This window comes from Labrus mixtus, chromosome 12 (assembly GCF_963584025.1).
Source record: "Labrus mixtus chromosome 12, fLabMix1.1, whole genome shotgun sequence".
Lineage (NCBI taxonomy): Eukaryota > Metazoa > Chordata > Actinopteri > Labriformes > Labridae > Labrus > Labrus mixtus.
In genome coordinates, this window is record NC_083623.1 from 8463390 (window position 1) to 8607568 (window position 144179).

General features: G+C 40.2%; 4 protein-coding genes across 5 annotated transcripts; 1 reads left to right on the plus strand and 3 right to left on the minus strand.

Moving 5' to 3' along the window:
• Positions 1-11264: 11264 nt before the first annotated feature.
• Positions 11265-93666, minus strand: rngtt (RNA guanylyltransferase and 5'-phosphatase). The gene is made up of 16 exons (XM_061051798.1): positions 93230-93666; positions 90737-90846; positions 90534-90637; positions 90349-90437; positions 87908-87983; positions 86369-86621; positions 83737-83846; positions 81624-81725; positions 69706-69841; positions 66928-66999; positions 57903-58067; positions 41860-41928; positions 28781-28881; positions 22467-22533; positions 14486-14609; positions 11265-11858 (listed from the first exon to the last, which is right to left on the minus strand). Exons 1-16 carry the CDS (start codon positions 93291-93293, stop codon positions 11698-11700), a joined length of 1803 nt encoding a protein of 600 aa, XP_060907781.1. The 5' UTR covers positions 93294-93666; the 3' UTR covers positions 11265-11697.
• Positions 93667-96404: 2738 nt separating this feature from the next.
• On the minus strand, positions 96405-106760 carry LOC132984814 (interleukin-31 receptor subunit alpha-like). The gene is made up of 16 exons (XM_061051799.1): positions 106452-106760; positions 105153-105419; positions 104043-104172; positions 103750-103934; positions 103554-103666; positions 102788-102811; positions 102511-102670; positions 101442-101524; positions 101065-101281; positions 100764-100928; positions 99471-99572; positions 98917-99060; positions 98680-98820; positions 98021-98105; positions 97793-97874; positions 96405-97358 (listed from the first exon to the last, which is right to left on the minus strand). The coding sequence occupies exons 1-16, from the start codon at positions 106507-106509 to the stop codon at positions 96921-96923; spliced, it is 2394 nt and encodes a 797-aa protein (XP_060907782.1). The 5' UTR covers positions 106510-106760; the 3' UTR covers positions 96405-96920.
• A 1067-nt stretch (positions 106761-107827) lies between these two features.
• rdh14b (retinol dehydrogenase 14b) lies at positions 107828-111110 on the plus strand. The gene is made up of 2 exons (XM_061051800.1): positions 107828-108446; positions 110122-111110. Exons 1-2 carry the CDS (start codon positions 108093-108095, stop codon positions 110737-110739), a joined length of 972 nt encoding a protein of 323 aa, XP_060907783.1. The 5' UTR covers positions 107828-108092; the 3' UTR covers positions 110740-111110.
• Positions 111111-113961: 2851 nt separating this feature from the next.
• si:dkey-174m14.3 (uncharacterized protein LOC563117 homolog) lies at positions 113962-142442 on the minus strand. 2 transcript variants are annotated; one of them, XM_061051801.1, is made up of 7 exons: positions 142113-142440; positions 130307-130511; positions 127080-127241; positions 125727-125793; positions 122880-122987; positions 122026-122106; positions 113962-116238 (listed from the first exon to the last, which is right to left on the minus strand). In XM_061051801.1, the coding sequence occupies exons 2-7, from the start codon at positions 130402-130404 to the stop codon at positions 114826-114828; spliced, it is 1929 nt and encodes a 642-aa protein (XP_060907784.1). In that variant the 5' UTR covers positions 130405-130511; positions 142113-142440; the 3' UTR covers positions 113962-114825. The 2 variants fall into 2 exon arrangements, with proteins under 2 accessions (XP_060907784.1, XP_060907785.1); XM_061051802.1 differs by lacking the exon at positions 130307-130511 and having other exon boundaries at positions 142113-142442.
• Between the last annotated feature and the right edge of the window lie 1737 nt (positions 142443-144179).

Genomic DNA, 144179 nt, shown 5'->3' on the forward strand with positions numbered 1-144179 from the left:
CTGTTTTCACTCTTTTCAGAGAGAGACAAGATGTCGCACAAAGGCTTTTCTCTGCTCTCCTTCCGAAAGGCTCTCATTTCAAAGCTTTTCCCCTTGATCCATTATATCAATTACAAACACCCCCTCAATCCAGAATCCAGACTCAATATTCTTATCTTGGATTTCAAAAATGCATAATTACCAATGGCAGCTTGGGTGCAATTTCGAACATCATTTTCTCTCCAGCCTTGCAGCTATATGTTATGACAATTGTGAAGACTCTTTGTGCATGAGGATCGGAGCTGACAATATTCAACAATGTGAGAAAAGACTCATTAGTCCTTTTAAAGAATAAAGACGGCACTGTATGATTTTCTTCACATCATGTCAATCACTCTGAGGCTTTTGGAGAAGTGTCAGAGTGTGGAAGCAGGGTGTCTGCGACCACATCGGTGACAGTAGTGAACAAATGAAGCTTGGAGTCTCCCCCTGCTAAGTGCCTCATCCTTGGGGCTATCAGATATCTCCCAATGACACAGAGTCGTGTCATTAGTGTCGCTGGAAGCCGAGGAGAGGCGGAGTTGGAGGGAATCAGAGAAGATCCCTGCGGCGACAGCTTTAAAGGCTGAGCAGAGCTACAGCGAGCCTGCAGCTCCTCCGTTATACATTTAAAAAGGTTTCTTTTAAAGCAGCTGGGAGAGACAACAACAGTATTTGGTCAAATAGCCCCCGGCCTTTTAGTTATATTGGTCTGTTATTGATCCCCAGTCTTATAGTCAGAAATGAGGTAAGCACCAGGCAGAATTTGTCATGTCTGTTTATGGATTTCTTGTCTTGAAAGTAGTAATTTAACCCAATCATTTCCCACACTGTTGCTCTGAGTAACATGTTTTCATTGTAATGAACATGGACACTGTAGTTTACATATTCCTCATACAATTTTATAGTAGATCACATGTTCATTTTCCCACCATTTAAAAAGTCCTTGTTAGACTTAATTCATGTGTGGCTGAAGTTTGCCAAGCAACTGAACTACCCGGACTAAGTAATTCAACTTTTTTGGCCTGTAATAAATGTTCTTGCTCTATGTGGTTGTTGGGGTTCATCATTCAAAGGGAAACCTGATTTAAATGCATACATATCCCGTAAGTGCTCTGTCAGATGGGGATTGATAATAAACAGAGATTATTCCAGTGAGAACTGTTGACAGTGAGGTCTGTGGAGAGCAGCTCTCTGGCTCTGGGAGTAACGCTCATAATGGATGTCAAGGGCCATTATTCAGTAGCAATAAAGGGACGAGTGCGTCCTTCATGTAGGGGAGCAGAAAGCAAGAGTGTGGAGGTGGTGGATGGTCCTGAAGCACATTTTGCTTTCATGAGGGAGAACAGTTGATGTTTGCCCTTTTTATAAATGGACTCAACCAAGCATCTCTTTGCTTAGTGTTATCCAAGAGGTTTAGTTTTCTCCATTTACTAGAACATTATATTTTTCTCTAACCTTTCATTCGGTCGCAAAGTGTGGATATTTACGAAGAACTCCTTTCAGATATTCTCCCAGGAAAGTTTTGGCCGACCATGTCCACAGCCATTATTCTGACTGGCGACAGGGTCAGTGGCTTACCTTGAGTAACTGGGGAAATTGCTTCCTGGACAAAGGTTTGCCTAAATGTTATTCTTCAATGCTTTGAAGCACGGACATGACATTTAAACGTAACCTTCAGACGAGTCTCGTCCAACTAAGGTCGATTCAACCCAAGAAAAAAAAAAAAAAGTTACTTTAAAATGATTTGAATAACATCTACACACTTTTCCCCCCTCATTGAAAGTGATTTGATTATTGTATCACACAAGTCAGGTCAACAATACAGTGTCTCTCATCTCACCAGTCTCTCAAACGAAAACAAAACTTTATCAGTGCACCACCTCTGCTCCGCTTCTCCCCTACTCATCCCATAGTGTCACTTAGTGTAGCTTTTTGAAGGGCAGATCTCCATTCTGTTTTGCAGCCCAACGTTGAATTGATTTTTAATTCTTTTGGGTATTTTAGACTAAACTAAATATTTTCTTTGGTTTGCAAAGTCTGCTAGCTCTCCAAGTTGTACCCTTGCTATGACCCCCATATTGCGCCCCTGAGTGGACCGAGCCTTCTCTGTTCCCTCCTGTGGTGGAAGGGCTAATGGTTGAACACATGAAAAAAAAAAAGAAAATATGTATGACACAGGTTTGAGCCTCTGAGGGACACGGGCAGAAGGAAGTGCCATCCATTCAGTGTGAACAGAGAGGTGAGAACAACAAAGAGGGAGTTTAACTTCACTCTTTTTAAAGTATCCATTACTTAACAATACAAGTTAAAAGTTATTTGATATATTAATATTCAAAATGTTGCATGTTATACCTTTAAGATTTTTATGATAGTAATATTCCGAGCAGTGACTCGTTTTTATGATGCACAGGTTGAAAGTGAATAAGGCATCCATTTAATCCCAACACAAATGGCAGTTTATTGATATGCTGGCTGTTTATTGGTCATTTGGTGATAAGGTTCTTCCACTGCTTAAGCACTGATTCTAAAAGACAGCAGCAATATGACAATAAGCCTTGCGGAGACAGACACATTCATTTTATTATGACTATTCTAATCTCCCTTTTTATTGTGCTCCAGTGCGATGATTGTGATGCATCAGCAAGTTGGTGAATGTACTGCAGTTTCCAACGGGACTGTATTCAACATCGTTTGATTATAAAAAGGAAGGAGCAGAGACGTATCACTAACTTAAACTTTCATCAGTATTTCTAGTCTCAGGTTGGCAGTGAGAGGAGCTTTACAAGAAGCACTGCAGTCCAAAGTGTCTGGATGGATTTCTCCAAAGACCAAATCAAATCTTTCTCCTGTGTCAGCTCCGCCATTAAGACCGCAGTCGTGTTTTCGCGGAGCCTTTGTCGAGTCCATTTCCTTTGCGGCTCCTCATTGGACACACACCGGCTCTCTTTGTGACACCTCGCTGTCTCTTTCTCCCTGAACACAATGACGCGTGCAGAGATCACGCTGTACCCGCTGGCATTGTGACGACCAAACTTTGTCAAAGAAAGAAAGTAAAGTTTGCCGAGGGACATTGTTTTCATACAAAACAGTAAACAGTCCTGCGGCTATATCAAATGAAAAATCACCTTTGCTGCTGAAAAAAAAAAAAAAAAGATTCCCACTCCTTCCTGGCAGCCACCAAATTCAATTTACTTGTCTCCAAACCGCTCTGCTGCCTCTTTGAGTTTGATAATCTGAAGATGTGTGAGACTCAGCCAAGGGGAGATTCTGGAAATCATGTTTTTAGTATGATTAAACACAGAATGTGGGATGATTAAATCTGGAAATGTCCTTAAAAAGAGAGTTTCAGTCCCTTTTGACAATAATGAGCAGTTGTGGAAAATTGTGCATCTCTTTAGTCTCATGAATTAATATGAGAAATAGAATCAGGTGTACACTGTTGGACCTGTTGACTCCTCCATTTACACCATTCATCACTTTATGATGTCATTGTTGTGTTTCATCTTTTGTTTTTTGGATCATTCTTGTATAGTATGTGCTCTCACTTCTATTCTTATTTTGGTTGCATATACTTTGTGTGTATATTTATTTTCTTCATGTATCAGTTTTTTCATTCAGTCATCCTGCTGCTGGGTCGGCTGGCTCTCCTATGGATCAGGAGTAGAGCTCCGAGCGTCACATCAGCATCACCAGGCTGAGCTATTCTCTGCAGGGACCTGAATTATTTATCTGAACACTGTGTCCCTTTGAACTATTGAACTTGAACTCAGCACAGATTGAAACTGTTAAAGGGTGTAGGCTGGTCCAGGACTGCAGCTCAGCGAAATATTTGGACCGATTGGTGAAAGATGTTGAAGACTGAATGTATTGATCTCATTTCACACCCCTTGAACAAAGATAACGCTCTGTGAAGTGCTCTGACCAGGGAAATCATATTCTTTCCATTTCTAGGAAATTGACATCAAGAGTCCAGTGCTGTATACAATAAATTATGAAAAGGTTAAATAGATACAGCAGAGACATCATTTTTTGTAGTTCTTAGTTTGGTTTGACCAAGCTCGTCTATGGCCATGCATTCAGCTCTGAAAGTCATTATTTATTCACAGCACCATGCTTTCTCATATAACAACACTAACATGCTCATGTTTAGCAGGTGAACTGTTCACTATTCTTTAAGCACGTTAACAAGTCTACATTTGGTAATCATTACAAAACACATCAAAAACAGGGCTAATGGGAATTTGCACATTTGGTCATGAACAAAAGTGTTGGACAAAAGACAGTTTTGACCTCATTGTGGATGAAAAGTGAAGGGGCCACTGAGATGGATATGAATCAGTGTTTCTGATGACTTGTAGAATTATCATGGATATATTAAACAGACCTGGATTTTGCGCCCCTGTCTATCATAGCAGGATTTTATCATGCCACTCTGCCAGCCATCCTCTTTGTTCTGTTTTTTGTTTCTGTATGTTCTACTGTGTTGTGTAAAGCACTTAGTGACCTATGTCTGTGGAAACTTTCTACATTCATAAAGCTTACTTACTTACTTATTAGTCTGGTATCCAGGTCTCAGTGATACATTTTTGGATGTACTCAAACAGGACTTTGTGGATCACGTACCTAAAGTCAAACTCCTGTATCAATGCAGACTCTTGAATTTGTGTTTCGGGTCAAAAAGCCTTATTGGATCCTTCCGGTCTGATAAAGGACACGTCTTACAAACTGTTAGTCTCCAACCTGTGATAATGCTTTCATATACAGTTTCACAATCAAAGTATTACCTCCAAAGTCGACTAAGTGTAAAATCAGTCGGATTTTAAAGAGTTGTACTATTCTCCAATTTTCCCAGTTGGACTCTTTTACTCAGCTCGTGCTCCATTAAAGCCCCTGAGACTTCATGTAGAGCAGGAGGGAAATGAGCAACAATTACCCGCACTCACACTGAAAAGGTCAGGCCATTTTTATTGAATCCCCCCCCCCCCCTTCCCCCCTCAAAGCTGTCTCCAGTGACTGTAACAACAGTATTTTCTGTAATCAACATCAAATCACTTTACCAATACGTTTTTCTGTAGTTTCACAAAGTTTGTACAAAGTCAATGATTTCCCCATCCCTCAAGCCACCGAGGGGTAAAAGCCCAGAAAATTAAAGAGTGTTATTCAAGCTTCTTGTTTCCATTACGTCTGGTGCATGTGAGAATGTCAGATGGAGGTTGAAGGACACATTCGTGCAGGAGATGTAATTTTCTCTTGTTGTTTTGTAGCTGACATTGAGGTCATTAAAATAGACTGCAGTTTGGCCTACACACTTTTATGTTGATGCTTAAGGCTGTATTTCAGTGCTATTCAACAGCCACAGCGTGTCCTTGTACATTTCAGTTCTGCAGCATGAGCTATGAAAACAAAGCTGGCTTCAGGTATCTCAACACAATGCACTACTGATAATATTTTAAATGCTTTAAAGGAAACTATGCCTTTTATATAGCTATATATTTCTATAGATATCATTACCAATTGGTTGAACAGACATTTAAACATTTTCTCTTCCTATAAAACAATTAAAAAAAGAGAACTAGCTTGTGAGTTTTGACCGTTAGCTAATGACTATTGCTATCAAAGTGATATATTGAGTTGTTTTTTTTCTTTCTGTAGACCAATTTTTATTTGAAAACAGGAACATAATCTTGATAATTTATCTTGGATTTAGGGACCATCTTCATGGAGCGTAGGAAAATATGACTGCAGAGTACTAGCTTACCTGTACATCAGTTGTAGCTAGCCGTTAGCCTGTGTGCCATTTACTTGTGTGTAGTTAGCGTTGTGAAACAGCATATGTGTTCATGCTGTAAACATGCTTTACTTCTGTAAAACCTCAAAATACTCTTAACGACCAATCTCGAAACGGAGGCCATGTCAATAAATCACAAAATGTAGTTAGCATCATTCGGACGATTAGCTGGCCCGCCAGCCTTTTCAAAAATTGGCTGTATGCTAGTGAGTCATAGCAGCTAACAGAGAGGTCATACAGAAGGTGTAGGTTTTGATTTAAGTTGGTGTAAACTTCCATATTGCAATATATTTACGTACACTTGAGTGATTCAGTACATTTGAGAGGATCTATGCACCGGAGCAAATGTAGTTTCACTCAGAAAAACATCACATTAGTGCTGAAGATGATGAGAGTGCGATGACACTGTGACATCAAAATGATTTGAGTAGCTTGAGAATTTGAAGAAATATAACAGGAACTGCAGTTTCCGTCTCCTCAGAATCACCTCTGTGTCCTGATCATTTATAAAAAATAAAAAAAAATCCATTTGAGCGTAGAGATCATAGAGTACATTAAGATCACGATGGAGGCATCGTTTCTCTCCTGGTACAAAACGATGCCAGCAGATCGCTGTCTGCCCTCCTGATTACAACTTCTGATCTAGATGGAGGAGCAGTTTTGCAGTTTCATCGCCATTCCCCACAAAATAGGAGTCATTTGTTAGCACATGGCATCATGCCTGAGAGGAGCTTATGAGGAGGAGAATCTAGATAATAGAGTTGTGGTGGCATGCCTCCCTGACTCCAAGGCCTGAAAAATGTATGCAATTAAATTTCTAATTTCAGCAGGATAATCAGGTCAGACCTGTCTGACTTCATTATCAAGAGCAAAGCTTGTTATTAAATCCAATCAGATGAAGTCTTTTTTCACCATCGAGACTTGTGGGTTCAGTGGAGATAAGGGCTGGGAGATTATCTACAGAAGTCAGGGGCAGAAACTTGAGATGAAATACCAACAAATAGTTTAGCTCTAACATAACACAGTTGAAATATCAACATGTCCGTGCAGTGAATGAAAAAGTAACTACTTATCCGTTTGAAAACAACTTTTGAATTTATAGAAAAAACATGAATCGACTAGACTTTCTTTGTGTTTAATGTCTCTGATTAGTTAAAGCCATTTTGTAATACCAACCCTAAGACATAACTAAGTCATCTCTGCATACATGACAAACGAATGAGTCTTAGGTGAGTATTAGGCAGACTGCTCTTAGCACTACCAAATGTCAAAAAGTCCAAAAAGGGAACTTCAGTAAATATTCCTTTATATATATATTGTTTCCCTCAAACTACAAATCAAGTATCTGGACAAATTTAAACTCTCAAATCAGGAGAATGGAGAAAATGAAGATGTTGCATTTTATACATTTAAACTGAATTCACTTGAAGGGAATACATTTGTGAAGTTAGTGAAATTATATTCATTTATTACTCCTAATTCCTGCATCATGTTTTGCAGTAATATACTGTATGTGCGAAAAGTTCAAGGTGTCTGCTTTGAAAGTTGAGATCATGTCCATGCACCCATGACTGTAAAGAAATAATAGAGACATTTCAAACCCCGCTGTAAATGACAAAAACAAATGTGAAAATGGAAGAAGCTGAAAATAATAAAATAAATGTCTTCAGACTTTTGTAACAGATGGAACTTTGTGCCTTGTGTCAATGGTGCGTTTAGGTTAGTTTTCTTTTATGAAAAGAATTAAAAAGTATGGTACGTCAGCACATTTATGTTTGCACAGAAGCTGAAAGTCCACGTCTGCCCCTCTGATGGCAGAGACTGAGGGAGAGCCACATGGAATGCATTATTCAAAGTATGGATTATATTAAGATAATAATGACCAGAGAGTCGTCTCTGCTGATTTAATATCAACGAGGAGCTCGGCGGCTTCCAGCCTCCAAACACCTGAGCCGAAAGAGAGAGGATGGGGGACATAATGTTCGCTGAACCACCTGTGCTCATGCATATACACAGCGAGCGTTTACATTTCCTGATCCATACAGTCACATACAGGCAAAAGGCCCCCCCCCCCCCCACCCCACCACTCCGATACCCCCGTTCATTTCTTCTGCACTCGGGGGCACAAACACAACACGAGAAAAAACACATTATTGATGTTCCTTTTCATGTGTTCCTTTTTTTTTTTCAGCTTCCACATTGGCGATGTTACAAAAGGTGATGCATGAAATCCCAGCAAAAAAATAAAAAAATAAAAAATACTGCCAAGGGGGTTTGGAATAAACAGGTTTCAGATATGAAAGGAAAAAGGCAGTTTTGTAGCCTGTTTTGCAAAGACGGTGGATGAATTGCAGTGAACGGTATATACTAGAAGAGAAATGTGTGTGCTGCTGTGGATTATTCACCTGCTGCATGAGAGTTGCAATGTCTCCATCTGCAGAAACCTTGTGACCAAAAGGTGAGCTCGGCTTTGATGAGGATGCAGCCAGCTTTCATGTGCAGCCAGAGGGTAGAGAGCCCTGGGTATACAGCTCATCTATCTGTGCTGTAAGGAGAACAGTCGCCTCCGGCACCAGCAGATAGGAGCTAAAATAACACATGCACACACACACATGAAGGCTGGATTTGTAACACTCTTTTTTTACTCCACTAACTCACATTTGTTCCCTGAATTCTGATGTAGACTCACCACATGGCATGAATTACCACTTACGTCACTCAAATGTGATACCTCAAAATGAGACACAGCAGAGCAGGAACACAGGTTTTAAACAAAACTTGAACTACTACTCTGAAACACACACTTTTGTTAATAGAGAAACAGAAATATTTCCCCGTATATGGACTCAGTTCTGGAGCGTACAGTAACCCTGCTTTGTTCCAGACAGATAGTCCCTCATGAAATAATTCATTTATACTGATGGAGACATTATTCTGCTTTGATTACAAAAAGAATCCGCACCAAACAAAGCAGCAGTCGTGCTCGTGCTTCTAATGCGTCGCATGTGAAAGCTGCCGACTAAATCATTTCTACAGTGGGTGATAAACGGTGCAGATGGGCAACCCTCCTAGCAACCGGCAGCAACGTGGGCAACATGATGAGAAACAAATCAAGCGCTCCCTGGCAACAAGGTTTCTCCTGTGAGATTTAAATAAAAGAGCAATGATGAGTGTGATTAAAAAAATCTGATGGGAATGCTTTTTCATCGTCTTGCCCTCCAGATGGAGGTCAGAAGTCAACCGTAAGCCGTGTTAAACAGCTCGGGGGGAGGCCGGCACAGGAGCAACGCTTCACCTCCGACAACAGCAGCAGCTTGTTCGAGCAGCAGAGTGGACACATTTTCTTTTATTGTCAGATGATGGAGCGAGCGGTTTTTTTTTTTTCATCCTCAGATTTCTGCCAGGAGCCGTAGATAAATATTTGTTTGTCTGGAGGCTGCAGATTTCACAGATAAGGCTTTTTAAACTGCGATAAGCTGAATGATATCAGCAGTGGGATGCCTGATAAGCCAGGTAGAGGCTGCTCTGTTAAGATCCTGTGTGTGTTGTCGCACATGTTTTAATGCCAGTGGAGAATAAAGCTTGACATGAATAGTTCATTAATTATCCACAAAAAGAGTGAACATCATGCTACTATAACACACCACTTCAAAAACAGCTCATTTAGATGATAAGAGACTTTCTTGAAACTGTGTGGGCGTGGCCGAACATTTTGATTGACATCTCCCTGAACAATGGCTCACGAGTAGTTCAGCCTTTAACAGTATGTTGAAGTTATGACTCTTAGAATGAGGAGAGGAACTCTATCACAACTCCCTTTACACATCGCAATTCCATAACTGCGCTGTGACAAAGCACCGCCGTCATCACGCCTTTGCACTAAAACATTGCATCTGCAACTGAGAATTGTTGGCTTACCAGTGTGTGATCGGAAATCTCTTTACACTCTACACAGACGCAGGAGAGACGCTGTTTGTAAACACACACCAGGAGCTTCTCTCACACACACACAGAGCGCTGTTTCACTCCGACGTCACACATTTCCACCATCTTGGCCCTGCTTCTCCTTGACTTCCTCCGATGGTGGATCAGGGGTGGAAAATTTTGCCCGACCATTTAGTCCCTTTGGCTACATATTGCAGACAAGGTGCAACGAGGCGTTAATATCCCGCTCTGAGAGGGGGGGGGGGGGGGGGGGGGGCTGTAGTTACTGTGGAACAAACCCCCTGCTGACCCGAGGTCCATCACGACTGTGTCTACTTTTAAAGAAACACTCAAAACCTCTGTTCTCCAAAGCATTTGAATAGTTAAGTTTTGTATGTGTGTGTGAGATCACTTTTGTGGTAACTGATGTTTGCTTTGATTAGATTTTTTTTATCTTATTAATGACTGTGGAAAAACTTTTTCTTATGTGCATGCTGTGTTTTGATTTTGTTTTTAACCTCAATGTAAAGCACACTGAGCTCATCTGTAATGAAATGTGCCATGTTGCTGTTGAACTCACAATGCGTCAGGTGCAATAGTTAGCAGTTCGCATAGAGGTGCAACTTTAGCATTTGTTCTCGTACTGATCGGGCCAAATAAATAGAAACAGATGTTTACGAGCTAAAAGAATTCCAGAATAAAAGCATTGTAAAAAAACATACAGGTGTATTTTCTGGATATAAAAAAAAAAGTTTTTTATATTTATAAAATTTAAGTCCACAAATGTTTAATATTTAAGTGTTAACATCTGAACCTGAGTTGAATTTGAATCTCTATACATAATGTGGTATTATCTATGTTCAAGTTCCTACATCTCAGATTTAATTTGTCATTTATTGACTCGAGTTATCTCCATTTTGAGACTAACCAACCAACCGAAGCTTTGGTGAAGTGTATCGCCGTCCTCCAAAGCCAGCCGCCATGAATAAGCGTCTCATATCTGGTGACCAGTGTGGATGAAACAGACGTAGCCTCACATCTCCTACCTCTGAATATCTCTTTGCTTGAAATATGAACAGATGTTAGATATGAGTGACTTAATCCCTCTGCTCGAGCTCAAAGAAATAAAACAGTTTTCCACCTTTCTAAGAAACTCTGTGGTGCTTAATGTGGGCTTGTCACCCAGCTGTAGCCTGATTTCTCTGTTTGTCCTCCTTTGTAGTTTGTTTTGTTGAGGCTGTGTAATCATGTTGTCATCTCTCTGCCCACACATGTGGCCTTTTAAAACAAAAGTCCACACAGATGGGCTTCCTTTGGACAAAAGCTTATGAAACAAAGAGCTGAGATCTCATTTTTTATCCGACTGGAGATTAAAAAAGAGAAAGACCCTGGCAGATTTTCAAGAGTTGTACATGATTCTGTAAAAACAAACCCTCTTTAATTTTTATGTTCCTCTAAATGAAATCCTCTCTGATGATCTAAACTCATCTAAAGTGTTGCTTCCTGATTGAAATGCATTGAGACAGCAGACTGAGCTTTTATGATGTTTACTCTTCCTTCAGTACAAATAAAGGAACTAGTCGACAAAGCGTAAACAAGGTAGTCATCGCCAGGTGTTATCCACAGCCATAACAACATCCCTGTTGATACATACCAATTAGCTCAGACTTTAAAAAAAAAGATAAATAGGAAATCCAAACAAAAATAAACTAAGCATCATGTTTTTCATTTTAATAAGAACACCAGCAGTTAAAGCTACAAACGAGTCTACAAGGTAAATGAATGACGGTGATGCAGTCTATCAAAGGTTTCTGATCTCCTTACATGGGCAGGAGGATGAAGACAATGTGCTGAGGGTAGAGAGCCTTGATATGTCTTTTTTTTTTTTCTGTTTGGTGCTGATGTGGCTGGTGATGTAGATGCACATAATGACTGTAAAGCAGTCCGGAAAGCCCCGCTGTGGGCTAAGGCCTGTTGGGTCTCTTTGGAGGGGGAGGGGGCATTAGCTCAGAGTCTGGGTCTGGTGGGTGTTTCCGGTTCTGTGCTTGGACTGCCTGGGCACAGCGGTCCACGTACTCCAGGAGGATTGCCTTCGTGACGGGCTCCTGGATGCTTTTACACACAGCTGGGAAGAGAGAGTCAAACAAGAAAAGGAAGAAGGAAGTTACAACAGACATGATGACAGGCAGTTCTTTTGTATTTTCTTTAACCTAAGCAACATAAGCAAGATCTTGTCGGCTTTTTAAAGACAAATAACAACAAGCAAATCACTGCATGACTAGAGTAAACTGTGTGTTTTTTTTTAAAGTAAGCAGCAGAAATTAGCTCTTGAAGAAACCATTTCTGAGAGAGTTTAGCATTTACACATCATTTGTTAATGAGATCATTTTGGGGGGTAAATGCTGGTGAAAGATAAATCCATGTGCAGGACTTCAGTAATAACAGTACAGTATTCCTTTATTGTGTAAGAACCATTGACTGTATATAAAAATGGACAACACATCTCAAACTCATCTTGCTGCACAAAGATGAAGCGACTGGCGCTGACATATTGGTTCTTTGGAGCCAGAGTCTTTGCAGCAGTGATCTGCTGGTGGAGCGATGGTATTAGTGTCCCACCCCTTCTGCTAACCAAAACACACATTTATCTTCCCTTTAAAATGGCGAAGGTCCCTCAGGTCGATGCTGGTGTTTGAAGCAGATACTCAGCATCATAGAAAATTCAATGACTAATGTGTTAGTGTGTGTTACGCTTCCTGTTGCCATTCCTCATCTTCTCTGCTAATCTGGTGCACACAGTGCCGCAGGAGCTGCATTTGTTAACAGAGCTGTCAATCATGCCATTACACGCCTTTAATAGCATCAAATAACTAATTTAAATCTAACTTCTCAGAATGAACGTTCAAGTCAACTGTTAATCAGGATGATATGAGATAACTATAAAGACAGAATCCATCTTTGAGAAAAATATATCATGAGGTGTGTTTATAGTTTGACACATGTACCATCTGTTAACTTTGGGGAGGCAGGCTTTATGACCTATACTGCAGCCAGTCAGTAGTGGGTATGTTTGTATTTTTGCTTCACTTTTGGGGATCTGTCATGTTGTCCAGCTTTTTATACAATCTCTAATTAAACTAATTATGACTAATGTTAGTATTATTTGATTTGTCAAGTTTTGCAGCACTGGCCAAACTTGTTCCTAAACATGGAAGTGAAATGTACACCTGTCAACCAATGGAAACCAATACAGCTCAATTTGATTGATTTCTAAAAACTTAACCACAAGCCCGTTTCAAAGCACATCAGTATCCTGGTTTTAAGTCTTTTCCGTTTGACGATATGCATTATATGGTGATTTCAATGAATGCAAAAAAAACCTTTAAATACATGATCACACCACAGTCAACACAGCCTACAAGTGTGTTCTGATTTCTACTCACAAACAAACTAAAACAACAAGCCTAAGTTGTGTTGTGCGTGTAAACACACTGTTCTCTACATATAAATGTTTCTTGTTAGCAGCCTGAGGAGGAACAGACTGCTATCTGTCTTCATGTAAGATAAAAGGTGCTTTTGTGTCGAGCCTGAGGATCTAAAGCTCAATAATTCAGGACCTTTTCTATCTTCCTCTATCGATTCAATTCACTCTTTAAATGTGCTTTCTCTCGCTTGTGCTTCTTGTTTTTACTGCTTTGCAATTTGAACTTTTATGCTCAAACTTGTAAAGGATTATAAAGTCAGCACTTAGGAAAGGGATTATAACTGGGGTAAACTTTTCAGTCTCACTCTGCCTTTTTAAGAGGTAAGAATGAACATTCTTCTTCCATTGACCTGAGACACTCAGACTATTATCTTTGGTTTGAAGACGGAATACAGCTCAGCTAATACAAAACCTTATAACCATTACTTTGAAAAGACAAGCATTTCTGTAGATCAATATCAGACAGAAACTTTAGAAAGAAACGTATTTGAGGTGATAAAACCTAAAATGTTGTGTTCACATCAGAACTCATTGAAACAAGACAGATTTTTTTTTTGCTGCACATTAGCATGAAGGTGTTACTGCAGCTCGTCTCTCAAACCCTCACGGCTTCAACAACCTTTTTGCAATATTTTTTAAAGTAGTAGATTGATGGGTTTTTTTTCTGCTTGGAACAGTGGCACAAACATTTTTTTTTTTTTAATCTTGTAAAGTGGACATGATGAAATATTTAGCAATGAGTTTCTTACTTACCAACTAGCTGACAACTTAAACATTCATTTAGGAGTTCACGTTTTGAACCACCTGACCAATGTAAGACTGAACAGTACTCGTCTCGGGGCAAAAGATCTGTCCTAAGCTGATAATTTCCCGAGCAATGTTTACCAGCTATCTGCTAACTCTGACCTCTTCAGCTGTTCAATGCAGGGCAGGCAGTTTACAGAGGGTTTAATGGAGCTTTTTCTCTAAAAGAAATAGCTGCCAGCTGTGGCTTAAAACCAGGCACGAAGAGCAGTGGATGTGATATGTATTCATGTTGCAAATTCATCTTCTTCTGCAGCTGTTTAATGGCACCCAACTGGAAACTGAGTGCCAGCAGCTCTTGACCATCTTGACCAAATGGAATGGATGGATGTGCATATTCATTTGTAAAGTGCACGATGCTAAAAAAAAAAAAAAAGCTCCCACAAGAGAATCTGTTGGTGAAATTAATGTGTTGACGGGTCCTGCTTTGGAATACAAATGGGCAGAGAAGGACAGACACTCACCCATGGCCGTGTCGTAGGAGTTGGGGAAGCTCTTGTCCACCCTCTGCCTCATGAACACCCAGGTGTTACTGGCAAAGGTGCACTCGATGATCTTGTTGTCGTACTGTTTCAGCTCTTTAGTTGCCTGCACACAAAAACAATGAAAGGACAGTTTTTTTTTTTTTAACTTTCATCACAGGCAGTGAATGACATGAAAGTGTAATTCTGTTGTCTTCTGCTGCCATCTTTGTCTGTGAAAATTACAAACCCTGGGATGCATTTAGCCACATTCAGAGGCTGTGACAGTCTGTTCTACTACAGTGTCGCCTTCTCCCTCTCGTGTGGAGCCTCACCATTATAAGGAGTTGCTTAGAGACATGCTGCTGCATTCATGAATAACAATGGCTCCCGATGATTGGCACGTGTAGCTGCCATGTTGTTTATCAAACATGTCATGAATATGTTGCAAACCATCGTCTTCACTGCTGCTGTTGCTACTTTCCTTACCACAGGATACTTTGAGCAGCAGTTAAGAGGCAAAGTGAAGCTTCAGGCAGCCTTTGAGGGCAGCACATGAAGCAATAAATGTAGTACATAAAAGTGAAACGTAAGCTATAATGAGCTGTAGCTTTTGACTGCAGCAGATATATTCGCTGGTTCAAATATTCCCCTTGTTTAATGGAGAGAGGGGGAAAAATAAATAAAAAAACAACATGGATTATGCTGGTATTATCCTTTAAACTGACAATTGCAAAATGTCCTCATCAAGGGAACAAATGGAAGTGAAAAGTCACCGTTTCAAACCCATTCATCTCTAAGAAACTCATCTAATGTAATGACTAGAATGTACAAAGCCCTAAAGGTCTTGTGTTATTATTCAATCTGCAACCATTCAGTCGTTTCCCCTTATGATTCTCCTCATTACAAAAAAGGTAACAAATGGATTATGTAGTTTAAAAAAAAACATGAATTTCAGCAGATATTAAAGTTGAAATATCCTGATGCTAATCTCGCTTTTTCCCCATTTGTGGTCGAGGGGGGCTGGAGTTGTTCTCAGCTGTCATTGGTTGAGAGGCGGGGTACACCCTGGACCTTGCTGACATGGGCAATGTAGAGTCACCAATTAACCTAACGAGCATGTCTTGGGACTCTGGGAGAAAGCCGTAGAACCTGGGTGGAACCCACGCATGCACAGGGAGAATATGCAAATTCCACACAGCGAGGCCGTGTCCCACGGGGATTCAAACCAGGAACCTCCTCGCAGAGAGGCAACAGTGCTAACTACTGCACCACCGTGCAGCTCTGCTGATACCAGAGCTTTCTTTAAATGGAACATATAATACAATTCTTGTGTTGATCCAAAATCATAAAATTCCAGAGTTTTTCCAGCAGAATGTGCTTCAAAACTCTCAGTCTGCAGCACGTGTTGCAGTTTTAAATGTAAGATTAAAGAATCAAGGAGCTGCCCATCAAGTTGTACATTTGTTAAGTGCAGGATGATTCTGGAAGGCAAGGTGTGCTAAACCAGGACAGACCCTTACTCTATCTAATCTACACAACAATCATCTCGTTGTAGGAAAGATGTAGATGCTTTTTGTAAAACCCAACCATAACAACGAGAATTTGTAGATGCCGAGTGCTTCTTTCTTTGAACCGTCTGACGTCTGTTTTTCTTTCTGGGTTAGAGCAGAGTTTAAGATTCATGAAGCGTTCAACAAAGCAGTAGCAACAGTTCCCGCTCCTCCTACTGATCTACACAGGATCACTGACTTGTTACATCATACTCTGTTTTGAAAATAAAACAAACTGCACACGGAGCACACTCAAACACAGCTGAAGCGTATGAAAATGGCACAAGATAGTGAGGATTAAGCATGAGTCAAAGACGACATTTGAGCATCTGTTGTTTATTTGTCGAGGGGCTGAATCTCGCTGAGAGGATTCTTAAGACTTGGAAAAATGCAAATCCTAGGGCTGCCTGAGAGCAAGAAGTGCAGCTGAAAATCCGAGTGCAATGGTTGGTTATGAGGAGAGAACAAAACAGCAACAAGAGTATTTATAAAGACATTTTTTTTGTGATATTTCAGGATGTCTGTGCATTTATTGTAATATAAAGGTTGTGTAGAGGCTTTAAAGACAGAAAAGCTGACCTCAAGCTAAGGTCAGACAGTGACCATCGCTGCCAGGAAAGCACCGGTGTTTTGGCGAAAAGATAAAAAAACAAAGTGAGGGCTTGTATGATCCTGGAGTGTGGGGCATCTGGGCTCACAGCGGGGATCAAGATCACACGGGAAGCAAAAGAAAGTGTGAGAGGAAGGCGGACGAATCATAACTTCCCGACACGCCTGTTTAGTCGTCGTTGTGATTTCAAAAACATTTGCCTCTGATTTCCATTTGAAAACACGACATGAATGACTGTGACTTACTGTAAATCAAACAGTTTATATCGGGAGAGGGACGGCTGGTGATCTAAGTGAGCGAACCCAATCTCTTGGCTCGACGCAGAAAGCTGCAAGGGAACGGTGACGGGCAGTGTAGGCCGGCAGGGCGAGCTGCTACAGAGGGGCGGGGCCTCTCCCTGCTGGTGAAGGGTGACATGTTGGCAGTCTTTACTCATCCCCACTCGGTGCCTAATCCGTCCAAATCTGCCACATTACGGGCGCCACACTTGTGCCTCCAGTTTTCAGGGACGTTGAGGACTTTATCAGCCAGTGTAGCACTGATGTATGAGGCTAACAAGATAAGAACGCAGTACTGCCAGACATTTCAATTTTCTTTTGCCAGAAGTGATTCAGTTTTAAGCCTTCTGCTCTCTTCACATGTAACGATGGCTTTTCTGGATGTCGACTATATGGCATAAAAAAACAACTGCAGTCAGCAACTAGAGCCTTAACTTACTTTGATTTGTCACAGCCAGTGCTTGAAATAAAGAGGAAAGATAGGCAGAACATAACCTTAAGTGTAATTACTGTACAGGAACAGATGATGAGTTGAAAGATAAATTCCCCTACCTGACTTTGGTTTACATTTGTAGGTACAATACCATAAAATGCTGGACTATTTCCTAAAGTCACATCCTGGAATCAACACATGAACTCATCTAAAGTCTGGTAGAACAGGACCGAGAGATTTCATCACTGGGAAGCAGGAAACCAGCATGACATTAAGGAGAGTAAACACCTACAGACTGTTGGGAGTTTATGGCATCTGACCTTTGCAGAGTCTGTGCACAACATATAAACCCCCCTCCCCCTTTGCTTTCCTATCAAATACTTGTATCTGCAAGGGCTGTGGAACTCACACATTGCTCTACTGTTTATCACTAGAGGCATTTTTATAGAGATGACGTCAGGGATGAGCACAGATTCAACGTTTTTAATATCCTTGAATAGTATTTTGTTCTGTGCGACATGGCTCTCTAAGTGAGCTCGTCTTTGTTTGATTCCAGACATAATCAGAACTCAGCCTGCAGGTCTGCGACATCGCAGCACCGAGGTCCATTTTAATATCGAGGAAATAGATGAAAGAATATGTAAAGTGAGGAGAGGATATAAGATGCAAACTATGAACTCCAGCAAACGCGCCCTGGGAGGAAAAAAGGAAGAAGCTGCTGTACAGTCCTTACTATGCTGTTGAATTAAATAAATCTGCATCTGCTGTACACTCACATACTGTATATGGAAAAACGACTCAACTCACATATTCTTTTACTGATGATGTCATTATAAGGGGCGATTCATCAGAGAAGAAACTAACAGGAGTCCAGAGACTTAGCGACTCCTCATAAACCTATTATATAAAGACTGTGTCGGGCGTCTGGTGAATTTGTTTAATACCCGTTATTATCGCACATTTCCAGATTGACTGTGGTGTCAGATGTGAGGAAATCTAAGAGGAGGAAAACAAGCTAATAATGTGTGTGTGTGGGGGGGGGGGGGAGAGACTTGAGAAGAGAAAAAGTACTGAAACCGGTGTGTTTTCACCTCCCAAACTTTAATTGATGTGTTTTTGTTGTTGTTGTTTTGTTGCGTGATTGATCATTTTCTGGTGAAAGTGCATTCAATTACCCTGACATAATTCATGCTTTATAAGCTCACATTTCATATGGTTTACAAAAAGCTGAAGGCAAGAAATAAATCTGAATCAAATCAAAAAAACACTTTTTTTTCCAATATTGAGTTTAAAGAAGAAAGCTTGACTCTTGATTTGATTGGAAGTTCTTGTTCCAACTCGCCTTATGATGCAAATAGAGACGTTCAAATTATTGATGGAAAAAACTGTTTCAGTACTCTACCGGTGACACACACACACGCTGACAAACTCTCAGCGCTTCATAGAAGCAGCCGTTGTTTGACAGAAAGATGCTCTTATCTGCGTCTCCGGTGACTTGGCCAGTCACATCATTCATATTATGATGATTAATGAGCCGCACTATCAGACCACATGTAGGTCTATAAAGGGAGCGGACTCCATGAAGCAGGGAAAGGAAACCTCAATAGGGAATCAATAGCAATTACTACTACCAGGCTTTAGCTTACTGTATCTTTTCTAAATGTTCAGACCTGGAGGCACTGAGAACTCCTCCTGCATTCTGAAGCAGCATGTGAATCAGAGGTAACCAGTGGTTCAGCACAACTTGCTGATTTATGTTCCTAACTCTGGCTGTCTGTTCAGCCATCGCACAAGCTGCTGAGATCTGTGAAGAGGACAAATGGCTTCATGTGCAATAAGGCAACAAACAGGAGCAATCAGACTTGTGAACTAACGGGTATTTTAGCATGATTAGCTCTCGTACCCCTTAATGGGAGACAAAACAGAAAGAATGAGATCTCAAAGTTTAACAAGTTAGATTAAAAGATGGATCTTACTCTCCCTAGCCTAATTCAGAGTTCAGTTTTCAAACCGCGATATTTCCCCCCCGTGACGTTTCGCCTTCAATCTGAATGCAGTGGAGGCGTAATGAGGGACTATCAAAAGGCACGTGCGGGTGTCTGACTGTGTGTCTATGTGGAGCTCACAGACACCAATATTACACCGTCCTGGAATCAATATGAACGAACAAAACCAAGATGGTGGCTGAGCTTAGCTATGGCACTTTTGCGAATAAAGCAGTCTGAAATGGGGCAAACATCTGTTGAATAAATATGAAGCTGAAGCAGCTGGTGGGCTTAGTCTGGTAGAGGTTAGGACACATTTGGGGCAAAATTGCCTTTCTGCCAAAGGGGTAAATGTGTTGTGTATGTGGATTGGGCAAACAGCGTCATTATATTGAAAAATCTAAATAACAGCGAGAGGGTTTCGGGTATTTATGAGTTCATTAGACACCTGCTGCAGTGATCCCACTGCGGCAGAAATGATGAGTGAGGCTCCCAAAGAGGGTTGCACGACACAAACACCGCAACTTCATTCATTATTTAAATGTCCAGACACACCGAAAGGATCCGACAGAATCAAGTGAATGAAATGTATTTCTACAAACCCAAAAAAGGTCCTAAACACTCAAGAGGAGCTTCACAGATTGAAATAGTTTGGGGTGAAACAGCTGTCCTATTTATAAATCCTACTGATCTCCCTCAGAGCTGTTATTTTAGATGCTGATCAGTCGTCTCTGGAGAGTTTCCTCCATCCTGTCAACTTAGAAAGGTTTAAAAGAGGTTTTAGCTTTGCTGCTTAAATGTGACATATTTACTGCAGTGACAAGGACGCATTTATAATAAAGAAAGAAAGCTTTCACTGCTCAACGTAATCTATAATTATTTAATGGTAATTTGGCTCTGTGTTATAACAATATCTCACCCTCTAAGATCTAGGTACATTATAAACATGACGACTTAGATCATGTTTATACTCAGCTCAGGAGCACCGTGCATTATTAAATCAATTAACTAATTAACGAGCTAAATGGAGGACTGAGGATGATCTTGGATCAGCTCAGACTCCGTGTTAAGGACTCAGACTTGACTCGGATTCTTCTTTGGTGACTTGCGACTCGTCTGAGACTCGAGGTTTGGTGACACGACGACATCAGTAGCTGAGGAATTGTTATGAAAGCTCCCTCCTGAATACAAGTGAACCCGTGATGGGCGCTTCTGTATGAGGAATAATACACCTAATTATTCTTCTCAATGGAAAGTAAGTGTACCGATATGACAGGTTTTCACAAAGTTCAAAACATTTTTTCTAATCCAAAAAGAAGTTTTCTGTTTGCAGCAGTCACTGCTTTTAAACGAGCTAGCTCCTGGATGTGTTTCAGATTGTACCTAATGGTCTTACTGACATGTTTGAGGAGTGCAATCTTAGAACTAGTCTGTGGCGTTGCACTGCAGGCATCCAACAACCAAACAAACACAGACACAGGCTGTGCAGAGGTGTCACTACATGTCAGCTTTATCAGGAGCATTATTCAGGCAGCTGAAATGACAAGTCCTCGTGTCCTGTGCTGGCATGTTATTAGCATTCTTTCAGCATATTCACACATAGACTGACTGTAAATCACATCTCACAACAGAAATAGAAGCCTGAAAGCAGACAGAAGGTGACCGGAGGGCTGCAGCTTTTGCTCTGTCTCCCTGACAGGAGCTCAGGGACCGAGCGGTAAACAGAGACTTTGTTTAGACGCAGAGCCCAAGGCTGATACATGAAGACTGGGACAATGGTGACAATCCTGAAGGGGGAAGAATCACTCACTGTGTCGCTAAAATGGAACAGTGACTACTGAAGGGACTATACACACTGAGAGGCATCGAGTCAAACAAGGTGCTTTACCATTTTGTGTAATAGCATTTTGGAAATCTATATCCAAATTAAACCAAAGGACAAATGAATGTATTATCTCCTTAATGTGTCTCCATCTGAGACTAGTTTACAGTATTCCAATAGTTTAGATCCTTAAAAAGAAAGTTGTTCTGCTTCCAGTAGCAAAATACCAGATCTCATTTTGTCTACAACGCAGTATTGTATAATGAAGATCACTCCAGTCCCTGAATATCAACTTGTTTCAGCTAAGCTGTCATGTGTTGGTAACAAACAACAACAGTGAGGTATATAGCAGAGAGAATAATGCACGTCAATGATAGAAAAATGTCAGTTCAATTATATGTTGTTGTTTTTTTTAAATCTGCTGGTATACTCAGTATGGACCAAGTCTGGAGTCTATCTGTATCATAATGGAAAAAACATCTCTTGTTTCAAAGCTACACTGGGGATGAGACCTTTGTTATGAAAGAGAGTATTTATGTACATATATGTAGGTAGACCGAGCCGGTTTTACTGTAAGGTCAGATGTCAAATAATCATATAGAGAGTCGGATTCCATAAAACACAACACTGTGTGTTCACAGACAATAAGCCCTACATCCTAAATCCTTAGAGGCAAAGGAAACATCCTACACATGTCGTGTGTCCAGTGAAAGGTGTAGCATCAGCTCAAGACAACATGACATGTGAAACATGGCTGCAGTCTAAGTGTTGAGCAGCTTTACACTTCACAGAAAGAACTGAAACAAAGAAGAGAACAAAAAAACAGGATTTCTTTTAAAAATATCCACTGAGAGAAAAGGTGTGGTGAGTATGATGCACTGATGGAATGGGTGTTTTGTGCTTGTTACCCTGACACATAATGTTCTGAGGATTGCGTTGAATTTGAATTTAAGCAGAATCTAAACAGGAAGCTCTTTTTTTAAAGATGGTTAGATTATGTGTAGTAAAGGAAGTACGTATGGCAGATTTCCAGAGTTTAAATGGCGATCAAAACAACTAAAGTGAACATCTTTAAACCTGCTCCAATTCTTCATGTAATAGTAACAGATGAAGGGACCAACTTTGCCAAACATTTTGTGCCGTCATTCTATTCCTGGCATTCAGCTGATATCAACCAAACTCCAATCTCATAACGTGTGAAAGCCAAACTGGAAGAGCGCAGAGAAGGGGGGGGGGGGGGGGGGGGCTTTTGGTGTGTTGGCACAAGGATGAATTAAACCAAACAACACATTTGTTTTCTCACCTTCATGTTCGCAAAGGGCCTGTCATAGTTTCCGACGTAGAGCAAACCGACAGTCTGTGGAAGCAGCCTGGAAAGACAAAAAAGATCATGGTTAACACCCGCAACACCCTCGGTGAGAGATCTCGACACAAGCATAATCTGGGTTAAAAAAAAAAAAAACACGACGGAGCAAAAGAAATCACTACGCCGCTCGCTCCAGTTTTTCCAGCTAGTAACAGAGCAGTGGAGAAGTGAGATTACACCTCCATGAGCCCTTCTGTCTCCCTGCACAGCTTGACGTTTCTAAACTTAAAGAGAAAAGCACAGTATGGGCGACGCTCATGAGTCGTTTGAGGCAGTAATAGATATGTGGAACATATACAGAGACAGGGACAGGAGGGGTGCGCACTAATGCAGCTCCATCTGTGAGCTGACTGTGAGCCAGCTCAATTCAGACTGTACTGGGCTTCATATGTACAGAATCCCTGCGAGTATCTGTGCAGTGTTTGTGTCTCATCCCGGTGATCACACCCAACAGATGTCTTAGTCACACAACGCTCCATAGCCTCCCTCCACAAAAAGAACACCCGCACGTGACTTTTGATAATTCAAGACTCTAAATCGGTCCGACTGTGTGCCCAAGAATAAGTTTACGAACGCTTTCATTTGTTTAATAATTTAAAGGACTGGAATAAAAATAGTGATGCTGATGCACCGAGTTTAGAGATTTCAAATGGAGCTGAAATCCGAACAACATCCACCCATCTCCCACCAGCCCCCCTCCTGTGTAATGATAGCTAGCACAAGCAGGAAGGAAGCAGCAGTAGGCATTAAGAGAGCCATTACAGCCATGCTGCGATGGACACTGCCATGTGCCAAGACCCTATAAGACACAGTCCTCCCATTAACGTGCAGTGTGACCACTTTTCCTGAACCTGCAGGACTAATGAACGTTACAATTAAACCCATCATGACGCAGTTTTCCTGAAAAACAGAATGAGATTTGATGAGAAAACTGAAGAGGGATTATTCCAGAGTGCCTCATGAAAACAGACGCTTGGTTGTGTCGTTTACAAGCTGTTTCATGATGCTAACTTAATTTGCCATTCACGGTCTGTGTGTTTGAGGTCTGTGTCTAACAAAAAAAAAAGTCCCGCTGTCTTCAAATGACTCTGCGACATCAACAGTTAGGTTCGCTGTTAAAACCAGAGAAATGAAAGGGATAAATATAGACTCTGACATCAGGCAGGTTTTTTTTTGTTGTTGAAACGGTCAAGATGCTGGTAAATGTCACTGTAGCCTGAGGACTGTGTGCAATCAGACCTGAATTACCAAACAGCCAGAGCAATATGTCAAATTCTAAAGCAATGGAAGAACGAGTATAAAGAATTGTCTATAAGGATGTGCGATCTTAAAATCTGATTTCTTTACTTCCTGGATGAATAGATGATGAAAAAATGGACGACAAAAGGCGATCATTTTCTACCTCAAGTTGAAGCATCTTTTAAAAAGAGGGATGACTCACACTATCCTCATATCTGCAGCTTGTTATTGACTCTCATGGTCATTTTATCGTGTCATTGTTTGTGTTTTTTTTTGCATTTCCTAATTGAGTTTTAAGATTAGTGTGTAAAAGCTCATTCAGGAGAGACATTTTTCAAACATACATAGGATGCTGTCCTTCATGCTCTATTGTTGCCCCTATAAAAACAGATTAATGAATTAAATATGTAAAGACTGAGAGGTTTACAAATCACAGTTGGATTTGGCTTTAAAAGACAGGGTTGGTCATTTTCTCCAGATACACTTTTTAAGATTTTGGTTGAAATTGTCTTTAGGTCCTGACAGAATTGAATAATTCATATTCTCTGAAAAAAGGAATGAAGAAAATCTGTCATCTGTCGCAGTTGTAAGCAGGTAAAAACTTAGACCAATGTCTGCCACAAGGTACCAATCTGATGAACCAATCACGCCTCCCTGTCTCCCTGCTCGTTCTCTACCCCCTTGCATGCACTAGCCCACACTCAGAGTGCATGTAAGTGAGGGGGCGTGGCTTTTGAGGGAGCACAGAGGGGAGAGAGGGTGGGGTGCAGACGGAGCACTGAGGGAATGCTACTTTCAAAATCATGCTAATTTTTGAAAATAACCGACCCTGCCTTTAATGGATCGCTTGCTAACTCTAGCTTTAAAATATGCAAAATTAGAGAAGCAGCTTTTGTGACATATATTCATGAACAATGATCCATAAACACTATGAACACATGCCAGAGACTGTAAGTGGGGAAAAAAAGGCAATAAATTCCACAAAATGTGTTTGCTGGGGTTCAGGCAGCACAGTGCCTGTGATAACGTGCCAGCTGAAGACAGCCGGGTCATCAGGGCGCCAGCTCCACAAAGCTTTGTTTCCATACAGAGAAATCCATTCAGTGAGCGCGGAGTTCAAAGACAGGCTCCATGTTTGTTCGGCAGAATTCTTCATGTCTGAGCTGAAAGCTTAAAAAGCTACGAGTAGACGCACTCTCGACATCCCAGATCCACTTTCTCCCACTTACCCTCCAACATCATTTTTACCCGAATGATTCTGTGCAGATTGTAAAAACGGTGTGTCCTGATAGTTTGCCTCTTAAAACTGACTCTGTAGAGACAGAATATTAAAAACATCAGACCTTCTGAGAGTCTTCATTATGTTTTTAATCTGTTCACTCAATATTAAAATTGTAACTGAAATGATCTCCATGTAGGGAGAGTGTTGCAAATTAAATTTTTCATATTAAACAGAAAAGTGTAATTTTCACAAGGACTGCATAATAAATCACAGCGCAGAAACATGTGCCACAGCCACAAAGGGCAAAGACTACTTAAAAATACAATAATAAAGAGAAGATGACTAATGTCCCCGTGTCATGCCTTCATTCTCAGCATGTGACCATACGACCTTTTAGACTGAGCCCTGTACTCAAAGCGATGCTGTTTTTTTTCTCATCAGGTGGCGCCCCAGAGCTAGCTGCAACAACTCTCTAATCAACTTAGTTTAATTAAGTGAGGACTGAAAGGTAAGCTGACATGGTTGAGTAAGGAGAGAAGAGTAGGCAAAGTGTCTTTAGGGAAGAGCCTGTGTTAGAAAAAGAGAACAGAACTTCGGCTTTTTTTATTGTGTATTATGGATTCAGAAGATGCCACAATTACTCAAGTACTGTGTGAAAAATTACAAGTAGTAGAAAGATACAGGAACTGCAAGTTATAGCACATTTGCACACATCAAAATATGTAAATTTATTGATAGCACAGTACATAACATTGTTACAGCACATCACACATTTTCCTCATACATCATGCAGGTTTATTGTTCACATGTCGCCAGCATTACCCCGATGGTTCTACACATCAGTCAGAAGTGAGCGCGTCTGACTTCATCGTCTCCAGTGTGGATCCGTTACACAGAGCATGGATTGGATGATGTAATGACACCCGAGTCCACCGAGTAGAAACACCAGTAACTGAAAGCCTTGAAGATGGCCTCTAGAGAACCAATCCAAGGCAGCCCCGTCTGAATCATTCTCCTTGTCTTGATCTTCAGACTCACTACACACCTGGTGATTGATGATATAACCATTACTCATCGCCTCATTGAAATGCTGGATCAGATTATCCGTGTTTCAAGCAATCTTTACAATGCTTGGCTCTGTTCAATTACCACACATGGGAGGGGCACAGGCATGCCTTTTCTGGAACTGCTTCATCTTTCCATTTTGTTCCTTTCCACCTCTCCACTCATCCGGCAGCGCAATAATCACCGTCTGCCTCTGTGCTCTCTTTCAGAAAGGCAATAAAAAACTTGCGAGGCTGTATGCCTTGGTGGTACACAAACACGTGCTCAAGGATCAACTGTGTGGGCTGATGAATGAACAGTTGATACCTTGGTACGTTCATTTCCCATCTTTCTCAGACAGCAACTAGAGAGTGATTTGAAAACCTACACCCAGCCCCGATGGTCTGACGAGCGCTCCGTTCACCAGCAAGAATTCATCTTTCAGGAAAACGATCGGGAAAAAAAAACTCTCTTATGGCAACAGTGTCCTTCTGTGTTCTCCCACACACAGAGGGGAGAGTCAAGAAGCTGACCAGTTGGCCTGCTGGGCGGCTTTGGAGCAGAATGAGTGGCCGTGCCCTGCTGTGCTCCCCTCAGTCTGTTGCTGCTGAATGATGGCAGGCTCGCGGCTACAAAGCTGGGACAGTCTCGAAGGTCACCTGGCTCTCAGAGGGAAGAGTCAGCGTGACCAGAAAGCTCTTTGGTGTGGGTCTGTTTGCCTTCACACAAACAATACTTACGGACTCAGCTGAAGACAAAGCGCACAGAGAAAAGAGAAATGCTTTGTGCTGTGCAGACTGAAAAGAAAAAAAGAATCTCCAGGTATGCCAGCATCTCTGTGAGATGTTTCTTGGGGACAGTGTGGTGCTTTAAGCTAAATGTAAATGTCCGCCTACCATTATACTCACAATACTGATGTTCAAAAGATACAATGTTTACCGGGTATGTGATGGCAGTAAACATGTAAGAATGCTTTCATTAGTTTGAAGGCTAATACACAAAGCAGAACTGAGGCCGGATTGGGACAAAATGTACAAATCATGAAATTATGTTGCCCTCATGTTTGAGAACAAGGGATCATTAAAATCTAACAATGTCAAAAAGATGGTGGCGTTAAAATAAAGTCAAACTACTATTAATCCTACAGTAGGAACGTCCTCCAGGGACTAGGACTTATTGATGTGGAAATCCATCATTCGTTCTTCTTTGTCATTCAACAGATGTGTTGAGGAGATAAGACAGGGGTTCACCCATCTTGGAACTCATTCGTTTTTATCCTTCGATGATATAGCCTCTGGGAATGATAGGAAACTTTCGAAGGCTCTTGGTGTGGTCACTAGGGATGGACATTGTCACGTTATTTTAATATTCGAGTACTCCCATTTTCTTATCGAGTAAATTGACATTTATTTTTTTACCGTAAAAACAAAAAAAACATCTGACATGGACCTCTATGTTTTAATCAGAGCGTATCTCCAGTCATCATTTTTGTTATGAGCACGATAATCTTCTCCGCTCTTGCTTCTTCACAACAATGTCCATTAACAGGGCTAGCAAATGATGTTATTTAAGACTTCCTGTTGTCTGTTTCCAATGCTTTCTCTTTGTGCTTTAAGCTCAACAGGTTAATCATCAAACTAGTATTTCTATGATGTGAAAGTTTACTGCCACGTCTCTTGCACTGTGCTTTACGCTCGTTGTTCTTGTCAAGGTAATTCCAGATGGCACTTTTCCTGGTCTTGGCTGACATGGTGCATGTTACGCTGAGAAGAATCGTTTGTAGCCTAAGCTAAATAACTGTTTAAAACGTTTAATAAAAAAGTATAAGAGCCAATGGGTTCTCCTCTGTTACTCTCCAAATAGATGGTTTTTACTACACACAGCAGGTACCTGAATGATCAGAAACCTAGAGTCATGTCAAATGTAGAGATGGATCATCAGTTGGCCACGATGAACATCTGTACCATATTCCATGTTAATCTTTGTGATATTTATTTTAAGAGGTTTTAACTTTAATTCAACAATGTCAACTAGCTGAGAACAGAAAAATAGATCATTACATTCTGATGGATACTGTATGTCCTTCGGGTACCAGTTTTGTGTGTAAAACTGTTTTGTATTCAAAGGCTGTTGAGAAATTTGAGTCCAGACCAAGGAGGGATCAAATTGCACAACTCAGAATGTTACAGCTACTTTGTATTTCAAACCAGACATGCACACCTGTCTTAAAGCTGCAATGACCTGCAGGGATTAATTACCTTCTCTAGTATAGTAGTGATTTCCCTGCGGGGCTCAAATGTTTACCTGGGCGAGGGCTCGGCTAAGCATGGGTTTGTTTGAATAATTAACGTGCAGGGTATAACAAGCATACAACGAGAGCTCGTGGGAAGGGCAAAGGCATCTTTTTCTTGACACACATAGGCACATAATGTACAGCAAATAAGACATTTCTGGGATACTACAGCGCATTACTGCGATCATGGTGAAAGGAATGAACTTGCGTTACCACAAGACGAATTCATAGCCCAAGGGAAAAAGGAAATGAGAGAAAAAGATGACATAGTAAAGAAAAGATTAATGTCAGAGGGATTCAATGGATTTGTTTGATTCAAAGCATGCCTCCGACACCGACACACGCAGCAACTACACGTGTGTGGACGCCTCAGAATAAGCCCCGGGTGTCGCAAAACGACGGGCGCTATTAAGATTCAACAGGCAGAGTGTTTCCTCAGCAACAAGGACTTACCCTTCTCCTCCGACTTTGGTGATCTTGAGGCGAAAGTCCACAGAGTTCAGGTTGGGGGGCTTCCACTTCAGGATCTCGTCACACCTCCCCGCCTTGTATCTCTGCAGAGACACACAAAAAAAAAAAATCAAGCTGAGTTCAAAACTGTGGAAGATTTGCTAAGCACATGCATCTTAAAGCAGCTTCTAAGGCAACAAGGGTGACGATTTCGCTCGGTTTTGTCAACACATAACTCTGCAGACTTAATGGCGGAATAATTTGTGAGCCGAGCAGACATTAAGCAACAGTCCCGCTTAAACTCTAATACTAATTAGGCTCCATTATGATTCACTGTTGGGCTCTTACTATCTGCAGCAGCAAGACTTCCAAATGAATTGAAATGAAGTTCAACATTTCTTTCTGGGAATGAGCACGATAATGAAATGCAAATAGAAAGTGGCAAATTAGGGTGTTTATTCAATTTATTATAGAACGATTAGAACAAATGTCAGTGTTTGCACAAGAAAACCATTTGTGAAAACATTACAGGCTGATTTAGTTTGTTCACGTCACTGCTGCGCTTCAATGTGCAGCAACATAACCAAACAACATGCTGCCTTCCATGACTTTGATTATTTATGTGTGGCTGACATTTAGGAGGACGCGAAACAAGCGTACTGGAACATGAGAAATGTAAAGGCATCACGGGTGGAGGCGGGGAACAGATGATCAGATTCAGTCACTGTCAGGTTGCCCGGTAACAGAAGTCTACTCCAAGGAAATGTGCGGAGAACAGGACAGGATTCCTCTGGAGAACCTGCGCTGTCACAGCACACGGCCAGATAAGGAGTTCCTGGCCCCGCCCACACATGAACCTATGGCAGGACTCTAAATCATCAGCAGCAGAAAGGATGAAACATACCACTATTCGCACTACTCCTCCACAACACGAGGCCTGGTCCGGCATGCTGTTGGTTCTGCTGAATAGAATGAAAATCTTACAGCCTTTTAAGTTCTCTCATATTTTGTAAGTCAATTCAAGGTCAAGCTCAGAACCTTGAGAAATAATACTCAGCTGTTGGGATCCTGCAGCCCACGTTTCAAGTCTGATCTTAAAGTTAAGTGCAGTAGCAGAAAGTGAAGTTTTGGGACGAATTATGTTGTGTTGCCAGTCCCCGTTTCTGAAATGCAGAAGCCCTAAACGAACATACATCTAAACTTTTTATCAATTATATGAAGTCGTTTTTTACCCTGAAGTTGTCCACTTTATCTCATTATCTCAATATATTTACTCCACTCCCCCCCCCCCGGATTATTTTAGGTCTTTATCCCGAGATAACAAAGTTTGATTTCTTTTGACAATTGGATGATTTTCTGACATTTTACAAAAAAAACAAAAAAAAATAGGCTGGTCACTGATCACTGATCTGAAGGGGGAGATTTCTGTATTTTCTCTTATGGTTTCTAACCCCCAATTTCCATAGTCTGTAAACGCCGCGGTCCGTCAGCGCCACAGTTTTGCTCCGTCTGACGGCACATGCCCCACTGGATCCGTTTCTGGAACATGAGCGCAGCAGAGCGCCGCCATGAGCAGCTGTACACACGTCACAGGAGAACTTCCAGATCACACGAGAACAAAAAGAAAAAGGCGCAAAAGGACTAGTTACTTTGTCTTTCTGAGGATTTGTTGTTCATCATGTGCCTGTTTGAAGTGGCAGCGAACGGCGCTGACAGACTGAGGCGCTCACGGACTTTGTGGAAACTGGGGGATAGGTAATTTGCTGTTCAATTGCAGCTTGTAAGGAAAATCTGTGATGTGTGATGAGTTGATGAAAATGAGTATGAAAGTATGTAAGGTTATAAGCTACAAAGCTGTAAAGCAAATTGCCCCTCGGGGATAATAAAGTTGACCTTGACCTTGACCTTGACAACACAATATTGGAACCCATTGGCTTTTGTCTGGCTGAAGTATTGTGTCCAGGAGAAATGGCCCACTTTTAATTGCTTCAGGTGAAGCCATTGGTTAGTAATAAAAGAGTCCGGTAAAGTGCCCCTATTCTATTTGCCACTGATTTCAGTACGACAAAGTGGGTGTTGAACAACAACCTTTAAAAGTGTGTTGTTAGCTGCACACGCATGCAAATGTCTCGTAAATGTAATCTGCAGCGAGGAAACATCATTTTAACATGCTGCAAAAACCAGAAACTAACTTAGATCGGCTGAGTCAAGGGCAGACGGTTATCTGTCGCTTTAGTTGTAAAGTGAAGGGAAAAGGAGTGTGGAGTGTCCTTCTGCTTTGTCCTTTGTCGAGCCGTGTGTGTGTGTCTGTGTGTGTGTGTGTGTGGGAGGCAGCAGCCTTCATGTGCCTTTCAAACCAGGATACTCTACAAAGGCTATTCACTGCTGTCAGCCAGAGAGCAGGAAAAGAGGCCGTGTCTCTTTTTGAAGAACCTCCACTGAGTACATCTTTTCTTCTGTAAACGTGGGTGTGGAAAGGAACAGTCTTCAATGCAGTTCGTTATGCTATGCTGCGCAGGCATCAAAATAACCAAATGACTTGTCGCTCCATACGTGAAATGAAATATGTGCAGGCCTTTAGTGATTGAGCACTCCTGAACTTTCAATCATTTTACTTCATAAATGAGTTTGATAAAAGTTAAAGAAAGATGGCTCTGACTTCTTAAGGGATAAAATACTTTTGGATAAAGTTTGCTTGGTTCATTTATGTCTTCACTGTGCAGAATCAATAACAGCACATTAAAACCTCAACTGATGAAGTCATTTTCCGCCCCTGAAAATCCTCAACCCCGAGCAGCTGTCGGGGCTCGTTTCTAACCCTGCATGCTAAAACCGGGATGCAAAATTTTTTCCGAGCAAAGAAAAAAATTGCTCTAAATGCACCCGAGCCTGCATAACCATAGCAACAAGGCTGTGAAAACGCAATCAGACTACAAATTAAATAAACAGGCGACCTTCGAATTCATTTCTAGATGAGTGCGCTCGCACTTCCATTACTTTTGTTGGTCTCGTCAATAAGTGACTGCACATGGAAAACAAAGAGTTTTATTATGGAGGGGCAAAACAGACAGAGAAAAAAAACCCCGACCTCCCATTTGGGAACACATCTCTCATCCATCAAACTCATTTTCATGTAATGATGTTTGGTTGCATATAAATGATTGCCCCTTCTGTAGAAATTCAGCAGTTGTTTAGAGAAAACAGAGTGAGATGCACAGTGTGAATGCAAAAGTGAGGCCATATGGCTTCTTCAGTAATTCAAAAAACTAAACACAATTTAACATTTTAGAATATAGAACTATTTTTATATAACAGAATAAAATTAACCCACTGAAATGGAGTCCTTTTCTGTCAAATCTTTTCAATACTCAGTAAGTAAATTAAAGATGCATTGTGGAGTTTTCTTGTGGGGCGGCTGTGGCTCAGGTGGTCGACTCAACCGGAAGGTCCAGGGTTCGATCCCCAGTTCCTGCAGACACATGTCCGATTGTGTCCTTGGGCAAGATACTTACAGTATACCCCAAGTAGCTCATGCTGCTTCGTGGGCAGTGCATGAATGGGATTAGTTACTTCTGATGGACGCATTCCATAGGAACCGCTGCCATCAGTGTGTGAATGGGTAGGTATGCAACCTGCAGTGTAAAAGTGCTTTGAGTAGTTGGAAGACTAGAAAAGTGCTATACGAGCTCAAGTCCATTCACCATTGTATATTTAACTGAGTGGTTACAAGATTTACTGATACCCCTCTTCTCCATCTACCTCTCCGTTTTCTAATTAGAACCGTTTACTACATCTTGACGACTCTTTCCGTAACTTTTTTTTCCATCTTGTTGCCCCTCACTTCTCAAATGTTTCACTTATTCCTGAATATTCTTTCTTATACCCTCTCTTGTTTAAGGCTTCTGAATATAACAAACTTTTGAAAGTGTGAGCGTGACATGACTGCAGGCATCACCAGCTATAAAGCTGACAAAGTGCTCCTCCGCTGGCTCTGCACTTTTCTATTTCTTCTTGAACTAAACCTTTTTGGCAACAGAGATAAAAAAAAAAAAAACTTTTAGTATTCCACAAAACTGCTAGCTAAGACTTTTAGAACTCCCACAAGCAAATGCTTTTACACAACTGTCCAAATTGGACACAGGAAAAATACAGCAACAATGCTTACCCAAGCATGAACGGTACATTCAAGCTCCTGAAGAAATGTGCACCTCCAAAATTACAACAAAGATTCATCAAAACCACCACGCTTTACTTTTTAGTTTAGTTACTATCATACCAACAGCTTTAGGCTATATAATGAAACTACAGCTGGCATCAGTTAAACACTGTCATTGTGTCGGTGGTGATCTGAAGTGTCAAACTGCTGCCCTTCCTTGCCGTCAATATGGTAGAAACAGGAGGAGGGGGAGAGAAGCAAACAGACAGCGTGACAGGATATTGATCGGCTGTTGATGTGAGATTTGTTACCCTTTTAAAATCCAGAAATAGCCAGGTTGTATTTGATCTGCTGCAATCCATATTTCCACAGGAATAAAACAGGGTCCTTGTAGGGCCACAAAATAACACTGAGCCAGACTGAGACCACTTCTGTTTGTGCAGTGTGTCAGAGTTTGTTTTCATTTTGTTGTTGTTTCATAACCACCTTCAAATCCTTTGTATGAAGTAGGCTTTCATTTTACCCAGGGCTGTGAAACGATTACAACATTAGCGTGATTAATCGCTCAATAGCAACAGTTTACCGGGATTAAAGGCAGGGTTGGTAATTTCCTAAAACTAGCATGATTTTGAAAGTAGCATTGCCCTCAGTGCTCCGTCTACACCCCCTCCCCTCTGTGATCCCTCATAAGCCACGCCCCTCACTTACATGCACGAGACAATTTTAACCACAATCTTAAAAAGTGTATCTGGAGAAAATGACCAACCCTGCCTTTAATCACATTGTTTGAATTTGGACTGGAAGAAGCAATTTTAACCAGTATGTGTCAGAGTTACATATTGCTCCTTTAATATTTTACCTTAATTTCTGTTATTTCAACTTCTGTAATATAAACCATACTATGAGACTTATCACGGATAAAATTCACTTGAATTTTCTAACATTAGACCACTGTTGCATGAATATAAATATTAATCCCCTCTCCTACTGATTTGACTTTGGTGGAAATGAGCAATAAATAAATGATTGCCACCAAACATGTGAGATATGAGATATACCAACAAACACAGCAAACATCTGCTGCAATTATTCATAAATAGTGCAGTGTCTCCTTCATATCATGGGGGCTGCTTTTCTAATTTTACAACATGCCATCATAATCACGGATGAATGGGAGGTGACAAACTAAATTAGAGCCTTTCATTATAAACACATGCTGTTTTAATGTAGGAGAGGAATGCTTGCTCGAGGGTCTGTTGCAAGGTACGTAGTCTGCTAACACAATTTTTTTAAGAGTTCATTTCAATAACAGCGTTCTGCGCCGAGGCCCTCTTAAGGTGTGTATTACAGACGTGAGGCTGGACAGGTTCGATAAATCTGATCCACACAGGGAAGTTTCTGCAGCTACAGCTCAGGCAAGAACACAGATGCCGTTTCCTTTTTTTTTTTTTTTTTTTGAGGGGAGGCGGGTTTGGGAGAATGAGCAAAATTGGTGCATTGACAGAAAGGATTTGTCTTGGAATAAACAAGGTTAAGGAATAAAAGGATTGTGGGTGCTTAAGTAGTAAATCTGGAGTTAAATAGTCTGCAGCTTTGACACATTGATGCTCTGAAGAACAGCAAAGCACATAAAATGCTTATATTGATTCATGATGCCACATAAAATGAACAGTAACCAATTATATTTATGGGGACCATATTTCAAAATATCATGCAAAAGCTGCACTGCGTCCAAAACTGAGATGAATCCCCCCCCCCCCTTCTGTACTGACTTGGATTTAAGAGTAGAGTCAAAAAGACTTGAGATTTAAAAAAAAAAAAAAAAAAAAAACAGAATAAAAAATCTTTGTAATCTTCATACAGTGATCGCCATCTGGAGCGCTCTACCATCAGCAGTTCGGCCATCTGTGGCAATGGTTCTGTTCTAAATGCAAAATCTTTCTGATGTTCTCCAAACAAAGGAAACATATTCCAAGGACGCCATGTGTTGGAGGAGATAACACACCCACTGACTGCGGGCTGCAGCAGCGGTAACCTTTGTGCTAATATTAATGGGCATCACGGCAGCAAGACACTGCTGAGATAAACCCCAAGACCACCCTGATCCCAGTCACACAAGGAGAGATTACTGATGCAGTTAGAAGGCATGGATCAACAAAATCAATGTATCTGAAACCCATCAGCTACCTATAAACATTAGTGGAAGTTAGAAGTGTTGCCGATTAGCATTCAAAGTCGTTCTCCAGCTCAAGCTGTTGGATTTGCTGTAAACTGCTGAGATTCAGCCTTTTGTGAAAGAGTTGTGTGCTTGTACACTGAAAGCTTATCAAATATTTAGTTGGAGGCTGAAATTGACCAAAAGATCAGACGTCTCAGCACTTAAGCAAAACCCTGCAAATTCTGTTTGAATATGAGGGGTCGTTACGCTGCAGCGATGAGGCTATTCTTCTGCCCTGATACTGATTCCTAAACAAAGAAAACTCCGGCTATCTGTAGGAAATGAGAAACCATTATAACAACATGTACTTCGCAGTTCTTTTTCTATTTTTTTTTTTACTCCTCTCAGGGAAAAAAACAGACCTGTTGAAAATAGTGTTCAATGATGATTTCAAGGTTTAAAAAATGTTTTGCTGTTGCTAAACGCCTCCAAATGAGCTCTGAAGGACGTTAGCCGTTTTATAAAAGTAGCAATCTTGGAACCTGTCGGCTATGGTCTGACAATGATGTAGCCTCTGGGAGCTTTTTCAAATTTCAGGGTGCTTCTGATGAAGCCACCAGGTAGTGGCAAAGGACTCCTGGCCATGACTTCCTTTTAAATCAGTGGACCACCAATGGGTTTCCTGGATAGCATTAGGGTAGATTGGGTTTGCCTGTTTCATCCAAAGAGACTCTAAAACAACACCTTGTAGTCACATGCCTACAAATTGTTTTTGATTTTTAATGCACAATGGGAATAATAGGGATTATGAATTTAGGTGGGTTTAAGATATTCACTCCCGATCAAAAAGAACACTTTTTGTAGGCTGCATAATGGAAAGTGTATAACAATGACTTTTTTTTTTCAGAGAGGCTCTCTGCATTTTTAGCTTTTGCAAGCAACCACAGAAATCACCTGTCCTTACTTTTCTGTGATTTTGTTGTGCACTTAAATATTCTGTACCTTTTCCGCCATTTGGAAAATGGAAATGTGTTTTTATCAGAGCTTTTCTTTTTGTGTAGCGCTCCGTTTATTTATAATGGTCCCATGAGAGGTGAACACAATTCTTACTGTCTTTAGCCAATGAATGCAGAAAGAAGCATCCCACCACATACACAGTTTACAAAAGAATATTTCTAACTGAAGAGGGAAAAACAATGGAACTCTAGATTTCCCAGAAGGAGAATATACTTCTTTAAGATCCTCAAGTCATCGCCTGGGGAGGTAGCATTAAGAGCTCCTCCGCAAAAACCATGATAGCTCCCACTGCTCAGCATCCTTTAGAATGAACGGCCAATTTACATAGGATGGCATATGAAGGAGATTTTATATACTAGCAGAGGTGTCAATCAATAACCCAATGACATTAAATGTGCACAAGCTAAAGGTCAAAAAAGCACTCAGCACTCAACACTCAGTTAATAAAATACCCAAACTTTTTCTTTATATGCAGGATGACAAACATGACATAAAGCTCCTAGATACTGGCTTCCTGTGCAGAGAAAAAACATGTTAAAGTAGCCTTTATTCCCTAATCTTCTTCTAGGCAATGTCCTTAATTCCACCAAGTTAATATTTAATAGCCTCTTGGAAAACACTGCTCTAGTATTTCAGAGCTGTTTACTCGTGTGTACTCAGTGTAGGCCATCACACTGCATTATCTCCCTTGGCCTGAGGTTAGGGTTTCCCATTACTGACTGAGCTGATGTAGAGGCAGAATGCAAAAGATATTTCTGCCGTCTATTTCTGTTGTTTTCCATGACGACAGCAAATATAGAACATCTAAAAAGCGCAACGCAGATACTCAAAAAACAAAACCAAACAGAGAGTTTGAAAACACTAAAAGAAGAGTACTGTGACGATCCCACTGGCACCATGATTTCTCCTTGATAGACATAAATGTATATGATGGCTATGAAGAAAGGCTTCTAAGAGGTAGCATAAAAGTAAGAGCTGTCAGCATCAATTAGTTGATGGTGATTCAGGTCTGAAATGAAAGCATAAACTTTTCAATATTGCGATTAACTGCATGCTATTCTGTCCCTTTACTATGTCTCCCTGTAGTCACATTCTGGAGAAAAATTACACTGCTGCGTCAAAAAACTCAAAGACAGCAGAGTTGACGAGTCAAAACCCCCTTATGACGTCAAACATTTCACTTTTTTACCGTCTTTGTAGCTGTTTTTGTTCCATTTTCTAAACTGTAACAAGTTCCTTTTTGCCTGTTAATGTTGTAACCTTCAATCTACCAGTTGGTCCTTAATTTATTTCAAAATAAAAGCAGGATGATTTCAAACAGCAAGTACAATACGCCCAGCTCAAGACAATCATTCCAAATAAAGCCGAACAATCTTTATTTTAAAATGAGGAATAATGGAATTCCAAACATGAGATTGAAAATGTGATTCATCACGATTAACTAACACATCTTTAATTGTTTCACAGCCCTGCTAAAAATGTATTCATTCCAATGGTTATGACCTCTGTTGCAGTGTTGTTTTTGTCACTCTTCCATCACAAAGCCTGCGGTTTGGAAGTGTTTCATCTTTTTTTCATTTTTCTTTTAAATGTATTAAACCAGGAGAACCTCATTGAGATTAAGAATCTCATTTGAAAGAGTGTCCTGGCCAAGAGGGACAGCAGCAACAACAAACAAGTTACAGACATAAAACAGAGAGGATTACAGACACAGATCAACATGTCCTGAGTCACAGAGAAGACAAGTCGTTTTTCAAAGCATCTACAACCTGAAGCACTCTCCTCCAACACCTTCAATCTACTTTTAAAAAGATTTAAGGAGACCAGTTCCCCCAGACACAGATCATCCTGCAGGAGCAGCGCACCTGAAACTCCTTTTCGCCGTTTCAAGACGCACTTTGGGAACAGATAACAGCAGTACGTTTTGTGACTGGTTTTCAGAGGGAAGACTTTAGCTTCCAGCACTTTTTTTTTTTAGATGAATACAGTAACACAAGTATGAGGGAGCAGATTCAGTACAGCCTTATAAATAAAGACATGCCAATGATTTTGTCAACGCACCGACAATGCAGGCCAGCCAACTCGATCATACAATGTAAGATGATGAGCCAGCGCTCTGAGAGTTTTATGAATCCCAAGGCACCATGATATATAGTATCAAAAGATTTTAAGCACTGAGAAGATGCATGCATATATAAAACATCACCGTGATCAATCAGGTGCTTGAAGTAGCAGCTATGTACTATTCTGCATTTAAGCGTATTTGCTGCATATAAATGTTCTTTATGTAACGTGTAATTATTTAAAAAATGTGCTGTTTTTTTTTTGTCTTATGGATGGAAATGATACGTGGCTTTTGTTCTGTTTAAAGAAGATTCACAGATAAAGGATTCAGTTTATTTGTTGTCATTGAGCTGCTCAAACAGCTTTAATATTGTCTTTTGTAACTTCACATCAGATGGCAGATTATTTGCATCATCATTCAGCCACATTGGCGATGCCAGCTTTTCTGAGCCGGCCCGTTTGTCTGAGCGCCTGTGCGGACCAGAACCAGCTGCCGACCTTCAAGAGTTTGGAGACACTTCCTTCTGTCGGAATCATGAAGCTGCTGAAAGACCATTTAACGATTGGTAATTTGACAAGGACAGTTTTAATTGGATAAATGGAAATCTTGCTCAATGGGGGTAATTTCTTTAATTTGATGTGTGTTGTAGCAGCCTTGCAGCTTTGTGAAAGGACTCTCATCCAAAATAAGGCGAGAGTTATAATCACAGCGAAAAAAGACAGATGCCAAAAAAAAAACAGAGACTTTTTTTTTTTTTTTTAAACAACAGCCTGCCCGTTCAATCAGTTTTCTTATTGACAGAGCATTTGCACAACCTGGCTGCTTTTTGAACAGCAATCATTTCAAATTTGGAAAGAGCACCTGTCCAAACAAATCACAAGCCTTGTTTAACAGTGTGTTTCTAATCCGTGACTGGGATGCGGATGATGTTGTTTTCTCACCTGGTTCAATAAAACCAAAGGACATCCTCATATCCAGCAGCCATGGAGATTACAACACCTGTCTGACCCAATTGATCATGAGCCATCAAATTCACAGAGGGAAAACCCAGCAACCCCGAAGCTATAAATCCAAATCCAGTATCTCGTCAGGATTATGTATTATTTGGAAATGCATTACATTCCCCAAAAAACAAAAACAAAATCTCTGAAGAGTGTCTTGCATCACATGAAGGGGGGAAAGATTTGTCACTTTCTCTTCCCAATACAAACGGTAGAGTATAATTTACCCGACAGGTCTATACTAAACACAATGGAAAGGCTGCAATTACAAGCACCTGCAAAAATACGACATTTATGTTGATCATTTTGATCAAGCACAGGGACAACAATTACCTAGCTTTGGATTCGCAAATGACAAACGTGTCAGCTGCCAAATTCTCTCAAACTCCCCTGCTGAGAACTGTTTCTAGCTGATGGCTATGGACACAGTTTTACACAATTACTTCACCAATCATAGAGAAAAGCAAAAAGGGGGAAAAAAAGCCAACAACAAGAGGGACAACAACATAGACTACTTGAATAAGTTTCCCTAGAATAGCCACTTTTTATTTGCTCTATAAAGACTAGGGCCCGAGTGATAAGGGATTTCTAGAGAATTTCAGGAGGCGTCTCCTGCTTTCAATAAGGAGTGAAGATACCTAATCACCCTTGATTAACAACACACTTAAAGGCAAACAGAGCCATATTCTGCAGCCCTGTGTCTGGTTTATGTCCTGTGCAACATCTTATCTTTTTATTTATCAGGGTCATGCATAAACGCTCATATAACTGAGCAGGTTAGCAGTAAGCGTTCCTTTACTGCTGTAAGTGTGATTCATTTATCTTCATGATAAAAAAAAACATTTAATTAAAAAAATAGAAAAAGAGGTTTAAAGGGAAATCTTTTTTAAAAGGTGTACTTTTGGGCTTTTTGCCATAATTTGATAGGGTAGTGGATGGAGTAGGAAATCAGCATGAGAGATTGGGGAATTACATAAGGTGAAGAAGCCACAGATCTGACTTGGAGCCCATGACTAAAGAAACTAAAGCCTCCATTGATGGGGCGGAACCTAACCGCGATTACATCTGCGCCCCTCTTAAAGGGAAAATTTAATAACAAGAACTGTATCCACTTATTCAGCCCGGGGGAAATTAGCTTCATTATAAAGTGTTTTCATTATTTTTAGATTATTGGTGATACTTGGGAGAAACTGGGGAATGAAGAAGACACAAACAAGGACTTTTTCAAATCACACCCTTCCTCACATGGGGCAGACAGATCTGTATTTATGGATTGAATGTAATGAATGCAAGTGGAAACAAACACAGTCTAAAGCAGGGAAACCAAATACCTGATACAACATCTCATTGTGCAGTGGCTACCTTTGTTTATCCCATTGATTATTCAGCTCTGACTGAAGAGACGGTCAACATGTAAGTGGTCAAAACTAAATCGAAGCAGGTGTCCACACACAAAATGTGAACACCCATAATCCTTTGTGCTTTTTCAGCTCTTTGTAATGCAAATCTGTTAGATTCAAACAAGCCAACAAACATTTGTCTGCTCGTGTAGCTTTTACAAATTCACCATAACGGCTCAAATGTATGACAAATGATAAAATCAGAGACTCTAGAGTAAAAAAAAGAATCACTATTATACAATTTAATTGATTTACAACTCAGTATTGTTTCTTTGAATTTAACATAATGCTACTGTTCTCTTGTTGTGTGTAATCTGTGTGTTTCTACTCTGGTCAGGTAGTTTTTAATGTCTGGTTTTGATCAGTTCTACTGAAAAAAACAACACATCATCATTATTACATACAAAGAGTTTTTAAGGTTTTTTGTTTTGATTCTACAGTTTAATACTGTATTACTGTTTTTTAAAGTATTGCTTTTTTGAAACTGGGGCCGGAGCACCTACCTGTGCATTGTAATGTTGACCCTACTTACTTAAGATGGGTCTCATTTTTAATATTCAAATTTATACTTATTTATTAAAAAGAAGCGTTTCCATTGTGTTGACCAGCGACTAGTCATTTTTGTATTGTCGTCTCAGCTGTGATACATTCTTTTTCTATAACTTCCTCAATGCACTAAAATAAACCTCTTTGAAGCAAACCATTCAAATGTTGAAGAAGTTATAGAATTTAGACACATTGAGAAACAGGCCATTCAAAGAAAAAGAATGTACCAGAGCTGAGACGACAATACAAGAGTCAGTATGCACTTTATCGACCTGCGGCAAGGTTCCATATATGCTTATCCTCACCTTTATGTGATGTGAGATATATTTTATGTGATTGTCAGTGGAATCTGGGTCCTTGAATCCATCACAGAAAGAACAAGGAGGAAGAGCATTACTGTCACAGATAAAAGTGATTTTCTGCTTTTCTAACGCAGAGTAAATCATCATTCTAACCCAAGGCCGTTTCCATCATAAAGAATGCCATGTTCCTGTTTTACTGTGCAGTGTGATACAGAGGGAGTTTTGTTTATGTGAAATCACGCAGGAGTGTGGTTTGTTTACAACAACAGTAGGCGAGACTTTTCTATGAAAGAGTGACAAACAGCCGGCTGGAGAAGTGTCATATTTTTATGTAGGAGCGTTTTTTTTTTTGAGAGAAAAAAAAAAAAGAAGGTGTAACCCACAGTCAACCTATGGCGTGAAAGGTAACAGATTGTGAGACATGCATGGAGACTCACCCCGCACGGCTGGAAGATAAGCCCGTCGACTTCGTGGCTGACCTGGGACATGAAGCTGCCTTCAAGTAGCTGAAACACAGTGGGGGAAAAAAAAAGAAGAGAGGACACAGTTTCAGTCGAGCTACACTGATAAATGACAGAAAGGTGTTGATGCAAGCTTCAGTTAGAAACCAAACCCTGAGCATACACGAGGCTCGTTCTCTATGAATCCTACAAAGATATCCTTTTCCTTTTCAGATCTAGCCGAGAAACTATAAGCAATAACCCTTTGATTGATAATGCATGACTGATAGATTAATATCTGCAGCCTGACAGCCCAGTTTGAGGACCAGAATAGCAACAAATCATTAAGTTCTTGATGACAGTGGATTTAATCTCTTCCATTAACACAGAGAAGCACAGCTGTTGTGTGAAGAGAAAAAAAGAAAAAAAAAGAACCTACAGCATCAAATCAGATGAGCGGAGACTCAGGAGACGCGGCAAAGCTACTGTACAATAAAAAGCACATTTTCCACCTCGTCAAGCACATCAGCCCACTAAGTACAGCAAGGAAATTAGAGAGGCACTCAAATAAGGAGGAAAAATCTGTCTGCATATGGTAACAAATAAAGAAATCCCCCAACATTAAGAGTTTTATTTCATTTTCAATTGAACCACATCTCCCCTCGTCTACAATGGGTTCTACTTTCTTATAATTGAAACTGAAGGGTAGTTATTCACAATGTTAACAGCAAACAGAAATCATCTAGACGGTCCCATGTCACACCTGTCCTTATGTCTTTATACTGGACCCCCCCCCCCATCAGTTTCAGAATCCAGTTTAAAGTTTTTGTTATTGTGTTTAGAGCGGTGCATGGTCAAGCTCCGACTTACGTCACTGAGCTGCTGAGGCCATGTAACACCAGCAGGTCCCTGAGGTCCCTCTGACCAGGGTCTGCTGGTTGTTCCTCGCACAAGACTGAAAAGTAAATGAGGCCGTGCCTTTAAGGTTGTGGCATCTACATTTGGGAACCGTCTTCCCCCGGGACTGAAAAACCCACCAAGTAGTATTTTCTTAATCAAGCAATCATCAAGTAAGAAATGTTGTTAAACAGAACCTGATGAATTTAGTCAGGTCACATTAAATGTGTGTTTGAAGTCAAACTTTAACTCCAGATAGGAAATGACGACCCTGTTCACATGCATCAAAACATCTAGTTCTGACTGAAAGAATGGGAATTTGAAGAAATTATTCATTTCTTTTGTTGTGCTTGGTTTAAATATGTTACCTGGCATAACCTTTTTCCATTATATTTACTATAATGTGTTCAAAGCTCTCTGTGTCGTTTTATCTAGGGTTTTCAGGTCCAAAGGAGCTGACAACCATAAAACTGTGTGGACATTATCCGATTTTCAGTCAAGTAAATACGACAAACTAATTGATATCAGAAAATGTGAGGCTCATAAAAATGTCAAAGCAAAGAGGAGAGATTGTACTTTTTAAAAGCTTATGTGCAGTCAAGTATAAACATGACCTCGCAGACTTCTGTGTGCTCAGACATGGAGGAGACATTGTGTGGAACGACAGCCGAGGTGAGCCGAGTGCTCCATCTTCAGTGATATTTGAAAACGCAAAGCAACTGAAATGCAAGGCCTTCAAATCAATGCTTTTAGAGTGAACACGAGGGTATGCGAGATGCAGCTGCAAATGCGCGGTTATTCAGGCGTGACCCTCTCAACAAAAAAAAACAAAAAACAGAAAGAAAGAAACTTTGTATAAAGTTAAATGTCAGGTTGTGTTCTCTGTGAGGGATAAGCAATCTAAATTGAATTTAATTCAGAATTGGCCTGGCATGAAGACAAACCTGCTCCTGCTGCTGCTGGGAAGGTAGGAAATCAATCTAAAATCATATCACGTGCCTCGGGAAATGTTCAGCTGTAATGTTATACCAAATGCCAAATCGAATAAATGATTTCACATACAGAGAGAGGAATCTGTCGGATGTTAACGGGGAGACAGTACGACAAACTGCAGAATCACAATTGATAATATGTTGCCAAATAATTAATAATGCTCCTATTAAAAACATTGTCAGTGCAATTATTTTGAAAAATGTGGATTCAACCCATCTTTAAATCTGTAATAACCAGAACTGAATATGAAAAATTATGTTTATTAGTGTGCAACAGAAAAAGTACAACACAGTGGAAAAATCCCGACAGAGATTTCTCTACATTTTAGTCTTTAAGCTCATTAGTTTGGCTTCATGGTCAATGCGTTGTTTTTTACAGCTCTGGACAACGAATCAGTGTAGGCAGAGGATCATTTTTAGAAACATCTTCACAAGGAGTTGGACACATTGTAAAATGACAAATCTCAAAAAGATATCTCTGCCATACCGTGGTATAATTTGCAGATAATGAGGATGAGTCACAGGCAGATACAGGAGCGTCATCATCTTACGGGTGCTATGTCAGAGGAGGTCGTCTCTGCAGTACTTTGTGTGAAAAAGTTGACGAGAGATCTTTCCTATTGTGTATGTTCATGCAGAAGGTGAATATATCTCTGCAGGAAGGAAATGGCGTTGGTCAATAAAAGAAAGAGAATGCATTAGTGAAGTGCTGCAGTGGATATCAGGTATCATACCCCGAGCCATCACGGTCCGACTAAAGCACAAAGCAATGCATTTCAGCCACACAGGAAGGTACTGAAAGGTGGAACAAAATTGTGCATAGAGTGGCCTTTTAGAACATATTGTGAGTCGTCTCCTGTCTCAATGATGGAGAGAACGTAATGAAGCTATTACATTTTAATTAAAAATGTCTGCATCAATTTCTCTGCTTGTCCAGCAGTGCTATTTCAATCAAAGTCATTGGCACTGTAAGGGCCTGTTGTGTTGGAGATAGCAAAGTGTTCAGTAGCTATAGAGACAGATTTTTAGTCATCCGTCTCAGTGCTGCTTGGAGACAAATCAAATTATAACCTCAATCACACACACAAGAAAGCGTGTAACAAAACATAACAACATTTGTACTCAATGCAAGGCTGGTTAAGCGTTTCGTACACAGCAGGGCCTCGGGCCTTTTATAGACAGAGTTTACAGTGTGAAAGATGTCTGTGCAGTTTGTCCAGTGTAAGACCAACGCTTTCTCAGCTGCTCAGTGGACGAGCATCTCAGATGATATTTAGTCTCTCAAAAAATCTCTTTGAAGCGAGCAGAGTCTTCTGTATAATACATGAAATAGTAAATGCGAGAAAGGAGGCCTTTTATCCGAGTTTTGACATGAATGAAGAAAGAAGGATACAAAGAGCCACACATCAAAAGATGCTAATGTCAAGAGATCAGGTTTAAAATGATCAGGTGAAATCTACAGAGACAAGAACCTGACATCAAGTCAAACCACTGGCTTTTGTGACTCAATGCAATTTTGCTTTGAGCAATTATTCCCAATTTTTTTCAGAAAGAATATAACTCACTTTCCATTGCCTAAAGGCCCTGACACACCAAGCAGACGGCAAAGAACTAGTGGCGACGAAGGCTGCCCGGGGCGTCGCCTCACGTCTTGGCCAAAAAGTTGCACTAGAACACACCGCAAAGACTACAGCCGACAGCCAACCACCACGTACGTTCTGCGCATGCGTGAGGGGCGGAGCTAGCTCGTTGTTATGAAATGAGAAGACCATTTTCACACCACTGTCGTGCACCACTCGTATTATAGGTAGCCTACAAATAGAGAATAATGTCTGATAAAAAGTTGAAAATGGCACTGGCGTTGTCAGCCCTTGGTCTTAGTGGAAAAACAAAAGAAGAGGCGGAGGCGACAAATAAGGAGAAACCGCACTAATGGGTGAAAGAATGGATACTACAGCGGCAGGCTCAAGGGGCTTTCCCGAACCCGTGTCGAGAGCATGAGATAAATTAAATCTCCGAACAGCCAATCAGAGAGATGCCTCTCACCAAAGCCGATTCAACATGTCGGATCGGCCAAAACAGGCCGACGGAATCAGACACATCGCAAAAACTAGGGCAACAACCGCTCACCGACGGTACAACAAGGAGAGCCGGCCGAAGTTCTCCTTGATGTGTCAGGGCCTTTAGACATATTGGCACCCACAGAAGTTCTTCTTATAAGTTGTAAATTAAGCAGGGCTAAAGGTACTAGTGGAGTTTTTTTGGGAATCGAACATGAGTCTTGATGTTGTGATGGTCAATAAATAGCAACGTCATCAATTGGCCAAACCCTAGTGAATTCATGCACTATTAAAGCATTGAAGTTTCGTTGTATGTAAGGCTCATTGATGCACTTGAGGAGCTAATGCCTGTGTGGTCCAATCCAACAGAAGAGCTACTGGAGCTCAAATTGATTAAAAGTTAATGCTGGTTTTAAAAGAGAGGTGTCAGAATACACCATGCCTTTAGGGATCAGTGCTGTTTTAGAGTGCAACAGGGCTTCTACATAACACTAGGCAGGTGGTTATATTGTCATGGATGATCAGCGTATGTATGTATTTGTTTCATGTGTCAATTAGAAGAACTTTACAGTCTCAGCCGTCTACACAAACCAATGTGTTGTGTTCCAATATTTGTTCTCACTGTAATGAAGAGGAAGCTTGAGTGACAAGGAATTCACATATTTAACATATGTCACGAGTTATTCCATTGTAATTGTTTTGCAAAATTGCAGCCTTCCCACTCAGGTTTTTCTTTGCATAAATTGTAATCGCTAATAAAAAAACAGGTTGGTAGAAAGACACCTGAAGTGACTGTGAATCCTTTGCTTCCTTCATTTCGCTTTGGCTTTTCTAAACAAATAGAATCTATAATGGATTTAGTAAAACTCGTACAGAGCCCAGTGCTTCAGCTGCAGACCATTTGCTTTCCCTGTGTCATTTATATTTAAACCACTGGATGATTTTCCATTTCCAAAAATGTCTTTGATGCCACACATCACTATTTCTCAAAAGACGTGTTTCAGAGCAGTAAGTACGTTCAACAGCCGTTAGAGGAGCGCCGCATTTATTTATCTAAAGCACCAGAAAAAGAGTTCGGTCTCTGCACGATCTGCAAAGAAAGCAAAGTGTTCAGTTCTCTCCTGAACGATGAATGAGTCACAGCAGATCACACAAAGCTTGACAATCGTGCTGACATGGAGAAGGCAGATAGCCAGACTAAAAAGAACCGGTGCCTTTATGAGGGAATGGTACGTGGGCGGAAAGATCTGGGAGTTCCATTTCAGTTCTCTTGCCATCTTAGCACACCCACCCACCACCTTCGTCGAGCACACTGAACCTTGGATGGAGAGACGTTCAGAAGAGAAGACTTCCACTCACACATCCTCCTACAGTGAGGAAGTTCCTTGGAGCGATAATGCAGAGAGGGGGCAGAGACCCTGCTTTCATGGTAAACCTCTTTTAGAAAGGGAAACACAGAGCTGGGGATGTGTGGGCGGAGGTGAACAGCACAGCTCCCATTAAGAGATCAAGCTTTCATTGCAGACTCTAGGGCAGAGATGGGACAACGGAAGTGCTCAGGGAGAAGAATCAGCCGCTAACGTGTCAGAGATGTCGTTCCCCTGGAGAGATTGACTGTCAGGGTGATGGAATTCAGTCCATTTTCATCCCTGATGTTTCACATTTATGCTCATTTCACAAAAAGACACAATGATGAATGATATCAGGCCTGGAGTGAGCCAGACAGTAATGTACTGTAATGACATCCAGTATGTTATTATTCTCACCATTATGCAGTCTGTCTCTGCTAGTAAAGGTGTACTTCTATTACCAAATCAGACAGAAAAATCTCCTACCATCCATTGGAGTTGTCCCTTGGAGATTTCCCTCAATAATCAATCGAAGATAATAAAATAAAAAAGATAAAATAAATCAGACAATATTCATAGTACTGCTTTAAGCCACTTGTGATTTATCACTCACACAAAAGCATTTCCATGCAAAAGATAAAGTCAAAAGGAAAAGTGGCAAACCAGTTTTGTTACCGAGAGATCTAACTGTGATTTTTTGTTTACACTCATTTTGCCTCAAACGCCCCCCTAAAAAAGTAAAATGGTCAAAGTTGTTTCTTGGATCACAACATCAAATGTCAGCCCAAAACCGAAATGCATTTAGTTCATAACGATTAAGAACAGAATCAATCTGCCAATTTCCAAATCTGAGGAGATAGACCCAAAGAATATCTGGCATTATTGCTTGTAAAATGAATTTGAGTTATTCAGCACTGTTCAATCATGGTTTTTAGTTTAATATCTTTCAAATCATCTTATTGAACATGTTTCAGCGTTAGCCACTTTTCTGAACTTCTCTGGAAAATATGAGGTATTAAAAATGACTGAACACCAACTAAATGTGAAGAAAATATAGTAAATCAATAAAGCACTCGAGTGTAATCTTGGTTTGATCATATTATTTTCTAAAGCTCGTGGTGAATTTCAATTATTCTATATTTTGGGTAAAAATTGGTTTCAATATACCTGAAGGCTCACTCAAGTGCGAAGCCTAACTCAGAGTGAAGCACTGACACACGTATGAACATTAAACATCAAGACCTTCAGGCAACTGCTTCAAGGGATTTTGTGCTCTGTGTTTTATCTGTACCTTTAAAGGCTATTTAACGGCATTTCTTTATCTTCCAAATACCTCCACAGAAACTTAGGGGTCAATAAGACTACATCCGTATTTTAAACAGTCTATGTTTAAACAACCTAACCTATAAGGGTTTAAACTTAGGGAGAGCAGTCAACAACTGGTCATTTATAGGCAAATTATTTCTGCATCAGTTGTTATGCAGAGAAATGCCACTAGCTCATATTTAAAAATTACAGTGTGATACTTTCTGAGCACACCTGGCCTCGTGTATTATCCACTTTCCCTCTCTGAACCCCTCTGTGTTCTACCTGCCGTCTGCTCATCCTCATCACTCAGAGGAGGTGTAGTTTTCGAGAGCAGAATCAAAGGAGGAGAGGATGGATTGATATTCTAGTCAGACCACAGGGCTGATGCTGGAGGCTCCTTTCAAGTCTAATGTGAATGTGCTTCTGAAGCCAGTGTGCAGTCGCCTATTAAACGAAAAGCACACATCAGAGTGTGCGGGCAGGGCTGCCAAACCGCCGGCCTGCCTGGAATCAAACAAGGTTACCCAGTCTGGAGAAGTTAAACATCTAAACTCGTGATGGATACTGGTCCTTTTATTAAAATCATGATTGCATTTTACACATTAACTTAAAGTGACAGGGAGAAGATAGGAAGGGACATTAACACTTTGAGGAATAAACCACCAAATGATGGAATTAGGCAAGAATAATGAGAAATACCAGAACACAGCATGAAATTCCATTGTGGCGTATGAAAGAAGCTGTGGCAAACTGGAGGTGTCTTTAAACGCAGCTAACGTTGACTTACCTGCGATGAAATTAGAAAAATATTCCAATGAAAATTCACAATTCGAGCTGAGACAAAGAGACAGCAGAGGCTAACATGTCAGATACTTAGTTTGTTAATTCAAGATCAGTTTGAGGATTATTCATTTCTGTGTCATTTTGTCACAAGCATGTATTAAATTGAACTTGTGCTGAATGGACCTACTGAGATTTGATCGATCTACTTGTTAATTTTTATTTCAGAAAGTCAACCATTGACTTATCAAAACAAAACAATGAGAATTCCCAAAGAATATCAAGAAGGAACAGAGAAGTCCGCATAAACTAAGCTACAACGCAGGACAGCGTCGATATGAGACCTTCCACTAATCATGAATAAGTTGTTAAATAAGTTTAAAAGAAAAGGACGTGTCTATAGAATGAGTGAAGTCATAGCATTTTAAATTGGTGGATTATTGTTAATTGTACCTTGTTATTACTCACCATGTTTTATTAATCAGTGGTAAATTTATATTCTTAGCTTGATTTTTACTTGATTGAGGGTGTAGTCTTATTTTTATCTTGTTTTTATTTGTCTTATTCTTACAATGGGTTACTTTATCTTGTTTTTACTAAGGGCTTGTCTCTTTAGTATTGATCATTATTGTCCCTTTGTCATGATCATATCTGTCGTGTGTGTGTGTAAAAGGAGGACGACTCACTCACTGACAACCAAATCTTCCTATGGGTACCAATAAAGTTACCTTACCTGATTCAGGGTTAGAGTGGAGGTTTTCATGCCACAATGACAGTCACAATTTTCTATGCATAGATCAATTTCTTCTTCGGACAGATAAGTAAAAATACTAGCAATCAAAGATGGTGTTAATAACACATTTTTCTTTCTTTATTTACAGCTACTAATGTGGGTTGCAGTTTTCAGCTAGTGCAGGGGGCCGTACTGAAGAATTACCCATGATGTTAAGAAACATCACTGGCCTGTCTGCGGGATAGATAAGATCATTCAAAGAGTAACGCGCAGCAGTGGTGAGCACAGCCCACATGCTCAGTCACACTCACAGCGACTGCAGAGACACAATCAGTGTGAAGAGGCAACAAGAACCAGGGGTCATCTCGGTGTCGGACAGGAGAGAAGGATCGATTGGTTTAAAGTGAATAACTTGCTTCCTTAATGTAGTAGGGATGTCATCTACCAGCCTGACAATATATTTTTTAATTATATTATGTTATTATCAGGAATATTAGCAATAAACAAAAAGACAGAAATAGCTTACTTACGGGTATACATTTATGTAATACAGAAATAAAGCTAGCTAATGACAACAAACAACGCTGTGTTGAGAAAGTATGACCGGGTTCAATTAGCACATTGTTTCAGTTTGTTGTCGCAACGAAGGCTGCAACCAGCTTTGATGTCATAAAAAGTTCATGTTGTTCTTCTCAGTAATGTTTCAGTCAGCAAAATGTTGCCATAGGAAATGCTCAATCAGCTTAAACAATATCGACAGATCTGTCATCCACTGTTTTTTTTACGATTTAATAGTTCAGATTTTGTAATACAAAATAAAAAGTAAAAACAGAGAAGTTTACTTTCAATTATGCGCAGGGGGAGAGATGACAACAACCAAACAAGCATTCTGGATATAACTGATGTGTATTTCCACTGTTATGGCAGAAGCTGTGCTTGTTATCTCAGGCTCATTGTTGAGAGGGATGAAGCGCAGGGATGTCACGATATCCCTGTGGGTCAAAGCCGACTTAAGGAGGAGTAGGTGGTGAAACGCAGACTGAAGCAAACAGCCCCAAGAACATCTAAACACACCTGTTGACCTGACCTCGGGGATGTTTGTTCCTTTTCTGATGAGCCACCACATAAAGATCCTGAAACATATTCACCTGCTCTCTCTCTCTCTCTCTCTCTTTGACGAATACGACCTGTACTGTAAAGACGTGCATCATCAGATGTTACATAATGTGTCGGAGGTTTTGAAGAAAACAAAAACATTTCAAAACACCAGAAGTAAAAAAAAAAAAAAGAAAAAAGAAAAACAACAAACATTAGTCATCGAGTCTACAGTGTGTGTTCATCCAAGCAGCATAAGGCCTTATACAACAGTCAACATGTCTCCCTTTGCGAGTGGGTGCAGCAGCAGAGAGAGAGAGAGAGAGAGAGAGAGAGAGAGAGAGAGAGAGAGAGAGAGAGAGGATGCAGGTGATTGACTGCAGTTTGTTCTTGAAACGAACCAGGGAGGATTGGTGTATTACCGAGGCCAGAGGTGGCAGCTGATGTCTGTTTCATTGCAGAGTATTTCATTAAGTTAGTAGGAGCGGCTGTGAGATATCCACCGTGTAACGGTTCCCACATTTCTGCTGTTAATTAGAACAAATTAGACACTGTAGGTACACGGGTCAATACGGCAGATTTGACTTTCGTTGTACAAAAACTGATTCGCAGTGCTGTGAGTGTGGAGAAAAAAAAAACAAGAGACGGCTTTAATTCAATACAATACTAGCCCCTGACTCGCAGTCATGAGAACCAGGGTTTGGTTTTTTCAATCTCTCACAGCAGGGGACTCGACAGCTGACAGCGGGTATGGAGTAAGAAAGTAACAAGGGAACCTGCAGACTGACATCAATAAGCTAACAAGACATGCTGTGAAGGAGCAGTTACTTCTTTTTTTGTATCTCATCTGGCCACTTCAAACCAGCTCTGACAGGACATGAGACTGGACCCCGGTGTAACAAGAAGAGGACATCTATAGAAATATTAATGATGGCTGAGCCCACAGGAGAGGAGGGCGAGTCAGGAGAGAAGAGTCTCATCATCACAGTGATGCGATTGGCTGCTGTTACTCAATACACTGTCTCGGATCAACACTTCACAGGCCTTTCTTTAATAAATGTGATTATGGAGCGACAGCATGGTCTGCAGTGCGTGCTCTGAGATTTTCATCGTCTCTGCAGTCAAACTATTCAAACTATTATTTATTATTATTATTTCTAAGTGCATCCATTTCCGTGACATCTGGTTTACAATCTTCAGCATAGTAAGAGCACATCCGGCTGTGAAGAGGAGGGATATTGGTTAAAAAGAAGGATACCATTGTTTTTTATTTCTTGGTTATTGCTGACCCACAAGACTACCAATAATTTATACATCTAAGTGCCAAAAAGACTTTGACATGTGACAGTGAACACACCATTTATTAATGACAGGAAGGGCTGGGATTTTGATGAAGGGAATTTTTTTGGATAAGCTTTGACCCTAACCTGGCATGGGAATTAATGAGATTAGATTACTTTAGGTGTCCCTAGAATGGAGGCCTACACTTAATGAAAATTAATAACAAAAAGGGACATCAAGTGCCTTCTAAATATGAAAAAAAAATTGAAAATCAATCAATTGATAAATAAAGCCAAACAGAAACATACCTCATTAACAGGACAAATAAATAAACCAATGCGAAATACAAACAACTCAAGACCGATTTGTTCCATTCAGAACAGTACACATACTGCAGAAAAAAAGGACTTCACTAAAGTATTATCAAAGTTTCACAACCCAATCAGAATGATTCAGGCAGATTTTCATCATTGTTTTTAAACTAATATAAGAAGTGACAAGACGAGAAAACAAGACAAAATACTACATGGTATTGTTGTATCACTCCCTCATCTTCACAGTGGCAGCATAGACAGCCGTCAAAACAAGTTTCATCACTTTGAAGGAAATAGACTTTGGAAATGAAATAGTGAAACTCTCTCAGTGCAAAACCCATCAAAAAAAAAATTGATGCTTTGACGCACATCAGGGACCGTGATTGCACACAATCTTAAACTATTTGACTTTGCAATCCACATTCCCAAGGCGTCATTTCTTCTCATTTTGTATTCAGAACATACACTGAGCCTTTATCTTACCTGTCTCGGCCTGATTAGGTTTGAGAAAATGCAATCTCACAAAAGTATCCAGATAACAAGTTTTCAGGTCTCTGTTCAAACTCAATCTCAACCTGTGTAGGTTTTTTTTTTTTTTTTTGAAGATAAGATCTCCTCTCTGGTAGGATATCATTTATTCACCTGAAGTCTTTCTCTCCAGAGTTCATCTCTATCTGGACTGTCGGGGGGAGGCTGCTGATGGCCTGAGGTCGACATGAGATACCAGATAGATCTGATTCTTTTAGAGATGTAATAAATGAGGAAAGATATTAGATATGGCTTAAACAAATTAACACTTTGTTATTTCTCTTAGTCTTGTGATTATTAACCTGAATTAATTGTGACTTGATTAATCAGAGGTCACATTGAATTACTGTCTGAACTAAATTTGTCATACCAACAGGGTACATGAAATAATAAAAGTGATTACGATGAGTTTATTTGACAGTAAAGTAATATCACACGAGATGGACGTTGCCAACATATTTATTCACGTGGCGCTTGTGATTTGTGTTGCTTGAAAACAAAAAACAATACACAATATTGAGTGCCTTGGACTTTTTGTTGTTGTTGCATTGGTATTGAAACAGGTATCAATCTTTTGTCCTACTATAGTCTCAAACCAGCTCACATTAAGTTTATCAGCGCTCAATATTATGTAAAAAGCTATTATTCATGTCTTCTTCATTCTTTTTATTTTACAACTCTGACTTCCTTTGTTCTCTTTATTTGTATTCTCTCTTCATTATCACTCGTTTCCTCTACACTCTGTCTGAAAGCACGAATGAAGAGAACAAAGGGGGCCAAGGATTGATCCCTGGGGAACACCACATGTCTTTGGGGGCACCAACTACTTAGAAAGTTATGCTAAGCAAGCATGATGCCAATGAATGTTTCAATGAAATCCAACATCATATATTTGTCTGAGATATAATAGAAAAGCAAGTGCAGCTAGGGATGAGACTTTTGGCATCTTTTCTTATAAATTATTATTAATTCCTGACTATGGGAATGACTTTGTTATAAATACCTGAACTTTTATTTCCAAGAGAAAATATGTCTAAAAATGATTTCAAAATGTAAGAGTTGGATGAGTTTTGTACACTTGTTACAGGAAATTGCAAATGCATACATCAAATTCAAATAATACATTTTTGCTTTATAAGTCTTATTCTTTTTTAATTTAGCAGATAACGAGTGTTCTGTAAGAGAGTTAAGTTATCTCCATCTATCACATCTTTCGGCAGAAGTTTTTGTCTTGCCACTGTAACTTTGCTAAATGTTGCTCATGATGGATTGACATTGGGTACTGTGACATAACAATAGGTATGGTCTTATACCGGCTTTTTGTAAAGTGTCTTCAGATAACATTAATTATGAATTGGCGCTATACAAACAAAGATTGATTGATCGAGTTAGATTAAGATGCATTATTTTTTGAATCCAGCAAACAATGGTCAAGAACAAAATCTTAAAGATAAATCATGTAATATGCCATCTAGATACAAACTTAAACGTGTTGCACAAAACTGACTGTCCAACAGGCACCAGCAGCTGTGTTATAAAGAGCCGATCTAATCAGACTTATTTTCTACTCAAAGGAGATTTTGTCAGAAAAAAGTCTGTTCAGCCTACATAAAAGGGAAATTCCCCGAATACATTATCTGGTTGTCCCAATGTACCACCTCTTGTAATACATAAGGGGTCTTTGTTAGATAATTGGACAAGTGGAGGAAGCCAAGAGAATAAATGCTCCCGAGCGGTGGGAAATGGCGACATGAACTCAGAAGACGGAAAACAGCAGCCTCGCAGCACCAGACAAAAGCCATCATACAACTCCAGCCTGTGACTGAAAATACCCCAAAAAGGAATTTTGGGTCGATATGTAATGAAGTGGAGGGTTGTGCAGCGATGAATTAATGCGACAGAATCCAGTTTCCCCTCTTTGAATGTCCCGTATAACAGAGATTGGACTGTATGGGGAGCAGATGGCTTCTGTACAACACAATAGAGCAGTCAGAAACCAGACGGAACCGGTGACTTCATTTCTGGAGTATCTTCATCAACAAAGAGTGGATGTGATCCTTCATAGAGATACTCAGAGGAGCAGACAGGGCAGGTTGAGAGCAGAGGTAACTAAACTATTCATGTGAAGAATTTAAAAACAGGATAGAAACATTCAGGTATTTTGTTCCTGAAGAGGAGAATGTGACCACAGCACACGACGAAAAGTCCAAAACTCTACCCTCCCTTCTACTTTGATCATCTCTGAGTGTGCAGTGCCAAGATTTTCAACTGATCTCTGCCTGAGAAAAACATCAAATTAGTCTTGCCCTGACCTCCCACAGATGTGATATTAAGGGCACGAGTGCGCAGACCTTTGAGGACTTAAAAGCTGTTTGGAGGATAAAAGCTTTGCTGTCCTCAGCCTGGGAACAGCACAAAACTCCCAACCTGAGGCGTGATTTTTTATTTATTAAGTGACAACTACAAAGAAAAATGCAAAACAAGATAATCCGAGCCAAAGTATTTAAGAAAAAGTGTCTGCATTAACATCACTTATTCTTGGTATTAGGGAGAAGACGTCAAAGCAGTGCCAGATGCTGAAAATACTCAAAATCTACGAAATCATCTAAGCAGAGAAATGCTCTGATTCTCCACTGACATCATTTCCCATAAACCTCCAAATACTGCAATTTGTCGTCAGACAGATACGCTGATAGCTTGAAACTTAACACCAGCAGCAGAGCGTCATGGATGAGGCTAAAGGCACGTGTTTGACCGATCAATGACACCCGAGGAAGCAAACTGAACCAAGATCGATTCTGGGCTACCAGAGGTTTCATCTGCTTCACAAAACTTAACACAGTTCAATAATGCCTCTAAAAAAACACTGTTCTGCTTCTTTGACAGCATTTAGACCCCGGTCCTTCCTAAAAAAACAGAAGTGAAGTACCAGAGTTACTCAGAACTTCCTGGTTTTCTGGGTTGGTTCCTGTGGTTAAAAAGGGGCAATATGAAGGTCAGATTAAAGCTCCAGCAGGGAGTTTTTTTCTTGTTATAAAATAGAATGAAATTATTACTGATTACGCCATACGAGCTTAATAAAACCCCAAGACTGTCAGCATAAAGATTGGCTGTTTTTATACAGTCATTTTGCATGTCTTAAACTGCTGGTTTAAGAGGAAGTGACTAGAGGAAGTGACTAACAGCACAGCCTTATTCACATTTTCCACAGCAAGGATTCACAGTGAAGGACATGTTTGATTGTTAAAAGAAAGCAGGCTGAGATTTTTTTTAAACAACTTTCAAAGGACAATATCAGCAAAGAGATCAGAGTTAATGCACTGAAGGAGGTTCCGTTTAAAAAATAAAAAGTTCAGGAGCATGAAGTGTGACGGCTAAAATTTTAAAGAGCCTTAAGTCCATCAAGTTTGAGCAAAATTCTGAAACAGCTCTCACTTCAGCTATACAAGCATAGGGCACATTCACCCAGAATCTTTCGGGACATGGTCATTAGCTTTACAACTCTCATTCACACACGCACTGCACTCCTTAACATTTCCTGACATTGTCCAGGAGGGTTGCTTGTGCGAATGCAAACGGCCAAATATGTTCCTCCAACTTTGTGAAGACTTTTTCCTTTGAGCCTCCCAATAAAATGTCCATGTGAAGTCAGGTTCAGCACAACAGGAAATAATCTAGATCAATCCCCCTTGAGCGAGTGGCCGGGATGATGATGTCAATCACATTGAGCAGAATTTTGCTGCTTTATACGATGTATTGCTTGTCTCAGTCGTCATTATATCATTTTCCACAGTTGTGTTGATCTTGTCATCCTTATATATGTTATAGTGATATTAATGCAGAGACAGTCACAGTTACCCATGACAAATCCTCCTTCTGCACAAGGTTCCTAGCCCATTCCCCTCACCCAAAACAAACCAGGGAAAGATTACACCCTGCTGTGAGGTGCATCTGTGAGAGGCAAGTTCCTGAAAATATCACGACCTGATTGTCCTGACATTATCTAGAAAATGTCAAGAGTTCAGGAATGAGAAGGGGCTTTGGAGAACTGATTGAAAAACCTTCAAGTATATTTGAAAGAATTTAAATCTGGTGCACTCCTGACCCACAAGACTGGCTCCTTAATGAAGACCAGGATTTTCGGAACGACATCATGGGATGAGGTCAAAGCATGAGGACGCTCTGTTTTTTTTCCTTCCACTTCACACTATGGCTACGCAGCCAAAAGGGATCTGAATCTGATTTTCTACCTCCTATGTGACTCAGATGGGATTTTTTCAGAGTTGACCATTAAGGCTTGAAGTGTGAATGCAGCCCAAGTCGTGAGGCTGAGACTGATCTGTCCCAGTGGGTACAGGCCCAGACACCAGCCACTCACAGACTTTCCACTCAGAGGACTGACCAGAGGGAGCCTGTTGTGCATTTCAGAAGACGTTAATGTATTATTTATTGAAATTCCTCTTTCTCCTCGCAGTTTTGCCTTAAAGACCGTGTGAGCAGCTGTTGCCCTGTAAAACAACTTCAAGGAAGGTAACTGGGGCATTACCTAATCACAAGTTTAATTTGTACACACACTAAGAATTTTAGGTCATCCTGATTTGCACAATTGTGCTAGAAGCAGATCTTTTTTGACACTAGGTCACCCAAACAAATGGGATGAAGTAATAGGCTGGAAAGTATGAATGGTATCTTTGTTCGCTTACCTTGCGTGACGCATGAATGTCAAAGAATGGTTTATTTCGGACGCTGAAGGGCTCCTTGGTTTTGTCAATCTGTCCCGTCTTCATCTTTTCCATCCGGGGAGAAATTATCTCTTTTTCTATACATAACAGTCTGATATTAAAGTCACACTGACCAACCGGTTGACCCTGAAACACACACAAAAAAAAGACATGTTTATCAGTTAATGTAACCTAAGATTAAACGCAACGTTTACAGATATTTATAGAAAAAAATAGCATCCATGTCATCACTGTTGTGCAACATTACTAGGAAGCAGAGGCCTGTTGTGAGATGGAAAAATACATTTTTAAGTTTTGTGTTGGAATCATTTTTAGAACTTGATATTTTGGCACCAGATATTGAGCCACAGGACTAGCTTAATCAATTAGTAGATCAACAGCCAATAGAAAGTGGCAGATATCTTTCTGCCCGACCCATCAGGTTCCAGCTTTTAAAACTGATATAGTTGCCTTTTTTTCACATCACTTATAAAATTATGTTATTACACGTACGTTTTAACAAGATAGGTGAACATTTTAGTCAAGCTCTGATTACTAAAAAGTGCAGACAAACTCCTGCACATGCTCAAAGGGACATTTTTGACAGTGCATCTCTTTAACTCATGTCAACCTTGAGTCATGCAGATACTCAACTATAATAAAGGAAACAAAAAATGTAGATTTTTTTTTACTAACACTATAAAACTTTAATACACACAATAGCATCCGCTGTGATCTTTTCATACAGCTCTTGTGTATTTATAGCTGCTCTAGAAGTGAGAAGTATGCAGGGAGGAACATACAAGAAACCCTGCAAAATAAGACCTTGACATGAGAACATATGGGTATGTCAACACACAAGGTACACAGTACAGTGTGCAATCGTTTTTTCTTTGTCACTATGACAACAGCATCCCTCCTGGGAATTGACAGCCACACAGAGTTGTTGCTGACAGATAGAACACAAACCTGACTGGATCACAGTCTGTCAAAGAGACAAGACAAGGCCGGTATAGGAGCAAAGGCCATCAATCAAGTAAAAAAAAATAGAGTCCCTACTCTTGATGACGAGTAAAGAAGCGTGTGTGGAAGCCAAGTAACAACAAGGATACTACTTTAACAACCATGACCACTTCAAAGTGTTAAGTGGAGGCAGTTGTGACCGCCCTGCTACAGCACGGCCAGGCGAGCCACTTATCTCTGTTGCTCAATTGACAAAGTGATTAAAAATAATGACTCACTTTTAACAGCACAGAAAAAGAAATCAATGCAAGAGGGAGAAAAATGATAAGTGAGTTCTGAAAAGCTGCCAGATGGACATGGACTAAATGCTTAAAAACTATCTAACAATGAAAATTTCTCACATTTTGACAGTGGAAAAATAAAGCCAAAACTCAGAAACTAAGCAGGAGTTTTTGTTTTGCGAAGAGATAGAAAAATATGAATGAATGACAAATGTTGTCCAAGTCACATGGTTATCAAGAGCAAAAAAACAAAAAATAATTTAGTGATACCCCTTTTTATAATAGAGCATCTCTAACCTTCAGACCCTTTCCCATTCTTGTGTTGTTTGCAAAAATTACTGTTGAGTAGTTAAAGTCCTCTTGTTACAACATGTGAAAAATGACAGTGATAAACTTTTTTTTCCTCAAATAAAATGTAACATGTTATGGAAAGATGAAAACATTTTTTGCTTATGAAGGGATACTATGGAACCATTATTTTTCTTTTTGGAGTTCCACAGGGATCAATCTTTAGGCCCTTGTTTTTTTCTAATTTGTGTTGGACTTAATCAAGCTTTTACAATTCGTTTGCGTCAGGTAACAAATCAATAACATCAAGGACTCTCATTGCAGTAAATAATCAAGTTATTGTCCGTAAAAGTTATACTACCTGTATGTGTAAACTTTAACAATTATGGCTATAACCCATTACTTTACTTACTTTATACTTTATTTCAGACCCATAGGTCAATATCGTTATAAAAAAGCACAGATATATAAATACAGGACATTAACAAAGGGATATCATCACTCCATGTGATTAAAATACAAAGAGACATTCACACTGTATTTCCAGAAACACGAGGAATACCTGTGTCACTAAGTCTGGGCTGAGTCAGTGACATTATGACATTTTCTGAGTTATTTAATTGACACATAAATTTGAACATAACATTTCTCAGCAGAGCATGAAATGTGGTCAAATTATTAAAAACAAACATCTGACTTGCACTCGTCCATCTTGGTAGCTTCACACTGCATCCCACAACTCGAGCAGATTCTTAGAAGTTACTGTAGGCCAGCACTATAAGGTGACAAGATTACTAAGTCATCAGCATACATCAAATGGTTAACAATTCAATCTCCCACCATACATCCAGTCTTACAAGCTTTAAGCAGTTCAGAGAGATCGTCCATGTACAGATTAAAAAGAAGTGGTGACAGAATCCCACCTTGTCGGACCCCATTGGTCACTGAATAGGGTGCCGATATACTCCTGCCCCATCGGGCGCATATGGATTGATGCAAATGCCAGAAATGCAATACTCTTATCAAATAAGGGGGGGACCCCTCTGTTATGTAATTTCATAAATAATTTAACGTGATTTATCCTATCAAAGGCTTTGGACACATCCAGAAAACAAACAATCCTTAAATGATTATTTTCACACTATTTTGATTGAACTCATTTGATTGTTTTGTTGAATGCATCAGAAAGTAGTAAATAAAAACAGTTATGCATTCTCATGGAACAATGTTATATCTTCAGATGTCTTTTTTAGACCAACCATACAAGTATTAAAGATATTCTGTTTCTGAAATAAGGTAATACAGAGAAAGCCCCTATATCATCACATCAGACATGCAGGAACCCCTAAGTACTTTGGCTTTTGGTTAAAAAATTATTACTTCCTGAAAATGGTTGCAGTAATTTCCCTGTTAATTAACATTTCTAAACCAAAGGTGTCTGTTGAATAATTGATGAGATATCAGAAAAGCCATTTTCTTGCATATTTCAACATTTTTCCATCAACATTTAGCAACTATTTCATGAGCATCCTCTATGTGTATTGTATATTATTGTTACACAGCCAAAAACATGTTTAAGTTCCTAGATATAATACATAGAGAAATGGTCACCCCTTTAATATTCATGCTCAGTAGTGGAAATGGATCAATATCTCGATCAATATTGACATGCACTGAGCAGGAAGGTGTGACTGAGCTGCATTTATATTCTGTTATCTGACTGTTCGGCAAAGGCCACTTTCCTCTCAAGAGCCTGCTATGGAATTATTGGGTGGAGGAAATATTTCTTAGAGAGTGGATGAAGAGATGGATGAGCAATAATTAGTTAAGATTAGACGCAAACATTTAGTTGTACTGTCCACTGACTCATGAGTATACTCAGCAAAAACAGAAAAAGAAGATCAGAGCAACTCTTATTTAAGTTGGCTGTCTTATGTAAGCAAGTACAATGCCAAGCCTTACGCAACAAACATGTATCTCAGAACAATATCTTCTCTAATATATATAACCACACACAACACGACTGTGTGAAGTGATACTACAACGTGTGAAAATAAAGTGATTACTGTTCCCAGGATGGTGTGAAAGATAAAGATTGTGGTTTTATAATAAGATATAACACAATTTTACATTACTAAATTAAAAAAATGTCCACATTTGAAAATGTAGCAAAAAGACCACACAACAGTCTTCTTGAGCAACAGCTGGTAACATGTCCTACACATTTTGCACCATCTGTGTCACCAGGACTGAGCAAGATCTGAGTGCGGATGATTCGAGGCATGTGCTGTCAACGCCTGATCAATAGGGACACACAGCAGATAAAGATCTTATTTGTCCAACATTGACAGATATCAAAATCAATTATATCAATGTAATGTTGTTTTGCTGTGGTTCAAAAGAGGTTAGCTGCATCTGGGATTTATCTGCTCATGCTATTTTATTGTGACTAATTTGCACCAGTCTGGATTTGGACAAGGCCAGAGTCATGTTTGACAAGCAACAGCAATGGTTTACTCTTAATACATCTCATAGCATATTAACAATAAGACATCTCCTCAATTGTAGAGGTGTCCTTAAGCATTCCATGATATCAGTTTTAAGAAGGTCAGTAAATTTAACAAATTACTAAAGGGTAGCATGCTATATTGGTCCCATGCATTACGTTGTTTCTTAATAGTATTTTTGAAGTATATTTTGTTGTGTTTTATAGACCAATGGTCATCTTAAAGTGAATTGTTAATACTTAATTATTTTCACACAAGCACAAAACTCCTGACATGTTCCGAAGTTTACAGTACGGTCTGTGTGTCTGAACCAAGCCGCAAGCTCTGGTGTTGAAAAATGAAGTTAATGCGGAAGTGCAAAATGCTGCAGTTTGAGTGTCTGCTTGAGGCTGGCTCCAGGAGCCCCGGAAGTTATATACAAACCCATCCAAAAAAAGACTGTTTTTACAGCAGAACAGTCTGGTACAAATAAAGAAATTGGTCTGAGTAGCTCATGTCTGTATTGTCACACACTCATCCATTTTGATTTGATGAAGGATAAGCGTTTGTCAAGGTTTGTCAAGATGCTTAAAAACCCACTCCAGCTCTTCGCCTGTTGATAGGATGACTGAAAGTAAGGGTGAGACAGCATTGCCAGCATGGCAACAGCCATCGATGGGACTCCAAATCCACATGCAGTAGCAGATGGGTGACGTCACTCAGGCTTCGTCCATTAATATTTACAGTCTATGGTCTGAACGGCAACAGATACATCATTCATCCTGACTTAATCTGGAATTTTCACCAAGCATCAATGTAAAGGCAAAAACTTTCAACATATCACTGGAATCTGTAACCTAGTTCGCTCCCACAGCATCGTTTTTAAGTCAAGTTTGGCTCCCCTGATTCATTATAAGTGAACTGAGCGAAAGATCGTAGTCCAACGAAGTGCAATTCAGTGTACTACATAACCCCCTATAGGTTGGATTAAACTGAGTGCATAAAGAATCTATATATAAACACATGAAATGTTAAACAGCAGAGAGCTGCGGAATCTGACATAAATCCATCTTCAGCCTGAAGTGCATGAGGCTGAAGGATGAACTCAGGAGTTCAGCAAAAACCAAAACATCTTATAAAACACTGACACAGCCTTAAACATAACTCCAAACTGTTTCTGTCAGGGACAATTTAGAATAAGTCAAACTATACACAGGGGACTTAATCAGTAATGGGACCAGAAGCTTAGTGTGTCATCCTTGGGGATATTTCTAACAGAACTGCGGCTTTTAATCACACAATTATTACTTCGATATTCTTTTTAATCGGGCGATAACAAAGGAGTAATTCCCTTAACAAATTGCAGGTTTTTGCTTGAATTACTTAATTTTAAGATAAATATCCAAACTAACTGATGCAGGTTCAAAGCGTATCTATCTCCACAGGAATACTCACTTTGTTTCCACCATTTCACCTTATTTCTTATGTTTGGAGGTAGGGGAGTCATTTCACTGGTCTGTAGCTAGAAGAAATTAGTTTTTTTCTTCAAATATTGATTGGGGGGGTCTTTTAACAAAATGTCCCAGTTTGGGATCAATAAAGTACATCTATCTATCTACCTACCTACCTACCTATCTATCTATCCATAGCCAAAACTTAAGACAATAATCTCTGAAGTTACACTGTAAGAGTCCCTGAAGCCCACTGTTCCTGCTCCTTTATGAGTCACTTTGACGCAGTAGACTAGTCTCTTAAAATAGAGTTAAAAAAAACATCAAAAATGCATCCTACGTATAGCACAGACCTGTTGAATCACTATGTTTTAACAGGGTTAAAGCTGTTATAGCATATCTAAGTTCATGAATCTAGATGTATTTTACCTCCCTCTTTTATACCCTCAAACAACATGAAAAGGTAAAACCTCTATTTGGACGACTCACCCGTAACCACTGGTAAGGGTTAAGCATAAATCAGTGCATTAGTGTTCAATCAAAAAAAAAAAAAAAAGAGCTCCCAACGCTGATTGTGTCTTTTCGTTAATTTTCAGGCTGTTTTGAGTTGGAAGCATTGCTGCCTCTGCGGCAACATAATTGTGCAATTAACCCCATTAAATTCACCATTTCCTTTATCAATGCTCGCATGTTCAAGCAGATGTTGAATGTGGAAATGCAGGTGCAGAATGACCTTATGAGCACAGGAAACAGGCAGATTAAAGTCCCAGCAGACAGAGTGGATGTGTTGGGATTTATGAGGAAATTAGAGAGACTGAGGTTAACCGTAAACTCTTTGTTAGCCCCTGATGGCTATTGCTAGTTAGAGACCAATAAAGCTGTAGCACTATAACTACCGGTAATCCTTGTTGACTGATTCCTAGCTCTCTATTAACACTGTGTGTTACAGTCATCTCACTAATTATGTAATAATATATATTAATATATTGAACACACCTTTTTTTTATATTTGATATGTTCTGAATATGAAGTGAACACAGCTGTATGTAGCACTTTTGCCCAAAGCAAAATTTTCCTCCGGGACAATAATGTATATCTTATTTTAAATTTAAGAGATATACTATGTGACAGCAGCCTGCAGGTGAAATGAGACCGCAGGGGAGGACCGGATGCGTCAGCAGATGGATGCTGCAGTTGGTTCTTAATGTATGATGCAGCCCTGGGACTATTCACAGGTCAAAAAACTCTGAGAGCTACAGACTGTCCCTGTAAACAAACTCCTCGAGCACAAGTAAATGGAGCTTATGACAGTGAAGCAGTCCCTATGCTGACACAAAAAGGTTTCTAAAGGTTTCTTTTCTCCTGAACTTTTAATCTGATTTAGTTAATTATCTTGTCTAATTTTGCACCTGAAGAGTGATTATTTTAGTCAAGATAAAAGATAACAAGCTCAATCAAAGTGTAGCTAAATTTACATACGAACCTCCACAGTTTTTAATCCACTTGAAAATTAAGGACATATATGTAAATGCTGTCGTGCCTCCATCACAGCGTGTTAGTTCCCCCACAGTGGGGGAGCTGACAGACACTGACAAGCAACAGCAACTTTCTAGGAAGACAAAAAAAAAGGCTTTCTGTGCTTCACAGTGAGAGCAAAAAAGAAAATTCCCTCCATGTGTCGGGGTGGTAGTCAGGGTCGATCAGTTTCGTGCTGTACAAATCAGCACTTGGAACAGAATAACACTCTGTTGGACGACTTAGAATACAGACTGCACTAACATTAATAAAACTGCTGCTATATGGATCCCCCAAAAGCATCAAAAACTGTCCCCCCTCTCATAGCTAAATCCAACGTTGAGAGAACACACTCTTCGCAACGAGCTCAAAAATCGAAGGAATCCCAGCGCTGTGCTTCACCTGACTTTCCAAAACAAGTAGGGTGGCACGTTAGACCATGGGCCTAGCGGGTGGTGTGTTCTCCCTCCTGCTGCATTTCCACCCTCAGTCTCAGGATGGAGCCTCTGTGCTAAGGTGCAGCTGCCCGCAGATAATGGAGAAGGCTTATAATGGCTGGAGAGGATCAATACAGCAGCTCTCTACTGATGGCTTAGGGTGGGAGTCATGTGGAGCTGCTACCTTCATCGCCGTCTTTCGAAGATGTTCCGTACTGCTGGAGTCTGTATTGAGCAGCTTGCTGGCGGTGATCCTGTGATCAATGCAGGAAAGGAGGCGACAGACGAACATAAAATGGCTGAAGTAACCCTGCCTCTCTTCCTCCAGCCTGAGGTATTCATCAAATTTTTATGAGGAAGACAGGAGAGGCTCGCTCAGGGCAAACTGTAGGCTCATTTGTCTCCTGCCTGGCCTGCTTGCTATTAGCGGCGCGCGGACCAGAGTTGAAAGGATGAATTAATTTACAGTTTGAAAGCGTGTTAGCATTTAACAACCTTGTAATGTTTTCCTCGGGCTCTTCTCAAGAAAAAATGGTCAATTCAGATCAACTCAACAGGAGGATCACGCTTTTACACATACATAAAGGTTAATTTCACAAGCAGGGACACACTCTGGCAATTACTGAACATTCATTTCTTGTCTTTCACTTCCCTAACAGGCATTATTTACCCAGTCACATTGAAAATACATAAAGCTGTTGGTAATATTGGAGACTTTGATCATATAGAACTGTAAGGCGAAGGATTCTCCACCAGATATAAGTAAACATCACCTAAAGTGAAGTTCTGGTGTTACGGTTTGAAGAGTGACCATGTTAACTGGCGACTTTTGCCCAATTCCGACTGAAAATGTCCCAACAAATGCCCCTATTGTTTAGTCTTTTTTTGTAAATTATAATGTCAAAAATACTCATTAGATATGTCTTTAATGAACCTCCCATCTTCAATATCTGTTGTAACTATGACAACCACAGACACATTGGGCTTAAAATCAACAGTCAACACGGTTACTTTTTTAAAATGTCACACCAGCAAGGACTTACCGTTTTTATCAATTGAAATAGTGTCCTGTGTTCAGTTTATCTTAACATCATATATTAATTGAATAAACTTTCAGGGGTAAAAGTACAAAAACTTGATTCAGAATGGGTCAGAAACAGTTCAGCCGTAGTGTTGTTGTGTTTAAGGTCAGACTTAAGTAAAGCCCAGTGTTTGACAGGGTGTGGGGTCAAGCAAGCAGAGAGATGAGCCCTGTCATCTCTGTGCAGAGGCTGGATGAGCACCGCTCCGCTGCCTGCTACAGTAAAGCCTTAGAGAAACCCATGCTGGATTTGATTTTTTTAGCTTTCAAGGTAAGAAAATTCCACATCTATGCTTTTCCCTGAGTGCAGTACACACCTTGCTCTGATAAAAAAAAAAAAAAAGAGAGAGAGAGAGGGCAGGAGGAGCTGCTCAGAGATGACAGTGTTAATGAAATGCGTCCAAAGGGATGCTTATTTATTCTGTCTGACATTTGGGTCTGACAGATTTCAGGAGCAATAGGTCAGAGGAGAGGCAACACATTCTTAAATAGCTGGGCTACTCACGTTGAATTTGATGATGTCGTATATCAAATAGCGGGGGACGGGATGACCGTTCACTTTGTCGATGATCATCTCCTGCAGAGAAAAAGACCAGAGTCAGGGAGAGACATCAAGTGCAAAAGTAAAGATACATGATTGAGTAGAAAAAATGCACAAAATATATTTAGAAATGGAAAGGCCTCATTTATATAGAAGAAATTTGCACTGTTTTATTAATAACTATACAACCTCAAAATTAAATATTATGACTTATATTAACTAATACAAATGAGAATATTTTGAATTTTATATTCAGAGAACTGAATTTAATCTTTAAAAAAAAAAATCATACTTCCGTATTTATTCATGATTTGACTTCAATCTCATTTGGAAAATCAGTCACAATAAAAAATAATTAAATTGTATGTGAAGCCAGTATTTTAAAATGTATGATATTGTCACATCCCTGCTCCTTCACAGCACATAGCAAACGGCGCATACACTAATGCAGGATGGAAACTAAGCATGGGACACTAGGGGTTGAGTATTCTCAAGGGGGCACATGTTAAGGCAGGGATGCCTGTGGCAAAGAGGGGAAGGATAGGGAGGAACTGGAGAAGTAAGTGTGTATGTGTGGTGGTGTCTCAGGAAGAAGGACAGGAAGCAGAAATAGCACAGCACATCCATTATGCAAGACTCTGAAGTTGGGAGAAAGGTGCAGCGGTGGTGCTGGACACCAGACAGACACATGATTAGTTATCAAAGAACTATTACACAACCGTGTGTGACTCAGTGACGTGAGTGATGAGCAAGCAAACGTCATCACAGCTGAAGTAAGAGAAGTGAATGTAGGGTCCTAACACTGATGCTTTACATGATATTTATGTTAAAGTGAAGCACCACACATAGAAGACTATATACAATCCCTTTCCTTTTATAAAATATATTAGGACAGCACGTTGGAGCAACTTAAAGAATCTGCTAATATACCATGTGAACAATGTGTAGGTGTCAGGGTAGGACAACAGAAATATTATATAAGAGATAAGCAATTCACATAGATGGTGTTTAAGATTATGCATGGAACTACTGGTCAATCCAGATCTGCTGCTTGTAGATAATGAGATGTAGTTGCCATGATGCCATGCACAACTGATTAAAACACCTTTTTAATTGCAATACATTTTCACACTACAGCCTCAGACAGTTTTTTTTTCCTCTGCTGGGCCAACATGGACATTACAGTTAAGCTGCTCCATCTGTGCTGAATGTCTGTAATCTGTTGAGCTAGGTTTTTCGCACAGGGTTCTTTTCATTTTTTTAATCACACAGGCATATTTTATTTATCATTTGGAGTACATCAACGTTGTGTATACATGCTGTTTGAGATGCTAAAAAGTCCACTCTTACATTAAGATTGGTTCTCCAAAGTAAAAGTACGAAATATGGAACTGTATTATTGCCACAAGTAATGGCAGTAATACACTTCCATATTTCATATCCAACCAGGAAAACACATTCACTTACTGATGCCAGACTGGCAAAGAGAACACAGGAGTCAAAGGGAGGCATGTACAGCACTTTAGGAGGGTCAGAAAAAAAGAAATGATGTAATTCCAGGAAGCTGCCATCATTACGCATACGGTGCATTGAACCGTTGCACAGTGAGCAAAAGATGAACACATTTACGTGACCAATGGAAACCACCAGGAATTCAATCTACATTCTGCATTCATCCAATTTTGGAGCTTGAGTGGATGTAAAGCTCATTAAAAACTGGAGTGGAAAACAGCACATAAAGACAAAGAGCAGAGCCTAGGGGCTAAAGATGAAACATATCAGACAACACAGCTGGGCTTCAAGAGGAGGGCTCCTCACTGTAAACAGCCTCTCTGAATTGAGAGCCAGAAGCATCAACAGATGAGGATACCCACGACAAAACAAACCTTGTAGCAACCTAAACACACTTCCGAACCCCTCATTCAAAGGAAACATAAATGAGATGCAATTAGATGTCCCGTCTGGGTGAGGAAAATTAATTCACCATATCAATCAGCAAACTGCTACGCCAAGAGGACGCAGAAACCTATTTTACATCAAGCTTCTTAACTCAAAAACAAAGCCAGGAACTTAACGAAAAACAATCACCGGCAACTTATCTTTCATCACCAGTAATAGACAACCAAGCACAAAGAGTGCCAGATACTTATAATCAGCTCTCAGCTGACCACGCAGTAATTTCCTTGCTTGTGTTTTCTGTCAGGGAGTGTGTTAATGACTCAAGCATGTGCACCTGCTACTGGGGGAAAGCGGGGACCTGTGTGACCTAAACATAACAAACATGCCAATAAAAGTCTGGCCCATTATCAAAGGGCCAGGATAAGTCACACACCACCTGAGAGGAGACCACTGCTGAGCGTTACAACATGTTGTGGTGCAGAAAGTAGAGGCAGTAACAGTGACAGAAAAAACGTAGAACATTTCATTAGTGCTTTCTCAAGGACTTGGATGATGATTTTCCTGTCAGCCATTTTTGACAGGTTCTGCCGTTAAACTGAAGCACGCTGGTGGTTTTTTTTTTCTACCTACGGTTTGGCAACTTGTGTCAATTATCTGTTATATTGAACTGCATGAGCAGGGCGGGAAATGTACCAGGTTGGAGTGGAGGGGAGTTAAAATTACAAGCAAGAGAAGAACAGGTCCCCTTCTGGGTATTTCAGGGGGGAAAAAAACAGGGAAAGCTAGCATTGGTTTCAAGCATAACAATCCAAAAGAATGACATAAGGAGGAACAATGACTCACCCCATCCAGGAGAGTATTTGATAAGTGGGCTCGTGGATCCTTCCGGAAAGGAAACTCAAGGTTTGCTATGTGGAAGATCGTGTTGTCCCTGTCGACCATGAACACTTCGTTTTTACCGTTGATTAACATCATGTACCTGCAGGAGAAGAGGATTATACATTATGAAGTTGAAATAAAATAAGTATTTATTATGGTAATTATGCTAGAGAGACTCTTCCAACAACAAGAAAACACTTCCACTGGTGAGCTAATCTACTGACTGCTTACTGATAACTGGCCACTATTTTCTTCTATTAAAATGTCACATTTCGATCACGCTGGTTTTGGGTTTAATGTTTGTTTTTTTAACTTAGACATTTTTAAATGGGGAGCAATACATTGAAATAACATTTGTTGTAATTTTACAATAAATAAATCTTTTTACGATACGTTTATCAAGGTATACTCCCAACCAAACCAAGCGAAGTGAAAAGCCAGACAGTCCCATATCAAAAGATTGTAAAGAATATTCTGTGAAATAGAAATTGGAAGAGTAAGGAATCCTAAAAACGTTTAAAATCTCGGCTTCAAATCAAAGTCTTTATTTACACAATTAATAATTATGACTAAGTAACATTCAAAGTAACAAAAAAAGAATGCAAAATAAGCTTTCCACTTTTCACAATGCTATAGGTGCCACTGTCCAAAGGAAGAGGAAACTTCTGGGCCGAAAAGTGCCAAAAATGTCAGTTCCTCGAACTGGTCACTTGAGGCTGGCCCCAAAAGTGAGTCAACCTCCATCAGCCCACAGGTTATAATGGCTAATTTGACAGCAAAATTAGGCATGTTTGAAGTGAATACAATGATGTTGGTCTCCAAAGCTCATTTACCTGTTCAGTATCAAGCATAATGGGTGAGTGGTTATTGCTGCATTCAAAAGGATTGATGGATGGATGGATCAAAGTATACCTTGATTTGATTGAATTGATGGATGGATGGATGGATGGATGAATTCTCTTTTTAAACCCAATGGAAATTAATGAATGACTTGACCTTTAATTGATTAAAACAGCAGACTCAACCAGGCAATGGGATGCATTGCTCTGCTTAAATGACATTCCTCCAGACAAACAATAATGTTGCCTTTAAGTTTTATTTCATTAGTTTACTTGAAGGTCTTAATATGGTAATTATTCTTTGAAGCTGCATTGATGTGAGTAAGGAGACAACACATGAGATTTGGGTACCACTCAGCACTACAAAACAACATGACTGTGCATTTCTCTAATGTGCAAATTGGTTGAGTTCAATTCAAATAAGACAACGAGGTGAAGGCGTAGGAGCTTTTATCATGTCAAGGGAAAAAAGAAAGATCACCCAACAGCAAATTGCTAATTGCTGTATATTATCAAAGCACCACTTTTCCTTTTATCTTCTGTAGCTTTTAAGGGAAACAGAAAGCCTTTTTAAGAAAAGGCAAAAGTATGCTCACCGAAACCACCTCTGATAACTCCGTTAAGACTTGTTTGTGTTTTGAAAGTTATTAAAAGAAGTTTAACAAACACTAACAGAACTCTTAACAGCCGTTATGCTTAAAATGTTTCCTACAATGAATTGAAAACAAATTCCTTTTTTATCCAAAAGTCCTGTGCTGCCTTGCAGTAATACAAAAAAGCTTTTACTTGCAGGAGATTACTCTATCTTCAAATTGCATACATCACCAGGAGTAAGGTGGTGTGTTTGCATGAGCACAAAGCTCAACTAATCCATGGCCAGCCTTTGCAGGTGAGCAAAAGACTTAAAAAATAAATAAATAATAAAATCCATTCCACAGTCCTAGCAGCAGACTAACAATGATTAATGCACTGAGGAGTCACAGTCCATCAGCAACTTTAAAAACAACTAATATAACAAATTCATTGGTTTGCTGAAAACACATACATCAAAAAAACATCAAAAATGTGCTGTTTCTTAATGCAAGCATTATTTGCTTGTCTTTGTCATTCAAGGACAGAGGTTGGGAAACACTGCAATAGAGAAACTCCAAAGAGAGGGAAATTGGTGGAAAATTACTTTTTCATACACTACTGTGCCCCAGTAACATTCAAAAATGGAGAGAAGTAACTGTTGGACTGTAGTGGTGAAAAATAGTCATACTTACCAAAATTGCTAATGAAATGAGTATTTTGCGTGTACTAATTTGACTTCACTCAACACCAGACATAAACATCCTTACATTTGATTCTACCACTACAACATGAACCAGCCTTATACCTTCATCTCCAACTCTCAGAAAACTGCATAGAGTGGAAATGGAGCGTTTCTTTGCTTAATGGTTTCTGTTAGTTGAACGCTGTATCTGTAAACAGCTCTAATTCCACATGAGGTGATCTGTTAAAATATAAACACCCCATCTGGACTGTAGTCATTTGAATCATTTGCATCCAAATTGCAGTTTAAAGCCATCAGCGTTTCTGCATGAGCTGCTTAATTTGGAAAAATTAGTCCAATATGAGGCATATGGTATAATGTCTGAATCTGATTGGCTAAATATTTTGCACGAGGTCAGATTGTAAAATGTCCTCACAATTCTTGGATTCGACTGATAAGGTCCAGACCATTTCAAATTAAATGGAAGAAGATAAAATGAGGCCTCTAAATAACCAAAGTCACGGTCATTAATTTATTTGCCAAAGGAAACTAAAAAGGCTTGGTGACAAAACACAATAGTCCTGAAGAATATCCAGAGAGGCACGAGAGCAGGCAAAGCTTTCACACCAAATGTCTGTTGTGTGATGAACAGACTCGGCTGATCACTGAATTGGCAGACATTATAGGTAATTTGAGACAAAGCAAATAAACAAGAACAACAAAATCCTTGATCGACCATGCTGTTGGTTCCCAAAGTCAGCCTGGAAAGATGGGCCACGCCCCAAAACACAGACTCCATTGTTGCATTTGTGTTATCCTCTAGAATTTGCATCAACTGTTACAACTTTGAGCATTCACTGTTTTTTATCCAACCACTCTGTTAACAATGTGATTTACCGGAGTGCAGTAATGTCTGCTACTCAGACAATCATACGGTTTTCAAAACACAATCTTCTGTCAATATAAATCAATTTGGATGTTAAGACTGTATGTACGCAGCTGTGCAATTTTATTACAGGATTCATAAGCCCAGAAATGTAGGCCAATTAACACTACAGCATCAGCATATATTTCACTGGATTCAACAGCAAAACAAGTTTTATGTCTACATCCTAAAAACGAGCAGCTGCATAAAACTTACTTAAGATGATAACTCAAAAGCAGCCACAAAGGCTTATTCCCATTGCTACTGATGAATTGATTGTGTAGTCAAAGTATTTATTAAGATTTTCAAATAAATGTCTCTTAACTTAAATTATTGACAAACAAGTCAACCCAATGGCGGCTCACTGATTTACATTAAGTCTTTTTTAATTGTAGTATTCTTTGGTAATAGAGTCAAGTTGATATTACTGCCGGAAATCACAAGTGGTGTCAACTAGCAGTGGTTGGTTATCAGAAAGGGAAGATGGAAGTTGTATTATTTTGTGTTCTGTGGTTTCAACTATGTTTGGAGTAAATGGTCATAACAGAAGAACAAAGAAAAGATCAACGACTTAAATAAGTATGCGAACATAAGTGAATATTCAAAGAAAAGACAGAAATCTAGTGTTCAGATGAAGACAATGGTAAACATGAGCCATTTTCACATATGCACTCCGGATAATATCTAGATATTTACAGGAGGACTTCTCCGGAGATTCTCCCGACCTAGCCGTTCACATATGCTCCTCACAGCGGGGGACTATCCCTGTCAGAGGGGAGGGGGGGGCGGGGGATTTCCTGAGGCATGACGTGATGTAAAAAAAACAACGCGGAAGTAGTGGCCGAAGCAACAGAGTCCGCTACCCAACGCTATAATGAGAATATTTGCCTTTATATCAATGCTATGTGTAATCCAATGGACTGACAACATCCACAAAAGAGCGGAGTACAACATACTGACGAACTGAAAACATAATGCAGTCGTTTAATTACGTGCACGGAGATCGTAGTGGTCGCGTGCAGACACTTTAGGCAGTAACTGTATATAAACGTCATTCTCTTTCCATTGGCTCAAATAGAAATCTCCGGAGTATATGCTGCCGCGTTCAGACAACAGCTCACTCGGACTTTCTGCAGAAAAAAATACTAGGGGTCTGGTCGGATAAACTCCGGGTAAAGTCTGCGCGAAAAATGCGGCTGTTTGCGTTCACACATAGCCTAAAGAACCTCCGGGTAGCCAAATCTCCAGAGTGGAGGCCAAGGTTAAGTTTGAAACTTGTGAAAACAGACTGCAATGCAGAATGCAAACAAATGCAACTCTTCAGCATTTTGGTGGCTTTAGTTCACATCTCCTGTGAGCCCAGTTACACTCTACAGGCCATATGCAGCTCTGTAAAACAAAACACAATAAAGGACAATATAGCAATATGAAGTCATGTGCTAAAAAGCACTTGCAGCACTGCTATGTTTGGAAAGGTTACTGGTGAGTATCTAAATCAAGGCCATCAACAACAGAGGCTAATTATTTTTCAACTTTAGTGCGTTAGAAAATGCAATGAGAACTTTGAAGGTGTATAAAGTTAGAATTGTAAAGGGTAGGGGATTACAGCTTTTGGGAAAAACAAAGATGACGGAGATGGATTTGAGATTACTGACTTCCTCACTGACGATGCTATGCATTTTCATACCTGCTGTGACTCTCTGCTCATATCACAAAGGGATTAGATGTAATAAATACCCCATCAATGCCAGCTGGTTCAAAGTGAAAAACTGGACAAGCTGCCAAGAACCAGTGTGTGTTTACCATACAGCACTCTGACAAAAGCCAACTTTTTAGGGAGGTTGTGCTAAAGTACGACCTTCAAGTTTAAGTGTGTTTTCCAATATAACAGAAATGATGTAGTCATGGATGCACAGAATTAACCAAGGCAAATATTCTCCTCTTGATAACTTCTTTACTATGCAATCAATGAGGCAAAAAAACATTGCTATTGGTGGTTCAGAAATTGGCCTCTTTCAGCATCAGTAAACTTTTCAAATGACTATGGGTTAGAATTTAATCTGTCAACGTATCTATGGTTGAGCCCAGTGGACATCGTCCCACGTTAAGCCAGAAAAGATAAGTATTCACCTAAACAGGCCATCATGTGAAGATGTCCTCAATCAATTGGCGAACACCTGAGTCAGTATTTTGCAGATATTACAAATGGACGATCAAACCGTTCTAAAAAGCCAAACTTTTGTCTAGTCATCAATTACAGTGATATGAAAGTAGATCCCACACTGGAAAAGCAAGCACCAGAGACAGTTTAGTATATTAGTGTATAGAAATTGTTCTGTTTAGTTTCCATTTCTGTCACTTCCAGTGAATTACTGAAGCTCTAGTTTAGTATCCAATCAAAGAAATTTTAACTTAAAAAATAACAAGGTACCGAAAGTCATTAAAATCATAGCTGTACAATATTTTTTTAATAACTTTAAACATACAACGCAGAAAGAGAAGCCACAAACAAAGCAATTTGTTATACTTTATGGTTTCCAGTCCTCTGGTTTTTTTTCCTTTCATTCCTTTGTTTAAGAAAAAAAAAAGATACCAGAGTTTTCAAATAAAAAAAATGTGACACCAAACATAAGACAGTGAAATAACTGCACACTGTTGAAAATACACTCAACGTCAGACATTTTTTGAAGTAACTTCTTTTAGTGACAATGCTGACAGCCCCCCCAAAAAAGAAGCAGTGCCTATGTTGTAACACAGATCGGGCGGAGATGGGAACCATTAGCCTCACAGAAAGCTCCTGTCTTTGATTAATGCTTCCTTGTCCCTCCAGGAATAACTGCGTAGGTAGATGTCACTCCTTTTGCAGTTTGTACGTGATCTATTTCAAAGAGAGCTTTTGTTTTCGAAGGGATGGGAGTGAGAGGCGAGACATATAACCTAATTATTCCCATTAGAATCGAGCGTCTCAGGCAGACAGACCATGGAAAGTGGTAATCATAATCCTCAGAACACTCTTCAGTTGAAAGAGACCGGTGGAGAGCTCAGAGGGATGACTTTGACCCTTTCCTCCCCCTCCAGTCACAACAGGAGAGAGCAAAAAAAAAAAACCAAAAAAAAAACCACCGGGCTTGAGATATAAATCAGGGTCATAGAGTCAAGTCTTGTGGAAACTGCAGAGAAAACTGAAAAATGTGGGAGGAGAAAGAAAGAGTGGGAAAGATATAGACGCTCCTACATTTGGGTGTAATATAATGAAAGCATTAAAGAGACCATAGCCAGGAGCATCAGTGGCTCATTACTGTAAGGACATCCTCTGGTGCATAAGGATACTTTTTTTTTATCCCAATAAAGGCCAATGACTTAGAAGATCAAACAGAAAGTGTCACAACAGAGAACAACCAGAGAGGACACAACAGGTCAGCGCTGAACAGAAGTGGCTACCCTGCTGTCTAATTGGCCAGTTAGCCATGGCTAACGCTGTCAAGTATGTTCAGAAGATAGCAGAGGGAGACCATTAGTGCCGCCAAGCTCCCAGTGAACCTCTCCTTCATCAGTTTCACCATCCTTGTGTTTCCCTCTCTCCCTCTCTCCCTCTGAAGTCACTCACCCCCACCTTTTTCTTTTCTTTTTGAACAATGGGAAAAAGTTCAATCTTATGTTCTCGTTATTCAAACGAGTGTGCATACCTGGCCACTTCTGCCTCTGGTCTGCTTCTGTGTCCTCTGTTGGGTACTGGGAGCCTCAGGTTTTTAGACTTATCCCTGTGCCTCGTTCCCCCCCGGAGCACTTTAGCCCTAATGAGGCACAGACGGCCATTGTGTGGGCTTAGCCAGTCTAGTCCTGCAGCATGGCTGAGAGCAGCTGAGCTCCAGGGGAGGACTTAGATCAAATCCAGCAGCTTTGCACATCATTAGTGGTGCGTCAAACTGGCAGGACTGCTCCTTATATCAAGAAAGACCAGGTTGATTTCTCGTTTGGACAACTGCTAAGAGTTAAAATGATGAGGATGAGAGCCAACCACTGTAAGTATCTTCTTCAAAGCCAGCTTTTAACATCATACAAGACTGTTAATATAAAGAACATTAAGGAAATAGTTCAGAATGTTTCCACGTTTTCACATCAAATCACACATCATTGGAACGGGAAAAAAATGTCCCTTCCCTGCTAACAGGAGTCCCAATCAGTCCACTCAAAAATGGCTCTGGTTTTAGCACCGCTTGGGACTTAACTATTCACTATGAGTGAGACAGGACAAGAGGCTTCCCTTAGGAAAAGCTCAAAGAAGCACAAAGTGAGAAGGTTAAGATGACTTACTAATGTTTGCCAAACAAACAGGTTGGTCTTCTTCCATGTAGCCTTTTCACTTGTAAAAAAAAAACCAAGCATATTGTTAGAAATAAAAACAGGACTTAAGAGCACCATTTTCCCTGCCAAGTTCCTGGCAGCTACTGTAAAACCAAATGTTCCTTTACAAGTCTGGAAACATTAAAGTTCTCAATTGAATGACTAGCAAGGGTCTTCCCATTAAGAAAAGGCAACGTGCCAAATCTGAGCCACAAAGGCCCCAAGAAACACATTTTGATTAATCTATCTGTCATTCAACAGCCCCCTAGTCAACACTTGGGTATGCATGATATGCCAAATACAGCCATGAGAGTAAATACACAGTAAATAGATAAATAACGGCATAAACACGTTGTGAAAACAGACAACTCAGAGTTTGTTTTTATCGGGCTGGGGGTGAAGTGGCAGAGAGAATCACTCCCATGATTCCCCGCCAGTCCTGACGTCATCTTTTGTTATCGTTTTGATAACAAAGAGCCCCCTGGCGGCGGAACTGACATACTGTGCGTTTAACATCGTTGTTAATGAGCATTCTGGGGATTTTGCAGCCAGCCTCAAGTGGACACTCATTTTTTTCCACTTCTCATTGGCTTCATTTTTCAACAGCTAAGTTTTCTGTTTGCCCAAGTACACGTGATTTCTCCTCTTTAAAATCGAAATCTTACAGAGCAGCTACAAAAATATAAATGTGCAGTCACGCAGTTTACAAATTGTCTGTTACACAACTCGTATGTTATGGAAGCTGAAGACTGTCTTGTTATATCAGGCTGCAGTTTAAAGACCCTATGAGCAGCCCCATTTGTCTACAATATTCATCATTGATCCCTCCGTTTAAATGAGTGAATTAAGTGGAACTTGGGGATTGGGAGGACATCTAAGAGAAAATTAACTTAGTCTTTCTCCAGTCCAATTTCTCTAACAAAGTCCAAGTTGAGCAGCATTGTTTGTTTAAAGTCCTGGGGGCATAATTGGACTCTCTCCCTCCTCCTGCTCGTCATCTCTGGGGCACAAACCAATCTAGCCCTGACAAGAAAGCTCCACGACAAGATGATTAAAAAGCAAACTCTGCTGTGTTTCCCCTTTTGGCAGATGCACTAATTTCGCTGTCCTTTCCACGGCCCATTAGAAGCCACCTACTTGGCAGACAGCAGGCAGTGAGAGTTTTGCCTTTGTATGCGAGGTGTGTGTGTCAGGTATAGGGCTACATTTATACGTCTAGGTAAGAGAGGATGCATCATTGCTTTGACACAATATTGTCCAGTATTGTTCTACTAAGCAAGGCAGTTTGTCAGAAGTGTTGATGCTTTGCCCGACATATTGGGGCTGAGAGGAAGTGTGTCAGAGCGATGGATGCTGAAAGGAACGCATTAACCTTGTCCTGCTTGAACAATGCTTTTGCCTGATGCAAAAATGAAGTTACGTTTTTTTAGAAGTCAGACCCATCAGTGTAAGAGACTTCCTTTTCTTAAGAAAACTGATCAAGGAAAGCAGGTGGCATTTAGAATATTCAACACTTAGGCGAGAAGCTCTGGCAATATGCAAAGTGAACAATCTTTCCAGACCACATTGACGAGACACATTTCCCATTAAAAATCCATTTCAGGTCTTCACAACTGCCACCAACGAGGAAGCAGCACGCTTAATACTCTGCACACTCTCTGCGATGCATGGCAAGAATGACAAATGAAGATCCCACTGCACCACTGCAATCAGGAAATCTCACTGAATATGTACCAAACACAAGAACTCATTACTCCCGTTTGATGCATCCAAAGTCCTCCGTGTGACAGCTAGCTTTTCAGAATCCATACTTGTTCATTATATCAGAGATGTTATGATTAACAGAGATGAAGAAATGGCAATTCAAAGAGGAAAATTCCTCTATTTTTGCAGTGTTCGTTAAAATCCACTGATCCAAAACAAAGCTGTTGTTTTCTCTTATTCAAGGTATTGTCCAGATTTAATGAAGACACACACCTGTGGAATTTTAATCAAGTTTTCTTTTCTCCCGCCAACCCGTCTCTCATCATTTCTTTTTGTGAATGCTTCAGTGTGAGTTCAATTTCACACAAAAGCCAAACCTGTTTGAGAAATGTGTCTTTTTTTGTGGGATGAATTTAACAGAACAGCGGTTCAGGCGAGAAACTAGTGTGGCAGCTTAAAAAAAAAAAAAGCTGTGATCCATTTCTCACTTCAGCAGTATAAAGTAATATCAGACTTGTGGCGCCAGAACAGGCTGTGCCTGACAGACAGAATAAAGACTCTTTGCTTTTTGCAGCCTGAGCCTATAGATGGAAGCTTTTCCCACAATGACAGACAAACTGATTACCTGCATGCAGACAACAGCCGGGCTCCAATGTATGAATGTCCACTCGAGAACACCTTTCTGCACATTTCTATAGACCTTTACAAGTCATATTGTATGTATCCTTTGTGTTAATTGTCCAAGAAAAACAATGATTGAGACACAATACTGCTGCTGTCAGAGAAAGCGGGACAGGAAGAAAGAAACTCGGCAGAACCAGGAGACTGGTACCAAGGTGACAAATCCTACACTACAACAATGAATATTATGCTAAATACAACATGACAGGTAAATATGCTGAGGTTGAGGTTTTTATTTTGTTTTTACACACAGTTGAGTACAAAGTAAGTCCAATACTTTCTGTAGTGGAGCGTCAGCAAACTGCAAGAACCTGCAGACTGCAGAATTTAAGATTTGACATCATCTGTGGATAAGGAAAGTCTTCATGGTCTATCTATGTTTCGTTGTATTAACACTGAGCTTTGTATTTCCTCGGTTTATTCTTCAACCTTTAAAAAGAAACATCCCATCCTCAACATCAAACATATCCTGCAGTTGTGTGATGACTCATACCTCGCACACTGTGAGCATCTCTCCCTGCACTTCTCATGACTGAAGAAAGACTCCTCAAATAGCTGGAGAGGAAATGGGCTGAAGGGCAGAAGCTGGAGGCAGGAGAGGAATACTTCTGTACTGTTCTCCACATAAACTTGGGAGCAAAACTTTCTCACAACACTTGAAAGTATTTGAAGTCGATCTTCAGCATCTTGGTCTGGAGCCTTATCTGCACTCTGCTAGTGTCACTCTTAACAGGAAATTAAAGTACCCATGTAAAACTCTGAAATTGACTGCAGTCATTAAATATTCAGCACACTGCACATTCAGACCAGAGAGAGGCACATAGCAGACTACTGGAATAATAAAATCGTTTTATGCTTCTCGGCGCTGGCTGCTAATAGAGACATAAAATAAGGGAAATTACAAATGCACCCTAAAACGAGACAGCAAAGAGAAAGTGTTCCCACTTTAGTTTCAAGTCCACACTAGTCACTGCCGTCCTCTTCAGCCTGTGGTTCATAGATGTTTGTTTAAAAAAAGGACTCAACCAGAGCCAAACCTCTGGAGGATTTTGAGACCGAAACAGATTCCAACAGATAATAATATAATAATAGTCGATCAGCAGTTATCCTGTGCTTCATATGCTGCACACAGTGTTTAGAGTATTGTAAACTTTAAAGTGGAAGGGGACAGGACAAACTATAGGATAACATCTCTTCTCAATCACCAAAAGCATTACTTTCTGGGTTAAATGTTCCTAATCCGATAATGTCATTGGACAGTGGATGACCGATTTATCAGTCACACTCTGCTCTCAGTCGCCTTTAGCATCCACCTCAAACTCTGAAATGCTCGGCCCGTTCTCCAACAGTGGTCTCAGAGTAATCCCTTGTTCCAGTCACAGTCCAATAAATTATGAACGATCTCAAATTCTCCCTTTGCACTTTTGAAACTAAACTGATAACCAATGTTTATTCTTTATCATTACAACATTTTGACCTTCTGTGTATTTAAGGCCCAATCCTATACAATCCCCCTCTATCCCTCCCCAGTTCGAGGTTTTTAACCCAATAAACCAAGCTTCCTCAGTTCAGATACAGACTCCAGAGAAAAATCAAAGAATGGTTCAAAGGAAAACGAAACCGATTGGTATAAATTAACCCATGTTTTCAGAAATAATCATGTTACATGTTTGACGTTTGTTGATGGGCGACAGTTTACTGATGGTTTGGGTGAATTCTTGTTTCCTCATTTACCAGTTTGCCATGTTTTACACATTTTTGTCATTGTTACTTGTCTTTTATATCCACATGGGTCGACCTCTGTTGTTTTGAAGTATTCTTATAAATTAATTTAATTGACTGGTTGCACATCTCCCCTTGTATTCAATGACCACTCAGGTTCGTCTCAGTATTCCTTTGTTTTCACTAAAATGCCGGTAAAAGGTAAATTAACACCTCTGATGCACAAAACGACATGGACACATTAGGGGGAAACAAACTCAGTGTTGACTCATGACTCTTAAAAAATGAGCCTAATCAATGAGAGGAGAAGCCAATCCAGGCCAGTCAGAGAGTCAAAAGGCAGTACCTGTATTGACCTGTGCTAATAAAGAGCCGTTCATAGTAACTGAAAACACATGAACAATACACCTACCGTGTGCCGTCGGCCTTCCAGCTCACTTTGTACGGATTCTTTTCCAGGAAACGAAGGTTTTGCCTGTCCATGGAGACGGGCTGAGCACCAGGAAACCCAGACCTGCAAAGCAATGAGCACACACATCTGTTTTATTTGTGCTTCCAACTGACATTCATTCATTGAATCAGCGACTCTTACCACGCAGAGCTCTGGCATTCATCCATTTTATGCCTTCACTTCGCTGAAACATGTTGCAGCAGTGTAGGCCTTACGCGGAAATAAATCATCTTACATTAAGGGTCAGAGCCTAGAAGACCTGAATCTAAATTCAAAGTGATTAAAGAGGGCTCGACACGAGGAGGGACGAGTGAACACTGCTGGTTTTTACTCTCCATAATTTGGAAATTCTTGATGGTAGGTTAGGATGTCGGATCAGAATGAAATTGTGAATTAAGCATGATCGTTAACGATGTTTATATGAATAATGTGGAATGATTCCTAAATCAAAAACCATTGGACTAGTGCAGTAAAACTTTGGGTCTTAAAAGAGAACAAAGAACAGAACATTGAACTGACTGAGCCGGCGTTTATTACTAGATAACTTAGATGCGATCATTTGGGCTGACTCCTATAATTAGAAATAGGAAGGTACATTTCCATCAGCTTGCGTGACATACTCAAACTGTGTGACGGTTCAGATGTACGGGTGGAAAGAAGAGTATGCTGTTGTTCAGCTCATGTGAAATCAATGATGAGGACAGAGAAGAGCCAATAACAGGTCTCATTATTAATAGGACAGAGTCTCCAGGTAGAGCGGTGGGTCTGACAGCTGTGGGGAAAGCTACGCTGTAAAAATGTTACAGATGTCTCATTTGTTTAAACCCAGTGTGGCATTGTAGTGCAATATCACCACAACAGCCAGCGGACCCGTCATGATGATCGTCACACCGTTTGTACAGAGATAAATTGGAAAGCAATTATCGGCTTTTTGGGTGACACCGCCCTTCTTTATGTTGACTAAAGCCTCAAATTTAAATCGTATTTTTACTCGGCAACAGACGCATCGCAACCTCAACAGAACAGGTCTTCATGAATCCACTTCGCCTCACCTCCCTCAGGACAGAGGTTACAGAGCATTGAGGTGCAGGAGGGCTCGCCTTGGGAAAAGCCTGATCTCTGCTGTTACAGCTGCCCTGAACAAAAGGTCTCGCTGAAAAGACCAGAGAGGGAACTTTTGATTACTGTTTGACATTGTTCGTTCTATACTCTTGTGTTTTGTGTTTGTGCTGTTCTTTGGTTGGTTTGGTCGGGGCTGTGAAAAAGGAATTTGGGGACAATGAAGTATTTTTACTTCACTTTCACCTTACCTGCACTGAAAGCTAATGCCTTCTTTCCAGCCTGGTAATTACATTGAACGCCAAGCCTTATTAATACCCTGAATAGGGGTGGGGGTAACTCACTATAAGATACGACCAATGCGACCAATAAATAAGATACGACACGATACAATGTTAAAATACATTACAAAACATGGCCCACAATAACAATAAGAAAAGACATTGCAGCAAATAGTTCATTTGTTGCAAGACAGGCTTTAGAGACAACCAAATAATTAAACTGTTTGTATAACAATTCATCAACAACTTAAGTTTCAAGAGTGTGATAGACCCTACAATGACACTTAAAATGCACTGTGTGGTGTTGTTGTCAATAAACTTGAACGTTTTACACAACCTTGCCTCTTTGGCTCATTACGATTATTATTGATATCATAATATTTTGTCAGCGAGAGTCCATACAGGAACCTGCAGCCATAACAAGTTGAAACAACAACTTCTGGAAAAAAAAAAAAAAAAAGCAACGAGTAGAAATAGCATCATGGACCATTCCTTCTGCTGTGACAAGACATAGACACGGAGCAGCAGCTGCATATTTCCTCCAGAAAAGAAAGAATCTATTCCTGACTCTGCTGCCTGTCACACAGTGTCAGGGTCTCAAAATAAAATAGGTGATTTTACAACAAGCGAGTCACGCCTAACACAGTGTGGTACACCCACGCGTGTGCGAACACACAGAGACACACACAGTCTCACCGACAGGGTATGAGGAGAGTGAAAGAACGGTTTCTTACCTGTCCCACTCGGCCATCTCCTGAACCCTTCTTTGGATTTCTCCTAGTTTGGGTTGTGTGGTGACCTGCGTGACGCCTTTCACTGTGATGCCTTCAAGAAATACTGCACCCTGGGAGGAAAGAGGAGAACAGAGGGCCAAAGTTTTATTGAATTGAAAGAAAGAGTCATACCCTCCTACACATAAGCAAAAGGAAACACTGACATGCTGGTTGGACTTTCCAAGCAGCTACTCCTTTGATTTATGAATCCCTTCTGTATGTGCAGAGACAACAGGTAGAATAAACTTTAAATCCACCTTTCTTTCTCCCTCTCCCTCTTCAGCCAGGTTTTTTTTTTTTTTTTTTTACAGAAATCATCTCCTGTGTAACACGGATGACACGTGTAACATTTATTTTTAAAGTAAAAAGACACCTCACTTCATTTCCTAATTAAACCATAGCTCTCATTGCGTGACCTTTTCCTCTCTCATTCTTCTCCCAGCGAGTCCTGCTTCCTGGAGAACTATGATAATATAAGGCATTCTGAAGAGACACAGATGTGATAATAATATATAATAATATGTGTTATTAGTCAAATGCATTGTGTATTAAATAGCTGCATTGAGAAGAGAAAGCATCGGCGTTGCCGTGCAAATCACATTCTCGACCTTTCAATCTAGAACAGTGTTTCTCAACTGGTGGGTCGTGAAGTGTCAACGAGTCTATGAAGCACTTTAAAAACATATTTGGGGTTTTTCCATGTCTTTGTGCTGTCACATATTTTCTACTGTCTGAGGTCCAGACTGCACCATTTTTCATTAAACAAATCTCATTGGTGCGCTCGCACTAACCACCAGGCCACGCCCCCATTCCAACGGACACTTTAATAAACAAACTGGGTTCTCAAATGTTTTGCATGAAATCCAATCTTTGTTTAACAAGAAAACACAGGAGGTGTACACGCCTCCATTTTCAAACCTGACTGTCAACACTGGCCACATTACAGCTTAAATTGTACATTTAATTTGTACTCAAACACAAGCTGTTTCTTTTTTTTCCCTGCAGTTTACTCGTGGAACTAAAACTAAGTTCTGAACTAGAGACAGCGACTCCGAGGATTGCATCCCCTGCTGGCTCACACTACCCCTCCTGTGCAAATCAAAAACTTCGATAATGAAGTTTGTTAGTTTTTTTTAATGACATCTTACTGTGAATAAATAGTTTGGATTGGAGCAGAAACGATTAGTCAGTTAACAATTAGTCAGAAAAAAAGGAAATTAATTAGCAAGCATTACAACAGCCAACATTCAAATTTACAGCTCTACAAATGTGATAATGTGTTGGTTTTTCATGTCCAATTTTAAATGAACATCTTTTGGGGAGGGGTTGAGTGCTGTTTGGATGAAACAAGATATGTGATCACTCCATCTTAAGCTCTGAGAAACAATAAGATGAAATAATGTCTTAAACGTATTTCAGCTAAGGGAAAACAAGTCCTCCCAGAGACCGACATCTGTATCCTTTGAAACTTGACAAACAGACTGTAACTACATAGAAACCCCCTCCCCAGAATAATGGTTACTGATTCAACATAGTTTGTGATATTGAAAAAACAAACCAGTGTTTCAAGATCTAAAGTCGAGAATAGTTTAAAGCAAGAAGGACGCCTCTTAATAAAATATCAGATTTGATTATTGAATTGAATGTAAAGGTCTACAGCTATTACTTGTCTTTGTGTTCTACCTTTACTTACAAACTGTTTTTATGACGCTTCACTTCAACAAGCTAACAGGTCTTTCACACTTGCAGAAAACTCCTGAATAACTCCTGATATTTCCAGGAGGAGCTGTATGTGTGAACACAAACAGACAAAAAAAATTCAGATTTCACCCACAATTTCTCCTGCCGGCCCCCCTAGTAATTTTTCCACAGCAAGTCCGAGTGAGCTGATCAACAGGTTCACAACTTCCTTCAGATTTATAGACCAATCAGGGAAGATGAAATCGTGAAATATCAATTTGATCAAATGAAATAGATTGTCGTCTGTAGCCCTAGACCTCTCCCTGAAATCACAGCGACGTCTAGACATTCACGTTTGTATTTGGATATACAGTAAGTATCATTTCTACAACTGTTTACACCTCAAACAAATCTTTGTTTTGATTTCATTTCCACTGTTTCTGCGCTTCCTTTGCCTCCTCACTTCCTGCTTGACTGTTGGTGGTACCATTGACACTCCGCTTCTTTCAGCCCCTCCAAATGAGTCTGGATAAGAGCATCAGCTCAATGTAAACAAAAACCTAATTATGTGCAACTGGAGATGATCCGAGGCATCCCATTCCACTGAACTGAACTGTTGAGAGCTTTACATAAAGACAGGAAGGCGGCTTTTATCTCATCTAATTTCTACCTCTGCTGTGAAGTGTGAAGAGACAGAAAGTGTCGTGTTGTCTGAATTTAAACATCAAATGAACTGGGTGATCACATACAGCTGAGCACAGAAGTCTCATCCTTTAAGGGAAGACTTTCTAATAGAGCCAGCATCCTCACTGCAAGAGCTCTGCGCCCTGCAGGGAGATTCATTCCACATTTCTTTTTTTTTTTTTCTTTTCTATTTATGACTCGGTTTCCTGCAGCTTCCAGGAAATCTCACCAGTTTTAGTTTCTCTTTCTTCCGTTTGCCGGGCGCCGACCCAGAGGAGCTGGGGCCCGACTCCTGGCCGACAGCGTTACCGTCATCGTCCACTTCCCCGCTGTCCTCGTCGTCGAAGCACCACTCTGGGAGCGCGGGAGCAGGGGGTGCGTCCTCTTCGTCACCATAACGACGGAAAAGCTCTTTGAGGTAGTCTCCCTTATAGATCCCGGGGGATCGAGCCTGGCTGAAAGCTGCTACAGCTGCCTCCACGCTGATAAGAGACAGAAAAGCACAGACATAGAGCTGCTTTTAAAAAGCTTTACTTTCATATTGTACGGATCTTTGGTATCTTATTTTATAAGCTCTGTCTTCAATACATTTTTCATTTCATCTGTGAAACAAACAACAACAATTTCTGGATTTTCAAACAACTGAGATTTCTCGAGCAAACATTTTGAATATTGAAGGATTTTTTACAGATACGTCGATCCACTTTTTTACAGTTCCAATCCGATGTTGATCAACTTGTATAGATACTGACATTTATGTTCAGAAATAATTTGAATGTTGTTGTTAGTATTATGTGAAAGGCTACACAAAGCTGCAGTAAACCTGGTACTGCTTTTCTTCTCAAAAGAGCAAAAACATATGAAATAAATAAAAATGCATAAAATTTAAATGATTTCAAAATAAGGTATTTTAACTTTGTGCTGGTTTCACATACAAACAGGAAGCAGCAACAACTGTCAGGTTTTCAAAATAAATCTTTTAAACTGCAAGTGCAAGAATTGTTCTTTTGACCGTACAAGAAAAAGCTGACGTCTTCAAAGCGTCCCAAGTTGCAAGTTGAGAATGTTCAAAGTGCCTGACAACCTCTCTTGATCTGCGACATGGATCTGCACTGTCAGTCCGATATGCAATATGTAAGTTACATCAAAATCAGACCTGATTCTGATATTAGATCGGATCTGTCCCATCTCTTAAAACATCCAAGTTTTTCCACATTTTATAGATCAATACAATTCAGGGAAAAAATGATCTGTACTAATAATACTTTGCTGAGGCAGCCAATCCCATAACTCACTTTTTGTTGAGTGTGGAAGTAAATAAATCTAAAAATCTCTCTGTGTTGATGATTTGATATTCTCATGCAGCTGGACTGGAGGGCTGTAAACGCTCTCAGAATATTCATTAGACAGGAAGTGTTGGGTGGAGGGAGGGGTTTTTATCCCCCCCCCCCTTCATGTCTGCAGCTTCCAGAGATTCTGCTCCCTCAGACTGCTGCTCCACCTCCGACTAAAGACTCATCCTCACCCTCCTGTGATCAGCGCGTGTTAATTATTTAGCCCCTGTCTGTCGTCGGTTGATTGGCTCGGTCACTTGCAAACAGCGGGGTTTCTTTTGTGAAGCCTGAGCTGATTGGAGACGACTTATGTAACATGTTACATACAGAAACTATCAGGCAAAGATGAGATTAGCGGCTCATAAAGATAGACAGCAAGGTGATTTATATCCAGGGGAAATAAAAGATGCAAGGAAAGGGACAAGGGGCCTTACCTCCAGTCCATCTTCTCCACCAGGTACGCACACATCAGGAAGCCTGTCCGGTTGAAGCCATGCGTGCAGTGGACACCTTCAGGGGGGGGAAAGGCAGCACACAACTCCCATTTAAATTATCATTTATATTACATTACAGTCATGTAGTATTCACTCTTTGAGGTCCAACAGTTACATATGGTATATAAGTCATATCAGCAATTTATTTTATTTCTCAATGTGTTTATGTTCAGAGCCTGCACGATCAATGTAACGAAGCACAACATGATCGCCCTGTGGGTGTAGTAAGATATCATCTGATGTGTTTCCCTTTTGACAGAGATAACATCGCTGCTCTTTGAGATGCACTGAGGCTGGGTCCATGCTTTGAGCGAGGGCATCAAGTCAAAATCTCAAATCCCTCTTTTCTCAGAGAGAGGGGGGGGGGAGATCTAAACTATCATCTTTACAATCTTTTCTTAAGAGAAATAAACTTGCTGTGATCATTTCCTCCCTGGAGGCTCAGAAAAGTGCCTGAAATTTGAATCATGTTTGTTCTCCATTACAAGAAGATCTCCCGCTCTGCAACATAGTCCCCTCCTTTTGTAGTTAAAAGTAATATTCCTGCAGACAAGCATCCTTCAGAAGGTGCACCGCAGGGTTCAAACAACACCAAATCTGACTCTCATATTTCTAACTGCAAAGGAAGTCTGCCTGGCAACGACAACACCAAGCGTCTAATTTGGACATGCGTACCCACAGGGACAATAGAGCCCAATCACCAGCTGGCTAAAGACAGGACATTACTGAGATGACATTCACACTTTCTGATTTGATGTTGGGAGGAACATTTTGATGAAGACGCCAGGCAGCAGTCAGGAGGAGAGACAAGACCTCGACGTGATCATAAGAGGCGAGATAGAGGTCTATGAGAGCGCCCTGCTGGCACCAGTGTGAAAGTACAATACAAACTCAAAATCCACAGACTAGTAGACTGATAGAAAGGTATGTTGTAGTTGACGTGCTTCACTGCAACTGTTGAGTCTGTTGCCTTCAAAGATCTAACCAGTAAAATAACTTGTGGATTTTCAACTCAATGCAAACAGCCCACACACAGACTTCTACACAGTGTTTCATCTTAAGTCATATTTATTGAACTTGTGTCCTTTCACCTATAATCACCTACACAGTGTTCAGAGGGAGAGCGTGTTGTTTCAAACTCCCACATTGACAGAATCAGGACAAAACTTTTTGAGGAATAATAACCATGCACTTCTGAAAACAGGCAAACGCTCTCGATATCTTTACCTGAAGGTAAGTGAGCAAACCTTGGGAGAAAGCCATTTAAGCTCCAGGTGCTACACAGAGCTACTCTATGACCATCAGCAGAGGACTGGTTGCCGTGGAAACCGACCTGTTGTTTAAGCGTGGAATCTGAATATAGAACATAACGACTGAAAAACTACAAATGTGTATTATTAACCCAGCTTTCATTTGCAGCCGGTAAATTTTGGAGCAATGCTGCTCTCTGCTGGACACTCGTGATATTGCTACTAATTGACCTAAAACAATGCTGCACTTGATGTTCAAACATTGCACAAAAGAATTACGTTCCAAGTTTATTTAACTTAAAGTCCAATTATTTGTTTTTTGTAAAGAGTTTTCCATGTTATATAAGGAGCCTTCTAACAGGAAAATTACCTTTTGTCTGTATTTCACATCACTACCAGAGTACATTTATGAATGTATTATTATGCAGGGTTTATCCACTAACATTCATTTGGGGTGGTGACCCTCAACCCAAATGCAGTCCCCCACCACTCCAAGAGGAGTGACGTAAGCCATAACGGAGATGTGTCAGTCAACGCCGGCTGATGTTGTTACAGCCTCTGATATTCTACTTCGTAAAATCTTAACATTCTTCTGTGAACATAACACTCCATAGAAGTCAAGACACATTTGTAAAAGGGCTCACAGGGCAAAGCAGAGGGGCTTCTCTGGTTCCAAATGTTTACCGGTAAACTACATGAACCTCTAATGCAATCCTTTAATTCGTCTAAGAAATACTGGGTTTGACCACTGAATAACTCCTCTTAACTTCCACTTCACTGAGTGCTGCTATATCTTAACTGATGAATCTGCTCCCACTTATTAAGTTTGGGGAAAAAACGGATGAAAAGATGAAAAAGAGAAAAGTCCAAAAAGAAAAGGGGTCAAGTATGTTGCAATGTGCAATAATGTTTTTGGTTTTTTGTTTCCTCTTGCTAAATTAAGCTTTGACAACTTTACACATCGTAGCAGCTGAAATAGCAACACTTCTCACCCCTCCCAACTTAACCAAAGCCTCCAATTTAAGAACTGTTCTGACTATGAACTCTGTGACAGGACCTTCTGATGCGACTGTAAAAAGGAAGGAGAAAGGGTAACCTGAAAAATTCACGTTAAAGCTGTGTTTTTCTTACCTATTAATTCTGTGGGATTCTTCTCGATGAAGTGTTCACAGAGCCGGATGAACATTGTCGTCGTCTCTTTTGAAGGGCATTCCCCGTGGCTGAAACCAACGCAAAACATCCGACTCAGTACACTGCCACCAAATAAACAACAACTGGTGTGTAGTTTGACTCATGACTTAAGCGTTAGCTCCTACCCTTTACACTGAAGCTTCACATATTTCACGCCATCTTTTTCGATGTCGTTGCGGTCATAAAAGCGAGTAGTGTTCGTCAGATCAACAAGCAAACCCATTTTCACCTGAAGAGAGAAAACAATAAAAAAAGAAGACGAGATGAGACACTGTTGCTGTTTTCATTTTTAAGATGTTACTCAAAACGTATCTTCACAGTTACTTACTTTGAGACTTTTTAAATAGTTGGACAGCATACTCGGGTGAAACCTGTTCTCCTCTGCTACTTGGTCATCATATCTGGGACCCAACATCGTTTTCATGGGCAAGAATTTACCTGGAGGGGAAAGACGGGGATCTTGAGTTGAAAAGATCCAAGTGGGGACGAGAGGAATGGGATAATAGGCTAACCTAAACCTTTTTGTTTTGAATAATAAATATTTTTTAATTTTACATACTTTATTAATCCCTGAGGGGCAATTCTGGTTTTACACTCTGTTATTGCTTCTCACACACGACACACTGCTACACAGGGAGTGCACCAGAGCAGTTGGGGGTTTGGCGGTGCTTGCTGGGTGTACTAGAAGTGCCCTGAACCTCTCCAGCTACCAGACCAACTTCCATATTATGGTCCACACCGGGACTTGAACCAGCAACCCTCTGGTTCCCAACCCAAGTCCTTACGGACTGAGCTACTGCCGACCAAGAATACAACTCTATTGTTTCCATTTTTAATACTGAATAGTGCAAAATCCAATCTAATATTCTCTAAGATGTTGTCAACAATTTACTGTACATAACTTAACCGCACATAAAGTCACTACAAAATCATTTCAAATCATAAAATACTAGCTTGAAACAACATCAATAGCATTTATTTTGGCATGTCTAGAATATAAAAACTCAACAGTAAACATGTACTGACAGCTAGTTACAGTATGTGACAGGTTTAAATTAATATTTGGAAATGTCACCAGCTATGCCTTAAAATCGAAATTGACTGGCGTTCAGCAGTGATTGAAATAAAAAGGGAAGTGGAGATGGGTCGTACAGTGGAATATTAGGGCAATTCAAAAGGGAAAAAAAAGGATTTCAAGATTAAAAATCATAAATATAGAAGAATACGGTCATACATTTATGAGATACTATTCATAATTAACAAGGATAAAGTTGCTGTTTTACTCAATGGTTTCATGTGTTATTTTGAAGGGTAAAAGAAGAGCAGCCAGTCACCAGCGCTAAAATGAGAAGCATGGAGTATCTGGTGAAGCCTACTTTAGTATGGGTTTCACAAATAAGGGGTACTGGCACCTCAGCAACACAAAGTCATAAGTATCAAGACTCAGAAAAGAAGCTGACACATAGCTATGACCTCAATGTCAGCTCTATCTCATGGGTCAAAAGATTTGCAAACAGTTTGAATATAATATAATATAATTACTTTATTGATCCCAAACTGGGAAATTGTGGCGTTACAGCAGCAGGTTATCCAAACACACAATATGAGTAAAAAACACAATGTTAGCAATCTAAACACAATATAATATTAAATACAAAGTAAATAAGCACTAAAAATATCAAAACTAAGAACGTGAATATATACAACCAGGATTTAACTTAGCATTACTAGTCTTAAATAGGAAGATTACATATGGAAGATTAAATGTAAATGTGCAAGAACAGAGTCGTAAATGGTTGTAAATTAAATATGAAAGATTGAATGTAAATGTGCAAAAATAGAGTTGTAAATGGACAGTATTGACATAAGTTAAAGTGCATGCGTGTAGACATATTATAAGCAGAAACTATTCAATATAACGTCGAGTAGACAGACAAATGAAGTGAACATGAGTGCAGGGATAATTTCTAAACATGAGTGCAGAACAGATTACAGTATGGAGAGACAGATATTATCATGATGACAGTTCTCTGCTCGAACATGTTTAATGTCGAAATCTTCGATATGTTTTCCTTCTCTGTGGCCCGATAGCTGCATCATAGAGTAAGACCAGGCATGTTACATTACAAGAGCTTTCATAGGGAGCAACTATGCAGCCTGAAGCTGGAGCTGCTTTGTTTTGACACGTGATGCTTCCACTGCGATGCTAGCCAGCTGGGTAACAACTCAACCCTTTCTAAATGGAAATAATGAATGTAACGTGAACCCCCAATCTTAACTTTTGCAACAAAAAAAAAAGATATATATATCAGCATTTGACATTGTCAGCGAAAAACTGAACTTCTGCAACAAGTGCCGAGTTAGGTAAACAACGACGTCATACCAAACTCCGTTTTAAAAATAGTGCAGACTTGTTTTGCATTGCTACAATTGGCAAATTTTAATTGCACTTGAAATATGTCTGAGCATCTCAAGTCAGTTAAGTGTTGTCCTGTGAACTCGGCATGTCAGTCCACACCAGTGTTGGCTTCGTTTGAATGAAACGACCTAAATGTTGACAGCAAAGCTCCCTGACGACACGTTGTTGTGATGGAGTCTGGCAATATTTGTTTGACCCTAAAATGAAGAATAATGTTTTTTTTTTTTTTAGGTATTTACGATTGGGAAATTGAACAGCGGATATCTGCGAATGTCCTACCAGCATATTTTACGACGACTTTTATGTTGCACCCATTCATGCACTTAGCTACGAGCAATAGCATTCCGTAAATAAACAATTTGAAACCACGTTTCTGTAATAACTTGTGATTTATTTCCTCACCTGCCACAGGTTGCCCTCTCCTGGGACAATTCCGCCATCGTGGAGGGGGTCCGGTGTGTGACATCTTCGGGACAGGTTTTGTTGTTCAGTGAGCTCCTGCTAGCCTGAGGAGTGAGGCTCCGTCCGTCCTTCAGGGATTCCCGGGTGGTCTTTCACGCGAGCACCGCAGCTCTGAGGCCCTTTAGCCTCTGATTCAGGTGAACTGTCCAGCAATTTCAAGCCCGGTTAACATTCTGACGGGCCGGCGGGCTTTTAAGCGACACGGGTAATTACGAGTATCAGAAATAAATCAGCATCCCGAAAATGACGTTATAAATAAGGACTGTTCTTGTTAAATCCGGATTATTAGCAATTAGCCAGCATTACCTCAATTCAAGTAACCAAACGTGCTAGCCAGATATGGCTAAACTAGCTAGCCTTCTTCTTCTGATTGTTATTATCTGTAGTTCAGATGACACCGGGCGTCACACCGCCGCCTTTAGGTGTAAGTGAGACAGGACATGCAGTTTTACAGCACAGAAGGCTACTAGTTGTACGGAAGAGGATTAGGGCCACACATTAAAAAAAAAAAAAATAGAATTCTGAGAATAAAGTCAGAATTCTGAGTTTAAAGTAAGAATTCTGAGAATAAAGTCAGAATTCTGAGTTTAAAGTAAGAATTCTGAGTTTAAAGTAAGAATTCTGAGAATGAAGTCAGAATTCTGAGTTTAAAGTAAGAATTCTGAGTTTAAAGTAAGAATTCTGAGAATGAAGTCAGAATTCTGAGTTTAAAGTCAGAATTCTGAGAATAAAGTCAGAATTCTGACTTTAAACTCAGAATTCTTACTTTAAAGTCAGAATTCTGAGAATAAAGTCAGAACTCTGAGAATAAAGTCAGAATTCTGAGAATAAAGTCAGAACTCTGAGAATAAAGTCAGAACTCTGAGAATAAAGTCAGAATTCTGAGAATAAAGTCAGAATTCTGAGTTTAAAGTAAGAATTCTGAGAATAAAGTCAGAACTCTGAGAATAAAGTCAGAACTCTGAGAATAAAGTCAGAACTCTGAGAATAAAGTCAGAACTCTGAGAATAAAGTCAGAATTCTGAGAATAAAGTCAGAATTCTGAGTTTAAAGTAAGAATTCTGAGAATAAAGTCAGAACTCTGAGAATAAAGTCAGAACTCTGAGAATAAAGTCAGAATTCTGAGAATAAAGTCAGAACTCTGAGAATAAAGTCAGAATTCTGAGAATAAAGTCAGAATTCTGAGAATAAAGTCAGAACTCTGAGAATAAAGTCAGAATTCTGAGAATAAAGTCAGAATTCTGAGTTTAAAGTCAGAATTCTGAGAATAAAGTCAGAACTCTGAGAATAAAGTCAGAATTCTGAGAATAAAGTCAGAACTCTGAGAATAAAGTCAGAATTCTGAGTTTAAAGTAAGAATTCTGAGTTTAAAGTCAGAATTCTGAGAATAAAGTCAGAATTCTGAGTTTAAAGTCAGAATTCTGAGAATAAAGTCAGAACTCTGAGAATAAAGTCAGAACTCTATTTTTTGTGTGGCCCTAATCCTCTTCCGTATAGTTGTGCTACAACAGAAACACAAAAAATGTTTTGAAATAATGTCAGGACCTTCAGGTTACAACTTAAACTTAACCACTGAAAAAGGAACTTGTTAAAATTGAAACTAGATAAAAACAGCCAAAAGGAATGATAAAAAGGGAAATGTTTGATGTCAGGATATTTCTTTTGACTTGTCAACTGAACTTTCTCAGAGTGAAATTAAACATTTAAAGATGCAGCAGTGTCGTTCTTTTCCAGAACTGTGACCAAAGTGAGACACTGCAGAGGCATATTCACATCGCGCCTAATGGAACCAAAGAGCATGCTCGACTAAAACAAATGAATGCATACATTTCAGACCTAAATGAACAAGATTAACTAGTTAATGCTGACAGCCCTAGTTACAACCATGGTTACAACAGACATTTTATTCACAATGAAACCACTGAGGATACCAAAAATGTATAGAAAATAACCCCTCATGAGATAGACAGACTTTTGTACAGAATAACAGCTTCTTCTTTATTTACATGAAGCAGAGGTGCTCCAGAATCAGATTTATTGGCCAGGTATGCTTACACACACAAGGAATTTAACTTCGGTGAGCTGCGCTCTCATATGTACAGGTACAACATTAAATATCAACAATAAACATAAGAAGAAAAGACTAATATTTACATGACTAAATATGAAACAGTGCAGTGGTGAATAGTGCAAAGTAAAAATACTCCAGATGAAGGTACTTAAGATTCAGGGGTTTGGGTGTTGCTCAAGTAAGATCATTCATATTAATTGGGATTAAAGGAAGCTTTAAAGACTGGACTTGAATTAATAAAATCTGTGGGGGATGGTGATGCTGTTCAAACTAAATCTTCTGTACAAAAAACATTGTAATGAAAACTAAAGTCAGATTTAAAACGTAGAGAATGTTTCTTTAATGTTACAGTGTCCTTTTTTTAATTATTACATTTTGTACAAATATGTTAAAAAACAAACAAATGCAACGAACAAAAAATGAAATGCTAAAGCCTTCGAAGATGTGTAAACAGCTTATTAAGGGCAAGTTTCTGAATCTATTGGTGTGTACAAAAAGACAAAACTATCTCAGGCAATTTTAAATAAATGCAGAACAATAAATGCTACACTATTAGTTGGGAACAAATCTATGTGATACATGTCTTTTCTATATTTTGAGAAGTAAACTGCAATGAGTAACAGCTTCCTTGTGTCACACAAGCAGGTTTATACAGTAAGAAGTGGACACATAATAACATGACACATATGAGAATCTTATCATAATAAATAACATGCCATAATACATATAACAGCGACTGCAACACTCACTGATTTGCAGAGTAAACATAAATCCTCAGTATGCTATCCCTGCACAGACCTTAGCATATATATATGATACACTGGCGCCTGTAAATGTACATTTTTGTTTTTGGCGTTCATTGCTTAAACTTTTTCAGACAACTTTAATTATGAGTTCTGAATCAGTATTTTTATTGTATTATCAAGTGTTGCTTGGGTGATATATGGTTATCTATCTGCATCTCTGCAAAGACTCAAGTTCACATCATAGTTGTATGAACATAGTGTTTTTAAAGACAGGGTTGGTCATTTTCTCCAGATACACTTTTAAAGATTTTGGTTGAAATTGTCTTTAGGTCCTGACAGAAATTAATAACTCATGTGCTCTGAAAAAGGAACGAAGAAAATCCGTCATCTGTCGCAGTTGTAAGCAGGTAAAAAACCACGAGGTCCCAATTTAATGAACCAATCACGCCTCCCTGTCTCCCTGCTCGTTCTCTACCCCCTTGCATGCACTAGCCCACACTCAGAGTGCATGTAAGTGAGGGGGCGTGGCTTTTGAGGGAGCACAGAGGGGAGGGGGTGGGTGCAGATGGAGCACTGAGGGAATGCTACTTTCAAAATCATGCTAGTTTTCGAAAATCACCAACCCTGGCTTTAACTGTTTTCATACATAGTATTACATGTTTGTAACACTAAATGATAAAGAATAAACATACAGTACAAACTTATTTAATAAAAATAAAAAAAACATTTCACTACACAGTGCAAAAGCCTGAAGATGCAACACTTGCTAATGGAAGTCTTTTGCCGGTTTAAATCTGCGTGGTTTATCCATGTCTTATGTTTCCGTTTCTGTCGACTGTCCGTTGTCTTGCTCAAACATGTCCAAAGTGACATAAACAGTCGCAGACGTCGTCTTTTCTTCCTGGTTCAGTGCAGCGCGCTTACTTTGTTTACTGGTCCGCTGGGCAGGATCTTCCTTCGAGCTCTGACTTCGATACGGGCTGGACTGGTTGCTCTCTGAGAGAAGCAGCGCCGTGGCTTCTTCAGGAGACGATGGATGCAGCATGTCTTCAGATTCACGTGGGTCTTTGTTCTGCAAGTCTGGTGCCGGAACTACATCTGGGACTGTGTATTCCTCCGTCTGGTCCCTGACTATGTTACTTTTACAGCCTGGAGGTAGTGAAGGAGTGGTCATTCCCTCAAGTTCTTCTGGGTAAACTATGTCAAAGTGGCTTTCGTGTGGTTTATTGAATGGCTCGACAGGGCATGTTCCCTATGGACAAACACACACAAAGGGAAACCATCGATCCTTAGACTTTTGCACCTCTGGATGCGCTTATAGTTAAAGCAAGCTAACAATGCAAAGAACAATTTTAAAACAATACATTCAAAGTGTGATGACTTTCAGGCCAACCTGACTTGAACACCTGGAAGTGCATGGGAGGTTTTCAAATTGAAACAAATCACTTCAGAACTTTATGTTCGTGAATGCATTTAGAACAATTACTCTTTTTTTGGGGGGGGGGGGGGGGGGTCATGGGTATGTACCACTGCAAAACATTTATTTCAACACTCTTTCAAATTGAAACTAAACAGCTAAAATTTCAACACTTTTACTTGAGTAAAGCAATATTTATTTATTTCTCTTCCCTGCCCTACAATGATCTTGAATTGAAACATGTCACTCCATCAGCCACTTGAGTTCACCTCTTGATGATTTGCTGGGGACCACAACGCCACAGAACTGAATCCAGGGTTTGGTACCGGCTTCTCCTTGAACTTCTTCCACCTAAAAGGCAAATTATTTACATCATAAGGGCACATTGTTTTTAGAAGAATTTGTGTGGGGGAAAAAAAAAAGAAAGAACTGTGCAAGCACAATATCATCAAAGTTGACATGATTAACTTGGATGCAATGAAAGATGAAAAACTCACTGAACAGCGCAGCATAATCCAAGAGATAACACCAGAAGCACAGCGATGCTTCCACACACCAGGAGAGCCGTGATGAGCTTCGGGTCTGTTGAGAAATCAATGATGTTGCTTTCGATTGCTTAACAGAAATTACTCGAGTGCAAAATACATGACGATCGAATTACTGCAAACATCTCACTTATTGGAACGGTATGAAAAGAGAGAATGTTTTGAGGTCAACTTGCGGTGACGAAACACTTCAGGAGCATTTTGTAACCACGTCTGGATAATTGAAGATATTGTTCTGGTGAGTAATCATGAGTGTTGGGATCTAATTCATCTTGTTATTATTGTGGATGGATGCTGCAGATTGATGGTTGTGAATGGTGGATGATTTGTTAAACGGATGGATGACGGTATTGCACCTCTGACTCGAGGCTCATCTAGAGGTGTTAGCAGTGTTAGCTAACCAAACTCTGCTACTGAAGGTGGAAATATTTGCCTGCCGGGAACTTTGATCTCGTCATGGCAACCATAACTCTATGAAAACTTGACTTTTAAACCTGCACCCTGTCACTAGTCAGGCAAACTGTCCAGACTCTTATATAGATTGCTTTAGCATTACCAGTTCCTTGAAAGTTGGTTAAAATATGTCTTGCATGTACATGAAGCCTACTCACCAAATCTCTTGGTCATAAACAGCCACTCACTGCTTTGGGTTGTCCCAGTAAGAGCTATGGCCTGGACGTAGACGTGGTATTGAGTGTCCGGAGTCAGATCTTTCAATGAGACGAACTGCCTTGTTCTATCCACAGAGACGTCTAGAGGAAGAGCAGGACAGAAATGTCATCCAAAGAAGAGGACGTGAGTATCGTCAATAGATTTGCAAATATCAAGCCAGTCTGAGGTGTACTCACTGAGCTGCAGTCCTTGCTGTGTGTTGTAGAAGACGATGTATCTGACAACAACCCCGCTGCAAGCCTCCCGTGTCTTCACATCCCAGCTCACAGAAGCACTTTTGTCATAAGCCTGAACATCGCTGATGGTGACATTCCCTGTATCTGTAGGGATCATGTTTTCAGAATCAGACCGCTTCTGTAAACTGGGAAATCCCTGAGATGCCAACAGTCGGTCATTGGTTAAAAAAAGTCTCCCTTGAACTTTTTAGCCATGGAAAAACTGACTTACGCCACAAGGGGGAAAATACCGAGTTTTATTAGTATATCGAGACATTAAAATGACTTTCCAAGCTTTATGAAGTCATTTATAAATCAATCAAAAAAACTGCTACAAGAGAATAATATGAGACGTCTTTTTCCTTTTCCTTCTTTTGTTAATTTTATCCTTTTTTATTTACTTATCTTTGTAGTCTGTTGAACCTTGGTTATGTCTGTGTAATGTCCGCATGTCCACAAAAAAGCATAATAAACATAATTAACAATTGTGAAGAGAAAAAACGTGTTTTATTTACCTCTGACTCTGGAGCAGATCTGAAGGGCTTGTGTGCCATGACCGGTCTTGCCATCAAAGAGGGGAGTTACAGTTATGTTGTATGGCGTCTTATCCAGCAGGTCTGTAGCAAAGATTATAATGAAAAGCTCCTGCCGTCCAGTTTGATTGTTAAAACACATTAAAGCCATATATGAATGAATTAATGAAGGGATGAATCCATATTTCTGTGTCTGGCCTCATTAGGACCATCCCTTATTATTATTATTATTATTATTATTAATAATTATTCAGACACGTCAAACTGACAAAAAACTAAACAAATACAAAAATGATGCAAAGATCAAGTTAATAATTCCACACCAGAAACACTGGTATAACACAATAACTACCTCACACAACAAGAGAGAGCCAGAGGGACGAGAGCGAGAGACAGACAGACTTGTTCTGCTTAATATTTCAGCTTTGTCAGAATTGTAGCTTTTGGTTCGAGCGATGTCATCCACTTTGGTCCAGGCTTCAGTATCTTATTAAATCTTTCGACTTGCCATGTTTTATTGGCATTCATGTTCTCCCCTGAGGGCAACATCCGCTGACTGTGGTGTTCCCCTAAAGTTCTCTGAGAGCCAAATTGAGGCTGACTTTTTTTTTTTAGCGATAAACAATGTTTTGTTGGGCCTTGGAGCAATGGTCCATCCATGGTCTAATTGAATAAACTCACATATTTTTCAGTCAAGTTTCTGGAAGACAATTTAAAATAAGCAGCCATGAGGTTTTGTACAGCAATTAATGTCGTGCAATCCAGAATGAATTGTAATAACTTGGGTGACTTCCTGACTTTTAATCTTGCGCTGTTTGTCCCATTTTGCGTGTGACATTTTGATATTGGTGTTAGAGTTTAGCTCAAAGCACAGCTGGGCCTCAGCAGAGCCTGATATAGCTGCTACTGTAGCAGGCTGTAGACATTAATAGTGTTATACTCATATTTTTTAACATGTTAGAGCAGGCTGCGGCGTATCCAACATTTGTGAGATATGAGTCACAGTTCCTCGAAACATTACTAATCTCTCTCGCTAATGCATTACAGAGAGGCTGTAAAAGTAAGGCTGTAAAAGTAAGGCTGTAAAAGTGTTCCCATTAGCCGAGGAAATTAGATATAACACACAAATGGATCTGAACAAGTAAAGTCGCAGGACATGAATCAGCGCCTAAGAGGAGATGATGAGGTTTCTTTTTAAAGGCTCATTTCATGTATTATTCTCAACACACTAAATATTCAAGAAGCTTTGTCCACATCTGTTCTCTGTTCTCCTACCAGTCAGTGTTACATTAGTGTTTGTGCTCTCCTTCCAGTAGTACTGATTTCCATTGTGGATGTAGTCGATCATATAACCACTGACAGGCTGAACCGGAGCCTTCCAGCTGATCTCAATGACACCTTCAAGGGTTGTGGTCTGGATGTCGGTAACTTGAGGGAGGCCTGCCAAGCGAGAACAAGCGAAAAGACAAGATTTGCCTGACATCAAATCACCAACATGCTTCACTGGGAAGCACTGTTCCATTAAGATGAAGCATTATGATGCATTAATTGCGGTTACAGATCGATATTGACTTACTCTCTCTGGCGGCTGGAACATAAACAGAGTCCTCTGCGAACACGGCGTCATTATGGGAGACTGTGAGAATGATTCTGTGTGCGTCCTGGTTCACATCAACATCACAACTTGAATTGCCACATAAAGTTTCGGTGTAATTTACTCCGGTCACCTTTTGCTTGGAGGGAATCAGCTTGATCCTGTAGGTAAATGTGTCCTGGCATGTTGAAGGAATCCCCTGTGTCGACAGAAGAAGCAGAGGTTAATAAATCATATCAGGAGCTTGTCTCACTGGAAATGTTGGTTTTAAGGTTGAATTACAAGTTTGGAAGCTGAAAGAAGTGTTGTTCTTTTTAACCAATGTGCTAAATAAAGGCATCAACTAAAGTATTCATTACCGTCCACATGGTATGAACTTTTCTCAACCCGTGCTTCTCTGGTTCGGCTATGTTCCTCCAAAGACGCAGCTTGACATCAGTCACTGAAAGAGTCAGAATAATTTCAATAATTAACACTGAAACACATATACATATATATATATACATATACAGAATAATGATCACACAGCAATATAATAACATTTAACAAAACACTTTTGGGTCTCAACATTTGCAAAAAAAAAAAAAAAAAGGACCACTGAAAGCTAAATTTTGAGCTCATTGCAATGAGCTGTTTTGGGGTTTATCTTTTATTTATGTATGATTCATCAAGTCCTAGCACATGTGAATATTTACTTGGAATTGTAAATGACTCATCCTTGACTCTGTAGTAACCCTATTATGTGTTTGTGTTGTATGATATCTAATCTCTGGAACAATTTTAATGAGTGACAAAATGCTGAATGAGTCACACACAGAGTTCACTTTAAAATTTGTATTAGCTGTACTTTAACATATTCACTTCCGAGTCTCAACCTGAAAGTCAGTGAGACAGATTTTTAGTAGCTCTAGCTGATATTTAATTTCTCAAAGAGAACCGTACTGATGTCTGAACATGACAATTTCTTTGCAAAAGTCTTTGCGAACAAAGGAAATCTTGGTTTGTTTTTTTGAAGCAAAGCCAATTCTGGTTTCTGGTAGATTGGAAAACTTCATGCATACAAATGGCAGACACAACCTGGCTTGATTTTACCAAGACTGAATCGAGTTTGCTTAAAATCGATGTTTTTTCACATAGAGTGAAGAGAGCCATTGTTGTTCATTTGAAAAAAAAAGTGAAATAAAATGTTCTCACAAGACACGAGTGTAGACTGTAGTCTGTAAACATAGGCAGTTTAGAGGATTTGCTCTTATCAAACAGGTGCTGTGCACATTTCAAGCATTAGAGACATTTACTTAGAATATACCTGAGTTCTGCTGTATGTATGTGTAACATGTCGCACAGGCTTCCTTTAACCATATATATTGAACATTTTCGGTGTATAAGTGATTTAGTAGTTCAGTGTTATCGATTCGGATGACGTCTTACTGTTTAGTTTGGTCAGAACTCTCTTCTCGAGGCTCCAGTCGCTCCAGGGCGCCTCTTCTAAAGCACAGCGGACTGAAAATGTATAGGTGCTGCAGGATTCCAAGTTTTTAACGATTATTTTCCCCCTTTCTGAACAGTTTAAAGTTTTATCAATCGACCACTTGGAAAAACAGAAAGCTTTCAGTTAGAAACATTATTTCATATCTTACTGAAGTCAAGAAGGTCTGAAGCTTCGTACATTGATAAAAGATTAATTTAAGGGAGAACGTGTGCTTACCTCTGGAGTTCTTACATTGACAACCTGAAACAGAGCCACAAATAGTGTTAATGAAGCCATCGAGGGAATTGCAATTAAAGAAGGCAGAATCAAAAAAAAGCTCTACCAGTTTTTACAACTTTTTACTTTCCTATTGTGTCCTCTCTGTTCAAAATCAATCCCCATGGTAGCCTACACTACATTTAATTCAAGTTCTAAAATACAATTGAGAAATTCAGATTTGTCTGAAAAAGATAGTTCCCTCTGGATTTTAAAGCTCATTGTCTTTTCAGTCGCCTCTGTTCCATCTGGTCTGGAAGAACTGAATTCAGTATGATTGTCAAAAACCCAAAATCTATAATACTATCAACCTGGAACACAGCAGTTCACCATTATAACATCATTTAAGCTTCCCACCCTGAGATTGATTGGCTAATGAAGGAAAATTGCTGCCTCGTGAATTTGGTCAATTAATATTTCCTGTTTTCTCTTTTTAGACCGACTCTTGTGAATTCTAGGTGTATGTTTATTGTCAGTATTGCTGTTTTAAGGTGTTATAGTCCAATTTAGTCACGTTCGATTTAAATGTTAGAGGACAGATTCATTTAAACCATGACTTTGTTTTTTTGTGTTTTTTTTTTTTTTTCAGGGGCGGGAGACCTTTTCCATTTTGTGATTGGTAAAAACATTTTTAATTCAATATCCTTTTCACATTTTCAAAGTTGCCTCCAATGCCAAAAACTTTGAATGCCAAATGTTGCAATGAAAAGATCAAAGAGGAACATACCTTATTGTATTTGACTTGACAGTGACACTCTGCTGAACTGTCCGTCTGGGTCCAATTAACCAAAACACCATCAGGGCAAGTAGTTACATCTAACTTTGGACGGACAATTTTCCCTGAAGGAATTTCAGAAACAATGGATGTTAAAACACGTAGAAAAAAAATATTTTTTCAACACATTTTCCTTTATTTTACTTACATATTTGATATGAGGTAAATTCTTGAGTTTCAGAATAAGCTTCAAAAGCAGAAGAATTAGCTCTCACAGTGACATTAAAACTCCCTAAGATGGATATTTTATCAGATATAGTTTGATATTCTGATGTGCACGTTGTTATTTGAGAGTGGCAGATTTCACTCTGGGAAGGGTGTAGCCAAGAGGAGCTGAAAAAGAAAAACACATTGAATTTTTAATACATACTTAAATCAACAGTACAAATGATAATTACTCAGTTAGTTTATACTCAAAAGTAAAAAAAAAAATAAACACACCTCAGTACAGTGTAGTATATTTCTTTTGAAGGATTAATCTGATGCTCCCAGTTGCATGTAAGCAGTTCTGGCACACCAGTCTCATTTTGATTATCATAGTCAAGGATGCAGGAGATTTTGCTAGGTTTTGCTGAAAAAGAGAAAAGTAAAAAGAAGTTGAGAAGTCTTGATTCTGGACTGGTTGAGGTCCTACTTAAGTGGCCAGTGTTTGTATGTTGGATTTGCTGATGCAAGGTCCGCTGCAACAGGTATTCGCCGTGGCGTACCCCAAGGCTAAGTGCTAGGTCCAATATTTTTTTCTCAATTATTTTATTATGTTGTAATGCTGTCTCTGAGGTTGATATAAATATGGGAGGGGGGCTAACATATCAGTATATTTTTTTTTTCGAATCATCAGCAACGGAAAAGACAATGGGTTGCAAAAACAATATTTCAAATTTACATTTTTGATAATTCACTAGTTACCAAAAAATGCACCACAGTAGCCAATATTGGCATTCAAGCAGTTCCTATCTTACAGTAAAGGTATCTAGTACAAAACTGTTAGCTAGCTTACTGTACTTCTCTTAGCTAGAAACCTTTCCACAATCCCTTCAAATTTTCACTATCCATTGTCCGATTAATCGTTTATCAATCAGGGAGTTGTGATTGGAAAATAGTTTTTAAGATTCTCTCTGTTATGGGATTTGCATTATAACAGCATCTGTGCTTCCCAACCTGAGCCTGACTTCAGAGGAAAACAGCAGCCATGTAAAAATGGTAAATATATGTGAGAGAGGGATTCCAAACGTAGTTCAAGCAAGCACAAATTCCATAATTTGAAAATTTTTGTTATCTATCCTATTAATTGTAGACAATATTTGTCAATGTTTAAACCTAGTATATCACAACAGGGAATAAAATGTTAGTCATTATTTCTATCTTTCTTTTATAAACTCAAAAACATTTCAATTATAAGACCATTTCTCACTACCCAATATCTTGAAACTCTCTCCAGGCCTTTATAACCAAATGTAACCATGTTTTCATAATTTCTATACTTTTTTTTTTATTTGCAAGGAGCTACAACAACATATTCAAAGTCAATTTACAGTTAAAAATATTTCTTACAGTATGTCTTGATGGTGGTACCACCAATGATATCCCCTGTTGCTTTTTCATGGCACACCACTGTGGCACTGTGCTCAGTGAAGTTCCTCAGTGACAGGACTGTGTACGAGGAGTTAATGATATTTGACAGGGTCTCGTCAATTTCTCTGTTTTGCAGCGTCCAGTAGATTTTGTCATTAACACACGTGTGGCACACGATCTTGATATCGGATCCCACTTCAATGTACGGATCTGTAGGGACAACATTGCATCTGCTCTCATGCTCACCTGCAGGGAAAAAAAACAACACTTTGGCTTTAGACATTTTGCAGTGTTGGTGTTGTTTCCCTTTGGATATGTGTAACCTCTTCACTTGACCTGACCATGGCAAGTGTTCTCTGCTATCATAAGATGAGCCTCTAACAAAAGCAGCAAAACTGAAGAGGGAGCTGAGACACGGCAAACACTCACTACAAATCTGTAACTCAGTAAGATTCCAGTTCAACATTAGAGGGTGGTTCCACATCTGGTTTGAAACAAATATTTACATAGTTTGAATGGTTAGTTTTTCCCACACTTTTTGCTGTTCCCTTCTTAAATTGGTTATATTTATGCATGTCTGAATGTGGTTTAATCTGGAGCATCATAAAGTTGTTGGAAGAACAGCTCAAAGCCTTGAACAATAAAATATTGCTCCCAAACCAACCCATGAGAGTAAAAATACATTCTTGTAACTAAATGGTGGTGTTTTTTTTCATGCAGTTTACATAAACATAAAGTTTATAATCCTGGTTTGTGACTTTTGGATCAATTTAAATACAATCATAATTTAATATTTTAATGGGACAACAGGAATAATGTCTTAGTATTCCAGCAAATTTTCAAGCTAAATTCAAGACACACCATATACAGTAACCAGATCATCAGTAGTGACCATTATGTAGCCTAATGAAACGAAAACAAAAGCAGCTTTTCCCATAACTCCCACACTCAGCAGCATTTTCTAAAAGTAAAAGTCGTAACAAGGTTTTCCGTAGGTGAACCTGCGGAAGGATCATTACCGATAGATCCCTGCACCCGAGGCCGCGTGGCCCCTCGGTGTGGCATCGGGTCGACACTCTCGACTGAACTGTCAATTGAATCGTTTTCCATCTTTTCGCGTGTTCGGGAGATTTTAACAACACTTCTCTCTAACTTCTTTCTCACTCTATAAGCCAGTAAAAGATTAAATCATCATGCTTACCTACTAAAATACAAACAATATGTATTTAAATAAACCACTACTGAAATAAGGCTAGTAAATGTAATCATTTTACTTACCTTTACAAATGGAGGAAATCCCAACCAGTATGATGAATGGGGCTAGAAGGAGATGCATCTCTTTTATCCCTCTACCAGAGCTCAAAGAAATCACCTTTTGAAATACATTCAGAGCTGAGAGATATCAAAGTACAATATATGATTTACTGTCGCCTGAACAATGACCGTGAAGACTGACTATATAATACACAGCACAGCATTTTCCTCACCGACTCTGTCTTTTAGCCATCATGTAACAGGAACTGAAGCAAACGGGAGGTATTAGGCAACTGGAAGCACAGCGAGCTAAGGGGAAGTGAAGTAACTTGTCCACAGTCTGAGTGCCTAAGTGAAACTTAAGATGAAGTGTGTCTGTTTCTTCCTGGAGCAACAGAAGAGTGCGCTCCAAATACACCTCTATGACGAAGTAATTATGTAGCCTACTTTATTATTAAAATGAGTCACACATAGCTGGCTGAAAATGCATGTCTGGTGTAAACCTGGCTGGATCATAGACTGTATAACTAACACAGACCAATCATAGATGTTTTACAATAAAAGAAGAAAGTGTGAGCATAATTATTTAACATTAAGTCACCTTTTTCTGTGAAGCCACCTGTGCACAAACAAGGGCTCAAATGTATTTGAACAAACTTACTATTTTACATAGGCGTATAGGGCCTATTGTAGGCTACCCATTTTAAACATGCTCACCTAATCAACCTAAACAAAGGCATTGAGGGATTTAAAACAAGAGTGCATCATCTGCATTGGTTGTATTAGCTGAAAGTTGTGTGCCTGGTTGTACCTTAAAAGCAATTTCATTATACTGCAAAAAGAGGGGGAAATATTTGGAGCCTCTATTTATTTTAGTTTTTACAACATATATTTTAATGTAGCATTTAATCTACAACCTCTCAACAAAATTGGGATTTAACAGACTAGTCAATTTGCACAATATAAACAACCAGCCGCTGTGCTGTTTATACAGTATGCTTCTGTGACTAAACAGCTCCACCTAGTGGTTAAAGCATGATGATTTGCAATTTAATATAATGTACCTTCCTTTTTTCATTTGCCCTCTTATTATTGTACTTCTTTTTTTTCTTTTTTTCCCCACATAAACCTGACTTTCAGCACACGACTGTTTTTTACTTCAGTGTTGAAGCAGTATAAAACTCTTGAAGGCTTGTAGACGGAAAATGGGCGATGTACATTTGAAAGAATTGTAAAAAAAAAAAAAAAAAAAAACCCAACAATTTTCGACAAAATATTAATAAAAATGTGTTGATATTTTATAAATAATTAACATTTTTGTAAAGCTAAGAATGCAAAGAATTTGATTATCATAACTTTTTTTTATTTATACCCCGGAAGTAGTATTAAAGCTAAGTAGCTAACGTTGCCTACGCCTTGCTTCTTTGCGACCGTAGAAGTATATGACTTAATTCGTTTCTCATTAATTGCAGATATATTGTCGGTATACGAAAGTCGATATTTTCTCATATAAACATGTACAGTATTTAAGCCTTAATAGTTTGTGAGGCTTACACATTTGTATAAGGAGTATTTCCGGGGTACTTTTGTAACTTGGATGCATAATACACCGTAACACCGAGAGAGTTCTGTACCTGCTGACCTGTCGACGGGCCCCGCTTTTTAATGGCCACTGCGGTGCTTGTAGCCGCTGTTGTCGGCGGTGGGGTATTGTTACTCATGCGCCGGTTATTCCCTCGGCAGGCAGCTGTGAAACTGCTCCGTTATCCGGCCGACACTATGCGAGGAAAGACGGTTATCGTGACCGGGGCTAACTGCGGGATAGGAAAGGCCTTAGCCGGGGAGCTGCTGAAGCTCCGTGCCCGAGTTATCATGGCCTGTCGGGACCAGCCGAGCGCCGAAGAGGCGGCCCGGGACATCAGAAAACAAGCAGGACAAGAGCAGGGGGAGGTCGTCATCAAACACCTGGACCTCGCTTCTCTCAGATCAGTACGGAAATTTTGTGAGGAAATTAATGAGGTGAGTTCAAATGAATGAACAGACCGTGAAGTGAACACTATTACTGCATGGAGAGTTAGTTTACCATCTTACTGTGTTTTCAACTTTTTAAATATAATATAATAGAATTACTTTATTGATCCCAAACTGGGAATTTGTGGCGTTACAGCAGCAGGTTATCCAAACACACAATATGAGTAAAAAACACAATGTTAGCAAATCTAAACATAATATAATATTAAATACAAAGTAAATAATTACTAAAAATATCAAAAATAAGAATGTGAATATATACAACCAGGATTTAACTTAGCATTACTAGTCTTAAAGAGGAAGATTAAATATGGAAGATTAAATGTAAATATGCAAGAACAGAGTCATAAATGGTAGTAAATAACTAGGCTACTTCTAAATAATTCAATTCTAGTTATGGCATGACCAATTAAAACAGATAAAGGTATATTATATTATTATTATTATTATTATTATAAGCTTCACTGGGACTGTCCGTGGTGCTGAAGTTGTGCTGCCCCCCTCAACTCACTATAACCACAGCTGGCTTTTTATCATTGACAGTGCGGCATGCCAACCACACGGTGGTGTGTTTTGGTCGACCATGGCTCAGTCCAGTAACTAAATGAACAACATTAGAGTACACGACATTAATATAACTACTTAATATATGAGTGCTTATCTTTTCTAGTGAGAAACATAAAACTAAAACTACTGTTTAGTGAACAGTCTCTATGTCACATACAGACATTGTTAAATGGTTATGCCCTCTTATTTGAGGTCTTGACAAAAAAAAAGAGTGAGTTTTGTATGTCCAAAGCTGAAGCCATCTCTGTTTTGAATGTTTTCAAGAGAATTTCCTGAAGTGTAAGACAGAGTAATTGCTAATTACTTCTTGTAACCACTAGGTGTCACTTGGTCATCTTAATAAGACCTAGTGTTTGTATTCAGGATATAAAACAACAAAACTTGGCCAAAAGGGAACTAATTAAGGCTTTTAAAAGAAAGGGATAATGTTAGTTAATGCCTTCAAAAATGGCTTATATGGGTTTAAACTTAAAGCATGGCAGATATGGGTTCTATGAGACAAGTACACTTCTGAATTATGGTAAATAGACTTGAGCTTGCATAGCACTTCTCTAGTTTTAAGACTATTTAAAGTGCTTTTACACCGTAGGTCACACTCACCCATTCACACTCATTCACACACTGATGGCAGAGGTTGCTGTGTAAAGTGTCCATCAGTATAATCACCTTCATAAAAAATCACACAGCCAGCAGCAGGAGCAACTTTGGGTTAAGTGTCTTGCCCAGGGACACATCGGACACATGTAGCTGCAGGAGCTGGGGATTGAACCCCCAACCTTCCCATTGAGAGGGAGCTGTTACAAATAAGTTTTCACATTGGCTTGTATTGATAACAATGCACTGATACCAATGTGACTGTGTTGATAGGCCCATATCAGGTGCATATCGACCAATTAATGTATATATATATCACATGTATTTCTAACAGCCTTAAATCACCGTTTATACATTTATTCAGAGAATAAGTGGTGTTAGATTTAAAAAATAATAAAACAAAGCTCCCTTTATTTTATATAAATGTATGAGTCTCATGTGAGTTTGTTATTTATTGATATTATCGAGTCATTAAAGGGTTCAAATTGTTCTGTCCCTGCAGGAGGAATCCAAGATTGACGTGCTCATCAACAATGCAGGCCTGTACCAGTGTCCCTACACAAAGACAGAGGAAGGGTTTGAGATGCAGCTAGGTGTCAATCACCTGGGCCACTTCCTCCTCACTCACCTCCTGCTGGACCGTCTGAAGTCCTCCACTCCCAGCCGCATCGTTGTGGTTTCCTCAAAGCTTTACAAATACGGCCACATCAACTTTGATGACCTGAACAGTGAGCGTAACTACAACAAGTCCTTCTGCTACAGTCAGAGCAAGCTGGCCAACCTGCTGTTTACACTGGAACTTTCCCGCCAGCTGGAGGGCACAGGGGTCACGGTCAATGCTCTTACCCCGGGCATTGTGAGGACCAGACTGGGCAGGCATGTTCAAATCCCTCTCCTTGCAAAGCCCCTCTTCTACCTCGCTTCGCTACTTTTTTTCAAGAGTCCTTTGGATGGGGCCCAGACGCCGCTCTATCTGGCCTGCTCCCCCGAGGTGGAGGGAGTGTCGGGGAAGTGTTTCGCTAACTGTGAGGAGGAGCAGCTGATGGATAAAGCCACAGATGAGCAGGCTGCCAAGAGACTGTGGGACATCAGCAGGAGGATGGTCGGCCTCGCTAACTGAGCAGAGTCCTGCTCTGTGGACTTGGAGTTATCTGGTCCTGGACAGAACCGCCTCTGTCCAGGACCACGTAATTGTCTTGGATTGTATCCAACTGCAACCTTGAGGATTTAGCTGATAATTGAACAACATATTGTGCCAATGAAGTGTTTAAATGAAGTGTGTGTGTGAGCAGGAGTGTACATTTCAGTGTGATAATCAGAGAGTGTGTACATTTAGGATTTCTTAAAATTCCTGTACATTGCTGGTTCAAACAAAGATGCATTGCTGTGTGAAAATCTCTCTCTCTCTCTTCATGAACTTTAACTACAATAATAATCCCGATTAACACATGTTCATGTAAAAAGGGAAATAAAACTACATGGTGACCTCTATACATGGCCAGGATGACTTTTTTTTCCCCGGGAGAAGACCACTTGGGAAATCAGGTTTCTCTAATTCCTTACACAGGGTCGAAATATCACAGTGTACTTTTCTCAAGTATGAATGTGAGGTACTTCTCCATTACTAGACACGTTTTTCAGTGTTGTCCCTTTGCTCTGTTAAAAGTCTGAGAGAACTAGTGTACATTTTGTGTACACCTTTTGTTTGCCACGTTAAGTCTCTAGCTTTCTTATTGGTTAAGATTATTGTACACACAAATCTGTAGAGCTAATTAAACAAATTCAAATTAAACTTACCAATTGTTATTTTCCATGCATATTATTTCAGGGTTCAGATCAAAGATGTCGAGATTTACTACTTTAAGTACTTTTTTAGGGTTTGGAGTTATGAATTGGCAAAAGAAAATCATAGCAGTAACGGTAAAAGTAATCCTCACTTCTTCTTTGAGAAACCATTTAGTTGATGAATTTATGTTAAGTTTATAAATGAATAAAAATCATCTAATTATACAATAAAGTGGTTCTGCACTGATCCAGCCTCAGGATCCACCACCAACTCCTTCAGGAAAATTTCTACCAAATTTCTGATATTTTTCAGCCAATCAGGTTTAATAAAACATTGTTCAGTTCGGACCTCAGACGGTACAAAACATGACAGAAAATTGAAAAACAAAAATGTTTAAAAAGTGCTTCATAGAATTTTTGACAAAAGTTTTTCCCAGTCACACATTAGCGAGTGACCCACTGAAGAGAGGCTTTGCGAGTGTTACTTGTCATGAGTGTATTTTACACACTGTTATCAGTACTCTTAAATAAGTGAAGGGTCTGAATACTTCCTCCAACACTGCCCCTACCTCTATGATGAAAAAGGTGGACAGAAATAATGCTCGATAGTAAATTTTCCCTGTGATTTTGCATCTGAAACCTACACAGCACATTTCTTTTTTGCTGGTGACCTGACAGAGATTCACACGTCAGGATGAAAGGGAGACATCTCTTCTGCTCATTGCATCCATCAAACTCAGCCGGATGCGTTGGCAGCTTTTCCTCCATTACGAGGTCACTTTATTGCTTGTGCCGTGCAAATCTTCACAGCGTTTTCCAAAAGCACTTTCTATTTCTAGCTCAGCTTTTGTAGTTGAATGCTAAAAATGTGCATACTTTAGCATGTATTATGCAGTGTTAAAGAGAAGAAGAAGGGGGGGGGGGGGGGTAGCGGGGTAGCTGTTAATCTGGTTTCCCTGCTGTTGATGTGTTTGAAGTGTAAATGCTCTCTGCTGTGTGTCTGGTGGAGGCCGAACAATGAGGTTTACAATACAGATGAGTGAGACACAGTGGCTCCCTCCTGTGGATGGACTCAAATTGACTTATAAATCCCCTGACCTCGGTTATGGAGGAGAGGAACGAGGAGATTATTGAAATGTGAAGGTTAGATGCATAAGAAGAAAAGAAGAACACTGAACACCTGAACGACTGCTTGGTTAAAATGCTCCATGTAGAGGATAGACTAGATTTAGGACTGCAACCATCAATTGTTTCAATATAGATGAACCTGTAGATTATTATTAAACAGTACAATATTACACAACCACAAGTTCACCAAAACATATTTACTGTTATAAAAGATGAAGATATGACAGATTTGCCGATGACTCTGGTTTTGCTCAAAGTTTCTGCCTGTCTAAAGGACTTTTTTGTGTGCCTATAAGTTGCTAAATGTTGCCAAGTGCTTGCTCATTGGTGGAATAATTTTGTCTTGCTCAATCAGCGGTTCTCATCTGGTGGGTCGGGACCCTAAAGTGGGTCACGGGGCAGCTTTCGGTGGGTCTCATATGTGAGCCTGAACAAAAATATAGTGTCAAAAAGACGATGCACACTTTTTAAACATGCTCGTTTTGTTCCTTCTCTTTGTTCTGTTACATGTTTTGTACCATCCGAGGTCCAAACTGCAAACATTTTCATTGAATGAATCTGATCAAATCGTCTGCTAAATTAATTGTGGAATTGTTAAAACTCAATCAACCAACTGCAAAGCCTAAAAAACTAAAGACAATACTGAAAATATACTTCAGATTGGCAAGTCCAAGATGATGCTGTTTGTCCAACCAAAAGTCCAGAATATCTTCAATCCACATATCACCAGTTTAAAGCTAAGAAAAGCACCTAACCCACACATTGTATCAATAAATCAATCATTATCTGTATAGCCCAAATTCATAACAGGTGTTATCTCGAGACGCTTTTCAAAAGAGCATATGGGATAATATGCAGGCAGGATTTCTCCTTTGTATTCCTGGCGTTCCTGTTGTCCACAGCACATTTTAATAGTCTTCAATCAGCATTCTCAAACTATTGTTTTTTCTTGGCTTATAGCTATAATGATTAATTCATTGTCCATAAAGTCCCATATTTATGTTCTGATTTCTTTTTTGTTTTAACCAGATGCCTCAATGCAATATATGGAGCTAAAAAAAAACCCAGATATCTGGACACAGATACTTACATTCTTATGTGTTTATTTTATTTTAGCACTACCCCCCCCCCCCGTGTAGTGCTGGAGTGTAGTAATCGTTGCCTTATGTTGAGAATAATCTCCTATTTAGTTTCAAGTAAAAATACAAACATTCCCTCGTAGTATTCTCTTGATGACTTCTTGGAACATGCAAATAAACTTCCTCTCTTCTTTTTTTGGGTTTGCTGATGTTGCCAAAATTCCTCCTCTACTGGCCTATTTTTAAATCTACAACAGTGATACAGTGGGGCTTCGTAGTGACTCAGCAGGCGTGTGCCACATGGCTGCTGAAGTCTGGTTTGGATAATAAAGGGAATCTTGAAGCTCATGTGTGTAATTTGTGCTTTATTATGCGAACAAAACAACAAAAAATATAGAATCATGCATCGCCGTCAAATAAAACAAGGTTACAGTGGCTTTTATGTGGGGTGTGGGCATCCAAATCTGAGGTAGACTGGGGTCGGGAAAACCTCTCCGTGCGATATAGAAGAGCAAAAATATAAAATAATACTGACTGCTCAAAACAGATCTCAAAACGCTCCATAGATAACGATAAAACACACCCATCGATACTGTGGAACTCACTCAACAGAAGGTAAAAATAAATGTCTCATTTAAGCAATCGTTTGTTGTTGTGTTCTTCCGGTGTTTGACATTCGTATTAAAATCCACACAAGGCAAACACAGTTTCAGCCGATTGAAAAGAACGACCACGGGGAATCTGTTTTTGCACTTCATGTGGGCGCCGATCAACGCCTTTCAGATTTTTCAAATATAGGATTGGCAGCTTTTAAATGTATGTACAAGCTCCAGCTTAACAAAGAGTTCAATTTTTTTTTTTTTTACTGAATTGTTTTGGATGTAGTTCTTGTTTGCAGCTACATACAAAATATATGACTTGGTTTTTAGTTATAAGTATATATTTGTACATTTGTAAATTGAAATACATACAAGTTCTTACAAATTTCACAGGCTTCACAGCCAACTCACTCCGGGGAACTTAAGTGTAAACATTCCTATCCGATCAAGTCTTTTAAAACACTCAGCAGAAGTTACATATTAGTTATACTGAATAATCCAAGCCCCCCTCCCCCCTTTCCCCCCCGGCTACTATTTAAACCATTTCTATCAAAGTGATCGTGCTAACAGAAGGTGCAGCTCCTATCAAAGAATAAACCTGATCTGGACGTCCTTTCAGTTCAGAAGAGTTCCGTAAAGCTGCGCCTTGGTCAGGCTGTCCTTCCTGGAGAGTCCCAAAGAGCCAAATTTTTGGTTGTACGGGGGAGGGGGAGGGGCTGGGACCGGCGGTGGGGACTGGCTCACCTGTGGGGGCAGGCTGTGCATCTCCACCTGGTAGTGCTGCAGCTCTGCGGCCATTTCCAGGGTCCTCTGGTCCAGGGACTCAGTGGAGCTGTTGGGGCTGGGGTCAACGTAATCCACACTCTGCCCGCCTGCTGCCACAGGACCCTCCCTGTCTTTGGAGCTGGACCCTGAGTGGTAGAGGCTGTGCTCGGACCCCTGACTGTCCTCCGCTCTGTACAGGTGGGCTTGGCTGTGAGCCTGCCGCAGACCTGGGCTGCATTCAGGACTCGGGCTTGCAGCGACCCACTCAGAGTCCATCGCCCCCCCTGCTTGGTGGTAGTAGTCAGCGCCTTCCTGGAAGCTGCTGTAGAGCGGCCCGAGACGGATCTTTGCCGGCCGGACTGAGAAGTGCTGCTCCGAGAAGCTGTAAGGTGAAGCTCGACCTGGGCTGCGGTACGAGTGGGCGCTCAAGTCCTCGACGCTTAGCTGCCTCCATCTGCCGATCAGCTCCTCCTCCTCGGGGGCTAAAGTGCTGCCTCGACGACTGTCTCCGTAGGCGACGCTCGGGGATGAGGAGGGCGGGAGCGGCTCGTAGGGCTCGCTGAAACAGGAGGACATGGTGCGGCTGTAGACGGGCGAGCTGCCGTTCTGGTGGTGGCTCAGCTCTGTCTGCTGGAAGGGGTGAGCGTTTGCAAAGGCTCTTGGACTGTCTCTCTCCCAGGATGAGTCACTCTTCCTCTCATAGTCCCCTGCATCCCTCCACTCCATGTAGAGGGAGTGGTGGTGCGGGGATGAAGCAGCGCTGCTGGGCGGGCCGTTACCTTTGTCTTCAGACCCCGCTCCGCTGAAGCTGGAGTAGGAACTGGACCCCGCCCCCAGCGGTGGAGGGAACTTGGCGAAGTGCTCCTGCGAGAACCCGGCCCTCAACCCTACCGAGCCCTCCTCTGGGTTGCTGTCGGTGGAGTTCTGGGGCCCATAGAGCAGCTTCCTCTGGCCGTGGAGGTCCATGCTAGGCCTGCGCTCGCGGTGTCGGTCGTCTGGGCAGTACAGAGCCGTGTCGCTGCTGTACAGGTCGGATTTATAGGCCGCACGCAGCCCCAGACGCTCTCCCGGTCCGAGGCGTTCCAGGATAAAAGTGTGCTCCTGGGCTTGAGGGCTGGGTGAGCGGGAGGCCTGGCTGCTGCTGCAGGCCTCGTCTGGCTTCTCGAGGACTTTAGCAATGAGAGAGGCAGAGTCGGAGTACGTGTGACAGAGAGGGGAGTCCTCCAAGTGCAGGGTCAGGCGCTCCTGAAAATCTGCAGGCAGCTAGAGGAATCAGAGAAAAGAGACGGATGTATGGAGTGTTTTCAATTTGCATTTACAGGCTTTGAATTTCACTTAAGATATTCATGGCATCGTTTTTCATTTGGTGTACAGATGTTAATGCGTCTGTACACTCCTGTACAAAAGACTTCCTGGTTATCTGTTAACAGACACAGAAAATCTGCAAGGTGCTCTACATTTAAGGGACCTTAACATTTTGTGTTAACTGTGTAGGTTTATTTTTTATGAAACACTGGCAATAAGTGAACAAAGTGTTGGTTACGATCAATACCGACATTTGTCTGACGTTAGCAGGTAAGATAGGATGAGGAGGCAACAGGGAAGGTGAAGGTTTTAAAAAAAATTTTTAACAGGAAATCATCAATCAGAGAAACACGAAGAAGCCAAATTATGTGCGACAAATTCTTTGAATGAACACAAAGGAAACTGTAATTCTATGCCTGGAGTCTGGACAGTGACATTTTTGATCCTGCGTATAATCCTCTCTTCCTGTGCCATTGTGGCCCTTTTGATTTTTAGTTTTAATTGAAACGAGCAAATCCCCACTACATGTTGTTCTGTGATGTTAGTCAAAAAAAAAAAAAAAGAAAATGGAGAGAGCAGAGACACATCCCCAGCTTGTGTCATCCACCTGCTCTGCTATTTGGTTTTGAGAATGCGACTCTGCAAGATTTTCTCCACTGCGAGTCACACAAACAGTTTTTATTTCTTCATTCGTATCCCATTCATTTTATCATTTGACTGAGAATATGTAATGATTGCATATTCAAGATTTTTCTAAAGAGCGGAAAATCCCCCTAATTAAGTATTAATGGCAAAATATTCAGTTTGCATTACGTCTTCTTTGCACTGGGTATACATTACTTGCTTTTGATATCCCTGTTTACTTTTGGCCTTGCTCTCTTCTTCTGATAAAAGCTAAGTTTAAATAAGTATCAAAGCTCCAAAACATGTCTGTGAAGTTTCTTGTTCTAAATCCACTCTGATCCTGTATTTGATCACGCCTGTAAACCCCTCTATTTCAGCCCTGCTCAGAACAGGCTGTTTCTGTGTCTGTATCTTTAAATGTAAATGAGCTGTGTCTGACCACGCCCCCTCTCTGTAAGGGGTTGGGTGGCTCGGGCTTTGTTGCTCCGTGCCCTTTTGTTGTTTACGGTGGAAAGGAGGGGAGAACAAACACCTAGCTGTGGGAGTGTCACCCATCTGGGGGAGGGGTTACTGCCCTTTGTGATGTCACAAAGGGAAAATCTCCAAACGGCCTGTTTGAGCACACATTTTCTGAAAAGTGGTGCAGGCAAAAGACGGAGAGGATGGACTTTTCTCATAGTTTGGGGGGTTTGTAGACAGACTAGAGACACATATTAGTGTTTGAAAAACATGGTAAAGTGTATTTTGTATTTCTTTTTCTTTAAATTCCAGTATTTTTGACTTCTTGGCTGGCTAAATCCACATTTCCATTGTTAGACATTAGTCCTACATTTTGCGTACTGTCATGATTTTGCCAGAGATTATCTAACTTGTCCGAACTCATAGTCAGCTGACGATAGAGGTGGCTCACAGTGGGGCTAAAGATTTGAACCACTTTTTGTCTACTTTGGTTTCAGGTTTCAAAGTCACACATAGTAAAGTGGCCTTAACATGAAAAATCCCCAATGATTACCTGAAAAAGAGTTCCAGCATTTACTCCATGCATATACTACTATACTATTTGAATGTATTGTTGTTGCCATACCTATGCACTGCAGCATGTATATACTGTATGTAACATAGCACAGTAGGAGATTTCTGAATATGTCACAACATACACCTGTGCAGTCACATGGTTTGACTGCAATAATTGTGTTTGTCACTACAGTACAAAAGTACAATGTTAAGTGACAAGAACCTTAGCTAAGAGGGAAAATATTTGTGAAAATGAAGTCGACCCGAGCTGCCTTCCTTGGAATGAAAGACATCGTGCTATTCTGAGCATGTCTCAATAAAGAGAAGCCTCCATCCTTCCACTATCTGTGCCTCTCCATAGCAACAAGCATTATACCAGCACATCATCAACAGGAATCTAGTCAGTTGTTCCTAATTGGCAATGAGAGGGTAGTTAATTATAACTTTGTGGATAGAGAAAAGACAAACACCTCTGAGCAGGAGAAAACACATTTTTTTCATCACAGTTTTATTACAGATTGGACCAAACTAAATCCCATTAATTACTGTCCAAACATTTTTCATTCGGGCTTGTTTTGAGCGAGATCACGTTAAGCTTTTCATGATGCGTTTGGAAATGCAAGTCTAATCATTTCATACCCCACACTGTGCTTGTTTTGCAGCAAAACAAAACAACCGAGGCACTTCAGCCGCCTCTGAAGAGCTGCTGCACTTCTCAAAATGCTGCAGCATCATTCATCAATACGATGTCGATTGGCGCCCACCCACGGGATCAGCAAAACCAGCGGACATACAGTCAGTGCATGTATAGCCTCTGACCCCCATTATGTTTGGCCGTTTGCCTGCGGAACAGTTTTTCACTCCATAACAGATCCCATATGTACAGCCCAGCATGTGTGCGTTTGTGCTCGTGTGTGCTGTGTATGCGTAGGGGGGGGGGGGGGGGGGATTGTTTTTATGGGCCTTATGCAACCAAATGCAGTTAGCATTGATATTTCCATTCCACCATATAGGCGTTCTTTAACCTTGTGGACATTTGCCAGCTTTAAAAAAAAACAACCTTTGTCACATGGGCCAGGCACACGGCCCAGGGCTGATGCAGCGGAAAGTGGCGCCAAGCTGGCCTGGAGTTAAAATAATTGATCGATACACACATGCATCTCTTTACACAAGAGGAGCAGGACATCATGACGAGGCTGCGGTGCACCCCGCATTTACATTCTGCCTCACGTTGGACTTTAGTTCCTTGAAGGGCTAGCTTTCTGTCACATTCGTGCACAGTTTCTTGGTCTTCTCTGTGTTTTTTTTTTTTTTTTGGTCAAACGTTAACTGGCATGCCATGTTGGTCTATGTTTCATGCATTGTCATTGTTCGTCATTGTCAAGCAGTTACTTGATTAGTAAACCTGCAGCTGTATCACCATGCTCTGACTTGGCTACATATCGAGTGAGAGGAGTAGAGAAGTTTAGAGACATGATTTACTTTAAACTCTCGCTGAATGGTGCCAACACGAGATCTGAGCTACAGTTAATTTTCATACCCAAGCTCAGTTAAATGCCAAAAGATGCAGAATGAAAGTAGACGGCCCTTAATGGCAGCAATTTTTGATTTATTCATGATACTCCACACATTTGTTACCATCTACTGTGTAACAGACGTGAATGTAGTCTCTGGGTTTAAAAACCTTCCAGTCTCCTTGTTCAGGTCCTTAAAAAATTACCCTTCTTCTCACTTGATTTTTTTATAAATCCGGTTAAACATCTTTCTAATTGTATTTCATGGTGTTAATTGCTCATTTGAAAGCTTTATTAAACATTAAGATGTCCATTTAGTAAATCACGGCTCCATTCATATAAAAAGCAAGTATAGTGCAGACTATGTTTTAGGGTGTTTAAGTCAATGTACACCAGGCTAGAGGCGTTCAGTGCATATCCACCCTGTTGGAAAAGCCAACCAAAATGTGCTTTTACCAAAGCAACCAAATGTAATTACTTCTGGTTTGAAAATGTTAAGATGGCAACAGGCGATTAAAACAGGACCTGAGTGAGGAATACAATGTGTGTGCATTTAAAGGGATAGTACAGTATTTTTTTTTAAATGACAGGAAGAATATTGTCAACAGTAAGTATATGAGCTACAGGAGTTGCTGGTCAGCGTGGCCCCTTTAAGGAGAGACCAGACCAGAGTGCAGGCCAGGAAGCTAGCCTATAAAGATATGCAGACGAGGGCTTTTACTTCACGTAGTTTAGCTAATTTTAAGAAAAACTGAGTTAAAATACAACGTTGGGATAAATGTGTGCTGGACTGAAAAAACTGACAGCACGTTATTTTTCCACTAGCTAGTCACGTTCTTTCAGCACTTCAGACGAAGTTGTTTGCTCCACATAATTTAACTAATTAGAAGAAAAACAAAACAAAACAAAAAAAGTCATTTAGAATTACATTAAAGACCCAAACAGCTCATCAGTGCCCTCAAAGAAACATGTAGGCCTATGTGTTATGCCAAAGAAGTGCTGAAAGAACGTGGCTTGCTAGTGGAAAAATAAAGTGCTGTCAATTTTTTCAGCCGAGCACACATTTATCCCAACGTTGTATTTTAACTCAGTTTTTCTTAAAATTAGCTAAACTACGTGAAGTAAAAGCCTTGTCTGTATATCTTTATAGGCTAGCTTCCTGGCCTGCACTCTGGTCTGGTCTCTCCTTAAAGGGGCCACGCTGACCAGCATCTCCAGTGGCTAATAGACGTACTATTAAAGAGTACCTTACACAACCCCGCTTCAAAAATACTGAACTATCCCTTTAATAAAAGCTAGGCCGTTAGAATGAACTTTGAACATCAAAATTAAGAGCTTTTTTGTAAAAAAAAAAAAAGAATCACAGTAATAACGTTATGATCATGTATTGCAAACGTGCAGCATTTCTAGGTTTAGATAAATATGGGTAATCCATTTCCAGTTTAATTGAAAATTTGAGATATATAGTCATAGGGTTGAGCTGTGTTGTATCAGATACCAGCTCTTTGAAACCCGGCCTCTGTCACTTCTCTCAGGTGAAGGTTACTCAGCCCAAAATACAGCTTTAGTTCTCCAACTCGTCCCTTCCTGCTGTGACCTACAGCAGTCATCGCTCCACGCTGTCTTGTCTCTCCTCTGCCTCACATAGGGCCAGACGACCTTCAGTTAGTCAAGACAGTGAAATGATTTCTCTCATCTTTTGTAGTGAGCTGCCTCAAATCTCCTCTTTCTCTACAAATAACAGCACTTTCACTGAATCACTTTTTATCTAGCTCCCAATCACGTACACTTATCAGTGTGTCATAGTTTATAGTTTAGAACTTGCAACTGTTGTGTTAAAAAAATCCAAATGTATTATATTTTTACAGTTAAAAGCAGCATGTGTCATTTCCAGGGAAAATTGGGGATAATAGTGATATGGGTGGGCATTTAATTAGCTTGCTTTCAACATCCTGTTGCCTGTTTTAGCACTGTGAGAGTAGCACCGTAAGCATTGGCGTCTTCATCTATACATCTTTGCTCTGTATAGTTATCCTTATAATCGGGTATCGTTGGCTAAAACAATGGAAAAGTAGGACACTGCTGCGTCTTTGAATGTCTCATTTCACTCCTGCACGGATCAGTCAACGAGTCAAAACTAATATCCACCTCGTAACATCAAACATTTCACTTTTGAACCGTCCCTTTAACTGTTTCCATTTCGATTTTGCTCCATAACAAGTCTCTTTTTTGTAAAAAAAAAACAAAAAACAAAAAACATGTTAGAATTCAAACAGCAAGTAAAGTTCTCTCTGCTTAAGACAGAGAGAAATTCAAAATAAGAGTCGAACAATTCTTAATTCCAAATGCGAAATAATGGAATTTCAAACATGCAACTAAAAATCTTGTAAATCGTAATTAACTATTCTAATTCAGTGATTAATCGCAATTAGGATTTAATCGTTTGACAGTCCCAATTAAAATCAGTTCTATTAAGGCCTACATGTAAACTGCTCTATTTTAAACTTCCAGGGAACTGATGAAATGGATAAAAATGGTAAAACATTCAGAACATGAAGTTGCACTTTATTGGAGGAGTTATTGTAGTACTCACCTCAGAGAGCTGGGCCCTGTAAAGAGATTTGTTGCACTGGAGAAGCTGAGCAGCAAGGTTGCAGTCTTTTCTGTACACGTCCTGTCGAGCCACAGGAACACCACCAACAGAAGACGATACAAAACAATAAGGGATGATTATTCACCTTTTGATTTTAGAATCTTAATGAGAACACAAGTCAAGCCAAGTCCAGTTTAACCCTATTACCTAATATGACATACATATTCAAAAATAACATATACAACATATATAGGCAGAAGAAGAGCAACATAAAATGTTTGGATTTGATAAGCTTTGGATAAAAACATGTACCAAAAAGCAACAAGTCAAAGTCCATGCATGTGAAAACCTGAGTTATTTGTGAAATCAAAGTTCTTTGACTGACTTATTTCTTGTAATTTTGATCAAATACATTAAAAGATACAAGCGATAATATAAGGGCCTCAACAGGGTTTGCATAGAAAGGGGGTCAAAAGACAAACAGCAAGAAGACCTCAATGTGCAATGGTATTTAAAGTCAGTAAAGACAAGTTTAATTGGACCAATATAATCTCTATTCTTGGATCCAAACTGAAGTCTGGCCGCAGCATTTTGGATGCAAAGCATGCTGGAGAGGGACGAGTTATGTAGCTGATCCCAGAAAACAGGGAATTAGACATTAATATAGAGCCAGCAGGCGATGAACGCATGGTAACTAAGCCGATTGTTTATTTTTTGTTTAACACAGAAATACCCTTTCACACACAATAAAGCTAATAAGGAGCTAATGTGAATTATTCAATTCTCCTGAGCTGAAAATAAAAAGGAGACGAATGAAGAGTCTGAAGAGTCGATGCAGTGTGATGGGCTCTTACATTGTCTTCTTGGAGCTTCTCAATGGTGAGCTTGGCCTCCATCAGGTGGTTGTTGAGGACGATGATCTCCCTGCTCAGAGCTCGCTTCTCGTCGTCATGATGCTGAGACTGACAATAAAGAGAGCCAATGAACAAATGAGCACCCTGCAAAAATCTGACTGGTGTGATGTGAGGCCTTTAAGGGAAGCGTCTAAAAGTTTTTAATGTCGCCCACACATACACTAAAGATACACTCAGCAACAACACTTTGATGGTGTTGAAGGAGCATCAAGAGACACTGTAGTCACATTTTTTTTGCCTACTTTTGCCTATCAACTTTTACCAATCAAGAACATCATACCCATTTCTAGTCTTCTGACTAGTCAAAGTGCTTTTACACTGCATGTCACACCTACCCATTCACACACTGATGGAAGTGGGACCATCAGAAGTAACTAAGCCCATTCATTTGCCGCCAATGAAGCAATGGGGATTGAACCCTCGACCTTCTGGTTGAGAGACAATGACTCTACCAACTAAGCCACAGCCGCCCCTATTCTGTCTGATACCAATACTGATACAGATATTGGCAACCATACTAATACTTATACGTATACTGATTCAGATATTGATACTGATACTGAAATAGATATTGATGTCAATAGCAAAGCCAATACTAATACCTTGACTTTTGGTGATTGCCAATACCACATGGTGATTGGATTCCACCATAGTTTAATGAGCTGTGTGCCTCACTTAGTGAAGACAATGGGATGATTTGCAAGTGTTTGTCTCAAGATCGGGTTTGTACAAATCACTGCTTTCATTACTCTGTAAAAACTTGCAATGCGTAGATACAGATTGAAATAATTGCTTTTTATCATGATTAAAATATGTTGGGGGCTGCTCAGTGGTGCAGTGGTAAGCCCTGTTGCCCTGGCCCTCACTGTGTGGAGTTTGCATGTTCTCCCCTGTGCATGTGTGGATTCTCTCCGGGTACTCTGGCTTCCTCCCACAATCCAAAGACATGCTCGTTAGGTTAATTGGCGACTCAAAAATTGCCTCCAGATGTGAATGTGAGTGTGGTCATACTGTATATGTCAGCCCTGTGATTGACTGGCGAACAGTCCAGTGTGTACCCTGCCTCTCTCCCCAACTGGGATCGGCTCCATCATCACCATCGCCTCCCTGACCACGGGAAAAGCGGTATAGATAATGGATGGATGGATGGAAAATACATAGCTTCAAGATGGAAAATAAAAGCTTTAACAGTTTTAGCAAAAACAACTCATTGTGTTCTTTGGCATAATGTTTTTGGAGGTGCTTGATTAAGTTGTAGGGAGTAGCGCCAACTCTTCATACTTTGTCTTTGAAGACCATGCAATGACCCATACAGCATGTTGATGTAGCTGGTATGAATTCATCCAACCAGTGACAAACAGCGTCTAGCACTTACTTCTTATCATATGAGACGAAGTTTAAGTGCCTTCTAAATGTCTAATTATTTGATCCTGTACAGTGGACTTAAAGTATCCCACAATGCAATAGTAGAAGTCGTGTACAGAAGATGGTCACTAACCAAGCACTCTATGCCATCATGGATCATGGGAAGCAAATGATAGGAATGACGTGATTAACGGTGCAGAGAAAATGAGCCAAAAGTGTCCAAAAGTGATTTTTCATTTTCCCAGTGGGCTCATTAGTCCTCCACTTATAATTGACTATTATATAAGTAGGAAGTAATGAATGCTTGACAGATTTCGAACAGCTCCTTCAGTCCCCAGCGGACTGATGTCCCGTCTCAGAATGGGATCAATAAATCCCTACTTGAGAGTCCAAGTTTGTATACGAAAGGCAAATTTAAAAGAGAATTTAACATTTATGTTAAGTTTTGATACATTTCTATCTGCATTTTAAGCATATGTTGTGTCCATGGAGGGCTCAAAATAATAGATAGATTTTTTTTTGTTTTAAAGTTAAGGCACCTGCATCGAGTAGCTCTGTCCTTGTGCTGTTGTGAGACTACAGAAGTTTTCTCTTTCCCCTCAGGCTCTCCACTGTACTGTAGCTGTGCGAGCAGAAGCACAATCAAAGCACATCACTATGTTTATCTGTCTTGTAATTACGTTCTCTATCGCTGTGCAAGGCCACGGGGTCAGATGAGTTTGTGGCACCTCTGGAGTAAACAAGCTTTTACGATCTGCAGAGAGACTTACTCAGCACCTCTCTCAGCCTGGAGGAGGGACGACGTGAGAGGAATCAATAAGAGCTGATGAGGATGCTTCAATAGACACAAAAAAACAAAACAAAAAAAAACTGATGGCTTTTATTTTGGAAAAAACATTTTTTTTTTAAACTTATTTTACCCCACAACAAAAAGCTGTGTGACCTTAAACTCCTTATCAGCACAGTAACTCTTCACTCTGGTATTGTAATCACGACAATGATTATTATCTCGTCTCGTAACAAAACCATTCAGCGAGCACTTTTCAGCCGTCCATTAAACAGAAACGACACCTGATTGTCATACAGTGTTCTCAGGAGGGCCAGTTAATTGTATACTTTCTCGCTGCATAAGCAATGTCTGACAAATGAAGTGAGGTACGGCACACTGAGGAACAATAGGTTTGCTATCACTCCGCCATTGGAAGGAGGACAGCAAATAGTAATAAGCCATAATTAATGTCAGTGGTAACAACTGCGGGGCAGTTTCATATTCAAATTGGCTCTCCCAGTGTTTTGTACGAAGTCTGAACCCGGCGACTCTTGCCTCGTTTTTCTTTTGTGTCTACAGGTACTTAACCACAAGCATGGGAATCCATGGGAGGAATACACGGACAAACACACATACTGCTGCTCAGCACTTACATCTCTGTGGATCTTCTCCTCAAGGTCCTGGTTGATCCTCTGCAGCGCTGAGTAGCTGCTTTGTATTCTAAACAACACAATAAAAACAGTTGCTCACTTGCAGATAACAGATATATGTACACACCTTACAGTAGCACGCAGGGATTGCCTCCAAACTAAGAAATATGGCACTCGGCTCAAATGCTCAGCAGTGTGCAGAGTCAGAGTTGGCGTCACATGCCACAGTTTCACTTTATAGAACCTATATCAGTGGATATAACTCTACATATGTGATGATTCAGTGAAAGTTTTCTTCTGTTATTTTTGACACAGAAGACAGAAATGTATTTTGAAAAGGCAACATGTGAGCAACAGAACCGGATAAAATCACTGAATTGCTCACTCCTGAACAACCTGGGGGTCCTGAGACTAATTCAAAAGATGATCACAGGAAGAAAGGAAGCTTTGCCGCACAAAATGATGATTACTTTTTCTTACTTCCCTCTGCATCATGAGTGTGTATTTCTGTGTGTTGCATTTCGTTAATCAAGCACCATGAGGGGAAAAAAATCCCCTGGTCTTTATAAGCGGCAAGAGAAGAATAACATACAGACCATTATATCCAGGATTTAAGGGTCTCTTTCCAGAACCTCTGCAGTAAATTACATCCCCACTCAATTTTAAAGAAGCTGTTCACTGGACCGGAACCAGACGATGGGCTAACTTCAGATACCCAGGAGTAAAAAACTGAATTTTTAAAGTTCAGTGCAGCACTTCATAGCACGTAAAAGGAGTGAAAACAAAAGCAGAAAGTCTCATCCAAGTGGATCAGTTTGAAATGCTCAGATATGATTGGTTTAGATGCTGTTTGTGCAAATTTGTATCTAACTGTCCAGAACTGTTTTTCTGATGTTTGTGTTATATGACACGATCGCAGAAGTTCATATTATTTTTTTTGCCAAAGGTCATGTTAGCCAGCTAGTTTTCACATTGGCTAGGAATTGGTTGAAGGCTAATGATGGCCAAGTTGACGTAGCTGTCGGTGCCTAATAAATTGTAAAGTCCCTTTGGATTTTTCCTTTACATTGTGTTTTCAGTTGGTGATAATTTTAGAAAAAATGTAACTAAAAATGATCTGTCCACTTCCTTACAAAGATACTTTGCAAACCTTGATTACAGCATTTCAACATTATGAGATGGTTTGAGCTTCCCAATAGGAGTGTGACGTTAGAGGAAGATGACTGCCTTGTGAATATGGATGCAATTGGGAAAGGGCTGGTAAGTGTTCCCTAAAAGTTGGGGCTTTACTTGCAATAGGGTATTGCAGAATTAGCACCTGTTCCAACCTGTTCGCGGGCAAGTATGTGTGCCTACCTGCGCAGTTTGTCAGTGAACTTGTCCAGCTCCTCCTGTGCTCGGCGCAGCTCCGTTTCCAGGTACTGCCGCGTGGAGTCAAACTCGCTCTGCAGTAGCTCCAGCTTGTGTGTCGTGAAGGAAAGCCTTTTTCGTAAGTCCTCCTTCTGCTCCAGCAGAGAGCTGCACACACACACACACACACACACACACACACACACACACACAGAGCAGATGATTGTGTTTAGGGCATATGGAGGAGCTTGTAACTCCGGTATATGTGTTTCTAAATGGACTTGTAAGGGGCTACATATCTCTTTTAATGCACCCCTGAACGGCCATGCAGCGTTGATGAGAACATCATGAGAGGGTGATAAAAGCTGAAAAGTTGCAAGAAAAAGTGCTTTGTATGAAGACAACATGGGACCAAAACACGGATCTCTAATTAAGAAAATCCAGTCAGGGTTGAGCAAGGAGCTTCTTCAGTCATTACATTTATGAGCATCAGTTCTCTATCTCTGCAGCACATCACAGAAACCCAATCAGCAGTGAGATTGGGAAAAAAAAAAAAGAGACAGAGAGGGTGTTCTCTCTGTGATGAAATATGAGCCAATGAACTCTAATACATCACATGAATAGACTGTGAAGGCTCAGATTCACTGAGCAGCGATACCCCCATGTGTAATTCAGTGAGACAGCACAATGATGACTATTTTCAGAGCATGTGCATTACCTGGGCTCCAATCTAATAAAAGGGCAAGTGTGAGTGGGAAAAAGAGGAAATGTCTGTTGCCGTGATGGATCTGAATGTGCACGGCTGGGCTTAATGGACCCTGTATTGACGGACAGATGGAGGAAGGAGTGTAATGACTCTATCTGCAGCCTGGATAACAGAAAGCAAGATAGAGCGTGGATGGAGATGTGGTCACGTCGCTCTTTTCACTTCCTTTCTTTGTCTCTCTTTTAACAAGATCAAAGATGCAGCAACGGGGGCTGAGAGAGGCTGATTAATATTTTTTCAGGGACAGGTTCCTTTCAAAGCGTCAGGTCACTAAGTGGAGGTAGCATCCAGTTTCCTGCTCATTAGTATGGGCTTAATGTTTGTGTAATCAGTGGGATGAAAAGCACATTGGGTCAGTCCAGACTGCATTCAAAAATGCAGCTATGACTAAATCTTAACAGTTGTACGTGACTATTCTGACATTTAGGCAAACGTGTTGTCTCGTAAAGCCCTTCAAGTCTATCGTTTATTTGAGAAAGTCACACAAGTAATATAAACATCGCACAAAAAGGAAGGAAATGTGTTTTTGGTAGATATGTCTTTGTTGTAACAATGCATCTTGGCAATAAATGACTTTTAATTAATACGTTTGGCATTGGCAGAGAACATTTGGCAAGTTTTTCACGGGCGCAACCCACATATTCAGCTCTGCTGCTCATCCCACATATGCATGTTCCTTACAAATGTGGCACAATTTAAAAGGGAAATAAAGAGGCTTTCCAACGGTATAAGATTTATTGCCAAGAAGCATTGTTACAACAAAGAAATAATCCACCAAACACACATTTCCTTGCTTTTTGTGCGATGTTTAGATTACCGACTTGAATGAATGCTCAACCTACAACACCCAAAGGTTTTTTCACGTGTATTAAGGACAATCTATCGTCTTTCTTTACTTTTTATTTTTCCACAAACAGTCTTTTAAGGGAATCATTTCTTTGGTGGAGATGCAGCAACTATGTGGTAGAGAAATATAAATGTATTGGCTCTAAAAGCAGATATGTTACTATTGATAAGTGAGAGTTGAAGACAATCTTTGTGGCTACAAAGTGAAATATCTTAACAACAAAATATTATTTTGTCTGTGTTAAAAAGATTTCTCTTGTGCACATTTCTTTTTTTTTTTTTTTTTTTTACAAATTACTAAGTAGAGATGTAGCTGATTTGGAGCATTTAATATTTCTTAGTTGAAGTGAGCAGAGATAAAAACTGTAGGCTTCAGTGTATTTAAATGGTGATGCTGTTTAATCCATTTGGAGATTAAATTCTAGGTGCAGCATTTGGAGATTTTTTTAAAGGTAGACGTAAAAATGTTGCTGAAAGAAAACCTTTAAAGATCTCCTAACTCTGTTTTATTGAGATGATTTTGAGCTGGAGCGAAGCAACATTGGGCCTCTGCAGCATTTTCTGTCTTTTACTTCTTTTCTTTTTTGTCTGTTAAGTGTTTCTGCCTCTAGCCAGACAGAAAGCCATACATTTCTCTTAGTTCCATTTTCCTGTGATAAGGAGTGATTTGCAGTGATTTTCTTAAGATCTCAACTTATTGTTTTCTCGTTATCTTGGGATATTAGAGGTGTTATTCCCATTAAAACAGTTTTATTTATGTCATTATCTTGAAATAACATTTTTCTCGTGATATTCTAGAAAACACAAACACAGCATGCCATGTTGCCATTGCCCACACTAATGAGGTCATTTAAGCCTATTTCTATGTTTGTTTTGTGCTTTTGAAGTCTTGGAAATCAGATGAATAAGTAAGTCTCAGTGAATAAGTTCACCAGAAAAAAATGGACATTACTGGTTATCAAATGAAGTATAGCGGCATGTCCACTTAAGGATTCTGTACTTCCTGAAGAAAGTTTGTATAATTGAAACTCAAGCCTCCACTAAAGCGTCACTAAATTAATTAAACCCTTATCGGCTAAATGTTAGAGAAATGTAGGGTTTTTCTTAATATGGTTCAAATGATAAATGATCGTTTCACACTGGATGAGGAGCGTTGTTTATATTTCTTCTGCTGCACCTCCAACAGAGTCTGTGAGTAAAAACAGTGCCGGGCCTCACAGAGTGATTCAATGAACGTTTCAGCTGACTGTTCCAACAGTTCAGCGCCCCCACCTCCTTCTTCTCTTTGATTGGCGGGGCATTCGCAGGGGAGTACAGGTGTTTGTTGTTTGATATAGGATGAGTTTACGTGAAGTAGCTCCAGGGAGGAAAAAAATCTCCCATTAGTGACCTCCTCTGTGAACAGGAGCTGAGTCAGACGTAATGAGTGCTTTCACTGCGGTGAGATGAGATGACGAGGCAGCATGACTCCTGGCGCTCGGAGAGGCGAGATGAGGCAGCTTTAGCACCGGCGGGCGACGAGAGGACACAACTCGTGGGCGGATGAACGGACAAACAGACAAAATAAAAATAATAAACCAGGACGGATGGAAAGATGGCGTCTAGAGAGATTCACTCTTACCTCTTTTTTGGATGTTTGCCGCCATTTCGGGGGACTTTTAAGGCGGTTTTGCCAATGTATATCTTTTTCATGGTTTGTCTGTGTTCCTTCCCTCTCATGTGTTTAAAGGGGTTGACCACAGGGAGCCGTCGTGTATGTTAGATCCCCAAAGGAGACCGGCTAAGTCTGGCCTGCAGATTTTCTGAGTGCTCTACATGTGTTGACCCTGCCAAACAAAACAAACACACAGGTTGGCAATAAATTGTCATTTATGAAAAAAATCCCCCCCCAACAGTTCGGTCCTTGGCAGGAGGAGGAAAGCTGAAACAGCATAAAAAACGCTGCACTAAATTCAGATAACACAACTTTCAAGGTTAGCAGATCTTGAAATGTAAAAAAAAAAAAAAAACTCCCCCCTTGGTGATTTAGCTTCAGGGCTAATTTTAGCTTTCTTTTGTTGTACTTTTCCCTCACAATGTCACACTGTGTTGTTTCCGGCAAAGATACAGTGGAAGTGGAAATGAAAGTATCTCAGACATCAGAGGTAAATGTCAAGTTTTTGGTCTTAACGCTTCAGACTTAAAAAAAAGAAAAAGCAAAGGGTGTTTTTTTATGTTCTGCAGCAAAGTTCAACAAAGAAATGTAGACAAATCTATAGAGGAGAGGCAGGTTATATTCCACAGCTTCAACCTTTGTGGGTGTTACGTTTATCGAATGACAAATGGCATCCTTACCCACACATATTGTGTTTTCTTAAGATTTCGGTTTCACATGTCATGGATTCAGCGTTTTTGGGGAAGCTGGTTCTTAATCAGATTTTCTCTTAACAATATAAATAATATGATGAATCATGTATTTCCTCCTCTATGGCAGGAAGCTGGTTATCTCTGGGTTATCGACAGCACAAGAAACTTAAGGACGTCACCCGAAGCTTGGGCATCATTTTAACAGATGTAACAACTTACCAATTAAATGTGAAAATAATCATTTGATCGATCAGGAACGCAGACAATCTGTTACAAGTTGCAGCCACACATGATCGCATCATCAGCTAAAAGTTCAGAAAGCACCGCACTGATTGAATTGAGTGGTCGAAACTATCATCAAATGTTACATCGTGTATCCCCCCCCCCCCCCTCAAACAAAGTAAACGGACAGAGAGAGAGAGAGAGAGAAAGAAGTAAAAACAGAAATCTCTCACATGAGATGACTGAAGATGTTCTAAATTTAGCAGAAACTTTTGCTTTAAAGTGGTATCCCATCTCTCAGTTCTGAGTAAAAAAAAACATGTTTTCAGGGCCTTTTAGAGAAACGCGAGGGTTGTTACTCAGCTTGTTTTTTTTTACGATGACTTGTCTGTGTTTTTAGCATTTTCACTATGAATCTAATACAGGCTTTGGAGACTGCTTTTGTCTCTCTCCTTTTTTGAAGAATAAAATGTTTTTCTAGGTTTATTGTCTGCGTTTGGGTTCTTGTTGGCCACGAGCCTGCTTCATATAACCGCTGCTTGATGACAGGCCTTTTCTGACAGGCAAATATCACACTTATCAGTAGAACAAACATCGCTGTCACGCTTTGCGCAGAGCAAACGTCTTCATCTCCCCGCGTGTCCAAACACAAACGACATGAACTGACACATCTGACGAGCTTGAATGGAAATATTCTGTCAGGGCCAATAGACGGAGGCTTTCTTTTCCAAACATTTCTGCCCCCCCCCCCCCCGCAATCCTACGTGTCTCGCCGGCGTCCGTAGCACAGGTGCGGCTGTCAACCCTCAGACAAATGGCGCGGGTTATTAGATGAGACGGCCCGTCAACGCTTGATCAAAGCGGCTCTGATCTGAGCACTGGACCGTCCGTCCGCACAGGAAACAGTGACACAGTGAGTGTGACTGCAGTAGAGAGGATACAGCCGAGGATAGCATCACCTTTAGGGTGTTGTATCTATGGATACTGTACAAACTAGAGATGTTCCTCCATGGGTGTGATGTCTTTTGTTTTTCCTGGTTTGGATCAAAGGTGCTGGATCTTTTTTTTTTGAATGTAGCTTGACAGTCGTTTATAGCTGAGGTAGCACTTCAATTAAAATGTACCCATTTCTTTGCTGCGTACTTGTAGACTACCTATGTTTTGGAGCAGCAGAGAAGAACATCCAGTGAAACAAGACCATTTTAGTCAGGGCAAAATTGCTATAATCGGATTGTTGCAACAGACTGGTGCACTTGCTAAGACCCACGCCTTAAATTTCAAACGGCAGCCGAGGCTTTTTCCAACACCGGCATCAATATTGTCACAACTCTTCGTACAAACAGTAAAAAAAAAAAAACAACAAAAAAAAAACAGGTGACGTTGAGAAACATGTTGATTCTCTAAGTTATCGGGGGGGTGATTTGTGCTGCAGGATGAGGGAGGCAGGCAGACATGCACTCCTCCAGATGGTGACAGCTCAACACCGCCACTGGAGCCTTCATTCCAGCTGCTCCCCTCTGAGTCATCGCACACCGGCTCTGGATGTTTATGTGTGTGGTGTGTGTGTGTGTGTGTGTGTGTGTGTGTGTGTGTGAGAGAGAGAGAGAGATTTGGTGGGAGTGAGCACATCTTTTGTGAGCCCTTTTTTGTGTACAGGTAGAAATTTTAATTTCATATACGATAATGAAAAACTTGTTTGCCTGTTCGCATTTGTGTGTGTGTGTGTGTGTGTGCATCACTTTAAAGATGCACATATTTATGTTTTTCAGCGTGACCCTGCAGGTATTTTTTTGTTTGCAAATGTGCGTGTTTGTGTGCTGCGGCATCAGCTCTGCCTATTAAATCTCCGTCCTAACGGGAATGAAGTGTCTTTCTACCTGAAAAGTCAATAAAGGACAGCAGCTGTTAAGGACACATCCCCGTCCACGTCAGGTGTCCTCTGTCAAACCGCCAGCTCACAACCCACTTCAACTCCCCCGCTCGCTCATTCACTCACTCGCTCACTCTCTTTCTTCTACTTCTTCCTTTAGCCGATCCTCACACTGCAGCAAAAAACCACAGCCAAGGCTCGTTCAGATGGCGCTCACTGCCACCCACTCTTGCCACGCTGACATTTTAGAGGAAATCAGAGCATTGAAAAGGAGAGGAAGGGGAGGTGGTAGAGGATATTGAAGTTGGGGAATTTGGAAAGAGTGAAAAGCAGGAAATGCTTTTTGGGGTGGGAGTGGGGGGGGGGGGGGGGGGGGGGGGGGGGGGGGGGTTAGCTTAGCCAAAAGACAGAAAAGAGGGAGAAGCCATCACCAAATTGAGGAGGAAAACAAAAAGAGTGGGTGTGAATTTTTCACTGGAAATCACAGTTTCTCCTTCCTCTTCTCTTACCATCTTGTTAAGTTCTCTGTCTTCCTTATCTCAACTACCTTGCAGATAGATTGGCTCTCAGGAAAAGCCCTTATCACGCACCCAGACCTCGGCATTAAAGAGAAAGGGAACCTGAGCGTCTGACTCATCCAGCAGCAGCAGAGAAAAGGAGGCATAGAAGTCGCTCTCTCTCGGCCCTGTATATGCCGTCAGATTAACAAGGCAGCTAACCTGCAGCAGTCACTCAGTCTGATGACACGTACAGTATGACTCAGCCTCCACATAGAGAAAAAAAGAACCCTCTCAAATAAGGGTGCTATGGTTGTATGTGGGCTTATGTCTCTGTCCGGGATTGATTAACTCAGGAGCAGACACCGCAGTAGTTACACACCAACGACCAACATCATTAGCAGCAGCAGCAGGGGATAATGACCCGCCGAACACATTTCATGTGCTGCTGATGGCACTCGGGCACAGGGGAGTGTGTAATCACTACAAGCATCCTGAGAGGATTATTAGGATGAGCTGAAGAGGTGATGGAGGCAGAGCTCAAAAAAAAGAGAACAAAAATATACAAAGTTCTGTTTAGCTGAAAATCCCCTGAAAATGTTTTTAAAAACCCACCAGAACAAGTTGTAAAAAGATATTTAAAGTAAAAAGGTCGCTGTAGCTATCATCTAAGTTTATTTGTCGCGCTGTGCATTCACTGCCAGCGTCTGCTAGCTGCTAGCTAACGACACAGATGAGCAGCTTCAATAACACAAGCCTGTTTTAGCTAGCGCTGTGTCAGAGATAATGTCACCAACCTTCTGTCACAGGTAGCTACAGCTAACGTAGCTTATTGTCTTTCTTACTGAGAGTTACACCAGAGACTAAAACAATATCAGCAGCAAGCGGAAGCTGTTAGCTCAGCTTACCATGAAGACTAGAAACAGGAAAACAGTGATCTAAGCCTATTAAAAGTTGATAATATTCTTTTTTTTGCTTGTTTAAAGAAGGTTATGTGTTGTTTCTTGGCAAGGAAAGGTTGATTTTCTAACATTATCCACTTTCAGAGGTGTTGATATGAGACTATTCTTAATAGGCAGAGCCATTTCACACCTTTTTGCTAAACCGAACTAACCCCAACAAGCTGCTAGACGTAGCGCTTTGAGAGGATTATCATTTTTAGTCATCAATCACTCAGCAATAAATGACCTGTACTTTTCACTAGCCCTCTGAAAAAGCACTGAAATTGTGAAGTAACATTGAAATAGTTCCAAAGGAGTAAAGCCATAATATCAGAAGAAATATGATTTTTTTTCCGCGTGAAAACTAAGAAAATTCTATTCTTAAAAGCTTTTGAGAGCATCAAATATTCAGCGTGATATAAAGTGTTGGTGTTCTACATAAATACAAAATAATTTAGAAAAAAGGTGTCATCATCACTTCTTTCTCACAAGCGAATCTGATAAATGATTCATGGTCCAATAAATACAAGTTTGGAAAACAGTCAAAGCAAAAAAAAAAAAAAAAAAAAAAAAAAACACCCCCAGGCATTAACACTGCTGACCAACACGCAAACACATGTACAAACACACACCAGATAAACACATGAAGACAAGTACATTCTGTCCTACAAAAAAAAAAAAAAAAAAACAGCATCAGCCTCCAGAAAAGAAAATCATGTCACGGTGCCAGTGAAGCCTTCTGAGAGCTGTCCCAGCAAAGCCACAGAGATCTTCTTCCAACCTAGAATTTGAAAACTAAGCAGTGAATATTCAGCTGAAACCTCACACTCAGTCTGAGACTCAAACACTGAAGTTTTGTGAAGACAACTGTGTTCAAAATATCAGATTCAGAGTGGCTATAGCTTTGGAACATCGCCATCGATGTAGAAGTACAGAAATGTTTTTGTTGTTTTTATCGCTATACTTTTAATACAATACTTTTCAGCAAACAAAATACCTGGCCGTCTTTTCAACCACAACCAAAGAAAAAAGAGATGGGACACAGAAGCAAAAGCATCGTTCTAAATGTCTCAGATCATTCAAAATAGAACTAACAAAGACACACATACAGAGACACACACAGCGAGGGGCACACCGCCCACCATCGCAGCATATTGTTTACGAGCGTAGCACGAATGGACAGGTAGTGATTAGACACAACAAAAAGAACCACCTCTGCAAACCAGTACTCTGTTATGTGTTCCCATATACCTGTTTTTGTGTGGTTGTGTGTGTTCATGTGTGTGTATGTTTGTATATGTGTTTCCATTTGCAGTGCGCTACACATAGCAGGTGGCTCTGATGTACTTACTGGTCCATCCATAGCTCTCAAGAGACCGCCTAAAAAGCTTCAACTCGGGGATGCATGAATGGAGCTTTTACAGGGAAAAAAGGACTTTACAGAGAAAATATAGAAGCAATATTACACTATCAGCTCTCCAGCAGAGTGCCATTACTGTAGTGGTATATATAGAAAGATATTCAAGATGTGAACTGAAGTTTGGGGCCGTCGCAGACAAACAAGCATCTTAAACCATATTGAGAAACCTTTAGTTTAACTGTTAACTTTCCTTCAAAAATCCTGCTACCTTGTCAATTCTCAATAGCAAAAGGTTGCTGTTATTTTCATTTTGATGTTTCGCTGAGTGTTTAAAGTACAAGTTCATTTTGAAGGTAAACTCCTGCATCCTGTTAAGCCGTTTGCCTAATGAAGGTTTGGTCTCCTACGCACCTGTCTTGTGAAATGGATGTGCATAGGTTTTTTTTCTATTTTAAATCTTAAAGGGGGCATATTTAATCCACAAGATGTGAAATAAACCCATCCAGTCCTTTGCTTGAGGTCTGCATAAGTCTTACAACACAGAGAAAAGTGCTCCGTTTCAAATTTGCTCTCCTTGTGATGTCACAGTGGGTTTCTGGTATCTCCCTGGTATCTCCACACATGGACTCCACCCCCAGCCCTGAGCATAGGTCTGCCATTTCTATTCTCACTAGTAAAGGAGTGATGTCTACCGGGAAAACTCAGGGGGGATCATTGCATTTAAAGAGACACACACACCAAAGAGAGAGCTGGTTTATACAGGGTCACAAACCTCCTCTGGTTCTTGATTCATGTTATATTCTTTTCGTTATATTCGTTTCATTTAGACCACAGGGGACTGTTTGAAAAGGTGGAAAAGGGGTATACTACGTCCTCTTTAAGTTGAACATTTTGGTAGCAGAAACCTCTGGTGTTAAAAAATGAAGCCAACGTGGAAGTGCAACAAGCTGCAGTTCCTCTAGTGTCAACTTGAGGCTGGCTCCAAAAGCCAAGAAATCCCCATCCAGCCCAATTTTTTACAGCGGAAATAAACATGTTTGGACAGTAGCTCACTCGTTCGGTGAGGTGGTGTAGTTTTCTCTTAAATGTTAATTATTGTTATTTTATAAAACACGTTAACTTTATTTATTACTATTGTTATTTTTTTTTAATTCTAATCCATATTACCCCACATTTCTTACTGATAAAATTAGCCACATAACACCCTAAAAAAAAAAAAGGTATTAACTGACTGATGTTTTACCTTCAAAAAGTTTTAGTCTGTTTTCAAGGTTTATTGTAAATAAAGCAAGTAGTAACTTTATGAAAAGACATAAAAGAGCTAGGATCTTTTTATCTAACTCTCAACAAAACCTTTCCAAAATGTTGAACTATCCTTCAACTCTTATCAAAAGGAGACTAGGCAAACTGGGGCCTGCTGTGTCGTTCATCACAGCTTCTTTTGTCAGATACAAGACATATTATTGAACATGTGTTTTTATTCTCTTAGAGTGAATACAGCCTTAAGGCTTTTATTGGTATTAATGGTGTTTTCATTATATTGTTTTTATGCATTACCTGATGTGTTCTTGTGATATGATTGTTCTGTAAGTTGCACTGAGCTGTGTTTTTTCTCTGCACTTCTACCCAAGACAAATTTCCCCCTGAGGACAATAAAGTATATCTAATCTAATCTCTTTTCAAAATGCTTTTTGCTTTTCGCAAAAGAGCTGTAACTAAGCTCAGCCGTCATCACGTCCTTAATGTACATTCATATTGATTCCACGACGGTGTAACATTGGCGTCCCAGTTTGTGAATTCACATCGCGTTTCGGGGGTTGCGGAAGCTCTGCACAGCGGGAACGCCACATACACACCCAGTCAGGCATGCACGCACACACAGCGCTGCGCTCCACTGCTGGCTCTGCTGAAAAACTGGCTCTATACCTCCAAACACAGTACAGAGGCTGGATCACTTTGTCCCCACATTACGTCTCCGTTACATTCAGATTGAACTCAAAACTTCACAGCAGCATAACGCAGCTTGAAACGGCCTTCTGAAGAGGGCTCTAATCTAATCTGCAAATTATAATGTTGAGCCCTGTACTTTATGGGAGCTAAAGCTAGCTTATGTTAGCAAAAATACATTTTGACTCTTTCATACTTCTGGGACCTTTCGTTAGCTTAGCATACAAGCAAAACGCTAAAACACTCAAAAGTAGTTTAGCATGAGGTGTCACTTTTAGTCAAAGGCTAAAAGCTTCCGTTCAGCAGAAGTCTTGCGTTAAATTCCAAGAAGTCTGTGCTCTTTTTGCAAGAAAAAGCCAGATTATTCTATATCTAATTGACAGACTTTTCCTTTAATTTGTCAAATTGCCAAAAATGTACTTATGCTGGCTGTGATATATTGCAGTGAGGCCGTTCTGACCTGAATGATCTGACCGCGGGTGCTGAAGAGGGCAAAGGGGAGGAGGAATAATGGGGTTGAGATGATAAGAAACACTTAATAACCCCCAAAGGAGCTGTCAGTGCTTCACGGGGGGAGAGAGAGAGAGAGAGAGAGAGAGAGACACGTAGACACAGAGTGGGAGAGAGAGGCTGACTGCTCAGACCACAGATTATAGAGGAAAGCATTAGTCTGTTAAACCAACTCTGTCCACTTAAACAGATCAAAACTAACCTCCAGCCTCTTGAGACCAGCCTCTCTCCCACACCACTTTCACACACACATGAATGTCTGCTAATGCACAACTTCATACGATTCAGTGGACGCCTCATTCACCTGGGATGATTAAATGGCTTTCATGTCCTCCATCGTGTATTATTGATTTTGCTTATTAGAATGCTAAAAATTATCATTTTTCATAAAGGCTTTTTAGTAACCTCCCAAGCACAAGCAGCACTGACTACAATCCGGCCTCTGATGATTTAGGGCTAAGTCAAATCTTAGACAGGAAGTTGATACGGTTCCATCATTGTAATGTTCTAAAGAAAATATGTTGATGATTGATCATTTTGTTCCATTTTTCCAATCTTAAACTAATCCAATGTCTTCATCGTGAGGCCGTTACTCTGTACCCTTCGCTTCCAATAAGAGAATCCGGCTCTGTAACACGTGGAGCATCTAATGGAGACAGTAAGGTGGACTCACTGTCCATCGGTTACATTTTAACTTTCAGTTTCCCCATTCAAACAATATGACATCTAGTGCTTTAAGGCGTTCTTCGGACTGCAGGAGCTTCTTCATAGTTCTAGGAATGGTTGTAACTTTCCTTTTTTATTCATTCCGCACGGCAGGAACTGTGAAATATATGAGTTCCTAGAAGCCCGTTAAGAGGAAACTTTTTCGCTCCTGCTTCAGAGAAGGTACAAAGGGCGGTGTGAATGCAGACAGAAAAAACATTTCCCATGGTGTGTAGTTCTCAGAGAACTCCTTAGTCAGTGGTTCCTCTTCAAAATGTCCCCAGAACTGTTTGGTCTGAAAACACCATTAGTATAGAAATTGGACAAACAGAAGCGTGGTGCTTTGTACTGACGAGCTAGTGATTAAAATCCCAACACTCAAAAGCTCGTCAATACACGGCTCGCAGTGAGCCAGACAAAGTTTTTCTACAGGGTTGTTGACATAAGTCAATGTATATTATTAATGCACCTCTATCTCTACTTTGTAAAACAAGCTAACGAGCTCTGTTGAGATAGAAAAGACACTGCCAGCACTTTGTAGAGCCACATCCTTCCTCGTTCCTTGACCATGTCTACGAGAGCGTCGGGAATGAAAATAGAAACAAGGCGTTGGGGTAAAGACAAGGTTGCGCTGTTTCGCCTCGCTTGAGGGCTATTAGGAAACCATTGAATCAAACTGATTTTGTCGCTGACACTCACTCACATCACATACTAGTGGGACAGCGTGTCGGTCATTTTAAACTCAAACTAAAACTGTTTTTAAGAAGGACTCATTATGATCTAGTGCTTCCTTGTTACTGTGTTTCACAGTATATTTTGCATCCTGTATTTTATTGTCTTTTACAGTTAGATGAGAATATCAACCCCCCCGCACTTAGCTAAGCTTATAAAACATTTAGCTTGTGCCAAGTCAATGTGACAGATCATTGGAAGGAATTTCTTGTTGTATTTATTCAAAATTCAAGTGATTAGGTAACAGAAAGAACCCGCCTTACAGTCTCCCTGTCTCCTGCCCTATGCTAAGCTAACTGTCTCCTAGCTGTCGTGTCACAGAGATGAAAGTGGTATTGACTGTCAGAAATACATTTACAGTAATTCCTAAAATGTTTAACTATTTGTTTAAAGGAAAAACTGTAAGAAATAAGAAGATAAATGTTGATGCCACAGTCTAGGTTGTTAAGAATCAAGTCCTCTGTTTTGCACCAGATTATAACACAGCAACATTTATACATTTCTTGTGATGGGAGTTAGCTGAAGTCAGTCAGTATCATGAGCAGCTAAGGAGAGGTCATTTGGACTTTCATCTTTTATGATGAAGGATATTAAATAACACTTTATTTGTCTTTTCTGTCTTTACAAAACTGGAAGGGTTAAAATGAAGAACCTGGCAAAAGATTCATTCTTAATTTTCATCCTTTTCCTTCCTTTTGTTTTCTTTCCTGTTTAGTCTTAATCTCAAATCGTTCTTTAAAAAAAAAAAAATCCCTTTTCAATATTGAGGCTGTCAGTCATCCTTGAAAAGCAACTTTCATCCTTTTCAAGGTGGTGTCAATCTCATCTTTGGAATAAAGCTTTTCAAAAAACGTTGTCAAAGAATTAAAGCTGACATTTATTTGAATACTCTGACAACCTCATAAAAACCTTAAATCTGTTCATCTAACAAAGACGTCTCTGTTGCTTTAGAGCTTCTCTGTTCCAACATGTCTTCATGTAAAATTCAGATCTCCATCTCCGCCACACGGCCCCGAGAAGCAGGAGCCCGGGCCAAGCGAGGGACAGAAATTGTACAAGAGAAAGAGAGTGGAAGAGAGATTTCAGGACGTTTCATCAGTTCAGACTGGAAGGCGTCTCGGAGATGAGCTGTCAGGAGTTGGAGATACAAATTGCGGTGGAGGTGGGGGGGGGGGGGTGCGGTCAGACCCTCAGGTAAATCCAGCTTTCTCTTTAACCTCATCGCAGCTTCTTAAGAGGACACAGGTGACCTTGTTTCCTGTTTGGCAGTGAGTGAGGAGGAATAAAGATGTAGGACTAACCCCCTCCACTATCAATGAGAGCTACTATAATTCAATTAGAGCCGTGACACAGAGGTGCCGAGAATTGATGTCTAATATTGGAGAACCCTCCCCCCCCCCACCCGTCAGATTAATTACCCCTCATCGGCTGCTTAAACGCCTTTTAAACTCTAATCTGCCTGAAATTGTAATAACACCATCGGTAATCGAATACAAAAGGGGAAGCTAGCGATCAATTTCCGTTTGTGCCGGATTAATAACGGTGAATTAGTAATAGTGTCAATTAAAAATGTAGCCTACTGTATGACAGCGGGGTAAAAAGGGGACAGAAAGGAAGCAAGTGGAGGCAAAAGCAATCGTCTCCTTCATCTCGTGTTTGCTTTGCTGCTTGAATTCTCCTGTAATGCAACTTTAATCAGAAAAGTAGGTAAGCGCTTGTAATATTGTAATGAGCTCATTAAAATCTGTTTATGCAGGCTTGTGGAGGCTTCAGTTTAGTTTTCAGCGAGGGCTTGTGGAGCACATTTGAGACCAGCAGGCTTATTCAAACACAACAAAACTATTAGTGTTGATAAAGCAGCAATATCCGAAGCGTGATTAATCCATTTTTTCAGGGCGCATGCCGACAGGTGACTGTCTGAAACCACGCAGAAGCAGATATGCAGAAGTCATTTCTACAACCTTAACACATTCGAGAGTCATTTAAAAACATTTAGAGAACAACAATGCTTTTACAGTAGCTCCACATTTGCTGCGGTAAATGTTTCAAGCCAAGGGGAGATTCCATGTGTACAACGTTTAATCATCTGCATAAAAAGCATTCATTCATCTATTGAGAAACTATCAGAAAAGCAGATCATCCCCTAACATCACTGCATCGATACAGACAGCCTGAACTGACTCTGGGAGTGCAGCTACATCACATACAGATGAGCACACACACACACACACAGATTCACACAGATTCACAGCTTTGTTAAACCAAACCACAAGATGCAAACGATGAAACAGCAGTACCTTCCGCTCACGCACAGCTTCATCCTGGAGACCGAGAAATAAATATCCCCCTGCTGGAGCCACGCCGGGGGAGAAAAAGGAGAAAACCCCCCCCCCCCTCTTCTGTTTATGCTATCAGGATTGGCTTTCCCAGCTATTCCCCTTAAAGCTCAGAGAAAACCCCCTGCACACACCACACACCACCACTGTCACTGCCACTGCCGCCACCTCCAACACCAGCAGCACACCGCTCCAGCAGCAACAGCAGCAAGACGGAGGGAGAGAGAGAGAGAGAGAGAGAGACAGTGTAAGAGTGGAAAGACAGAGGAAGAGTGGGAGGGAAGGAGCTTAAAGGAAGAAGACAGGGAGAACGCGGGGGCGTGAGGATGGAGCGCTGAGAGATATGTGGAGAAAGAGAGAGAGAGAAAGAGGGAGAGGAAGAGTTAGAGGGGGAGAGAGAGAGAGAGAGCTTACCTGATGGTGCCTATGTTGTTCATCTTGTCATCAGGCACCTTAAAGGAAATGACAGCATGTTAGTGGAGGGGACCCGTCAAACTGGCAGCCAAGTAGAGCATCGTGCAGCGCAAACAGATATGAAACATGTATATTCAGCAGGCACGATTTCCCTCAGTCCCTCTGTTTTCGTGGTATGTTTATCCCCCCCACCACCACCCCACCCCCACCCCCACCTCGCTCTTCCCCTTGCTCCCTCATTGCTCTTCTCCCTCAACTCCATCTGACTGTCTGACTGGATGCATCTGTGCATAGCTGAGGTGAGAAGAGAACAATCATATCATGCAAAGGAGTGTGAGAGGGGAGAGGGGAGAACGAGACGGGAGAAAGGGAAGGAGGGGAGGGGAGGGAGAGCGGAAACCTCCATTGCAGCCAGACTGCAGATACATGGCAAGCCCCCCCCCCATGAGGGAAACTGGCAGCAACTCAATATCCTTGTTGAAGGTGCTGAATCGGGAGAAGACACTGAGAGAGATAGGAGAGACGGAGGGAGGAGAGAGATGGAGAAAGGAGCGAGAGGGGGTATGTGAGGGAGGGGGGAAACAGGTGGTTCAATCTGTTGAATCTCATATCTGAAGTCCCTGGCTGTTGAGGGACAATATGCCTGCATGCTTCCGGCCCTTTTTGCTGTAGGTTATAAATTATGCATCGTTTTGAGAATATTTTTACACTGTTTTCTTGTTTTCCTTCAGTTTTAGGATGCAGGGCTGATTGAGAGTGGCCTCCATGCTGCCATGTTTTCATGTTTCATGGTTTTGTTCAGCGGCTGGGAAGTTGGCTGTCAGTAGCTAGGGGAGATATTCACGCACGTTCAGCAAGTGTTGTTTATTAAAGGATGCAACCGCTGCAAAGACACAGATCAACCAGGGTCAGTGTGGAATCATCAACAGGCACCAGAATTCCTCCAGAAAGACGAGAACTTAAGCCGGGAGATGTGCTTTAACCGACTGAGTTTGTATCTACGCAGCAGAAGGCCCGTGTGTGTGCCTGTGAAGAACGTTCCCGAGCACAAGGACTCGTCTGAGGAAACTTTGCAGCGACACAAACACACACATGCACTCGGCTGAGATGAACACCAACAGGCTCACATGCCTGCCTCTCAGCCCCCACACCACCCACCTCTTTTCAAGCAGTTGCTAAGGTGACGGCAAAGGCTGAATTTTAATCAGACAATAAATTAAGGCAATGTGATCTTCTACTTTATTATTAAATGACAGCGGTGCCGTTTTTCGGAGATCTGTCAAGTGTGTTTTTAGAGTTCGGAGCGAAACGCAGACAGACTGCCAATTAGAACTCCTCTTGAACAGAAACCATGACGACAAAAAAAATAGCCATATTTGAGCAGAAAAAGATATGAGTCTATGCTTTCTAGTAACTACAATATATTTCTTTGTGAGAGGAATTACTGGATCAAATTATCTTTTAATGCTAAGATAAATACCAAGCTAAGACTCCATATGCACACACTTTTGATGCAGTAATTGCTTATTTAGCTTTCATGCCTGTGTTTCTTTGACATGCACTCTGCTGCTAAAAGACTGCGAAAAACCACTGGTTGCTATTCCTGAAGTGTGT

Coding starts and splice junctions, on each gene's coding strand:
- rngtt (XM_061051798.1), bottom strand. CDS start 93,293: ATGTCACACACCGGACCCCCTCCACGATGGCGGAATTGTCCCAGGAGA. Junction 83,847..86,368: donor AGAAAGAGAAACTAAAACTG/GTGAGATTTCCT, acceptor CTTTCCTCCCAG/GGTGCAGTATTTCTTGAAGG. Junction 14,610..22,466: donor GGCCCTTTGCGAACATGAAG/GTGAGAAAACAA, acceptor TTTTGTGTGCAG/GCAACTAAAGAGCTGAAACA.
- LOC132984814 (XM_061051799.1), bottom strand. CDS start 106,509: ATGCATCTCCTTCTAGCCCCATTCATCATACTGGTTGGGATTTCCTCC. Junction 102,671..102,787: donor TCAATGTAAGAACTCCAGAG/GTAAGCACACGT, acceptor TGTTTTTCCAAG/TGGTCGATTGATAAAACTTT. Junction 98,106..98,679: donor GTTTATGACCAAGAGATTTG/GTGAGTAGGCTT, acceptor ATTTCTCAACAG/ACCCGAAGCTCATCACGGCT.
- rdh14b (XM_061051800.1), top strand. CDS start 108,093: ATGGCCACTGCGGTGCTTGTAGCCGCTGTTGTCGGCGGTGGGGTATTG. Junction 108,447..110,121: donor TTTGTGAGGAAATTAATGAG/GTGAGTTCAAAT, acceptor CTGTCCCTGCAG/GAGGAATCCAAGATTGACGT.
- si:dkey-174m14.3 (XM_061051801.1), bottom strand. CDS start 130,404: ATGAGAGGGAAGGAACACAGACAAACCATGAAAAAGATATACATTGGC. Junction 125,794..127,079: donor TTCACTGACAAACTGCGCAG/GTAGGCACACAT, acceptor TGTGTTGTTTAG/AATACAAAGCAGCTACTCAG. Junction 116,239..122,025: donor ACAGGGCCCAGCTCTCTGAG/GTGAGTACTACA, acceptor TGATTCCTCTAG/CTGCCTGCAGATTTTCAGGA.